This window comes from Carassius carassius, chromosome 35 (assembly GCF_963082965.1).
Source record: "Carassius carassius chromosome 35, fCarCar2.1, whole genome shotgun sequence".
NCBI classification, from domain to species: domain Eukaryota; kingdom Metazoa; phylum Chordata; class Actinopteri; order Cypriniformes; family Cyprinidae; genus Carassius; species Carassius carassius.
Genome location: NC_081789.1, coordinates 19,962,948 through 20,077,702, shown reverse-complemented (window position 1 = coordinate 20,077,702; position 114,755 = coordinate 19,962,948). Strand labels below are relative to the sequence as shown.

Genomic DNA, 114,755 nt, shown 5'->3' with positions numbered 1-114,755 from the left:
AAAATAAATAAATAAATAAAAACCTTTATGACTGGTTTTGTGATCCAGGGTCACAAATATTTACAAATAATTTTTAAAAACTCGTTTATTATCTGTGATCTTTCAACGTGATTAAACAGTGTATGTAAAAACATTGTCTTCCTCTGTGAATAAATCATAATGTTATGTGGCATGTATGTTATTGTATATTCTCTTTGCGAGAAAGCTCAACTAGGTTAAAATTAGTAACAAAAATACAGAAAATGCATCAAAACACTTAGCAAAGTAGGTAGCCTACGTCACGTGCGTCTTATAATCAAATCACTCTATTTACAACTATTTACAACACTTTTCTCACGTTAAATCCTAATAAATGTTAGTATGAATAAATATAAGTATTAAAAGTACGTATTTTGTTCTGTAGCCACGGTTCTTAATCGTTTTCAGTTAAGATATAAATTTACATCAGTAACGTTAAGTGTGTCAAGAAATGGATTTCGTCTGAGGAGGTGAGGAGGTTTCCATTATGATCATTATTATCGGTGAGTATACTGGCAAAGTGTTAAAAAAATTACCTAAAATATTCCTCACATTGGTCTCAATAGAATTGTCCAGTCATTTATTTAACTGAATAAATGACTCCCGAGTGTCTTTAGAATTCCTTTATCTTCTCGCGTTGTAATCACATACTCGTTCATATTTTTACTTAGCATATCCGTTCATATCCACCAGATGTCAGCAGAGATTTAAATTTCAAGTTAAATGTAGGCATATATATATATATATATATATATATATATATATATATATATATATATATATATATATATATATCCCTTCTTTGTTTTGCTCAGTCTAACTTCATTTCTAACAAAAACCAAACCACATACAGACGTTTAAAATCTTTTGTCTTTTTCGACAGCTTACAGTACAGTTATGTATGAAAAATATTGTTCCACTGACCTAGACTAGTTGGCCAAAGTTCAGGTTTGTTCTAAAGAAATGCCAGGCAAGAGCTATTTCTTCAGAACATTGTCTAAGGGGGAAAAATTCGGCTGTTTTAACAGAAATTGTGGTATAACAGATACTGCTGTGTGTCAATAAGTCAGAGTGCAGAAGCTGTAAAAATGTGTCTGACAATGTTTGGATATGGGAGTCAAGGCCATATAAAGGAAATATTTGAATGCAAATATTGCATAGCCAAAACCAATTTTGTCACATATTACACATATTCACGTGTCCCCTGACAAAAAGGGGGAAAGAAGGCCACCACAGTGTTATACATCTATTTGACAGTGTCATTTTTTAACTTGCTTCAATTTTATTTCCTCCATGGATCCACAATGGCCATAATAGTGCATTTGTTATGCATTCTGGTGATGGTGATTCATCTAGCAAGATCCCTCTGAATTATCTTTGCACTCATTCTCATAGTTATCATGCGTCATTTTAAAAAACAATGAAAACAAACTCATATATAAGTGCATAAGCTCGGCTGTGTTCATACACTAGCTTGTAGGCTATTGGTCACAATGAGGTCTTTGAGGGTACTACTGTATGCAATTTAAAATACACTGAAAATAATGGTTTAGAAACAATTTACACTAAAAAGGTGCTCGTAAATTTCACAGTTAATAACAAAGTAATGGCATGTAACATTGAATTAAATGTAGGGATGCACCGGTTGACCGGCCATAAGTCGGTTTTTGGTCTTTTTTCAGCCGATTTTTCCGGAAGTGTGCCCGCGTGCACAGACTATACAGTACATTGTAATCATTCGCTATCACGTCATTTGTGTGGAAGTGTTTTGAAATCTGTGCGCAGGACACGGACAGTCGATCAGCACTGGAAGTGCAGCGCTACGGCTACATGTCTGAGGCACAGACAGCAGGAAGCGAACAGCCGTTGGTGTACTGGCGCACAAAAGCTGCGCGAGCGTATACTGTACAGTCCGCGCCCTGATTAACACGAGTAGACCGTGAAGATATGTTCAGATCAACTCTCACGTGTTGAATGAGAAACGAAACGGACTAAACTGTGACAAAACTGAAATGTTTTTTTATATATATATATAAAGTAAAACTTGCATACACGTTTGAAAAGGATGATTATTTTTATTTTACCTTAAAAATACATTGACTTAATTTGATTTAAAAATCACCTGCTATAGCACACTGAAAAAAGTGTTTCATTCATCCAGTTAAAACATTTTAGGTCACATCTATATTTTTTCATTGGTTCAAGTACAAAAATATAGATGTGAATCATTGCTCTATTTTATTCAGAGATGTATAAAGTACTAGAGACCCAGACTTGAGTAAAAGTACAAGTGCTCTATCAAAAAAATGACTTGAGTAGAAGTTAAAGTGCTCTTTAAGCACCACACTTAAGTAGAAGTACTAAAGTATTCAACATTTTTTGTACTTAAGTATTGCAAGTAGTCTATTTGAAAATTTACTATTCAAGTACTGAAAGTAGAAGTACAAGTATTGTGTTATGTAGTTATTAAAGAAAGTAGTCAAAAGTTTGAACATATTGTTTTTACTATTTCAAATTATTAACCTAAAGGACAATCACAATTCCTTTGACTGTAACTTTTTTTAAACAAAAAACAGATTAAAGGGTTAGTTCGCCCAATTTGCAAATTTATGTAATTAATAACTTACCCTCATGTTGTTTCAAACCCGTAAGACCTCCGTTTATTTTTGGAACACAGTTTAAGATATTTTAGATTTAGTCCGAGAGCTCTCAGTCCCTCCATTGAAGCTGTGTGTACAGTCTACTGTCCATGTCCAGAAAGGTAAGAAAAACATCATCAAAGTAGTCCATGTGACATCAGAGGGTCAGTTAGAATTTTTTGAAGCATCGAAAATACATTTTGGTCCAAAAATAGCAAAAACTACGACTTTATTCAGCATTGTCTTCTCTTCCGTGTCTGTTGTGAGAGAGTTCAAAACAAAGCAGTTTGTGATATCCGGTTCGCAAACGAATCATTCGATGTAACCGGATCTTTTTGAACCAGTTCACCAAATCGAACGGAATCGTTTTAAACGGTTTGCGTCTCCAATACGCATTAATCCACAAATGACTTAAGCTGTTAACTTTTTTAATGTGGCTGACACTCCCTCTGAGTTCAAACAAACCAATATCCCAGAGTAATTCATTTACTCAAACAGTACACTGATTGAACTGCTGTGAAGAGAGAACTGAAGATGAACACCGAGCCAAGCCAGATTACGAACAACAGACTGACTCGTTCACGAGTCAAGAACACTGATCTATATATATAACATACTGTATATTATAGATCAGTAATAGTGATGGGATTTATGGCTCTTTGAGGGGATCCGGATCTTCGTGATCCGTTCCTTTCAAAGAGCTGTTCAAAAGAACGGCTCTTTTGGTTCTTTTTAAATATTTAGTCAGTTTTAAGAAGCCAGCTTGGGGGCATCTCAGTTTATCCTGGAAATAATCACTGGGAGGAATGAGGTGAGATTTGTAGTCAAATAATTAAAACTCAGATATCACACACCAATATCTGAGTTTGAATTATTCTGAAATATTGATTATTACCTCGTTTGTCATGTGTGGACTATATTCCATAGGGTTGCACAAATCCCTCTGCTTAGACAGTGACATCACTATTTTGGATTTACCTTTAGTACAAAGTGTGTGTGTGTGTGTGTGTGTAAAGCTACGTTGACTTATGTTATTCATACAATACCTACTCAAATAAACATCAAAAACAAAGCTGGCTGCAATGAATTTCTGTGCAAAACAGCTTTTACTACAAACACTTCCACACAAGAACATTGTTATCACACAAGAACATTTTGATAGAAAACAAAAAATATTTAAAGTAGATAAAATTAGAATAAATAAAATGGAAATGTCTACATACTACATACTATTACTACTGTAAACTTTGCAAATAGGACATCAGCCCCTTCAAGTCAATGAATAATAACAAAGTGGGCTGCAATAAACATGCACAACTAATAACTAATATCATCACGCTATAAAGGGTTGCCCTGCGCTGGGTGCGCCCCTCCCCCTATAACTGTTCTGTCTCGCGGAGGAGCTCATTTGTGTGCATCTGTGTGAAATACGCATAGGAAAAAAAGAACGACAGAAAGAACGGCTCCCCTCCAGCCGCTACTCGGCTCCCATCGTTCATGTTTATTAGCCGTTCAAAAGAATCGGTTCGTTCGCGAACGTCACAACTCTACCAGGTAAACCGAAGGCTTGCAGTCAACGCCAATGACGCCATTACGTCGAGCGCAAAAGAACCGGTGAACTGTTTTCTTCAACTGGTTTATTGAATCGAACTGTCAGAAAGAACTACTGGTGATTCGAAAACCGATGCAACCGGTTCTTGACTCGTGAACGAGTCATTATCTGGCTCGGCTCGGTGTTCATCTTTCTCTTCACAGCAGTCAGCACGCGCAGTCTTCTTAATCGCTTGATTCGCTCAATGATGTGCCAGCTTCATCAAACCTGCCATCTACAGTTCTGTTTGTAATGGAATGATTCGTAAAATTTTTATAATTGTAACGAGTAACGATGTAGCACATAAAAAAATATCGGAGTAAAAGTATTAAACTCATCGAAAATATGTACTGAAGTAAAAGTGGAAGTAGGAGAAAAAAATAATACTCTAGTAAAGTACAGATACCGCCTTTTAGTACTTAAGTACAGTAGTGAAGTAGTTCTACTTCGTTACTATACATCTCTGATTTTATTATTATTATTTTTTAATTGGACAAATGAAACACTTTGCATCTTTGTTTTATTCGCACCAACATTATTTATATATTGTAAATATATTATTTATATAGCATAGCCTACTTTGTTAATCTCACTGCAAGCTTTTTTTTTAAATTTAAAACCAAATTTAAAACTAAAACAAATACTGAATGCTGATTAAGAAACCTCTTATTGAATGTGTGTTGATTGTGTTGTTTGGATTGTAGAACTATGCAGTTATTGCCTTTAATTTCACATGGTTACAGTTAATCTTTTCATCTAAGGCCAATTCTATGTAGTTTCAACCCAATTCAAAAACAAAAGCTAAATGTTGATGTCTGTACCATCAATGTTTGTATTGAATGTAGGCTACTTACTGTGCAGTTACTGCCGTTAATTTCAGATGGTTACGGTTATTGTTTCAATAGCCAAAAACCAGTTTGGCCTATTAAATACCAAATAAACATCTTGTTTATGCATACTTTCCTTCTTTCTTGTTTGTTACTTTAAAAGAAAAAAAAAATAGGAAATCGGTATCGGCCAGAATCGGCCAGTTTGCTTGTAAAAATCGGTATCAGAATCGGCCATGAAAAATCATGATCGTGCATCCCTCATTAAATGTGAAATTTTGAAGGCAAATAATTGTTGAGTTTTAAAAACATAATCTAAAAAAAATTGATGATGATAAATTGGCACAATTATCAGTGAACTGAAAAACTTATTCTTATGATACACGGGGCAACTTCTTGAACAATTTTGCTGGGCAACTTTTTTTGAGCAATGTTACTTGGACACTTTCCCATTGAGAATGGGTAACAAATTTCTGCATACTTATTTTGATTGTGTGCCTCGTGTCTCACCTGGTTACCCCGATGACGGCAACATTGCTCAAAAAGTTCCCCTGTGTATCATCAGTATAGCAAACATGCATTTCATTTAATTTTATTGCAGGTATGATTTACGTTATTGAAATGTTTTTGAAAGCTTGACATATGACTTGCATGGGGAAGTTGTGAAAAGTGTTTGGTCTTGCAGCTGAAAGCCATTTGTCCTATATTATCATTGTTGAAAGCGCTTGTTTTTGCTGAATAATCATGTTTACTGTTGCAGTGAGAGCTGCAATTGTTGCAAACACTTGCTGTATTCTGGCATGCAGTCACCATGGCGATACTTTGTTTCCTGCTGAACCTGAGATCCACTTGAGTCTCAGCCATTGAAGTTGAGTGGCAGGGTAATTAAAAATGAATTACATGCCATAGACAAGAATCGATGGCTTTGAGTCTCTACAACACATGTCTTTTTTTGGGAGGCTATTTAGTCTCCTACCAGCTGAGTTTGTCAGTGATCTTGTTTAACTCTCAGACTGCAACAAGGTTATTTGGTTAACTATATACTATACAGGCTGTCTGTTTTCTGATTATGACAGTAATTACAGTATATTTTTAAGCCTTAGGAGAAAAGATCTCCTGTTTGCTTCTTTGTGAATCATATTGCACGTTTGCAAACATTAATGACCCACATTGGAATTTATCTTTAGTATTTTTCCTGGTAAAGTAGACTGTAGGATTCAAACTCTTTGTTTAATCCATATCATCAGTCTCACCAGGGGAATGTAAAGTATGTAGCCTACATCTACCTAACAGAGTATGACAGTCTAAAACAGTCCAGGAAGCTCCATCCTAGGCAGCTGTTGAATGGCGAACACATCTTTTAATAATGAACTCTCCTCTGATCACAAGGAGAAAAGCCTAAATAATTCACAATGTCTCAGCATTAGGTCCCCTGCCGTCTCTAGAAGCTTTGCCTGGATTTCTCCTATAACCGCTGGACATAATTGAGAATAGAGTGTAAAATCCCCACTGGTGAGTTTTTGCTCCTTTTCTGCCAAGGAAAAATGTTTTCAATTTGAAACTGGACACTTCTATTTCTGTTTTGCAGAGCTATTTGTTTTAACCAGAGTGGACAGAGCAGTTGCAGGCTTTACTTTGGCTCAGGTTGGAGAAAAATTTATTTTCTATGTCTGTTTTAATAGCAATTTTTTTTTATGGCTCAGCTCAGAATAGCACTGCTTAATTTAACACTCAGCTCTCCCTTGACAAACCACAGAAGATCCTCATCAATTTTATATATGGAAAGGTTACCAGTTGCGCAATTTAATTGACTTATTGAATTCCAATTTAATTATGCATATACTACATGTATTTGGATTAAATGCAGGAGACAAGTGCAAAATGTGGGGATTTCTTTGGAGTAAAATGCTGATGTTAAATATAAAGTTTAAGTGCACTATTCCAGTGTTTATTCTAATAAACTATTGAGGATAGTATAGCATTCTTTCTCGTTATTAGAAACATAATTGCATGTTGTCACATTATGTACTGACAAAGGTGCTGAAAAAATTGTAAGGATAAACCAATTTAATTTCAGTGTTTACAAGGCAGCACTGTTCAGATGCTTAATATATATATGTAAGGGTTTTGTGCATAATTCGAGCCTTTTACAAGCTTTAAGAAATCTAAAGATTTAAGTTTCAAAATCTCTCGGGATTGACATTTGACACTGGTCATAAATTAAATTCTTACTGACATCCATTACTATCATCAATATTTACATACTGGATCACACTTGGTCTCATTTCTTGCATTATATTTACACACTGCGTTATCGTTGGTTATTTCTTTCTAACAAATATTTAATAACCTAGCTGCTCATGCATATCTGCCCTAACAGTGCTCACTTTATATGGCCTGTTTCTTAAAATCTGCATTGTTATAATAGTCATTAGTCACTTTAATAAACCCAGTAAAATGCTGTAAAATTGGCCAATAGCTTTTGTCCATTAAAAAAAAAAAAGAATCTGCTGTTCATTGTAAATGACCTTTTAAGTCTACACTGTTTTTCGTCTGTAGCGTTCATACTAAAGTCCTGTTCACACCCAGGATGACATCTCAAAACCACAAATTTTCACTTCTGATGGTAACATCATTTTTGCATTTTACTGTGCTGCTTTTTAAATAGTTTTTATATGTTAACATGGGCGATGTCTGGCTTCTCTCTTGATGCCATTCATCTCTCTTCCTTATAATCTGTTTCCTATCCCTTGCTCTTGAGTCTGATGACATCAGTCCTTTTTTCAGGAGCAAATGTAATCAGAGATCCTTTCTAAGACTTCATGAATCATTTCAACACACAGAAGATGAGAACCGGCCTTTATCTTAAATATTTGGCTATAAATTGTGAAGATTATTTACTGTGCACATATTATTACTTTGTATATTTGAAATATCATAGCTTATTTGTATTCAGAATTGCTGACTGGAAAGGTCATATCTGTCTTCTGTGACCTGGAATGCTTGATTTTCTCACTTGTTTAATACTTAAATTATTTTCCATTTCCAGCTATTTACTTAATTCAGGCAGGTGAAATGAGAAACAGAAAAGTTAATTGGTTATTCAGTCTCAATATAATTACAATGTCTATAATACGGCACTATTATGGAGACACCTGAGAGTGTTTGATAACTGGTGTCTTGCTCTTATACAAAGATAATGCGGATATAACTTCCCTCTGTATCTGACATCATCTGGTAAATCGCTGTCGGCCGTGCTTCAGTTCACACTGTTTTGATAACAGATGAGATATTGTCAGGTTGTATGAAACAGAGCCCGCAGGCACTGACAGAGCAGTGGGACTGGTAATTACCAACAGGCGGATCCAGCAGATCTTGGGTCTGTGACGGCAACTGCAGCTTGTCTCGGTGAACGGCAGGCCTGCATTAGATTGAAGGAAACAAGATAGCACTGTGTGGTGATGCTATCTGTGAAGGGAAAAACAAAAGAAAGCCGTGAGGAACATAGTGGATTGAAGCAGATGGAGACTGACATAGAAGATGACAGTTCATACATAGGCCTCATGCAGACAGGCCAAAGAAAATATAGTGAAATGATGCTCAGAATTACCACAATTAAGAAAATTAATTCTTTCAAATTAACTTGAATTACTACAATAACCATAACTAAAACTGAAATAAAAATGAATAAAAACTATATTGGCAAATTTTAAAAGAACAGAATCTAAGAAAAATGGCAAAAAGGCATCACAAAATTATTAAACCTTCAAACTAAAATAACATGGAGGCAGAAAATATAAAAAAGAAACGTGAATTCAAAATTGTAACAAAAACTATAATAGTGTCTCAGTGATACTAAAATACACCCGATCTTAAAATGCATTAAAATATATAGAATTTAGGCTGAAATAAGTTATTGGCATAAATTTTCAAAGCAGGAGGGGGTCATTAATTTAATATAAAAATGTAAGACAATTTTTTTTTTACATAATACATACAGTATTAATATTGTTTTGTTTTAGTAAGACTGTTGCCATTGTTTTATGTATAATGAATGGATGAAATATGCTAAATATTCAGGAATTTTCAATTCTGACAGAAATGTTCAAAATAACATGATCTTAAATATAATATTTTAAACATATATAATAGATAATAATACAGTAAGTATACTGTTTTATATTATATTAATATTTATTGTTAATATAGTTTTATCTATTAATCTAGTTAGTAATATGATACATATAAAGTTTCTTTAGTAAGGCTATATGTATATAGAATATACATTTGCAATTATTGTTCTTACAGTTTATCTGTTCCAAAAAACTGTCAATGTTAAATCAACCTTTATATCATAAAGCACCAATCTGGTTCCATTTACAGATCTCAGTACTGTTTCTTCAGGTTGAAATATGCCATTCTATTCACATTGTTTTCTCTTTTAGTATATCAATGTCCGCTGGATATCTGATGCTCTCCATATGCTAATCTGCAAGTTTAATGAGATGTGCCACCATAGCAACATTTCACCTAAGTGAATGAAGGAACACATCCTATTGTTTGACTATTGTAACATGTTGCTCTGCAGTATTAAACCTAGCCTGATGTTTTGTCTGAGTTGATTATGTTTCATTATCTGTGGATAATATGCAAATAACATGCTCTTTTTTTAGGATGTCATTGCGGATTTTGTATAGAGCACTATGATGATTGATCAGATCATGGATCCTCTCTGAGACTGTGTGTGTGTGTGTGTGTGTGTGTGTGTGTGTGTGTGTGAGAGAGAGAGAGAGAGAGAGAGAGAGAGGAGGGAACAAAGAATAAAGCAGGAGACACTCATACAAGACAAGTTTAGAGGAAACACCTGGAACGAGACACTGAGGACAAACCTCCCCCTTCTTTTATTCAAGTCTTCCTGTGCTGGAGGATGAGCGCTGTCTTTGCTAAACTGGACCCCAGGAGAATTGAGTGGGAGTCATCCTGGTATGGACTCCACTCGCGAATCCTGCGCACTAAACCTGTGGACTCCATGCAGGAGGGCTCAGATGACCTGCACGGCACCAGGCTCGCCCGTGTGCTCACTACGGTGGATCTTGTGTCACTCGGGGTGGGCAGCTGCGTGGGCACTGGCATGTATGTGGTCGCTGGGCTTGTGGCTAAGGAAATGGCAGGACCTGGAGTGATCTTGTCCTTCATCATTGCAGCTGTGGCATCCATTCTGTCAGGTGAGAATTTATGACTTTTAATTTATGAACAGTTTGCATTTGAATTTAGAAATCACTGCTGATGTTATAACATAAATAGGCCTCTTATCTGTCCAGTTAGCTTGAAAATTGCATGTTTTATATACAGTATACTGTGCATATATATATATATATATATATATATATATATATATATATATATATATATAATTTTTTTCTTTCTTTTTATTCATGTCTTAAAGGCTGTGAGATAACCCCACCTGTCTGTAATCATGGCCAGATGTGCCGTGTTTTCTATACTTTATTTAGATGAAATTATTCAAATCAAATTATTCAAATTTAAATCTAAAGTTCACAAAATCACAGCAATAATACTCAGTCTGAATGAACTGAATTAGAGTAATAAAATAAAATAATAATAATACAAAAAGAAATAACAGAATGGTGAATTTATTATTGAATTTTAAACACAGGCCAAGTTTTCACCGTGATGCCAATAAAAAAATTGTTCAATAAATTTTAAAAATAAAGAAAATTATATAAATATACCATATTCCCACAATTATTTTCCTAATAAACAGAAAATAAAAACATAAGACTATGTTATTTTTAAACATTAATAAACATTATTATTATTTTTAATAATAATATTTTTCTGCATAAATTATGAATGTGAATAATTAAAAAAAAATTAAAACATAAGACTATATTGAAATGTTTAAGCATATTATAATTTGTATTATTATTTCTAATAACAATAATAATTTCTACATACATTATAATTATAAATACTTTTACATTGCCAATAAAACTTTAAACACTGTAAACTTTAATAAATTACTTTTTCCTAATAAACTGAAAAATAAAACTGTAAGACTGTATATAAACATAACGTCTCAAGGTTACGTATGTAACCCTAGTTCCTTGAAGGAACGAGACGCTGTGTCGAAACGCTTTTGGGGAACGTCCCTGACGAGACCGACTCTGAATATCGTGTGCAATCAGTCCATCGGAAAGGCGTGACGTCACGGGCGGGGTGACGTAGCGACCAGGAAGCTATAAAAGCACGTGCTGTGCAGCTGGCTTCAGCTTCGAGTAGGGAAGCAAGCGCCGGCAGGGGTGCCGGGAGTATGGCTCTGCGACGCAGCGTCTCATTCCTTCAAGGAACTAGGGTTACATACGTAACCTTGAGACGTTCCTTTTCAGGAACTCGAGCTGCGTCGAAACGCTTTTGGGGAACGATGTGCCCACGCTGCCAGACTTCCAAATCCCTGCCTAGTGTGTAGTCAAAAGAGCATAGCTAAGACGAGAGAACAGAAAAGCCCGGCGTGGCTCGCATGTCAAGATCGTAAAATCGGACAAATGTGGAGGGCATGGACCACCCCGCAGCATTGCAGATGTCCAAGAGGGACACACCTGCTGAGAAGGCCTTGGAGGCCGCCATACTCCGAGTAGAGTGAGCCTTGGCCCCCAAAGGAGGGGGAAGACCAGAGGACTCATAGGAGACGTTGATAGCCTCGACTATCCAACGACTAAGGGGTCTGCTTGGTGGCAGGAGAACCCTTGTTAGAAGGACCATAGCAAACAAGCAATTGGTCTGATTTTCTCCACAGGGCAGCTCTGTGGACGTATGCGTTGGCAGCTCTGTGGACATACAGTTTAGCTTCTCTTGGTCTGGCTCCCGAAAGGGAGGAGGACAGAAGGCCTGCAGTACGATAGGTTGTGGTGCAACAGAGGGAACCTTCGGAACGTAACCCGCTCGAGGGTATAAGAATGCTTTGGCCATACCAGGGGCAAAGTCTAAGTAGGTAGGGGCCACCGAAAGGGCCTGAAGATCTCCAACTCTCTTTAGTGAGGTGATTGCCAGTAACAGGGCAGTTTTAAGTGTCAGATGTCTATCTGAGATATCTTGTATTGGCTCGAATGGAGCTTTACAAAGAGCCTCTAGAACCACAACCAAATCCCAGGGGGGAACACGGGATCGTACTGGAGGTCTCAGCCTCAGCGCACCGCGGAGGAAACGTGTAACTAGGGGGTGTCTACCCACTGACTGACCATTGAAGGGGACGTGGAAAGCAGCTATGGCCGCCACGTAAACCTTTAAGGTGGAGTGGGATAACCCCGCAGAGAGCCTGGCTTGTAAAAACTCCAGAACTGTACCAACTGGGCAGTCTGCTGGGTCAAGCTGGCGGTCTCTGCACCATGAAGTGAAGAGCTTCCACTTCAGGGCGTACAGTTTCCTCGTAGAGGGAGCTCTGGATTGGAGTAGGGTCTCAACAACCTCGGTTGAGAGACCAGCTGCTAACAGCTGTGCCCCCTCAGGGGCCACACCCACAGCTTCCACAACTCCGGGCGAGGGTGAATTATCGTGCCCTGCGCCTGTGAGAGTAGGTCTGTCCTGATCGGTATCTCCCACAGAGAGCCGTCGAGGAGCGAGACTAGATCTGAGAACCATACTCGGCCCGGCCAGAACGGGGCTACTAGTAGTAGACGGGCCCCGTCCTGGCGTACTCTCGCCAGAACTCCCGGGAGCAGAGCGATAGGGGGAAAAGCGTACAGACGAAGCCTCGGCCAGGTCTGTGCCATAGCGTCCAGTCCCAGAGGAGCTGGATGAACTAGAGAGAACCAGAGGGGACATTGCGATGTCTCCTGAGTCGCAAAGAGGTCCACCTGGGCTGTGCCAAATACTCTCCATATCTGCTTCACCACCTCGGGGTGAAGCATCCATTCCCCGGGCCTCGGCCCCTGTCTCGACAGTATGTCTGCTCCCACATTCAATCTCCCAGGAATATACACTGCTCTGATCGAGAGGAGTTTGCCCTGGGACCACAGAAGGATCTGGTGTGCCAGCTTGTACAAGGGGCGCGAACACAGACCCCCCTGGTGATTGATATAAGAGACCACTGATGTGTTGTCGGTGCGCACCAACACATGGTGACCTCTCAGGTCTGGGAGGAAATATTTCAATGCTCGATAGACCGCTAGTATCTCTAGGCAATTGATGTGCCATGTTAGATGGCGACCACTCCACAGACCGCGGGCAGGGTGGCCACTCATGACCGCACCCCGACCGGTGAGGGACGCATCTGTCGCTAGCGTTACACGGCGACAAGGAACTCCCAGCACCGGGCCCTGATTCAAGAACCAAGGTTTCCTCCACATGTCTAAGGCACGAAGGCACCGCCGCGTGACCTTGATAACTCGAAGTGGATTTCCCCTCGGGGAAAAGCCCTTGGACTTGAGCCACCACTGTAGGGGTCTCATGTGCAGCAGGCCAAAAGGTATCACGTTGGACACAGCTGCCATCAGCCCTAACAATCTCTGAAATTGTTTGACAGTGAGTGACTGGCCTTCTTTGACTCTCTCGACTGATGTGAGGATCGACTCGATCCGAGCAGGAGACAAGCGTGCCTGCATCGTGGTCGAATTCCACACTACGCCTAGATAGGTGGTTCTCTGAACTGGAGAAAGTACACTCTTCTTGGCGTTTAGTCTCAAACCCAGCTCCCCCATGTGTGCGAGGACGACATCTCGATGTCGAACCGCCATCTGCTCTGATTGAGCTAGAATCAACCAATCGTCGATATAGTTCAGAATGCGGATGCCCTGCATACGGAGGGATACCAGAGCCGCATCTACACATTTCGTGAACGTGCGGGGTGAGAGTGCGAGGCCAAAGGGAAGTACTCAATATTGGTAGGCTTTGCCCCCAAAAGCGAACCTCAGAAACTTCCTGTGTTGTGGAAGGATGGATATGGAAGTATGCGTCTTGAGATCTATTGTGACAAACCAGTCCTCGGATCTGATTTGAGCTACAATCTGTTTGACAGTGAGCATCTTGAACTTCAGTGACATAACTGAGCGGTTCAGGAGACGCAAGTCTAAGATCGGACGCAACCCCCCATCCTTCTTTGGAACTATGAAATACCGGCTGTAAAATCCGGATTCCCTGTCTAGAGGAGGGACCACCTCGATGGCCTCCTTCCTTAATAGGGTATTCACTTCTTGTTCCATAACCAGAGCCTGCAGGAGGCCGACTATTGTCTTTCCACTGTGCGCAGGACCCATTGAGATACATTGGCAGTAGTTTCCACGCTGCTAGCTAATGTACTACGGGAATCAGTCTCTCGAGACTGATCTCTGAAATAAGAGGCCCCCGAAGGGGAGGCGAGCATCCCAGCTCCGCTACGCTCACGGGCGGAAATAACTGAGTAGTGCTCGCTGGAGGCCGCTGCACCCTGAAACTCCGGCAGGGTTGGCAGACCCACCTCCCGAGGGCACTGAGGTGAGACGGGCACCGTGTAATGAGGTGGACACCGCTCTACCCCAGTAGGGACTGCCCTTTGTAGTCGTGACTGTTTGTACGCGGAGGGGGCTGCCCCCGCCCAGCAGTCCCTCCAGTACATCTAACTTCATGAGTCAAATATCTGTCATTATATTCCTCAGAATTTAATGAAATCAAACAATCAGACAAGTAAATACGGTCTGGATTGTGATACAATACACATTGAAGTGATATATTGAACTTCTCGAAGTTAGATAACAGTCATTAGATTCCTCAGAATCTAATGCAATCCAAATTCCTCAGAATTTAGTGAAATCAAACAATCAGACAAGTAAACACGGTCTAGATTGTGATAAAGTACACATATAGTGATATATTGACTTCTCAGAGTCATATTCCTCAGAATTTAAAAATAATCAAACAATCAGACAAGTAAACACGGTCTAGATTGTGATAAAGTACACATTGAAGTGATAGAACCAACTCCTGCTTATTAAATGGAGTTAAAATAACCAGACACGCGGTCGGGTATGGAAAAATTCACATCAAAACTGAAAATGATGTAATACACGCGTTGCCTCGACAGCGCGCGAATAGCTTAGTCACACAAACAATATTAATCCCGTCGGAGATTAAATAGCTGCTCACTAACGCTGCCCGTAATGACACTGTTTGTTTTATACTGTGCTTATGCAACTTTGTTTGTGCAACTACAAGCTCGCCGACGCCCTCCGTGTCAATCTCCTCGGAGAAAGAAAGGCAGAGCGTCAAGCCCGACGCTCGGGGGGAAGAGCCGAAGCTCGGGCTTCCAAACCCCGGAATCAGGCAGATCTGGTGGGAACGGTACGAGATAAGGACGTGCCCGTCTCCATACCTTCCAGCAGATCGATCTGCGAACCCAACGAATGCCGGCGCGGCTTCGCCTCGGCGAAAGCGGAACCGGCATCGCGATGAACGCTTGCGAAGGCTCACTTCTCGAAGAGAGCCCTGCAGGATCGAAGCGTCCGCATTGGCATTCGTTCACAATGCGGGCAGTCGGCCCCCTCGAGAGCCGACTCAGCATGCTTCGATCCCAGGCAAGCCACGCACAAACTGTGTGTATCCCCACTCGTAATGTAGCGAGGGCAGGGAGGAACACACAATCTATAACGTGGCTTGGAATCGCCCTTCATATGTTAGGTCTTTTGCTTTTGTTTTGGCATATTGAGCTTTTTTAGCGATCTTTTAATGGCTAAGGGACAGACAACAATAAATAGGACCAACAGGACAGACTTTGACATGCACACACAGAGCGCTTGCTGACAGATTCGAAGCTGAAGCCAGCTGCACGGCACGTGCTTTTATAGCTTCCTGGTCGCTACGTCACCCCGCCCGTGACGTCACGCCTTTCCGATGGACTGATTGCACACGATATTCAGAGTCGGTCTCGTCAGGGACGTTCCCCAAAAGCGTTTCGACGCAGCTCGAGTTCCTGAAAAGGAACTATATTTAATAGTAATACAAAAGTTATATTATTATTAATAATAATTAGAAATTCTACATTAAATTATATAAATAATTTTACATTGCCAGTAAAAGCTTTGTCATTAAATCCCTAATAAAAAACTAAAAACATAGAAACGATAAGATGAGACCTAAATTAACATCTATAAAATTCCAGAGGTTGACTTTAAATGTGTTTCTGCATTCTGAACTGGTCAAACAGCTAATCTCAGTGATTTTCACACAGGTGTCTGCTATGCTGAGTTTGGTGTGAGAGTGCCTAAGACAACAGGCTCCGCCTACACGTACAGTTATGTCACAGTGGGAGAATTTGTGGCCTTTTTCATTGGCTGGAATCTCATTTTGGAGTATTTGATTGGCACAGCAGCGGGGGCCAGTGCTCTGAGCAGCATGTTCGACTCTTTAGCCAATCACACCATCAGCCGCTACATGATCAACCATCTTGGAACAATGAATGGCCTGGGTGAGTGTCTTTCCTAGTAATCAGATACTAAACAAATCACCTGTGTGGTTGATGTGGTCTTTATCCATCCTTCATGTTCCTCACACAGTTCATTCGTTTGCCTCATTCCAGGTAAGGGAGAGGAATCTTATCCAGACCTGCTGGCTCTGCTGATCGCTATGGTGGTGACGGTGATTGTGGGTTTTGGGGTGAAAAACTCTGTGAGCTTCAATAATGTGTTGAATGTTGTTAACCTGGCCGTGTGGGTCTTTATGGTGCTTGCTGGACTGTTTTTCCTTTCTGGAGCCAACTGGGAGGATGGGAGGTTTCTGCCCTATGGCTGGTCAGGGGTAAGAATGTAAATGCATTACTCTTTGTCTTCAGTGCATGTGATGTTTAGCAAAAATGAGCATTCTACTATAATAAAGATCAATGTTGTATGTGCTCTTTAGGTTATGCAAGGAGCTGCAACCTGTTTCTATGCCTTCATTGGCTTTGATATTATCGCCACCACAGGAGAAGAGGCCAAGAGCCCTGACACTTCTATTCCATATGCCATAACAGCGTCTCTCATCACCTGTCTCACAGCGTACGTCTCTGTGAGTAAACTGACTCCTATCTTACCCAAATACTGAACGGATAAAGACATTAGTTAACTTTGTTTAATGACATAATAATACATTTTTTGTTGCATTTATAATATCATGATTAAGGCTTTTCTCACTCAGTATAAATGGATCTGTGTAATACGAAAATATGAATACATATAGTGGCCTTTATTTTTTTAAAGGTATAATTCACCAAAAATGTAAAATACTGTCATTAATTACTTGCCCTCATGTTGTTCCAAACTCGTAAGACCTTTCTGTGAAATCCAAGAGCTTTCTGAGACACAGACAGCAACAGACCTGACACGTTCAAATACATTTCTATGTGCAAAGAAAAAAAATAACAACTTTATTCAACAATTTCTACTCTTATGTGTCAGACAGGGACACAAAAAGGATTCTCGTAGCTTCATAACATTACGGTTGAGCCACTGATGCCACATGGACTATTTTAATGATGTCCTTAATACCTTTCTGGGCCTTGAACGTGTCAGTTGTGTTGCTGTCTATGCAGAAAGCTCTCGGATTTCACCAGAACTATCTTAATTTTTGTTCTGAAGATAAATGAAGGTCTCATGGGTTAGGAACACCATGAGGGTGAGTAATTAATGACAGAATTTTCATTTTTGGGTGGACTATCCTTTTAAGAAGCATGTGCCTCTCAAAGGGATCATCATACATTTGGTTCAGAAAGCTTTTTTTATACCAGCTTATAGATAGCCTGAAAGATATTTATAAAATAAACATGGATTCTATCATTTGTAACCTAACTTGAGAGGCACTGCAGAAAAAATAGGTGTACAAGATATGCAAAATGTTCAGCCTACATTGCTCATTCAAACAATTCAGTGAATCATTCAAGCACTTCAGAGCCGGCCTGTAATTTATTAAAGCCCTATTCTGATCCCTAGAGCTGAAGACCTCTACTCATCCTTTTTCAAATATTAATCTGAAAGCAATTTGCTTTTACTCTCCTGAGACAGATTAAATGCATCATGAGCTTTCTTATTGTGCTATGGAATTGGATGAATCGTCCTTCGGCATCCATTCATCGCCACACCTTGAAATAGGTTCTGGACTGAGATTGTGTCCTAAAGCAGGGGTTCTTAACCTTATTGATGTCGGGGCCCAAATTTTACAGTACAAAGTGGCCCAGGGCCCAATCAAATATTAGCACTGTATTGGTTTATTGATCTCAGCCTTGGTTTGATTTGTATTCAATAACTAAATGAAATCTACTTGCAGTTTAACAGTTTATTATTCATGTGTATAAACCTGCACATACAACAAGATGTCAAACATACAACAATTCAAGGAACAAATCAGTCTGCATCAAGAACAAAATTAAAAGGCTCAAGTCAGGCATATTAACACAAAAAAATAGTAAGATTTGACAGATTTTACTTACAAAAAAATAACATTTATATAAAATAAATAAAAACAATAAAATGTTTTGCTAAAATAAATTCAAAATAATATTTTTCAAATTCAATAAGTTGTAAATGAAAATTTTAATAAAGTGCAAATGAAAAAATATAGGCGCACTGACGGACCGCTCCTGGAACGCACTGACAGACCTCAGCCGCATGCAGTGTGAACGCTGGAATCCGTTAACATGGGTGCGTAAAAATAAATATGCAATGCATACGCACTTCAGACGGAGTATGTGTGAAACAGCCATAATTCAGTGCGTGCAGCACAGCACTGGCTGGGTACAGGCGGATCACAGCGGTAGGATTCGCGAGACCACGTGATTTGCCCTTTCCAACACTACAGCCTATGGTCCAAAATAGTTTTTCTTGATTTCTGTGTGATCTAACATGGTTGGCTAAATGTTAATGTTTTCTCCGGTTTAATTATGTTTATTCCAGTCATGCAACTCCTGCAGTTAAACTCTGCACCACTTCCTTTTTTAACTGTCCTTGTAAAAAGGATCTATGGTGTTATATAATAATGTGACGTTTTTCAACTTTAAGGATGAACCTCTTGTCATCTATTTCTAGCCGCATGAATATAGTAATGTGAAATACGATTGGGAGTCTGCACAGGGTGTTTATTTTGAAATGCACATGATTTTTTTTTTTACCTCTATTTTTTTTTGCTGTGCGGTTTGGACGCGGGATGCATCAGAAATAGACTAGGCGCCTATCTTTACCCAAGCGTGGGCCGCGGCCCTATGGTTAAGAATAGGTGTCCTAAAGGACATTTCATGCCATGTATTTTAAATTGTTGTGACAAACTGCCACATAATAAGCTTTTTACCTGTTTATACGTCTGAGGTGAGTGTGATTCTGACGCTGTTGGTGCCATTTAACCGGATTGATGGCGATGCCCCGCTGATGGAGATGTTTGCCGTTCATGGCTTCCTGGCAGGGAAGTATATTGTAGCTGTGGGCGCTGTTGCAGGACTCACTGTCAGCCTGCTGGGATCTCTGTTCCCTATGCCCAGAGTCATCTATGCCATGGCAGGAGATGGTCTGCTTTTCAGGTATTTGTGTATATGTTTTCTTTTTTTATGCTATGCATGTTTTACAAACTTTTTATCCCATGTTTGTTTGTGCTATTTTTAGTTCCATATTTTTATATTTATATTTTCTGTTTTCAGTTTAATTTTAGTAATTTTGTTATGGGTTCAAACAGTTATTAGTTGTTTTTTACTGTAAATATGTAATTTGTAATCAAAGATTTGGCCAAATTGTGCAGCCCTATACAAACAAGTGAAGCAAACCTGGATTTATTTATTTATTTATTTATTTTTTATTAAAGTTTAAATCACAAATGGAAAAAAAAAATTTTAAGCTAAAGTTTTAATAATTGTAGGTTTTGTTAATATTTTTTCAGTTTTTTTTTTCTTTTGTAATTTGTAATTTTTATTCGTTTTTTTATGCAGATATAGTTTTTAGTCACAAAATAAAACTCAAAGAAGCAAACCTAGAATGTTTTAAATTACATTTTAGTAAGTTTTAGTAAATTTCCTGTAGGTTATTGAAATATTTATTATTTATTTATTTTAATATACATATAAATTATGTGTATATTATTTCTTTTTTTAAAACGTTGCTCAAATTGTGCATCACAGTTTTTATCAGAAAACTCACAATTATGTTTTTTAGTTAGTTTTAGTTAGTTTTGTTTTATGTTTTTGCAGGTTTTATTATTATTATTATTATTATTATTATTTTTTTTTTTTGTATAAGTAGTTTTTAATCAAAAGATTTTGGCCAGCCCTACAAACAAGCACAGCAAACATGGATTTTTTTAAATGATTAAATCACATTTTAAATTGTGATCACAATTTTTGTCAGAAAAAAAATATTTACAGTTTCAGCCATTTTATTATTTATTTTTGTCATTATTTTCTATATTATAATTTTCTATATTACTATATTATAATGTCTATATAGATTTCATATAATTTATTAGTTTTAGTTTAATTTGTTTTAGTACATTAAAGTGTCTTGTCTTGGCAATAGCTGAAATGAAATTGTATTTTATTTCAGTGAACGATGATTTTACTTCAAGTAACAAAAACGTTTATTATGGTTTTGGTTTCAGTTCTCTATAATAACTCAGGTTTGCTTGTGTGTGCTCCAGGTTCCTGTCCTTTGTGAGTCCGCACACAGAGACGCCTGTGCTGGCCTGTGCTGTGTCAGGCTCTCTGGCTGCTCTGTTGGCTCTTCTGGTGAGTCTGAGGGACCTGATCGAGATGATGTCCATCGGCACGCTGCTGGCCTACACACTGGTGTCAGTATGTGTGCTGCTTCTGCGATATCAGCCCGACAGAGACAGCTTCACCAGTTTCCTTACTGAAGAGGAAGAGGAGGAGCGGAAGAGGAAGGAGGAAATGATGGCAGCTAGTGAGAAGGACATGAACTCACCTGACGGAGAAGAGTACACCGACAACCCCTGTGGGTCCAAGAACCTCCCCTCCAAAGGAGACGATGAAACTCTGATTGAAAAATCAGACTCTGGAGGTTACCAGTCGGATAGTTCTGGCTACGGTGTTGGAGATAATGGCACTGAGGTGGACGACTCCAATAGTCTCTTGAAACGCATTTTGGGGTCTCATTATTATACTATACGGATGCGTTTGGGCCTTCCAAACTTGGGTGATAGGCCCACTCCTGCAACAGGACGTACTGTTACTTCCTGTGTCCTCCTTTTCTTCATCTTGACCTTCTTTCTCTGGATGCTTGTCATCTATGGTTTCGACCAGTTCTCAGGAGGAGCTCGGTGGGCAATATTACCTTTTATAATGACTATAGTTGTCCTCATGGTTACTTTGGTTATTATTATTCTCCGGCAGCCAGAGAACCCTAAAAAGCTGCCCTACATGGCGCCCTGTGTGCCCTTTGTGCCCACCGCTGCCATGCTGGTGAACATTTACCTCATGCTCAAACTCTCCAGCATTACCTGGGTGCGCTTTGTGGTGTGGTGCTCACTAGGTAAGCCAGACCTTGTGTATGCTAAACATTAGGGCTACATGATTAATCAGAATAAAACCTATTATAACTATGTGGTTATTAAATTGCAAAGGCTGCGATTAAATACAATAAATATAAGTGCATGTTGCAAGTTAAGCACAGAACAGTTCTTACAAGTGAGCAGCTCATTATTTACTAATTATCAATTAACTATTAAGAAATTAAGACTCTATTATAATTTTTTTCTTCTTTTTTGAAATATTGAAATAAAATATTACAATAGGGTTTTTTTCTTTCTTTTTTAAATTTTGATTGTAAATATATAGTTTAAATAAAATATAAAAATATGTGAAATAATATTTTGTGATTTAGTAGTAGCATAAGTAGTGATTATTATTATCATTATTATTACTAAATCATAAAATATGATTTAATATTTCATATTTCTTTAATAAATCATACATTTTACAGTGAAAACTTAAAATAGTCATATTTCTTGTTTTTTATTGTTGTTGATTTTATTTGGATTATAAATAAATAATGTAAAATATTTTCTTTAAAAAATTATTTCATTTATTATTTAAAAAATGATTAAACATGTATCATGTACCAAAATCATGCAGCTCTACTCCATATATTCCCAATCATCTGTAAAGGCCCATTTACACCCAGAATGATAACTATAGCGATGACTACATAAGCTGCACACTGCAGTTCTGAAAGTGATTCCAAAGATATTCCTTTATGTTGTTAATATTATAGTCATGGTGTGCACTTCTGTTCTCATAGAATTAGAATTTAATTAGAATGATCATTCTTGGTGTGACTAGCCCTTAACTGTCCTCATCTCTTCATCCTACAGGTGTGCTGATCTATTTTAGCTACGGGATGTGGAACAGCTCGCTGGAACTCAGCGCTAGAGAGGAAGCGGCTCACGCCAGCTCCTACCAGAGGTATGACACAGAGGTGGACGACAGCTTCAATGTCGATGAAGACCTCCCTCCTCAGGAGGACGAAGAGGACGGACAGTACCAGGGCTGGGCGGCTGAGGAGTATGGCAATCAGAAACACTACCAGCAGCTTGATGAACAGAGACCGTCCAACAGTCACAATTACAGAAGCAAAGGCAGGACCAATAAGGGCTTTGAGGAGCTGGTCAATGAAGAGTATTCACCTGAGTGAGCAATATACAATAAACTACTGTCGCAGTGGAGGTCGGATTTGGGTGACCATGATTTTGGCAAATAGAATATGTTCCTAGGTCAATGCAACAACACTGTAATAAGTAATAAAGACAAAATGTGCATTATGACAATAAATTAGATAATTTTAATTAAAAAACCCTGTTGATAATAAATGTTTAAAGTCAGAATGAAATGGAAGCGACATATAGTGACATATCCGAGTGAATGGAAAAATCATGTTACCAAATTTGATTAAAAAAGCAAAACAAAAAAACATGATGCACGGATAAATTGTTTACAAGAAGATCATTAAGAATTATCATTTCATGCTTACTTTAAAACAATTTCTTTTTTTACAAATTTATTTAATAAATTAGTGTGACGTGGCAATATGAATTTAAACAATATTTTTGTCAAAAGACAAAAACTATGACTAAACAAATCCATTATTAAAATCAGTTAAAAAAGAAAAAAAAATAATGGTTAATGTTAGTATGTGCTTGTTTGAGAGGAACAAACGTCAGTCCAGGAACACATTCCACTTGACAAAATCAGTCACTGAAGGATTTTCTAGATTTGAAGGTGTTCTTTAATGTTTCTCTAATTATTAAAACATTTTGTGTGTATTTCTTAGTGAACTTAAAAATATATGTTCTAGAAAAGGTACTTGTAAAAATGCATTTGCACCTTGTGACGGATAAGCGATTATCTGGAGGGATATTTAGACCGTTTTTTTTATTGAGGCTTCATAAGTGCCTTTAAATAGCCGCTCCTTAATGTTATTCTACTTAAATCAAATATATGCTTACTTAGATATTGAACAGAGTTAGTTTTTCTTTCTCATGTGAGCTGCTGTTACAGTGTTGGTTTTAAATTCACTTTTTCATCATACTTAGATCCTAAAAGCAAGGCCTTTGTCTTCTCCTTATAAAAACTCAGGATGACTCTTAAAAGCAGAAACTCATGCAAGTTGTCACGACATGAGCAGAAATCCTCTGTAGATGCATTGAGTGGACTTTTCACCTTGCATCTTCTCCACAGCTGTGTTTGATCTAAAATCTCAAGCTCTCCCTTGAATTTCAAGGGGAGATATTATGATTGGCTCCCTGTGAAAGCTTAATAGTTCTCTAAATATTTTGCGATGTTGATATCAAATTCTTTCTATGTTGATTTGTAGAAATGTTTTACCCTTGTGGTTTCCCCCTTGTTTAGGTTTGCATGAAGATATTTACATTTCTTCCAAACAGCTATAACATTTCTATACACAGAGATCAAAAGTTACATGTTTGAAAGAATATACAAATATATTTCAAATGAAATATTAAAATTAATATATTTTACAAACACAGTGTCTTTTTTGTGTCATCAGCTATTAAAAATATTTTGCAAGTTCATGTTTTCATTACATTTGTGTAACATGAGATGACATATGACGATTAATACAAACAATATGCGTAACACTGGATGGTAGTTTTATGTCTTCAAACCCCCAAAAAATGCTTAAAATAATACATTACCACAGTAAATCAACCTTCAACTATATGAGACCAGAAAAATGACCGGTTATCCTCTTACAGAGATTTTTTCTCAAATATCAAATGCTGATTTCCTTGGAGGTTGTGTGCAGGAAGCTGTGAGGAGATCAGGAAAACAGTGCAGATGACATCTGGTCATTTAATCACACAGGTTTCCTGTTCGTCTGTCTATCTGTCTGTCTGGGTGTACATGCTTTTCTAAATGCTGGCATTAACTAATAAGCTTATTTGCACAACGTCTACGAAAGTAAAAACATGAAAAAACATGCCTAGGGAACCGAAAACTGTTTCCCTTTGATATCTTTTCAAACAAAGCCTTTAATGTTGAAATGTCTGTAAGTTTTAGAGAACAGTTTCCACTGAATTCTCTGTCCCTGCAAAATCTTCACTCTGTGTTTTGAGTAGTAGTAGCGGTTTTCAGGATTTTGATTTGGGCCGTCGCCCCTTGAGCAACAAATCATCACCGAACTGCCTAAAAAACTAAGGGCTGAACCAACCCAGCCAGCATACAGAGAGAATCCGAACGACATCAGGAAGCACTCCGATGGGGAACCACATGGACACCATCCCACACAGAGCTGAAAACAAGAGGCAGGCCACTATAATGTAGTACCAGAATCATGGAGAATAGCAAACTGACTTGACTGCAATGGAGAAACGATGCTTGACAGAAGTCACCTTCAAATCAAGAAGGATTCTTGATTTGAGAACAAACTAGCCAAATGTAAACCAGCCACCTGTACAAACGGGTCGACAGTTGACCATGACTGGCTCTTCCCACTCTAACAGGATGTAGGAAATCTCTGGATGTTTTACAGTTACTTCAGTCAAGGACATTTTCAGCCCTGATTGTTGAAAGCTTGATATGAACGACCAGAGAACAACATAAAGGATTTAGCTCAGAACTGCAACATTTTCAACAATTTAACACATTTTTATTTTAGGTTCATTAGTAATATATCAAGGGGTCCTTTGCAGGAAATGGTACCATGGCTGTTCTAGAAATGGTGCTCAGGTGCTAATGGTTAAATGGGTTTTGGTAAATACCAAGTTTACTATGATGGGGATGCCATATAGAACCTTTTTTGGTTCCCCAAAGAACCTTTAACTGAACAATTTTTCAAAGAACCATCTCTTCTTAGTAGGCAGAACATTCATTCTGATGTTCAGTCTGAAGCATGTTTAACCACAATAAAAACCTATATGCAGTGGAAATGTTCCATGGAGATTGAAGGTTCCTCTTGAAACCATAGAAGAGAATAAAGAACCTTTATTTATAATAGTGATAAGTGCTTCTTTAAACTATAAAATACACAAATTTAGAATCGAGTAAAACGTTACGTAAAGGACAGTACACTTAAAAATGTAAATGACACATTCACTGAACATAATTTCTGTTGGTGCTTACATGAGAGCTCATGAGTAAAGTAGTGATACAAGTTGTTCTTGTGAGGTAGATCTTTTCAATTAATTGATTGATCCAAAATCATAAATGACTGATCCAGCCCTCAGGTTTACACACTGACTATATAACGACTTTTTCCTCTATTCCTCAAAAAAAAAAAAAAGGTTATCCTATATTGACTTCAGAAGACTAATGCACAAAACAACTTTTTTGATAATTTTATATTGTTTAAACTTTCATTCATTTAAAAAAAGCGAATATCACATTATTGACTCAGATTTTGTAACAACATTTGAGTGAATAAATGACAGCGCTTTAATTTTGGGGTGAACTACCCCTTTAAGAAATGACCATTAAAATGTCTTTTTTTTTTTTTAGATTTGAATGACACCTCTTCCTGAGGCTGACGGTCTGACCCTAATAAGCATGAATAACACAGTAATAACTCACATATGAACAGTATAAGTAGTCCCCCCAGGACTGCGCGTCTGCTGTCTTCAGTCTCGTGGCTCAGTTTGACGCATGGCATCGCCAGCAGCACGAGCGCCAGAGCCGGCAGACCGAGCAGAGAGGAGGAGACCATCAGAGCGCGAGACGTCTGGATGTAAGCTTCAAACAAACACAACAACAAATGCATTCAGCATCCCTGACAACCTAGAATTTGCACACACAGAAAACTAAAATAAAAATGAAACACTTATATATTCACATTATAAAAAGGGCACGAATACACATTTTTTTAATAATTCCACTTTTCATCTCAGATAATATTTTAGAGTTAAATAAATAATAATAAAAAAACAACTAAACTAAATGGCGATTTGTGTAAAATCCATAAAGCGGGGAAAAAAGAATGCATGCAAATAAAATAATGATTTGTTGAACTCTTTCTCACCTGGTATCTCGAGGATCTGGTTGAGTGAGATGCAGTGATAGAGAGCAGTGGAGATGACGCACTCCGTCCACAAGCCCTTGGTCTCCAGTTCATCCATCTTCCTGCAGGTGTGCATGCCGTATTTACAGGTCACCACCCAATTGTTGAGGTCGCTATTATAATACCAGTCCAGCCAATGCAGCTCATTAAAAAACCACAAAGCAGACGACAGCTATGGGACATTCTGACTGAATATGTGTTCGCAGAGAAGATGTTATGGTATTCAAGTAAAAAAAAAAAAAACTAATAGAAAAACATTGAAAATATTTAAATATCTCTGATCCTAAATTATGGAGAAGATGAGCATACTAACAGTTTGATAATGGGCTCTGAAAACAGTCCAATTGATAAATGTACTTTTTTTATAGTGGACGTGGCCAACATAACTTTCAGCCAATCAGAAGAAAGTACAGCAACATACGTCATAATCACCGTCCCTCAAAGCTTGGAGAATAACATCTTTGATTTATTATAGTGATAATAAGTCTCTGCTTTCATTTTCTCTTTCAGGGTTTTATTTTTAGGCTTACTCACAAATTAAATAACCGGTAAAATATTTCACAAACTACAACAGAACTTTAAAACACTTTAAAAAGACGCTTTCTGAGGAAATATGGAATTACTGTTTTGGGTGAGAATGCCATCTAGTGGGTTAGATGATATTATGCTGTCCAAGACCAATTTGACATCAGACACATATCTGGAGGCTTTATGATGACTCATACCAATTTGAGAAAAATCACCCTTACTAAATGACAGAAAACAGATTTATATACTACTGTTCAAATGTTTGGGGTCAGTAAGATTTCTTTTGTTTAACAAGATTTTATTGCATTTATTTATTTTATGTATATTTTTTTTCCTGGATGACAAAGCATATTTTTCAGCAGCCATTACTTCAGTGTCACATGATCCTTCAGAAATCATTCTAATATGCTGATTTGCTGCACAAGAAACATTTATTATTAATGTTGAAAACAGTTGTAGTACTTAATGTTTTCCTGGAAGCCATGATATTTTTTTTCCACGATTCTTTGCTGAATAAATAGAACTTTTGAAATTCTTGCAGAACAAAATGATTAATTTCTGAACAAAAAAATATCAAAAGAAACAAATTACTGACCCAAACTTTTGAACTCATTGCCACCTGTTGAAGATACACCTGTACAAGGACAAAAACAAAAATCAAATCAACAAAGAAATGAGTACAATAAATGACCAATTCAAAGTTCCTTAACAAAATGTAGTTGGTTTAATTAAATAATCAAAAGTTGCACAAGAAATGTAATGTAACAATGAGAAACAACACTTGATGACACAATCTATTACATAACTTGCCTCAGCAAAATGCCTACAGTAGTTTCATAAGGTCTCATAAAAAAGGCACCTTTTCACTGCCTTGATTTAAAACGATTGCCTTCCGGTACCTTCTTCTTGTCTTATTCTTTGACAGCCTGTCTGATTTACACAGTACCACTGCGGAGATTTCACAAAATGTCATTTATGTCAGTATCTCAAACGTTGTTTAAAAATGTTTATAAACTTGGAATGATTCGCATTTGTACTTTCTAGAGCCTTAGAAGACAAATATATTAAATATTACAAATCCTTCACAAAACATTTTTTTTTAAATTTATACACACAGAACACTGCATTGTTATACATGTATACATATGGAATACGATAGGAAAATATATACAATGGGACATGCACACAATAACAGCACTTCTGTTCTAGTCAAACCTTTCCGCGCTGACACAGGAAGTGATCTCCTTTGCTCTCAGCCAAAAATATAAAATCATTGACCCTGATCATGATTACCTATACAAAAAAGGAGATTCCAACTGTTCCCTCCTACTGCGATTACATATACATCCTGTAAAACGCTCACAGACTGAGACCATTATATTGCTACCATGCTTTCAGACAGAGGCTAAGTTTACAAGAACTGTAAGGTTTTGCTAGTTTAGTTCAAGCAAATACATGTAAGCTTTCTCATAACAATGAAATTAATCGCATAAATCTCTGAAGATTAAAGTGCACAAAATGGCTCTATTCTATTGGCAAGTGCTCTTATGGTCCACAAGGATATACCTAGCATCTTTTGTGTCTTGGTTTCATTCTCTTTATCTTCCACCTTCTTTCAGGGAGTTGATGCGGGCGCATATTTTGAGAGCGGGGCCGAGTTTGACATTCATGGCGCTCATCAAATGGTCTTCGGTCAGAAGAAGCAACGCCTGCCCATCGATCTCTTGGGCTCTGAAGGATTCTGCGATGTCTTGACACCCTTAAATTATAGAGGTGGGTTAAAATAGTACTGCTTTGTCAAGATAAATTTTATGTTTGCTTGAGAAAAGCCTGGCTAACAGACAGACTGGCTAATAGACAGATGGACAGACGGATAGATAGACGGACAGATGGATAGATAGACAGACAGACGGATAGATAGATGGATAGACGGATAGATAGACGGACAGACGGATAGATAGACAGACAGATAGACAGACGGACAGACAGATAGATAGGCGGACAGACAGACAGATAGATAGACGGACAGATGGATAGATAGATAGACAGACAGACAGACAGACATAGATAGATAGATAGATAGATAGATAGATAGATAGATAGATAGATAGATAGATAGATAGATAGATAGATAGATAGATAGATAGATAGATAGACAGATAGACAGACAGACAGACAGATTGATGGATAGACAAATGGCAGATATATGGACAGACAGACAGACAGACAGACAAACAGACAGACAGACAGACAGATAGATAGATAGACAGATAGATAGACAGAGAGAGATAGAGAGATAGATAGACAGACAGAATGATAGACAGAGGTTTTTTAGTACCTGGTAAATTGGATATAAAACTTGACACTTGATCCACCGACCACTGAGCTGGTTTTGGATAAGGGGAGATATCGGTGGGAGACACAGGATCTATGGGTGAGGTGGGAGCACTTCTCGTCTCCTGCACCGTTTGCCTGACTCTAATCTCTCGCTCTCGTTCCTGTTCCGTGTGTCTGCGGAGCCTGGTCTTCATTGGAGCAGCCGTCCCATCTTCACCCTCGTGTGGCGGCTGCTGAAGGATTCTCCACTGCTCCGTGGTCCCATGTTTGGCCTTGACGGTAACAGAGTTTAGTTTAGCACACAGATCTCAAAGAAGTACACTGCTCTACAGAACTTGGACAAACCTGGTGAAAATTTTCCTCAGCACCATTGAGCTCAGATCGGTGACCCCCCTCACTGACACAGCGTCTGAGAGCACGGAAACGTTTGGTGTAACTGAACCTGCAAGAAGATTGAGAATGTAAACAAATTGTTTTTATAGTCAGCCCAACATACTGACCAAAATCAGCCTTGCAGCTTGTAATGTGTGTCAAGGGTTGATGTTTATCACAAACCATGACCACATCCTGTCACAGCATGTATGTGTAAGTGTGTGAGTCTTTTTAGGACAATGCTAGCTACTGGCTTTGAGCGTGTGACTCACTATTCAACCATACTTAAATACAGTGCTCCTAAAAAACACTTCTTAAACTTAAAAATGTATCAAAGTCATTAGAAACAGTAGAAAAAAAATATCAATCTAAGTGACATCTGCAAACAAATGATTCAGCTTTTGTCTTAGCTAACTTCACTTAGCCATTTTGCAATGACCAAGTTGTAATTTTTAGTTCCTCAATTTGACATATAGGTGTTCTAGTACAGTAACCACAGTTATAGTTCACCACATTAACTATGAACAAAACAAATCTTTATTTTCGTAAACATTTTCTCTTCAAAAATACATGTTCTGCTTTTATCCTTGAAGAGAACTCTAGATACATGCAGGAAATCATGCTCAGATCCTTCCAGTTGTGGTTTCTGCCCCCACTGAGCAAAAGAGACGTTTGCAAAGGTGTTGATGGAGCAGTTGTTTGTGCCAGAACAGAAGTCAGACACCCATTCATTATTGTGTCAGTTACACTAATAGGTCAGCTTGTTTATTTTATTCCATCAATGTGTTACTTCTGTCATGTGAGGGAGGAGTACCTCTTGGCACAGGATTTAGAGCAGAATCGCTTGGAGCGTGGGAATGTTTGGGCGGTGCCTTTCCTCTTGCAAAACTGGCACTGCAGAACAAGCTTGTGGGACTGTCCGACACCATCTACAGAAGATAGATAGATAGATAGATAGATAGATAGATAGATAGATAGATAGATAGATAGATAGATAGATAGATAGATAGATAGATAGATAGATAGATAGATAGATAGAATTGATTTATTGATTTATTTTGGTGGCAATAAATTGTTTAAAGATTACATGTTATTTTTGTACCATACAATAAACTACAAATACAAACTTAGAAAAGGAGGCAGATGTTTTACTTACTGTTTGTAACCTCATCATCTGAGTCTGTGGAGTCCTCTGGAGGTTCTGAACTGGAAGGGATGAGTTCGGCATCCCTCACACCATTCACCCCAGACTCACGGACAGGACCCACCATCAGAGACGACCTGCTCACCTGTGGGGTTATTGTGAAATATTATTGCAAAATATAACAAACAATTTCTATTTGAATATATTTTAAAATGTAATGTATCGCTTTGATGGAAAAGCTACATTTTCAGTGTCATTGCTACAGTCTTCAGTGTCACATAATCGTTCAGAAAACATTATATATACATGCAAACACACACACACACACACACACACACACACACACATATATATATATATATATATATTGCTGCTATCAGTGTGGTTGATTTACCGGGAATGGCTCTAGTCCTTCCTGTATGATAAATCCTTCCACCAGGTGTGTTAGAACCAAAGGTTTGGCCGCTCCTGATGGTTGCTGAGCCTCTGTGGCCTTCATCTGACTGACGCTGGGAGCCTGAACTGGTGGCCTCTCTAACACAGGGTGAAACTTTGGAGGAAAGCAGCTGTCCACAGGGGACATATCTACTGGCTGAGTGATGGAGGACTGGATGGGTGACATGTCAGAGGACAGGCTGGAAATTGCTAGAAAGATGAAGAGAGCTGAGATATTACCAACAAGGTATATAAATCCTGCTTCAGATTTCAGGAGACTTTATAGTGTTCTCAATTATACTGAGGTATTATCCTAAAACATTCAGATAAATTGTGTATATTTGATGAGAAATACTTGACTTTTCATTGCAGACTATGACTTTATACCTGAGTGATTGTCTGACTGGGTGGACATTTCCTCACACTGGTCATCTTTCTCAGCTGGCCATGGTGCGACTGAGGTCGAGAGGGTCTCATTCTTCTGTGACGTCTTGATTTGACTGTCAGTCCTCGAATCCTCTGTGCAGTCTGTCTTCTTGTCCAAGACCTGAAATGGAGAGACTGTTCACGTCAACATATACTCACTAAAGCATTACTGTAAAACAATATTACGATAGTATCATTGAGATACTATTATAGTCATATTAACATTTAGAAAGTTTTATTTGTATATTTTAATTAGTTGCTTTTTTTTGTCAATATAGTTTTTATTTATTAGTTTTAATATTTTAAGTATATCAAGCTTAACTAAATGAAAATGCAACTAGCTGAAATAATTTCTATTTATTTTCAGTTGACATTTATTTTATAATATAATGATGAAAATATAATTAACTTTTTTGGGGTTTTAGTTTGAATTAACTATAATATCCCTGCAGGAAAGTTATTTTAAGAAGTAATGATAGACTGATAAATTGTCCATGAATATTAATCATATGATATTTGATATTTCGCCATTATGAGACTATGAGCATTGGATTATAACTGCCTGATTGGCCAGTTATCAAGCGCTTCCAAAATCCAATTTTGAACAGATTTTATGTTTATTTCACTTCAGCAATTTATCTATGTAACATTTGTCATCATTAAATTGTCTTTTTAAGACTAAATTGGCCACACTTCTCTCTAAATATCATAGTATTGACCACTGAAAAATTCCTGTTGATTGCCCAGAAAAAGTAAAGTTCTTTCAAATATATCCTAAGAAGTTTACACTGTATTTAATAACCTTCTCTGTAGTTTCGCTTGATGGCTGATCTACGGTGACAGGTTGGGTGATTTTCTCTTGGGGTGCTGGACATTTCAGATCTTGAGGAGTTTTTTCTGGTACATCTCCCTCCTTCTGTTCTTCCTTTCTATCCTTCGGCTCTTTCGACGTCTCGGATGTCTGTGTTGGACTCTGTGAGGTCAAAAGAGACTGCAGCGGTGCGAGAATGCTGCTGGTGGACACCAGGGGCAGCACTGGAGACGGAGGGGATGCCCTTTGAGGAGACGCCAGCGGTGGGGTGGTGATGAGAGGTGTGGCCGCAGTGGTTTGTCTGGAGGGCGACAGCTGCACCAGCTGTGGGCATGGGTTTGGAGTCCGTAACGGCTGGGCGGGGCACTCTGGCTTAGCGAGCACAGGCGAGATGAGCGGCTTCGATTGGATGAGATCGTGGGGAGGGGACACAGTAGCTGTCTTTGATTGGCCGTTGGTGCACTGGGCAGATGCAGAAGACAACGCGATCCTCAGCAGCTGTTTTGTAGCCAGTAAGGACCCACCGGGTGAGGAAGACCTCAAGGGCAGAGTAGGGGGTGTGCGGTGAGACCTCGCGGGGGAAGGAACGGTGATGGGCGACGACACGGTTTGGGATGACTGTGTAGACGGGCAGCGCTTTAACTCTGGAAGAGGCTTCTTTGGTGTGGCAGGGGGAGAGTTTGGGGGCGTATGCCTCTGATTAAAGGGGTGCTGGGGGATGTTGATCTGGCTGTGGGGTCTCTTGAGACCACTGGTATTCAGCTTCTGCTTCGCTAAGGCATGGGCCTGTGCAGGTGCATACAGCGCTGGAGAAAAATGAAAGAGTAACAAACAAGAATCAGCTGGATAATCTCACATTGTGAGAAATATGTTGGAAATTTTGGTCACTTTATGTGGTACTTTGCCCCAAAACTTCATTATTTTTTTTATACTTGATGACATAGTAAACCACCATTCAAGATATGTATATGTTCACTTACATGGAGGTGGAACCGTAAGATGGCGAACTGGTGCTTTCGTTTGAGCTGTTTGAGATGCTGGGCTTTCTGTCTTAGTAGCTCCATCCTTTCCTGGAGCATTCACTGGCTGGCTGGGTCTCAGATGGAAACTTGGTAACCTCGGGCATGAAAGAGGAGGGGGTTGGCTTGATGGTGTGGGCTTTAGTGGTAAGTTTGGAGGGATGGTAAGGGTGCCAGGTGGAGGTGGACGGAGAGTCAGACTCTGGAGCTGAAGAATTGAGACAGAATGAAAAATATTGATGCCATAAAACCTGGTTTTGGAAGAACACCACATGTAACAGAAACCAGATGAACACAGATTTAAAACTTCAGCAAAAATATGCTTTTTGTCTTTTACAGTTAAAATAAAGGGATTGTCATAATTTGCTCACTCTCAAGTCATTACAAACTTGTATAACTTTCTCCAGTGTAGGAAGATGTTTAGCAGAATATCTGAGCTGCTCTTTCCATATTTTTAAAACAGACAAAAAAAGCACAAAAAATACAATAGAAAGTTCATATGACTTGTCAGCAATGTTCTTGCAAAGTTTTCAGAAGATTTGAGAGCAGAGGATGATTTCCGGCAAATAATAATAACAAACAATTTTTTGGAGCCCAATTAATTTAATTGTATGGAGAATCTGCTCAACTTTTCATTTTTTGTTATACGGAGGAAAGTAAGTTCAGGGGGCGGGTGGGTAAATGATGACAAAATATCATTTTTGAGTGAACTGTCCCTTTAAATTCAGAAGAACGGATGTCTTTATCACATGATCAGACATAATCAAGCTCACCTGTGTGGAGGGAAACCGAGGTGAGGAAGAGGAAAGGGTGGAGGAAGAGGAGGAGTAGGAGGAAGAGGAGAGGGCAGGTACATCAGGCCGCACAGCAGACGTTAGAATCAACTGCCAGATGGCAAGCGCAGAAAAAAAGAGAGAAATGCAAGACAGAAAGAAAAAGAGAGAAGGTAAAAAAGATAAAAGAAAAAGTCCCAGAGGTGCAGAATAGAAGGCTGTCATTTCCTGCCTGTTGTGCTTTTGCTGTGTAGGTGTGATGGTGAACTTCACAGCACAGTGAAGAGCTTTTGATGTGGTCGAGTAAAATCTGTCCTCATCAGAGACATGGAAACATGCACCCTGTGCAGACCTCTAGACACTAACCCTCTGCTCGTTTAAGCCAATAGGCCTTCTGGTCACACTAGACCATGTGCTGAGAAGAAATACAACCTGTAGACATCATTATGTGTGCACAGCACACACACCACCGGTCAAAAGCTCGAAACTGTGTGTTTTTTTTTGTTACGCTCACCAAGGCTGCATTTTTTTTTATTTAAAATACAGTAAAAACAGTCATATTCTGAAATATTATTAACTGTTTCAATAGATTTTAAAATGTAATTTACTCCTGTGATGGAAAAGCTCTATTTTCAGCATCATTACTCCACTTCTCTATGTCACATATGATCCTTCAGAAAAATCATTCCAATCTGCTTATTTGCTGCTCAAGAAACATTCCTTTTTATTATCAGAAATGTTTTCTTTTAAATTGCAGTAACCTTTTCTATTTTTTCTGTATTTTTATCAAATAAAATACAGTCTTAGTAAGCATGTGAGATTTCTGTCAGAAAACGGTACGACACTTGATGCTGATAAAAGTTTTAAATATAACATTATCAAGGACTGTGAGTAAACAGTGCAGTGGGTCACAGGACACCCTTCATATCTGTGTTCACTAAGAGTTGAGAAACCAGCAAAGTTTCCATTTGAGTGTGAAAGGGGGCAAGGCTTCTGTTGCATTGTGGGTGAAACTGTTAAAAGTGCATGTGAGGAACTGAAATTGCAATGATGAAGAGTTTAAAAATGCTGCAGAACAGGACATGATGACACAGGTTATCTCACCATCTGGGCCCTCAGAAGCATCTGAGCCTGACTTGTACTCGGGCTCTTCCCCAGAAGCAGCGCTTGAGGGGAGATTTTGCGGGAGGCCGTAGCAGTGCTTGGATTCTGACTTCCTCTTACAAGAGGTGTTGATCCAGGAGTGTTGGGCAGAGAAACCTGAGAGAAATTAAACAATAAATGTCATGATAGCACCAATAAAACCAATATTTTTTCTTCTATGTTGTTGCACACACACACCGTTTTAGGGCTCTGCTGCGACGATGAAGCTTGGCTGACTCTCTCACTTGGTGAAAAAGAAGGGGCCAGTCGGTCCCCAGACAAATTGACCTGGAGAAGGAGATGGTGAATTAGTGGTTAATTTTATTCTAAAAGATAATAGTAACAATAATATGCAATCAAAATGTTGTATTAAAATTACAGTTATCGGTTTTTTTAAAATGAATGAATACCGTACATTCCACAGAGAAATGTAATGATACTAAATGTATTTAATTAATCTTACACAGTTACTGTACGTGTTGACAGCACAAATACTTTGAATGTTAATGAAAAGGGCCAACACTTTCAAAGGGCAGAAATGATACACAAAACTGAACACATACCTGCACCACTTTTCTGTTGGTGGGGGTGGGTTGATTGTGAAAGGTGGTTACAGATGTGAGCGCAGGAGGAGTTTTTGGGGTGCCATTGGCCTGATGGGAAGGGTTCACCGCTGTGGTGGTCGTGGTGTTAACTGTGCTCTTTGCAGGTTCTGCTTTAGTTTGGGGCTCCTTGTCCATTGTTCCACAAATTCTGGACACAAGAAACTGAAATACAGTAAATATGTAAGTGTACTAAAACTCTACTTCAAGTCAAAATATCGACCTTGAAGTTGAAATTCCACTTCCCAGTGCAACTGAATATAGTAAACTATAGATATCCTAAAGAACTATATATATGTCAACCCCAGGCAGGCCATTTGTCTAGGGACTCGAGCAGAACAGCAAATTTCCAACAGTTTTCTTGTATTTGCTTACAGGGCCTGTCTTCTAATAAATGAAATTAAATGAAGAATGTGACTGTTGTGGAAACTGACAACATTGCAGAAAGGTCTTCTGAATTCCATTAATCAGTGACAGGAGAGATCAATTATAATTATGTTTTAATAAGTGCATTTGCATGCAGAGTATTCATAACAAATAAAAATATATTCGCATACATAACTTTTATCACTATAGGCCTACATTCAAATATGGTGAATGTGATTTCACCAAGTGCAACATGCTCCTGGATCAACATTCCAATCAACCAATCAGAGTCAAGGGATACGTTAACAGGAAATGTCAATTTTAGCCTTACAACCAAAGTTTGGTGCTTCTATACCCTTGTTATTTAACCATATTTCCCTCTGATTTTAGGGATAAATTATGGGTAGGGTTAGGTTTAGGGGTAGGGATAGGTCTACATTTTTTGATCCAGGACAAACAAAAGAAGTTGATCCAGGAAAATCACAGAACGTAAAAATATACCTACACTATATAAAGAAAGTGACCTTTCTTTACTAGATGACTTTTAAGCATGATATGAAAAAATTAATAAATTACCACACTACATCAATTTTTAAAGCAGCAAATACATTTTAATTTTATGGGATTTGTTTTAGGTGCAGTAACTAATAAGTTGATTCTGTTCTAGACTAACTTTAAAACAGGAGTTGCACATGAGTGAAAATCTTACACTTTTCAGTTCTAGCTGAATTGCTATTAGGAACTAAAGTTCAGATTCAACACAATCAGCAGAACATAGGAATATCAACTGTGTTTAATTATATTTTTTAGTAGAATTTAAATAGATTATATTCTATATGAATATATATATTCTATATATCTATATGTGCTATTATGCTATATATTATATATATGTACAGTATGTAGAGTAGAAATGCCACATATGATTTCAACAAACAATGACTGAATTGTGCATTTAAAATTTTGGTTATGTGCAGGAACAAATAACAAAACCTAAAATAAAATGCCTTAAAAAGTGTTACAGTAAAAATCATCAATTGGTTAAAGCAATTGTAAGTTACCTTGCCATATACGGAGAAAATTATATATTTTAAAAGACAATACATGAAAATGTACATTATAACATATAGGAATTGTTTATAATTTTCATAAAAAAATTATATTAAAGAAGTATAACGTACAGTAAAATACTGTTAAAATGTTTTTTCCATGTGTAAAAAGTGGAAAATTCCTTATAATTAAGGGAAAAGCAGCATTTCAAAGCAAAAAATCATTTGTGGCATTCGTTTTGCATTTTATTCATAAATAATAATAGTATAACTGGTGTTTCGTGCTTGTGTGAGTAACTGGGCTACTAGCGACCACAGATGCCTGATAGCTCAAATATCTCAAATATGATGGATATTAACAGAACATCAATAATATTTACAGTTAGGAACTGTAAAATATACAATCACCCAACACCTCCCGTAATCCCTGTAATATCATCAATTCATTTTACGGTAAAGTTAAGCCAGTTGTTTATTTTACCGTAAATTTGACCACAAATGTATTAGTGTATTATTATTTTAACTCGCACCAGGCCGCAGCTGAAAAAAAAGAAAAAAAGCATTTCTGCTTAAGACAATCTGGCTACAATAATAGCCTAATATAATATTGCACCATGCACGCACAGCGAAGACGAATAATGCGCTGCCCTTTGTTTCATACAAACCATAGAAATAAAAATCCCGAGTGTAAATGAAGCATTCGTGCAGTTATTGAACATGAAGGTTTTAACCCTCTCTCCGTGCAATAACTGAGAAACCCGAACGACATTAATGGACACATACCAGGAAGCGCCGCGCGCACAGGTGCCAGAATGCCACGCGTGTCAATGTTTATGCGCGAGCCGCAGTCATTTGTGAATAAAAAACCCACGATGATTCCCCAAAACATCCGCGTATTTGTATTAACATTTCGATGGCCTATGGCGGAGCGGCAGAAATCCCAATAAAAAAAATGCACAGGTCCTAAAAAAAGCCCACTTAATGCGACTGTGCCTTGTGGAGTCGGTGCATCTACGTTATGCTCATTCCGCGGGTCATTATTTTGGTCATATATTGAAAATGGGCGTGTGTTCGTGCAGTGACAGCTAGAGCCCTCTGTTTGTTCCCGAAGACCTACACTTCCCTAAATTATGGCACGGCGTGATGCATATAAAAGCATCGAGCACACGAAATGCACACGGTGTAACTTGCTGCGCATCGAAATATACAAAATGAAAGTCAAAAGGGAAAATGATGATGCTCTGTGCGCGAGCGTGCGCTCCTCCCTTTGCAACCGAGCCGGTCGCGGACCTTGCTTAAACATCCTTCTTTTTACGACTGATTAATGAGCGTTCAAGATAATCCTACCTGTCCGAAGTCAACGGGGTAGTTCTCCCATCACACACTGACCGTTACAGCGACTGCTACAATCCCGTCATGTCCTAATGCGTCAAAGGTAAAAGTAGAGAGCGATAGAAATTCATCAGGGCGGTGAATGTTACAGCACCGCTTACAGTGTAGGAGGACCGTACACGCTTCTGTCATTGAAAAATACGAGCAAATGTATTTGCAGCAGGCAAAACATGCTTATATCTGTGCACTTATAACCCAAAACTGATTCCATATCTATATTATAAATAGCTGCTTTGGCCAATAATTATTGATTAGCCTAGGCTATCTTCTATTTTCCTCCTTCAGAATGGTTATACATTTCCATATTTTGCCCCTGTAAAATAGTCTGCTTAATAAAAGCTAACTTTAGTTTAGAAATATAATAGCGCAACACCTGTTATAGGCTACATTTAATTGAATTTAGAATAGCGAGACCAACCACAACAGACTGCACCGCAAAAAATACAAAATGCATTTTAAATATGTAAAAAATATAAGTAAAATATGTAACATAATTAATGCAACTAAGTTGTTGAAGGACCGGTTACTATGGTTTAGCGTGAGGTCAACAGTGTGTCCTGCGCGCTCAGTAATCGGATCAGACACGCGTTGCGCTGTTTCCGGCTGTCCACTAAACTTCACACGCACGGTCTTTATACTTTCTCTAATGTGAGACACCGATTTTTTTTATTAAAATATCTCCTTTATATCAATGGTATAAACCGGTGCATTAAGCTAATCTCGGTTTCTCAATGGAATAAGGACATTTGAACATCATCGGTGAGAGCAGCTGAGAGCTCGAATGCCTCACTATGCCGGACACAAGACTTATAAAGCCGAAACCTGTTGCAACGAAACCTAAGCATGTGAACAAGAAAGCCAGTACAGCTGAAACCACACCTGCAGTCAGAACCAGAGATCTTGGTCACCGCAAAAACAGGGCATCAAGTTGCCCAAGATGCACCCGTGACACCGAATACAAACCGAAAGCAACGGAGAGAAGCAATAAAGCAATAGAGGCGAAACCGGCCGAGACTTCAGCGAGGTCAAAACCTGCGAAATATGCACCGAAGGAACAACCAATGCCAAAAACATATTCGCATGCGCTTTCTGAAATCCACAGGTAGGACAGTGCCAGTGGAAACATATGGTGGATCAGGTCTTTATCCAAGCATCAGCACCAGCCTAAACTGTGTAGTTGCCATATAATCCATTAGAGCTTGTTTTGTAAACTTAATTACTTTTGATCACTGACACTTTCCTATTTTTTTGTGTGACAGTCAAAAGGCATTTACAGTATTTGCACCAAACCCAAAGAAAAGACAAGACATTCAGCAAAGTAGGTATTTTGTGATGCAGCATCTCACTCCGATTTCTTTTTCTTTCTTTCTTTCTTTCTTTCTTTCTTTCTTTCTTTCTTTCTTTCTTTCTTTCTTTCTTTCTTTCTTTCTTTCTTTCTTTCCTTCGCTGAATGGGTGCTTCTTCAATTAGGGGAAAATTTCAAACTCAAAGGATGATTTAATTAATTTATTTATTTTACAAATTGTATTTTTAAATAAAAAATAACCTGTCTCCAGTTATGCTGTTTGGCCAATTACGCCAAAAACAGTCGTCATTGGAAGTGACAAAGGCACATATTAAATCACCCATTAAACTGAATGCATTTTATAAATTTGTGCATAATTAAATATGTGATATTTCCTGTTTTAAGTTTAAAAGTTACAGAAGGTAAGCAAGCAGTCATTGCTCACTGACTGAATTCTTTGTTGTTTAACAGAAGCAGAAGCTGAACTGGCAGCTCTGGAGGATCTGCGCTTGAGTCGGGCCATGGGTTACATTTCCATATCTCCTAGTACTGTGGGTGAGTCATTCAACCAACCATGTCAGAAAACAAATATGAGAAGCCCAGAGTCTGTTTGATAGGAATCAAATAAAATAATTTGTGTTGTGACCACTAGGAGGAGTTAAAGTTCCTTGAATATATTAATAGGTCTGGCACAAGCCTAAAATTAGTGAGTTTGGAAACTGATAAATACTTTACATTATCCTGGGTCACCACATTTGACACAGTCACTTGTTTCTACGCGTGTTCTTCAAATAGAATACATCAATATTGTCTGGTTTAACCATGCTTGCTATTTTCCCAGGTGGGTGCTTAACTCTGGAGGAGGTCAGGGCAAAACAACAACAAGAAATGCAAATCAAGAAAAGACAAAAGCAGGTAAGACCAAATTGATAAGCATTGAACCAGAACTTCTCCATATATAATAAGCACAGTGATCTGATAAATGTCTTTTTCCCTTTCAGGTTAAAAATGTGTTTTAGAAACTTCTTAAGTTGTGGAAAATAATGGTTAGAATACTGCCGACAACAGATGAACATTATATTTATATAGTTTGCTTTGTAATTTTAAAAGTGCAGCTAATCTCCATCGACTTCCTGATGTGACCTTATGTTCTAAATCTATATTCATTAAGTTTTTGTGAAATGTATGACTTTTAGGTTTGTTCTGGTCTGGGTTATGTGTGAGATGTGATTTAAATTCAAATTCTCCCCATTAGACAGTAGACTGACAAATAGGTTGTATATTGAAATCAAAGAATCATTTTCCGAATATAATTACAGTGTGTTTGTTATATTCAGTGCATGCAAATGTTTTGAAAACAGTGTAAACTTATTTTTCTTTCTTTTAAAATGTTAAGTGACAATAATACATTATGTTATTACAATTGCAAAGCATGTGTAGTAATTCATCTTATTTTAGTCTATTATTTCATGCATAAGTCCTCCTGCTGATCTGTTTTTCCTCTGTTTCTTAGCAACAAGGATTTTTCTCTCTTTGTTTTGTCCTATGTGTACATTCTGGTAGCTGTCTGCTTTGAAGGTTCCAAAAATATGAACCAGGGTCCTGTTGCCAGGCAAGAGGAGAGTGAAAACATAATGAAAGGTAGATGATAGGTGAGGGCAATTAAATTAATAAAATAAATTATTAAATCAGACATTATGGAGCTCCACTTTTCCTTGGGAAATTAAAGGAATAGTTCACTCAGAAATGAAAAGAATAATAATAATAAAAATGTAAAAAATGCTGAAAATGTACATCCAAGATTACATTACATTACTTGCTCATCAATGTATCAGTGAATGGGTGCTGTCAAAATGAGAGTCCAAACAGCATTACAATAATCCACAAATAATCCACAAGCAAAAAAAAAAAAAATCTTTTGACTGAAAATTTTTCCTCAGCCAAATCCCATTCCACAGCCATACCTGTCACATTCCTTCTGATCAATGATCAAAAATTCTGATATGAGGTGACATTTTACTCACAATTTAACTTACAGGGGCAGGCTACTTTCTTTTTACCTTTGTAATGGCATAATTAAAAAAAATATCTTTATAAGCTTTTTAAAATTAATCTATTTTAAACAATAGCCTGATAAGAAGTAGAGTAAGACAAATAAGTTACCAATCATATGAAATTAGTATAAAAAAAAAACAAAAACTAATTTTTACTAGTGAGGGTGCACAGAAAACCACAAAAAGTGGCTTATATGAAGGCTACATTTTCAGACGTTTAATGAGGCTCAGATGTGGCATGAGTCCAATTAAATTCATACATTTATGTGGAGATTAATGTTTTACATATAAAATTTTGAATACAGAAATATTAAATGATTTAAATAACTGAAATTATACGCTAAAATTTAAACTTAATCCGCCTGCAGGCAGCCGGCAACTCACTGATTTTATCACTGAATCATTAATTCAACTGATTCGTTCGAACAGCTGATTCATTCAGGAATGAAGCAAGTGACTTATTTTGTGAATGGGTAATCATGAATCACTGACTCACTAGATTCGTTCAAAATCCTACTTTCATTTAATTAATGAAACTCGTGTTTGCTTTTAGAGATGCGAAGGCTGAGCTGTTACTAAGTAATAGAGCAAAATCAGAACATGTTTATTGAACTGTTGTATTAAATCGATATCACATTTGGAAAACTCCCTTAATAACTATTAAAAGCTGTCACTGTCACTTTCCTTATCACGATCTGTGGGAGCATAGAAACTGAGAGCACATGAGTGAGTTCTCAAGACTCTGACTGTGGATGATGCGAGCATCACTATGTTGTCACTGAAGCTGAAACCGTGGTGGGGATGATTTTTGGTGCTCCAGCAGAACAACAACGACAACAATGCGCTACATGTTTATTTTTCCCTATTTTTTTTTTTTTTCAGTTGACGGAAATCCGTGGTAGATTCACTGTAATTAACGGAAATCCGTCGTAGCGACGGAGAACTATAATCCCTGCACATGACTCAAATCCTTCAGTTAATGTCTTGTGAAGTGAAAAGCAGTATGTTTGTAATAAACAAATGAATCATTTAGGTGTTTCAATCTCATCGCTTCTGGGCAAAATACCACTCCACAACCCATAATTACACCTCCTCCAAATGAAAGAGGATTCATTGTTGAGCAAGTGATGTAATGCTGAATTTCTCCAAATCTGTTCCAATGAAGAAACAAACTCATCTACATCTCGAATGGCTTGAGGGTGAGAACATTTTTGGGTGAACTATTCCTTTAATCTAGTACTAGGTCTCAGTCCCTTCTTCAGTCATCAGTTGCCGCAGTTTTTCACCTACTCTCACTCTAAAGATACAGTGTGTCAGTGATGTTGATTTTAGGTCACATTTAATAACTTGAGTTTGCACTGCACATAATACATAAACCTTGACTGTATGGCTTTAAGTTTCAAATAGATATTAAAAATATTTCTCTTGGGTCTCTTTCTGGATGAGTTGAATCACTTGTTTTGCCTCCAGGTCACTTAACCTACTGCTTTTCAAACCTTTGCAATTTTCATATTCAATTTAAAAACATCTGAGAAACTGTTGTTGTTTATTGCCATGCACTGAAACTCTCTTAAATGGTTTCTCTGAGAGTCTGGAAGTAATGAAAAGTAAAAGGCAAAGGCCCCCGAAAGGACATTAAATTATCTCAGACAGAACAAAAACAAACACAAAACAGCTTTCCTGGAAAACATGCAGAGTTGGCCAACCAGTGTTACATATATTTTCGTAATGGGCTTTAAATATCTTTAAATTGTATTTTTGCTTAAATAAAAGAGATTTAGGTAAGGGATATAATTGTTCTATGCTTAGGCTACATTCTTTCTTTCTACCACACAGCTGTACAAAAGTCTAACCATCAGGGTGTTTCCTCTGAATTGAGTAATCCAGGCATAGGTCAGGGTGTGAACAACATGTTAGCAGCTAAACTATAGAAATGCAAACCTCGACACAAATGAAAGTCAAATTAGAGCCATTTGCCTTATGCTAATGTACACATGGAAAAGGACACAAAGAAGAAAGAGAATGCAAATTGATGTCTGAAAGTATCATTTAACATTTTTTTTAACAGAAAGTAAATAAATATTCATGCTCACAAAAATTGCGTGGTTAGTGAGGCAACTACATTCATTAACACAACCACCTTCTAATAAAAATGTGTTTACATTCCTCTTTATATATATATATATATATATATATATATATATATATATATATATATATATATATATATATATATATATATATATATATATATATATATATATATATATATATATAAAGATTTAGACAGTGTTAAAGGTAAATCAAAAGCTTTCAATGTTTACATTTACTTAATTCCAGCTGGACAATGCAAAGCACTATGGCATAATTCCCCCAATACACTGAAAACACATGTATCTACATATATATATATATATGTAGAAAATACTAGCTGCAGTATGTGGACATGACTGATAAAAATATATATTGGCAATCTAGTAAGTTATTAAGAATAAGTGCAAAAAAAAACATTTACACAAGGATACGAGGGCTAATTATCAGACAGGAAAGCTGTCACAAAGGCCATCTTAGTAATTAGAAATTTAGAGACAAAGGTCCAATTTAGTTAAAAACTAAGTGTTAAAATAGTTTAAAATCTGAGAATTGTGTTTTCCAAATTTAAATTTCATTAGCATAATACTATATTCTTGGGTATACATTCAGTATACTATTCAATTTACACCTAAAATGCAGCTACTATTTCTAATAGTAATTAATTGTTTTTTTTATAACTGTTACAATTTTTATAAGGTGGGACTCTAACAGTCCCCTATTGGTGTTTTGTTCATTTTAAAATGTCTTGATACATTTGAATATTTCATAATTTTTTGCTCTGTTAGCCTGTATTTATGAAACAACAATATAACCAATAAAAAATCTTATCACAATAATTCGTGTATGTTTACCGCACATAAACCCTAGCTAGTCACAGACTTCCTACTCTTGCTACGGTTGCTACGGTTGTACTCGGTAGAAGCGACCGAATGGCAATCAGCGATTGGACAGTTGAAAATTCATTCAGAGAGCTCCCCCAATCAGTGATTGGTTTAAAGGCGGAACTTATAGGAATGCGGGTAACGCCCCCAGACCGCGAGACAGACTTCCTCCGCTAAATCACGCCGTCTAGCCGTGGCACCCGTCGGGTGACGTAGGTTGTTGGGTTGTGGATTGACGTCTAGTCTATCAGCATGAAGTCCGCTCCAGTGTTATCGGTGTCAGGGCGACGGGCGCGCGCTTTGCTGTGAACTCCGACACGGAATCCCGTGGTGTAAAATACGATTATTTCCTTATATTCTCGGTCAAAACAACGCTGAATTCACACTTCTGATTTAAAGGTAAGCTTTGAATGCATGTTGTTTCTCGGTTTACTTTCTCTATAACGAAAGCACGTATTTTCAATATTTAATATTTCAGTATATTACATGATCATTCACATATTAATTTCCTCATATGATTGCCTGCAGTGTCTTTAACGTTACACGAAATGTATTTAGCGTATAAAATCTAAAAGGATTATTTTCGACTGTTTCAGTTTAATTTTACATTAGATATTTTCTAATATTGACATACGCTATTTGATAATCGACAGTAATCGACTACGGTTGTAGTTTATTTCCTTCAAGCGCTGTTAGACAAATGTTCAATGTAGGCTGTTTTTTCATCATCGCGGTGATCATATTTCACACCAGCAGAACCTAAATATTTTTATCACCATTAAATCTACAGAATCCCACGTTTTTTTTCCCCCGCAATGAAATCTTCTCGACGGGTGCCTTCACAGTTTGTTGTGAAATGTGAAAGTCTCATAGGTGTGGGAACATATGGGGGTAGTCCCGCAGAGGTCTCTGGCACGAGTGAATGTCATTACCAAGGCATTGGGGGGATGGGCGGAGCTTTATGAAGAGGGCGGGGCCTCTCGCTGTCAGGGGGGTGTAAGTCTGACACGGTCTGATACATACAGTCACACGACTAACGAAACACATTTAAACTGTTTTAAAACAACGAGACTAATACTATTAACCCTTCCTGGAAACGAGTTTAGGCTCTTTATAATTATTTAAAATAAACTGTTTTGTGAATGACATGGGAAATGTCCACCCCAGTGCACTTTTTATTCATATTTTCTTTTACATTTAATGTTTTCATTTTAGTAAAGGGTTTAGCGATTTTTTTGTGTGTTTTTGAAATAAATATATATATATATATATATATATATATATAATTAATGTTTATTTCTTTTTATTTTAGTTATTTTAGTTCATCAGGAAAAATTAGAAAAGTTGCTTTGTCAACTAGCTGAGATAGAAAGTTTAATATATATATATTTTAATTTAATTTAATTTTAGTTCATGTTTATTTTATTTCAAGTAGTATATAATAAAAATATTAATAAATATATTAATATATATTTATTTATTAACATTTATTTTAAGATACAGAAATGTTTTTAATGGTCTCTTAGTTTTAGTAAACTATAATAACATTGGTTCACATTTTATGTTAATGCAGAAATTCAAGTTTATGACATGTCTGTGATTCAAAAAATCCATTTTACAAAATAAATATTATATTATTAAATAAATATTTACATATTATGCAATATTTTTATATAAGATCAAAGTAATGTATTATATTTGATTGTTTTAGTTTATACATTTTTGTTTTCAAAATATTTCTTTATCTTATAACAATTCATTTAAAAAAAAATCATAAAAGGTGCCTGATTAGTTTTACTATTCAATAGTACTATTAAGTACTATTACTATTAATTTACTATATATTATGTTTTTTTTTTTTAATCATTAGTAATCTGTGATGCTTGTTTTGATTTCTCAGCCATCTGGGACGTGTTGAAGACCTACTATGATCCACATATAAAAAGCACTGCATTCCTGACACTTCCTCTGTGTATCTTCTGGTCCCCGAAGACAGCTTAGTGATATCCATAAAGGCATTATGGCGACTACCGAGAACAAGCGCCAAGACCTCCCCAAGGAACAGGCACTTCTTAAAATGCCATTAAAGAGGTTGATGCGAGACAAAGCCGTGGACAGCACACCCATGAAGAAACGTGTGATGGCTGCTCTCAATTTATCCTGCAAAAAGATCCCAGAAACCTCTCTCGGTTATCAGGCCTCGAAGGCAACGAACAAAATGGAGGCCAATCCGGATCTGAGTCCTGGTTTGAAGCACACTCTAGCGCAGTTCTCTCTGAGCAGCCAGTGTTCCCTCGGTGGCCCGGCAGCGTTCACTGGTCATCATGGTCAGTATAAGATAGCGCCACCTCTGGCTCAGGGAGGTATGGCAGGGGGACCCGTTCTAGTTCCTCCTGACAGGTCGACAGACCTTGTCCTCTGCTGTCTGGAGGGCGAATCAATCTCCTGCTTCTCTGTAGGAGGCGAACTGCGTCTTTGTCTGCCCCAGCTGCTCAACACTGTCCTGCGGGAATTCTCGTTGCAACAGATCAACTCTGTGTGTGACCAGCTGTATTTGTTCTGTTCCCGCTGCGATGCCACACAGTTACACATCCTCAAAACGCTGGGCATCCTTCCTCCAGGGACTCCATCCTGCGGCCTCATCACGCTGACCGATGCCCAGCGTCTCTGCAACACCCTGCTGCATCCGGGTGAGGAACCCTCTCGTGATTCACACAAAGGGCATGGTGATAGAGAGGAGGAAGAGAAAGACGGCGAGGAATCTGGAGGATTTTGGGTGGAACACCAGTGTCTGGGCAAGTGTCAAGGCCTGTTTGTACCCCAGCTTTACTCCAGCCCGGATGCGCACTGTATCCGCTGTTCCCAATGCCGGATGCTCTTCTGCCCGGAGCGCTTTGTCATGCACTCCCACCGACAGCCAGACAAACGCACATGTCACTGGGGCTTCGATTCAGCCAAGTGGGCCTGCTATCTGCAGCTGGCACAGAGACATCTGGGAACAGCAGATGAAGAAAAGCTAAATAAATCTCTGGAGGATATGAAGGTGAAGTTCCAACAAGAGAAGAGGCAGCCACATGTGGTAATTATCTATTATTTGCAATCTATATTCATTTAGAAATAAGGAAGTTAATGTATTGGAGGAGTACAACAAAATATGAAAAAAACCTTCTATATTTTCATTAAAAAAATATTTTTTTAGCACCATTAAGAGTTATTAGAGGCATTATTTGATTTTTTTTTTTTACATTATGTATATTTTGTACAATCAAAATGTTTTTTTTTATAATTAAATATAAGATGATTTCTTAATCGTTATAATAAGTAAGAAAGGTAAGTAGTAAATGTAACAGTGCGAAAAAGATTAATAGGTTACAGTTTTTTATTTTTTGTTGAAAAAGAAAAAAAAACAGTGTGAAATTTAGGAAAAAAGGGGCAGGGTGGAATATATGCATATATGTTTATTTTTCCTTTTTCTTAAGTTCTTAAAGGTCCCGTTCTTCGTGATCCCATGTTTTAAACTTTAGTTAGTGTGTAATGTTGTTGTTAGAGTATAAATAATATCTGTAAAATTCTAAAGCTCAAAGTTCAATGCCAAGCGAGATATTTTATTTAACAGAATTTGCCTACAAAAAACGACCCGTTTGGACTACATCCCTCTAGTTCCTACAGCAATGACGTCACTAAAACAGTTTTTTGACTAACCTCCGCTCAAATGAATACACAAACAGGGGGGCGTGGCCTTGGTGCGCTCCGACGGAGAAGAGGAAGAGCTGCGTTTGTGTTTGTTGCCATGTCGTCGAAACGCTGTTTTTTTCATCTCGGAGTCCAATCACCTTTGTTTGGGCTTCCCAGGGAAGCTGTCCTTGGAGATTAATGGTTACAATTTATGTTTAATTCGGTTCCCAAAAATTATAATCCACATGTAAAACTATGTGCAGCACATTTTGCTGAGGACAGCTTCCTCAATCTCAATCAGTTTAATGCCGGATTCGCACAAAGATTATTCTTGAAAATGGAGCAGTTCCCTCTTTGTTTATGGACCACAACCGGTAAGTGTATTTTATTATTTAAGTTGGTGCGTTTAACAGTTTCTGTAACTTATTACACAAAGGACAACGCTGTTTAGCTTTGTTAACTAGATGTTAGGGCTGTGCAAAAAAATCGAATTCGATTTTCATGCGCATCTCGTCAGTAAAAACGCTCCTGTGATTATAAGTACATCTCCAGCACGTGCGTTCAGATCAGCATTGCCAGGATTTCAAAACAAATCCTACCCACTTGCTTCTCAAAACTAACCCAATCGCGTTTCCAGGAGGGCCGTGTGCGCTCAGCTGGTGTCGAATCACAACACAGGAACCGCTGGCACAATCAGAACTCGTTACGTATTTCTGAAGGAGGGACTTCATAGAACAAGGAAGTCATCAACCCGTTTTTATGACAGTGAAAACAGCGGTATTCAGATAGGTGAATTGTGTGAAAAATACTGTTTTTTTACATGCAAAACATAAACACATGTTATAATGCACACTGTAAACACAATCAAAGTTTCAAAAAACCACGAAAAACGGGACCTTTAATAAATTTAAATGTAAAAAAAAAAAAAGCTTAGGTTACAGTTTATTTAAATAAAACAAAAGAATAGATAGATAGATTGATAGATTGACAGACAGACAGAAAGAAAGATACATAGATAGATAGATCAACCGATATGCAAGTTATTGTGGCTAAAGCATTTGCAGCCGAGAAAGCTTGAAAGACCATATTTGTCCAAGTCCCAAAATTTGAGAAATGTTTTGAGTGGAAAGTAAACAGCAAATCTAATGTTGGGTCAGCTGAATCCAGCTCTCATGCTGCACCAGATGTTTCCCTCCGAAGGAAATGGATGAATGTGGTCAGAGCAGGTCACTAGACTCTCAAATTCCTTTCACAAACAGCGGGAGCCACGGCAACAGGGGAGAGAAACAGAGAGAGGAGAGTGGGTGGGAGGGAGAAAAGAGAGAGAAAAAACTGTTGAGGGAAGAAAGAGTGAAAGAGATCGAGAAAGGGAGTGAAAGAGAATGGTTGGGACATTCTGTTACATGTGCCTGCAGAGTATTGCTCCCCCTTTACTGGCCCAGCACTCACCCTGCAGGACCTCTATCACCAGCCAATCAGAGAGCGAACCCCTGGCCCCAGCCTCCCTCTCAGCCAATCAAATCTTAGCACATTCAGTAAATTCCTTTTTCATTATAATGCTTAGCCAGAGACTCAACAACATCCCCAGCAACTGCTGTTCTCAGACAGACCCATTTTCCCAGATACAAACTAGACTTTCTGTTTACATTTAATATATAATACTGATACTTATTAGATTTAATATACCCCTAGAGACAATAAAAAAGTGCAATAAAATAAAATGTGTCTGTCTAGCAAACAAAATTAATTTTAGTTTTGTCTGTCTCTATCTATCTATCTATCTATCTATCTATCTATCTATCTATCTATCTGTCTGTCTGTCTGTCTGTCTGTCTGTCTGTCTGTCTGTCTGTCTGTCCGTCTGTCTGTCTGTCGGTCTGTTTGTTTTATCCATCCATCTATCCATCCATCCATCCATCCATCCATCCATCCATCCATCCATCCATCCATCCATCCATCTATCTATCTATCTATCTATCTATCTATCTATCTATCTATCTATCTATCTATCTATCTATCTATCTATCTATCTATCTATCTATCTATCTATCTATCGATCTATCTATCTATCTATCTATCTATCTATCTATCACACTGTAATGTTCATGTCAATGACAATGTTAAGGCCAAGGCAGGAAGACTAACTGATATTTGACTATAATTGAACTTTATAGTCAAATCTGGTGCAAGGTCACAAATGAATCATGTCATTGAAGTGCATTAAGAGTGACCATCCTGCTCATGTCCCTTTGTAAATAGCAGCGTAGATTAGAGTCCTCGTGCCATGAGCGCCACGTGACGGCCCCCAGACAGCACACCCTTCCCCCATCCAGAGGCGTCTGGAGCTCTCGCACATGACTTCACATGTAAATGTATGAAAGAGTGTATGTGTTTTTTTAATAAACCTGTATTGCTTGTTTTGTTTCTAAGAGACACACACCAAACCGTTCTTACCACTGGTATACAGTTTCAAACGTATGCTTACAAAGGCTTTATTTCCATAGCAGAACCATGTATCGCGTGAAGAACAGTTTCAGGGCCGTACTTCATAACCACAGCGGAGGGACTTTTGAGTACACGTGTGAATTGTTATATTATGACCATAAAGGAAATTTTTGTCTCTTTGTTGTGTGGGTGTGTAGTTTATATTTTTTTAAAGGTCCACATGCTCTAAGCGTGCATGTGGTGTGCAAGCTGGTCGCTGAGGCTTTATGACAGATCAGATGGCCTATTTACATTAAAGCGGCTTACGTTACCGGCTGTTGATGGGAGAAAGGTCCATATTTCCTCCAGTATTCAGATTCAAGTTTCTGTCCTATATTAGGGAGTGCAACATTACCACACGGCCTGTAAAACATTTCAGAATGAGAGAGTTAATCCAGGATGAGCTTTCACAATGATATAAAGTCTTATTTAAATATTTCTAGACCTGGCTTGTCTATTGTAATAGAATTAATCATAAGAACTAAATGTATGTGTGCAGAAGTGACACAGTTCATACTTGTGTGCTTTAGGAGGTTGCTTAAGCAAGTATAGGGATTAAATCAATGTTCACTGAGTGAGAATACTCAATGTGACTTCTAATACGTTAAGAGCAATCTGCATTAACATACAATGGGTTAATCAATATCTTTTTGTTAGTGAAACCAGGCTAACGAGTTCTTTTTATCTCTCTCTTTCAGGAAATATCTTCACCGACTTTTGTGTTTGACTCACATTTGCTTGCCAGTCTTAAGGAGGACCCTGGTGATGTTGACTTGATGTGGCAAAGGTTCAGTTCATTCGCAAATATTATTCAATATATATCAGAAAAATCTGATCCTGGCCATATTTCTTCCATTTTGTTATCAAAATAACACAGCACAAAGAAAAAGATTAAAAAAAAGATTATTTTGTACTCTTTGACATTATTTTACACTATTCATTACTGTAAAACAATGAATTAGTGCAATTCAGTGGATGTTGCACTTTTTTAGTTTATTTGTCATTTTCATTGTTCTCTGTAATCATTCTCATGACCTAAAAAAATCAAAATACAATTCAATAAAATGAATGTAAATGACCTACAATTAAAAGGTTCATTGTTCTCACTGGTGACTCATTTCCTCATAATTATTAAAATAATAAAAAATGTAAATAAATTAAAATGCTTTGGTTTGAATTAAACAAACTTTTTACAAAAAGATAATAAATAATGATTAAATAAATACATAATTGCTATTTTAATATAAATATTGTACAATTTGTGGTAATATGCTTAATTGTAATGAAAATAATTTAATCAATCTTAATAATGCTAAAATAGGCACTGCTGTCTGTAAAATATAATTTTCTTTATATTTTGAGGGTGAAATCTGATCTGGACTTTTTAGAAGCAGTGTTATTTTAGCATCAGATGAGATAATTATAGTTTAATTAAAATGTATATTTTGAATTAGATTTTATTTGTATATTTTGTTTTGATTTATTTATTTTTTTTGTATATTTTATTTACATTTTTATTTTAGGTAAAGCTTTATAGTAATTTAGATTTTGTCATTTTTAATATTACTGCAGTAATTCTGCCGTTGGAAGTAGTTTTAGTACAAAACAGCAAGTAACTTCTCGTATTGTTTTCCTCCCCAGCTTGTACCAGTACATGCCTGACAAGCTGGAAGGTAATTGCTTGGAACAACACCCTGAGTATGTGCCTGGGAAGGAAATGGGGTCTCCAGGAACAGAGACGCTCAGGGATAGTCAAGATGAAAAGAATCTGGAAGCACATGACACTGATCCAAAGACCCCCACCTATGCAGGTTTTTTTGCTTCCACCACAAGTCACATTGCACAAAAAAACGTACATGTTCTTAATGAGAGATCTAACTGACACAGGGCAAGAAAAACATGGCCAGTCAGATGATGACAGTCCAGACGAATGGCAGAAAGTAGATCCGGCAGCTTATAAGCGGATGGGTGGTGTGACTGTGGAGCACAGTAAGGATGGCATGGTGATGGAGCTTCTTCAGATGTACAGCGCGCAACACGACAAACTTCAGTCAACACTACGCAGACAGAAGCAGCTTGAAAAGGTTTTTACCCCGACTAGATTACATTACAGCACACTTAATGTCTGTTTTTAGCACCTCCAGAAGGTGTGTGTGAGTATCTTATGACTCTTTCTCACTCTGGTACTTGTGAACAGGAGCTGCAGGCTCTCCGTCAAGGTGAAGCCACAGACCGCTGTGACCTACACGGGGAGCTGGAGGCGGTTCAGACTGAACACGCTCAGAGGCTTGGTGAAGTCCAGCAGGAACAGAGAAAGTTAAAGTCGCGACTTGAGCAGCTGAGGCAGCAAGGCTGCAGATGCAAAGAGCTGGCTACTGAGCCACACCAGGAAACTATCTATGCCAAACAGGTACAGACCAATCACAAACATCCACACAAGTCCTTATCAGGTTCACCATTTCATTTGTCATATGTTCTTTTCATACAATCGTTTAGGATAAAATGTAATTTAATTGTAAAGAAGCCTCTTATGCTAAAATCTTAATTTATTCCTGTGATGGCAAAGCTGAATTTTCTGCATCATTACTCCAGGCTTCAGTGCCACATGATCCTTCAGAAATCATTCAAATATTCTGATTTGGTGCTTAAGAAACATTTCTTCTTATCAATGTTGAAAACAATTGTGCTGCTTAATATTTTTTTGTGGAAGTCTTGATATATATATATATTTTTTTCACAATTCTTTAATAAATAGAAAGTTCAAAGGATCGGCATTTTTTAAAGATCGAAATCTTTGGTAGCATTGTAAGTAATTTTGAAAAATAATTTCTTAAAAAAGACTAGTATTATTGACTCCAAATGAATGGTTGGGATAAAAAACATTTTAAAGTTATATAGCATATATATATATATATAAGTATAAGAATATATAAGAAAACAGTATTGTTGTCTAATATTATTATTTAAAGTAACAAAGTTCAAAGAACATAACATTTATTTGAAATAAAAAGATTATCTATTTAATAAAAAAATAAATAATGTATTCTTGCTGAATAAAGGTATTAGTATCTTTAAAAAATAAATAAATTATATATATATATATATATATATTTTTTTTCTTTTTTAACAGTACAATATATATTTATATCAACATAAAATATATTTCTTAAATAAAATATTATACATTTTGCATCCCAAACCCTATAGTTTAAAGTGTATCACTGACCACTGGCATCCTGTGTTTAGTTATCAGAGCTGCGTCAGAGGCTGGACCGTGCTGAGGAAGACCGCGGGGAGCTGCAGGAAGAGCTACGCAGAGAGCAAGAAGCCAGGGAGAGGCTGGAGCGAACCATCTCTGAGCTCAAACATCAGATGAGGGAATCTGCCCACCCTGCTTCAATGGACAGTCCCATCTCTTCACCCTGTAGCGACACACACATGTCCCCGACACCTTAACATTGTCCAACCCGCAATCTGATTACTGTGATCAAGAGTCATTTTGGAATGGTGTCTCCGTTTTGGAATTGGATGCCAAATTAGTTTTTATTGCAGTTCTAGGGAACAATTATACAATTCTGGTCGTCCTGAGTAGGTTTGGGTTAATGCTGTGAATCTGTTGAGTAACTATCGAGTTGAACTGGTTTTATTTTGGACATGTGAATAAGAATTTTTGGTGTTTTGATACAAATTCAGTAGTTAGAAACATTATGCAAGCCACTAAACCTGCAAGCGTACAATCAACACCATCCATTTTGGGTTATAAGTGCTAGGACTACTGATATCGAATGAATTATTATTATTTTGTTAAATATTGGAATTGTTTAAAAATGTATATCACAACTGATATTGTTTCTAAAAATATTTATTGTTTATGGATAAATGTTATGTGAATAATCTTATGTCAAAGTATACATATTTAACATTCTTTTTGCCATATTTTGTTTGTATTTTATGTAGGTTATGCTCATTATGAATGTACAAAATATATGCATGTGTACTTTCATAAAATATGGATAAATATACTATGTTTACACTGTGGTATAAAGTTCAGAGAATGTTTTCTATGCCATTTACAGTGAATGTTTGCCTCTCTTGATGACCAACAGATTTTTTTTCTCTCTCTCATTTCGGAGACTTTTAACACAGAAAAAAAGAAGAAAATTATAGATTTTAAAACTGATGTTAAATGTTACAACACTCATTACCACTACATTTACAGTATATGCCATGGTTCTTGTACTTTACAGTCTATAAACCGTCTAGATAAACAGGTCTGTATGTACTTTGCTCAGAGAAAGATGTGTTATTCTTCTATGTGTGAGAAAGAAAATTATGTATTGCTATTGTTTGCTGTAACTGACAATCAGCTTGTTTATCTGTAATAGCTTTTATATCAAAAATTTAACAGTTCAGATGAATTAAATAGTTGCTACCTCATACAAAAACATACAGATATATACATAGAAATGCTATAGGTTGTGTATTTGTGTAAAGAAGTGGATGGATGGAGTAGTCAGTCTGATAAATACCTCATGCTGCTGCTATGATATTTCTTAATATGATTTTCTTCCTTTTTATAGTTTCCAGATTACTTAAAGATGCATGTGAGATTGAATAAATATATAATATAAATAAAATACAGATATACTGAGTATTGTTTCCTTACCTTTAAGCCAAACATAATGTCACAATGATGTTGTCAAGTACAAAATGTTCATTATCATCTTTTATGTGTATCGTATGACATGTTTGTCCTACCTCCACTTGTGATCGAGACACTTTGTATCACCCACCAATTTTTTCTTTCTACATTAATCATGGGAAATTATATATTAATGTGCTGTTGGGGAAAATAATAAAAATGATTATATAACGCCTAATTATGTACAATGACTTGCATTTACTTTTCTAATAATAAATAATGCACAGTGTCCATCATATATATATATATGGGTTTAAAGCACTAGTAACTATTATATTATTTCAGCAGACACTCACGGTTTCCAGGATTATAGTAAACCTTTCTTAAGGAGGTCCTCAACCATCTTCACTGTCCACTCAGCAAATTCATGGGTTTGTGCAATTTTCATAAATGAATAACTAAGATTTTAAATGAATGAGGCATTTAAAGTGACCGGATTCATGTGACAACGCTTTGTTTACAGTGTTTTTATTAAGCCAAAGTTCAGCCTAACTTCCGGGATCCGGTATGAATGTGACAGGTGTAAACACGGACTGAAAATGCCCCAAATCATCGCGCACTGATGAATGCATATGTTAAAGGTTTAAGAAATATTTCAAGGTAGGAACAGCTCGAGTCAAACAGTTTCTGTTGCAACGATGAGCGGGATATGAGAAAGTAAACAAATCGACTGTCTTTCGTGCTGTTTTAAATATTAATGTATTCGTTTTTCAGATTGAAAAAGGACACAATAATCATACATAAATTACCTGCAGATAAGCCGAGATCTCCATTTAAGAAGCAATGGATTCAACAGGTATGTTGTCTGGAATGTCCAGTCATATTGAACCTCAAAATATGAAATTATACTTGTTGTTTGTATAAAAAAGCCCCTTTTAAAACTTTTTTTTTCATTTTACCTGAAAATTAAGCAAATTAACCACATTTCATAATTGTTAAATGCAAAAATACATTAACATTTATGTAAAATATTATATTAAATAAATAAATAAATTATATATATACATACATATACAGGTCCTTCTCAAAAAATTAGCATATTGTGATAAAGTTCATTATTTATTATATATAATGTAATGATAAAAATTAAACTTTCATATATTTTAGATTCATTGCACACCAACTGAAATATTTCAGGTCTTTTATTGTTTTAATACTGATGATTTTGGCATACAGCTCATGAAAACCCAAAATTCCTATCTCAAAAAATTAGCATATTTCATCCGACCAATAAAAGAAAAGTGTTTTTAATACAAAAAAAGTCAACCTTCAAATAATTATGTTCAGTTATGCACTCAATACTTGGTCGGGAATCCTTTTGCAGAAATGACTGCTTCAATGCGGCGTGGCATGGAGGCAATCAGCCTGTGGCACTGCTGAGGTGTTATGGAGGCCCAGGATGCTTCGATAGCGGCCTTAAGCTCATCCAGAGTGTTGGGTCTTGCGTCTCTCAACTTTCTCTTCACAATATCCCACAGATTCTCTATGGGGTTCAGGTCAGGAGAGTTGGCAGGCCAATTGAGCACAGTAATACCATGGTCAGTAAACCATTTACCAGTGGTTTTGGCACTGTGAACAGGTGCCAGGTCATGCTGAAAAACGAAATCTTCATCTCCATAAAGCTTTTCAGCAGATGGAAGCATGAAGTGCTCCAAAATCTCCTGATAGCTAGCTGCATTGACCCTGCCCTTGATAAAACACAGTGGACCAACACCAGCAGCTGACATGTCAACCCAAACCATCACTGACTGTGGGTACTTGACACTGGACTTCAGGCATTTTGGCATTTCCTTCTCCCCAGTCTTCCTCCAGACTCTGGCACCTTGATTTCCGAATGACATGCAAAATTTGCTTTCATCCGAAAAAAGTACTTTGGACCACTGAGCAACAGTCCAGTGCTGCTTCTCTGTAGCCCATTTCCTGCACACGCCTGTGCACGGTGGCTCTGGATGTTTCTACTCCAGACTCAGTCCACTGCTTCCGCAGGTCCCCCAATGTCTGGAATTGGACCTTCTCGACAATCTTCCTCAGGGTCCGGTCACCTCTTCTCGTTGTGCAGCGTTTTTTGCCACACTTTTTCCTTCCCACAGACTTCCCAATGAGGTGCCTTGATACAGCACTCTGGGAACAGCCTATTCAATCAGAAATTTCTTTCTGTGGCTTACCCTCTCGCTTGAGGGTGTCAATGATGGCCTTCTGGACAGCAGTCAGGTCGGTAGTCTTACCCATGATTGCGGTTTTGAGTAATGAACCAGGCTGGGAGTTTTTAAAGGGTGTTTAGAGTTAATTAGTTGATTCAGATGATTAGGTTAATAGCTTGTTTAGAGAACCTTTTCATGATATGCTAATTTTTTGAGAAAGGAATTTTGGGTTTTCATGAGCTGTATGCCAAAATCATCAGTATTAAAACAATAAAAGACCTGAAATATTTCAGTTGGTGTTCAATGAATCTAAAATATATGAAAGTTTAATTTTTATCATTACATTATGGAAAATAATGAACTTTATCACAATATGCTAATTTTTTGAGAAGGACCTCTATATATATACTGTATAATTTTTCTGCAAAATATATATTTTGTATTATATATATATATAGATTTTTTGTGAGATTAAAAAAAAAAAATTCTCAGTAAGTCACTGTTTATGAAATTATGCATTATTTAATAATAAATAAATTTAGAGTCATTTATTGATCCATTTTGTCTTCACATTCAGAGTCAACCAAAGGAAAGGAGAGTGTTCAGAAAATATCTCCTCTGGATCTGATAATGAACCAGCTCCGAAGGAAAGCCTCTTTCACAGAGAGAAAGAAACCGGCTGTGGGCCGCCTCTTCCGCCCATCAGAGAGCAGTGACAAGAGAAACTCAGGCATACCTGAAGTGAAAGAATCCAGTGAGGGAAAGGAAAATAATGAGCATGGCAAAGGTGGGCATTAGATGTTTTTAGAAAACTTGACTTAATGCAAATATAGATTAACAAACCCTCGTTTTCCTTTAGAGATCAATGACACAGATGATGAGGCTGGCTCTCTTGTGGGCTGGGGTCGGGTGAAGCAGTTCATTCAGAAGCTTGGGAAAACCCCTCACAGTCAGAATCTAAACCTGAGCCACTGTGATCTGACAGCTACAGATGTGGTGGAACTAGGTGGGTGTTGTGACGTGCTGTTGTCCTCACAGTACAATAACAAGACCGTACATTTGTCAGGATCTCCAATTATTGTTTTGACATATCCTCAGCAACGTTACTGCCATTTCTGGCTCAGCTGGAGGTGATGGACCTGTCCTGGAATGATCTGGTTGGAGGCTCCCTGAAGGCACTTACTGCCCATCTGCAGCATGTAGGAAAACTGAGAGTGCTGAAGCTGTGTAGCTGCAGATTAACAGATCAAGACCTTACTGCTCTTGGTACAGGAAGTATTCATTTATCATTATGACTTAAAGGATAGTTCACCCAAAAATGAAAATTCTGTCATTATTCACTCTCGATGTCATTACAAACATGTGGCCCCATGACATTCTTTCTGCGGAATACATTTTGAAGGATATTGGTAACCTAATGACTTCCATTATTTTTTCTTAATACATTGGAAGTAGATGGGAACTGAAACTCAATGGAACTCATACAAATGAAAGGAAATGTTAAATACAAAAGAAGATATTTTGAAGAATGTTGATGAGCAAATAGTTTCAGGTCCTATTGACGTCCATTGTATGGTTAAAAAATATAATGTAAGTCAATGGGAACCAAAACTCTTTGATTACTAACATTCTTCAAAATATCTTATTTGTGTTTTCTGAAGAAAGAAAGATTCATACAAGTTTGAGATGCTATGAATGATGACAGTCATTATTGGATTTTATGTAAGATTTGTTTTAAAAGACTTTACAAAAATGCTTAAAAAAAGCTACATGTAACTCATACATGAGCTAAAAAGCTAAATGTAGACACATATGTCTTTGGAAAATCATATAAATTCCAACCTAAATAATTGAAATTGGTCTCATTTCTCTTAAAATGATATTCTAGGTGAAGCTCTTGACTGCATTCCTCTAATAGAGGTGCTAGATTTGTCCTGGAATGTTGGCTTTGGCGCAGGAAAGTTCAGACACTTAACAGAACACTTCCAACCTCAAAGCACACTGAAGGAACTCCGCCTGGTGGACTGTCAGCTCTCTGAGACAGACATTACAGCTCTGAGTAAGACATGTCTTGTATAAAACTCATATAATTATGGTAATTGAATTAGAACCTCCAACTATTCCCCTGAAAGATTTCATATGACATGGAAGACTATGAAGTTTAATTTTTATGGCAGTGGTGGAGCACTAAAATAAAGTTCAATTATACATACTTTGATGAAATACAACATCTGTAACAATTCTCCTTGAGTAAATATTTGTATTTACACATAAGACTAATGAAAATTTTTGGGGAAACTGTATACAATGATAAAATTTTCTATATATATTTTTTTTATATATAACATGTAATTTATTTTATGCAAAATACAGGTGCATAAAAAAGTTAATATATTTCAGTAAATTCAACTCAAATTGTGAAACTCATGTATTAAGTAAATTCAATGCACACAGACTGAAGTAGTCAAGTCTTTGGTTCTTTTAATTGTGATGATTTTATCTCACATTTAGCAAAAACCCACCAATTCACTATCTCAACAAATAAGGATACTTCATAAAACCAATAAAAACAAAACATTTTTAGTGAATTGTTGACCTTCTGGAAAGTATGCTCATTTACTGTACATGAGTACTGTACATGTCCTCAATACTTGGAAGGGGCTCCTTTTGCTTTAAATACTGCCTCAATTCGGCGTGGGATGGAGGTGATCAGTTTGTGGCACTGCTGAGGTTTCTTTGACAGTGGCCTTCAGCTCATCTGCATTTTTTGGTCTCTTGTTTCTCATTTTCCTCTTGACAATAGCCCATAGATTATTTATGGGATTCAGGTCTGGTGAGTTTGCTGGCCAGTCAAGCACACCAACACCATGGTCATTTAACCAACTTTTGGTGCTTTTGGCAGTGCGAGCAGGTGCCAAATCCTGCTGGAAAATGAAATCAGCATCTTTAAAAAGCTGGTCAGCAGAAGGAAGCATGAAGTGCTCCAAAATTACTTGCTAAACGGGTGCAGTGACTTTAGTTTTCAAAAATCACAATGGAGCAACACCAGCAGATGACACTGCACCCCAAATCATCACAGACTGTGGAAACCTAACACTGGACTTCAAGCAACTTGGTATGATTTTCTCCACCTTTCCTCCAGACTCTAGGAAATGTATGAAATACAAAACTTGCTCTCATCTGAAAAAAGGACTTTGGACAACAGTCCAGTTCTTCTTTTTTTAGCCCAGGTAAGGCGCCTCTGACATTGTCTGTGGTTCAGGAGTGGCTTAACAAGTGGAATACGACAACTGAAGCCAAATTCCTTGACACGTCTGTGTGTGGTGGCTCTTGATGCCTTGACCCCAGCCTCAGTCCATTCCTTATGAAGCTCATTTAAATTCTTTTTAAATTCTTCAGTTTGCTTGACAATCCTCATAAGGCTCTTGGTTTGTTGTGCATTTTTTCTTCCACACTTTTTCGCTCCACTCAACTTTCTGTTAACATGCTTGGACACAGCACTCTGTAAACAGCCAGCTTATTGGCAATGCATTTTTGTGAATTGCTTTGTGAAGGGTGTCAATGATTGTCTTCTGGACAACTGTCAGATCAGCAGTCTTCCCCATGATTGTGTAGCCTAGTGAACCAAACTGAGAGACCATTTTGAAGGCTCAGGAAACCTTTGCAGGTGTTTTGAGTTGATTAGCTGATTGTCACCATATTCTAATTTGTCGAGATCATGAATTGGTTGGTTTTTGTTAAATGTGAGCCAAAATCATCACAATTAAAAGAACAAAAGACTTAGACTACTTCAGTCTGTGTGCATTGAATTCATTTCATACATGAGTTTCACAATTTGAGTTGAATTACTGAAATAAATGAACCTTTCCTCAACATTCTAACTTATTGAGAAGCACCTGTATAATTGATTACTTTTGGGTCAAAATAGACATGTTCTTGGCAGGTTTCTAAAACCATTTAGCATTCCTCCAGCTCAAAATGCATATTTAAAGAGCTAGGGGTCTAATGTCAGGTCAGATAAGAGATCATTATGACATCATTATGAATTATTAGGAATCAGCGCAGTCAGACTGAGGAACATATTACTCACACATATTACATATTAGTTCTTGGCTCATTTTGAGTTGGACTAGTCAGATTTAGTGATTTGGTAACTTGAGACTTGCTCTGACTGGATCATTGAATCAGTTCTCGACTGATGCAATCAGTAGTTGATTTCACAAATAAACCACTAAAAACAGGTTTGTGAACCAGAACGGTTAAATTAGTTCATTAAAAATTTGAGTCATTTGAGTTGGAGTTAAGCTTTAGGTCATTCAGAATAAGCCTATAATGAGCTGTGAATGGTTATTAATCATTTTTATTTTAAAAGCACTTATGTTTTTCTACAGGTGAGGCTCTTCCCATGTTGTCTAGTTTGGAGGAGTTAGATCTGTCCAATAATAAACTGTCCATCAAGGGAATGGAGAACTTCACCTCCTCTCTAAGCTCAACTCCACGACTGAAGACCCTAAAACTGAGCATGTGTGGACTCAGTAAAGACAGCCTTAGTATTCTGGGTATGAAAGCAATGATAAAAGCTCCTTCAAAATAGACCATAAGTGGTAGACAAACAACTATTAGCAACACAGCTACAAACTTACAAACACACACATTAAATGTTATACTAAGAAGCTCCAAATTCAGACTAAAATATCAGTAAGTAACCATTTCAGTTACAATAATAATTTTGGAGATGTTTGTTTTGTGAAATGTTAAAAGGACAGGCACTCAGGTTCATCCCTGCGCTAGAGCACATCGATCTGTCGTGTAATAAGGAAGCAGGTGGAGGTCTAACCACACTGGCCACTATCCTAGTTCTCCTCCCACACTTGAGAAGTTTGGACATGCATCTGTGCTGTCTAACAAAGGAGGATGTATTGGCTTTAGGTAAGACATGTTGTCACTGTTGATTTAAAGTTGTTTGTATTCTTATTCTAACTTGGCTTCTCAGTCCAGGTAGCTCCATCTCTCAAAGACCTCCAAGAGCTGGATTTGTCGTTTAATAAAAGTGTTGGAGATACACTCCCGGATCTTCTGCAAACCCTCCCTCTTTCTCAGATAACCAAACTTCCACTGAACAACTGTTCTTTGAACACACACGCATGCAATGCTCTTGGTATGAAACCAATACAGTTTCAAAAAACATGAAACTTGATTCGTTTTAAATAATGAGATTTTGAAACAAATGTGTGTGTGTTTCAAAGCTACCGCAATGCAGATGCTAAAACAGCTTGAAAGGCTGAACTTGTCATGGAACAAGTGTGTGGGAGAAAATCTGAGACAATTTCTGGAGCCTTTGCAGCCTGATTGCAAACTACAGGAACTCAGACTGAGTAGCTGCAGTTTAACCACTGAAGATGTGCTACATCTTGGTCAGTTCTGGTCGAAGAATGTTCAGTTAATTAGGTTAAGGCTAAGGTTCTACACTGCTTGAAACATCCTTCTAATTAGACTTTTGCAAACTGTTGTAATCTTGCAGAATCTGCTTGTCAGCATGGAGCTCTGTCCCATCTGGAGCAGCTGGATTTGTCTTATAATGGCAGCATTGGGGATGGTGGTTGGATGTCTCTTTTTGAGAAGGCTGCTGCTCTAAAGGGACTGGAGGAGCTGGATATCAGTCTGCGACCTTCTGCTCCCCTCTCTGTGTCTCCCTGGCTGCCCGCCTTGTTGGAGGCGCTTCCGCAGCTAGCGTCCCTCAAGCATCTGTCTCTGCAGCACTGGGCCCTGAGTTTGGCTGAGAGAGAGAAGCTGGAAAAAATTCTTAGCAAGAAGAATGTCATCCTGGAATGTGACAGGCTGGACATGCCCACGCCAAAGGCTGCAAGTTAATAAGAAGCATTTCAACAGCTTTGATAATTGTGGCTTTCCAAGTTACTGAAGTAGCAAATTAAGATGTTACTGAGAATGTGATGACTGAAAGGCATTCAACCATTATGTACTTTCCTATGACCCATAATTTTAAACATGTATTTTACAATTTTTATATCACACAAACGATCGTATAAAAAGAGGATTTTTTTATCATCAATTTAAAACATGGAAAGTTTAAATATAACTCGTCAGTATAGGGTTAAAGTAGGGTGACCATACATCCTCTTTACCGAGATTTCTAAAATGTTCTGGTTTTATCATAAACGTATTATTTACTTAGATCTGCGTGATGATTCATAAATGTAAATTTTTTGATTGAATATGCCTTTAGTTCACCCCAAAATAAAAATTCTGTCATTAATTACTCACCCCTCATGTTGTTCCAAACCTGTAGGACCTTCATTCATCTTTGGAACACAAATTAAGATATTTTTGAAGGAATCCGAGAGCTCTCTGACCCTCCATAGACAGTAATGATATTACCACGATCAATGCACAGAAACAAAGCAAAACATCAGTAAAATAGTCCATGTGACAGGGGTTCAACTGTAATTTTATGAAGCTACGAGAATAGTAATATCTTGATTTGTGTTCCGAAGAGAAACAAAGGTCTCACGGGTTTGGAACGACATGAGGGTGAGTAATTAATGGCAGAATTTTTATTTTTGGGTGAACTATCCATTTAAGTGTTGATGGTTCGCACTACAGTAGAGATTATGAGTATTTAGGTTTACACTTTTATTTTATTAATTTGCTTCCCTTCTCATTTACATTAAACAAAAATATAGTTTTGGACTGAAATTTCTAAATCAAAATCTCTCTGACTTTTATCTGTCCTGCCAAAACTGTTGAAAAATTTGCATGTGATACCCAATACAGCTAAGACTAAGTGTCAGAGCAAATCATTTACATAAATGACGTGTTTTTCGCAGACATCATGGCAGCCTGTGACATTTCCAAACACTGGACACATGGACAAAAAGGCTGTAATCAAAAACACTAACTTTGCGATTAATTATAATAAATACAAATGTAACCAACTGTGCTGTGGATTATTTTGCATGTCAGCAAATGAAAACGTTAAAAAACAACAAGAAGTCACAATTAGGTTTAGTCTAAATGTGTCTTATTCTGAAGCAGCAACATGCACTTTCGGACAAAATCATGAATGTGAGTCTGGATGGATCTGCAGAGCCAATGAATCTGATGCCATCAGGGCCAGAGCTGAATTACTTAAGTCTTCATGTTCCCCATATCTGGACGTCCAATAATAATGCCTGCATAAACAATGAGATACTTGTAGAAAAACTGCTAGAAAAACACAATCATCCACCTCATAGTGAGAAACATCAGTGTGCCGCCCACTGCTTATGAGCTGAGAGAAAGCCTGATTATAAATGCAGAGAGAACATCAAGACATTTTAATGACCTTTTGCACAGTAGTTTAACACTGTTCTTGATCATTTAGGGACTTGTGGAATCTCACCATGCAAACTAGCTCCTCAACTTTGTTCCCCAAGATGTAAATGTGTGTGAGACAGGAATTCACTTTCATTGCCTCAATGAAGGACTTAAGACCTTCCTTTCCAATGTTGTTGCTGGTAACACAATCTGTACGGAAAAAATTATGACATAAGCTATTCAGCACATACAAAGGATATAGCTTTATGTGTAAACTGTGTTAAGCTAACTGAGACTTGTTATAACACTTATATATCATTGCTCTTTTTGTTGTTTTTGATTGCTTCCACTGTCCTCATTTGTAAGTCGCTTTGGATAAAAGTGTCTGCTAAATGAATAAATGTAAATGTAAACCTGAGATTTAATAGAGTTATTTTATAGGTAAATTACACTAACGCTTAATGTTTGCTGTGTGGCAGCTTGATAGCTTCACTTAGATACACCGCACCATGGTCTTCAATGCAATTGGAAGACAGATCTTAAATCTCCAAAGAGGGATTTTGTTTGAAAACCTCTGATAAGCATTTGGCTCCATCCTGTGTAATTCTGTTACTGTTAAAAAAAAATACAGAAATGAACACGTCTTTTATGACTATCTTTTAGTCATATTATAGTTATTTCCTTTCTGATGAACTTTACAGTTACTGAACTGAATCAACACTGATCAAACAAATTTAAGCTGTTACTAATGTCTTTGTACAGCTGCTTTGCAGCAGAATTTGAATTTGCCTCATATTTGATTAAATTGGCATCATTGGTTCTTTTAATTTCCTCTTTATTACTCTGAAGGTGCTTTGAAACAATCTGTATTGTATAAAGCTCTATATAAATGAAGGTGACTTGAATATCTTTTTTTTCTGTGGAGCACAAAAGATCTGTCATGTCTGAGTTGCCCTGTGCCATACAATGATAGTGGAAAGCCATGGTTGCCTTTCACTTCCATTGTATGGAAAAAAAAACAGCTACGATATAACTGCTATAAAATCTCCTTTTACTTTATTCTGTGGAAAGCAAAAGGAAGTCATACAGTTTTCAAAAGAATTGAGGGTGAGTAAACGATAACAGAACTGTCTTTTTTATGTGAACCATCCCTTTAGGATCATGAATTAAGTGAGTATATACCAGTGAAGATCCATGTAGCGTAGAGAGACGTTTAACTTCAGTGTTTCACACAGTCTCTCCACAACAGTATCAGTCATGTCATGTTTTCCCAAGTGAAGCTCCCTCAGTGTCTTCTTCACCACCAGCATCTGTGCCATATCGACTGTTGTTTCCTCCTATCATTTAAGTTAAGATTACTTTTAACCACTAAAAAAAGACATATATATATATAAAAAAGTATAATAAATTATGTATTTCAGAGCAGTTTTCCTGAAAACATACTTGAAGACTGAAAAGATGAGGTCGGCTAGAATTAATAGCACTGATTTTTCTGTTTTTCTTAAGGATGATGGCAAAAAACTACTTTAATTCAAATGTAAATTACCTTTATTTTGTGCTTATATTTATGTTCAACAAACTCACCAAATCACATTCTGAGATGTCTATTTCTTCTAAAGTAGAGATGATCTGCAACATAGCAGCCAGTTGCATGGCACCTTGTTTCCAATCTGACTTCCTGTCATTCTCAGCATCTTCAGACTTTTATTTTTCTGTGAAATTAACAGAAAGTACATGCTAAAATTGTGATAGATCTGGGCATTAATGTAACATCTATAATTAATGTACAGATGAATTTGAACATTGATTCTAAATGTGAATTAGCCACACTTACGTGCAAACCAGATCAAGAGACTGAAGGGACTCACTCTCATGTTAAAATTACAATATTTCTTTAAAGTCTGACATGCCAGAAAGTGTTGGTAGTATGCTTAAAAATATAAACAGTGTGAGACACTCTTATGACATACAGTTACTGAATGAGGTGTGCCTCATAAGATTTAAACCTGCAATGGAGTTTTACTTTCAGTTCACTATAAAATCATAGTTTAAAAGTATAGGTATAGGTTACAATAAACTTGTAAATATGTACAATAGTTTATGATTTGCATGACCTAAGTGTTCTGGGTAGGACGAGTTAATATTTACCCTTTATAGCCGAAATTCTCACAAGATCATATCGTCGTCTTGTCTGTCAGCTGTCTCCATGCTTTGGTTGATCATTAACGGTTAGTTTGAGTGAGCCATCAATGAATTAAACAAAACAACGTTAATTCACAGAAAATTTGAAACGACTGCTCATACTTTATACTGTATTATATACTTCCCAAACCAACCTACTAATGTTGTCTTCCAAGACTTCCAAACACATGTATTTGGAGGCTGGTAAACTTCAGCGCATCCACATGAATATTGATTCTGAAGGTCCTCCATGTTTCACGCTTTATGTCGCTATGGTAACAGAGAACGGTTTTTGATTGAACGCTGCTGCAATGGCGCCATCTTCAGGTCGTCTGCGCTTCTTTCGACGGCGATTATTATGAGGTAAGTATAAAAGGTAAAATAGAAATAAAACAGATATATAGAAACATGGTTAAAGAAACACAACAAACTGTCTAAGTCGTCGAGAATAAGTGAAACATACCTATTGAACTGTTCACTGATTATTTTCTTTATGAATGTATTACACAAGTACGCATGAACGTGTTATAGATTCAGATATTTAAAATGTACACATTTTGGAGGAAAGGCCTTGAAACGTATTACTGGACCTACAAAAATAAAAACTTGAAATTCTTGTTTATTTAACACTTAAAATAAAGCCAGTGTAAATAAAAGTACAATAAAAAGCTTTCTTTGAAACTAGAATTAGTTTTTTTTTTCATCATCCCAGGGGACAGAAAACTTCCCCTAGTTGAAGAATTTGCCTAATATAAAAACTACAATAAATAATTTTGAGGAGAACTGAGAAAAAAATATGCCCACGTTCTTCACCAGATTCATTCTGTGAATGCATTACTCAAAAATATACATCAACCACAACAAATATTCAGTTGGAGATGATTTATTATAAATTTTTCCCAGTTTGTAAGAGGATCCAAATGATTTCACATCATATATGAAATTGTTCAGAGACTGGGTAATATAACATTCTAAGTATTTACATTTCAAACTTCTAAAAGACAAACGTATGGTTCAAAATATCATAATGACCAAGTCAGTTGTAATGTATAGCCACAATGTCCTTTCAATTAAATAAAAAAGTATTTTTAAATGAACCAAAATTAATTTATCACATCTTTTATATTACATCTAAACGTAGGTTTGGCCTTCCCATCATTTCAGAAAATACTTTATGCCTTTAATGATCCAGATTCTGCTCTGAATGTGACATTACATTTAATTAAGAAAAAAGCAAGAGAGGAGAAGCCCCACATATTCACACAATAGCTTTGTATAACTGATATCTGCTAAGAGTTCATTCAAACGCTGAGAAAACAAGTTATCTGAAGGGATGTTTGTGACAAAATGCTTCCGCACAGATCCTAACCTCAGTCTTCACTTAATGGAGAGAATACATTTAAAATGGAAGTAAAAGCTGGTATTTTAATCAATGGTCTGAACGATGACAATCTGCGTGTGCTCCATCTCAGCGGTTCCTGGGATTTCGTACTGTTCCACTACATAGCTGACTTGCTCGCCAGATTCTCCGTGTTGGAAGAGAACGGGTGCTTCGGATGAATCTGCATGCTGGAAGATCATGGAGGGCTCTGTGCCATCTGCATGCTGTATGATCATCTGAGGCTCTGCTGACTGCTGGATAATAAGTGAGGTTTCCGGGGGCAAAATTGGCAAAGGGGGCTCTATTTGAATTTCATGGTCTTGGGAATCGACAAGGGCGGAGCGCACACGAGCAATCAGGCCCTGGTGGTCAATGGGGATGTTGAGAGGACACTGCGTTGGGTCGGTTTTCAAAGGAGCCTGCTCTTGGCCTGGAAGAGCTAAAAAAAAAAGTTTGTTTTAAAATATTGAGATGAATGGATAGATCAACTAAGTTGTAAATATACAACTGGTAAAACTTTGTGCTGCTTAAAATTTGTTGTGTAAACAGTGATAAATTTTTTTGGCTTCTTTGATGAACAAAGAATTTCAAAAGAACAGCATTTTTATTTATTTTTTTAAACGGAAATGTTTTGTAACTGAATAAAAGTATTTCTTACTTATTCCAAACTTATGAATGATGGTGTATGAAGGTTTCCACAAAAATATTAAGCAGGACTGTTATAAACATTGATAATAAGAATTTTTTTTGAGCAGCAAATATTAATATTAAGAATATTAAAATGATTTCTGAAGGATCGTGTGACACCAAGGACTGGATTAACGATGCTGAAAATTCAGCTTTGCCAGCAGAGGAACAAATTGCAGTTTAAAACAATATTAATATACATAACAGTTCTTTTAAATTGGAATAATGTGTCTTTGTATTACTGTTTGTACTGCATTTTTGATTAAATAAATGCAGCCATGGTGAACATATTTATTTCAAAAATATATATAAAAAAATCATAATATTTTCAAATGAATAGTTTAATAATAAACAAACAAACAAACAAAAACTTTAAAATAACACACCGTTATGCTTCAAAATGCTGTGCTTCTTCAAGCTATATATGTCTGAAAACATGTTCCCACACAGGTTACACCTCACTTTTCTCGATCCTACAGGCAAAAGGACACAGATAAATGTGTTTGCACATATCCTTGTTCATTTTGAAAAATGGAAAGCTTTAATTTATTAACTAAATTTACCATTGTGGATGTCCATATGTTTTCGAAGTTCACCAGCAGTTATGCAAGGTTTTCCGCAATCCAAGCATATATATGGGGTCACACCTAAAACGGAAGGCGAAAAACAACAAATAATTTATTAAACACATACTTCCTGTGCCATAGGTATGTTACAAAATCGCTAAAGAAAAGGTTAAAAGCTTTATTTAAATGCATCACAAACCCACCGGTGTGTTTCCTGGTGTGAGCGATGAGAGAGCTGGACACAGCGAATGCCATGCCGCAGGTGTCGCAGATGTAGGGTTTCTCCCCCGTGTGTCGCCGCTTGTGGTACATCAGAGTGCTGGCCTGTGTGAAGCGCTTCCCACATTCTCCACACTCATACGGCTTCTCACCACTGTGCTTCCTTAACAGAAATGTTTATTCTCCTAATTTATTATTGGTATTTTATCTTTTAATTGGATAACAACAAATACAGTATATCGTCCAATTCATGTTTAAGTGTCCAAAAATAGATATGGACAGCCAGTCTTTACGTATAAATAATAGTAATAAGAATAAACAATCCACATTAAAACAGTAAATCATTAGACTAAAACAAAATATTCATTATAAATATTTTCCAATAATTTATAGTATTACTAAACATAATAACATTTAATTCAATATTAACGAACAAAGTGTGAACTCTAAATATATCTGTTTCTACAATGTACTATATCTAAAAATAATAATATTAAATCTGATATTAAAAATACTGAAAAATAGGGATGTTTTTGGGAAGCAGGCCGGATTTGAATCAATACCCTACTAGGAGCACAACCACATACATGTGTAATTCCAATTTTATGAGATTTAATTTGAATATTGCACATGAATTGCACAATGCATACCTTATGTGAATCTTCAGATTACTAGAAGTGGCGAAAGCTGCTCCACAGAAATCACATTTATGCGGCTTTTCTTCTCCGTGATGCATGCGGCAATGATAGACCAGCTGACATTTCTGAGCAAAACGTGCCTCACAAGATGTACAATTGAAGGGCTTCTCTCCTGAAAACAAATCACTCTACAAGTCATTCTATAAGCAAAATTAGGCAATGTACACTACAGTTCAAAAGTTGTTTTTTAAGAAATGAATACGTTTCAAATAAACACTGCTCTTTTAAATTCCATTTAACAAAGAGTTCTAAAAAAACTTTTTCACAAAAATATCAAGCGGCACATTGTCTTTCAACATAATAATAATAATAATGTGTTTCTCGAGCAGCAAATCAGCACAATAGATTAATTTCTTAAGGATCATGTGATACTGAAGACTGGAGTAATTCAGCTTTGCCATCACAGGAATAAATTACATTTTTACAATATATTGAAATAGAAAACAGTTATTTTATGTTGTAAAAATATTTGAAAACATTAAATTTTTGCTGCATTTTTTTATCTAATCAATTCAGCCTTTGTCAGCTTAAGAGACAGAAACATAAATAAAAAAAACTTTTGAACAGTAGTGTGCGATTAACAAACATGATGGACATTTCATACTATAGTTCCACATTTTTGTCATCAAAACTATGGAATGAAAGACAAATTTATTTAAGTTAATGAGTGTATTAATGCAGTAACCTGTGTGTATGCGCATGTGGGTCTTCAGCTGGTTGCCCTGTCTGAAGGAGCGGGTACAGAGCTGGCACTGATAGGGTTTGAGGCCCTTGTGTATGCGCATGTGTCTGCGCAGGCTGCTCATCTCTGAGAAGAGGTTCCCGCAGACATTACAAATAGGCCTGTGTTTGTCCTGCAAAGGCTTCACTTCCTCTTCTCCGGCCCAGTCCTCGTTGTCATTGGCAAATTCTTCATCCTCTACATCGTCTTCATCCTCCTCGTTACTCGCCTGACTTTCTTTTAGCTTTCTACTCAAGCTTCTCTTTCTGTTGCTGGTGCGGACCTTCTTGGCAGGATTTGACTCAGAATCCTCTGTCCCTTGAGATGAGCTTTCTTCAGTGTGTTTCTCAGTGTCTTGGTTTGTTTCTCCGGGAGCTTCTTCTCCACTGTTCTCTGTTGGATAAGAAGATTCGGATGCCTCGGAAAAAAGAGGTTTAGATCGAGGTCTTCCTCTTTTACGGCCAGTCCCTTCGTTCTCTTTCGTCTTCGCAGGTTCTGAGCCGTCTTCCGTGTTTGTAGTTTGGTTCTCAGTGGTTAATGGCTTAGTCCGTGGTCTCCCTCTCCCTCGTTTTAAAGGAACTCCGTCTGGGTTTTCCACATCTGTCACATCTGCCTCACCAGCATTCACAAAATCTTCTTCAACAACTTCTGTTTCTCGGGTCTCTCCTTGTTCTTCGTCTCCTTCTGCACCAGATGATAGGGGTATATTTCCTGGCCCTTCTTCTCTGTGAACAGAGCTCTCCTCTTCTTGATCCTTGGTGTCTATAGACTCCTCTCTGTCAGTGGACAGCGGTCTAACCCGTGGACGACCTCTTGGTCTTCCAGTTCCTCTCCCTACTGAGCTGCTTTTTGGGCTCATGGTTTGTTGCGCTGGAGACTGTTCAGTTGAATCAGAATTCAACGGCCTCACCCGCGGCCGACCTCTCGGTCTCCCCCGACCTCTACCTCTGCCCCTGTGAGCAGTTATGGTCTCACTCTCAACATCATCCTCATAGAGCCTAGTTTTGGGTTTCCTCCCTCTCTTGCTGCCACTCCTCTGCGGCGTCTGTTCACTGGATGACTGGGCTTCATCCATCGAGGCGGGATCATCCTTTAACCCATCTTTGTTTTCCCTCAACCGCTCCCATTCTTCCACCTCCGCGATTGGCTCTAAAGGTTCGTAGTCGTCTGGGCTCAGGGGGGAACGTGGATCTTCGTACTCCGCTTGTCTTGTGGGCGAGCCACCAAATTTAATATCATCTTGAGTTAGTGTACAACGAGCCACAACCTCGGGCATCCCAAGATAAGATGCAGCTTTCTGAACGCTTTCAATTTCTTCTCTGTGGACAACAAAGCACAGAAATTTATAATTTACAGTAATAACTATAAGAAGCGTATGCACTATATAAACATATATTAGTTTTAATCAATAAAGGTTTGTCAATAAACATTAATCAAATAATATTTTACCCAAAATAAAATTTTGCAGGTTAAATAGTTCATAGCACAGTAATTAAACAGGATTGTGGTAGAGTAAAACTAAAAATTCATATTCACTACTGGAAGAAATATCCTTACCATTATTTCTGGTGTATGAAAATTCCCAATGCTGTTGTTTTCATAGTCATTTATATGTTATATTCAGTATGAGTTATTCTTTAAGAATCTTTTATTATTACTCCACTTTATAGTCATATTATTGTCTCTCATTAACTATATACTCTCACGTATAATTCAATAATTCCCTTTTATTATGGTCCATTCCATTCATGGTACTAAGTGTTCTTTTCCAAGTGCTGGTATTTGAAGATTGCAAAGCTCTGCTGTTTCTGCAAGAAGGATGTAAAACCACAACCCATGTCTCTATTTTTATCTGACTTCTGTCTACTGCCCTTCACAGGTCATGTCAACAAGACCTCGCTCTGACTTCAAGTAATTTACCTGGAGAAAAACGTGCCCAGGTGTATGAGACACAATAGGTAAATTTCTTTGACATCTATCGATCAGACATAAACATCTTGAGATTTTCTAAGATGATGCAAGTCTGTACTATTTATATTATTCCAATTGGCTTTTCAGGCAGCTTCTCCTTTTCAGCTGATCACATTACATGCTCCAAATGCATTTGTCTTTTGACTCCTGAAGATTATTAAACTTTGATATTAGATGACCCTCTTAGAGCTTTAGCCGAATATATTCAGTTTGGATTTCTGTGTTCATTCTTAATCCTTTTCTATCAATTTATATATATATCTTCAGTACAGACCAAAAGTTTGGACACACCTTCTCATTCAAAGAGTTTTCTTTATTTTCATGACTATGAAAATTGTAGAGTCACACTGAAGGCATCAAGGGCTATTTGACCAAGAAGGAGAGTGATGGGGTGCTGCGCCAGATGACCTGGCCTCCACAGTCACCGGACCTGAACCCAATCGAGATGGTTTAGGGGTGAGCTGGACCGCAGACAGAAGGCAAAAGGGCCAACAAGTGCTAAGCATCTCTCGGGGAACTCCTTCAAGACTGTTGGAAGACCATTTCAGGTGACTACCTTTTGAAGCTCATCAAGAGAATGCCAAGAGTGTGCAAAGCAGTAATCAAAGCAAAAGGTGGCTACTTTGAAGAACCTAGAATATGACATATTTTCAGTTGTTTCACACTTTTTTGTTATGTATATAATTCCATATATAATTCCACATGTGTTAATTCATAGTTTTGATGCCTTCAGTGTGACTACAATTTTAATAGTCATGAAAATAAAGAAAACCCTTTGAATGAGAAGGTGTGTCCAAACTTTTGGTCTGTACTATATATATATATATATATATATATATATATATATTTTTTTTTTTTTTTTTAATCATGGACATTTTTTCAGTAGTGAATATGAACTTTTTACTTTTCAGCTAAATAATTATTTATTTATCTACTACACACACACACACACATACATATATATATATATATATATATATTAGTAGATAAATAGATCATTAAAAAAAAATTAAAATATGTAAATATATATTTTTAATATGTTTAAAAAGGAATTTAAAATAAATAATAAATATCTTTAAAAAAATCCACAACTTTTAAAATGATAAATTTTAAAATAATTTTTTTAATTAATTTACATGACCTTTTCAGGGCTTAAAATTATTTAAATACTAAAATTATTATTATTTTTAAATACTTTGAGGCTTTACAAATTTTCAGGCTTTATAGGAACAGTACATAAACATAGATAATGCTACATACAGATAACAGTAAATGTATAGAATTATATTTCCATGAACTCACCTGTCCATATTCAAGTCACCAGTGTAAATGTAAGTTAGTAGTTTTTCAAACACAGCACCGCTCACCAACTTTGGGTCCAAAGTTATGGTGGCATTCTCCTTTCCGGCATCAATAGACTGCGTAGAGAAATACTCGCTAAAGGCTGCCAGAACATTATGGTGTGCATTATATTGAGACTGTCCTATTACTACTGTGCAGTCACACAGAAAGCTTCTCTCACGTTGCCTCTTCAGCTGCTCCAGAAGAAACTCGCTGTGAGTGATATGTGGCATGACGTGGAAGAGGAGCAACCTGCAATGTCAAGAACATCTTATAACACCAGCCACTATTAAACATCTCGGAGAGATTTTTCAGAAATTCTGTCATTATTTATTTGTATTGCATCCTCTTTCCATATAATAAAAGTGGTAAGTTCTAGTAATAAATGTTTGGAACAACATAATGGTGAGCAACATGAATAAATGATTAATAATTTCAATTTTGAGTGAACTAGACATATAATGACCATATTTTACGTGTAATCATTTTGTAAGAAATAAACAAAATAACAAAAATAATTCACTTACCGCACGTAAATGTATAATGGTTTAGACCACACCCGAAATAAACCTGTTTAAATTAAACAGACATGCACGTAAAAATAAAGAACATGTGCACATATAAATGAACCAATAACTCAATATAAAATACGCGACAGTTCAGACTGGACAACATCAGTTAAGGAAAATAAAAGTTCCCGCCCATTGCTCAAAAGTTGGCTGCAATAACGAGCTTGCTAACAAACTATCACCGTTAAAACCCACTCAAAATATTATAATGCACACAATAATTCTAGTCGTAAATATGCACAAAAAATAGCTAAATGCATTGTTTTCTGAAATGATGCTGATAGTATTGTTTATAATTTTGACATGCAAAACAAAGGGCTCTTATTTCGAAAATGCTTGATCCGGTAGAGCGCGAGCCGCAATTCACAGCTTCGCTCTACATATTACCGTGTCGTGCGATAATTATTTAAATTATGTGATTAATAAATCTAAAGTTAAATTCGATTTTTAATAAATATTAAGGTCTCACGTTATTTCGACAGTAGATTAAAATCTCTTTGCTTTGACGGCCATTTTCGAGGTCTTCAAGGGGATTCGGTCGGTGACGTCATGTCCTCCCGTCTGAATGCTTTCCGGTGTTTGAACCAAAATGACAACTGTGACCATTAGATGGCGCCAAACACACAAACTGTACAGAATCCACACAAATGTGCAGAAACTGGTGCATTCAAGAACCAGAGTGTAAAGTACAGGAAGGAGTAATGTAGCTTACTTCATTGCTAAAACGTATCTTTTATTTTGGGAATGTTTACTTTTGAAACTACTTGTAGGTACTTTTATTCAATGACAATTGAAAGGCAAAAGTCATACTTAAAAAATAAATAAAAATAACCCTTAATCACCCTTAATCCCATGTTAAAAAAGACATTTACCCAGGGTCAAGGGTTGTGTGAAAAGATCTTTAGTAAATTTAGCTGAATCCTGCGCCAAAACTACAAGCAACATGTCCACAACATAGAATTAACCAGGAGTGGAAGGCCTATTAAGATCAACAATGTGACAGTTAACCACAATAGGCGGTTAACTATTAAGGAATTTTACTTTATTTAAGAATCAAACTTACATAACAATATTAGTAAATAATATTTGTTTAATGGTAAACAACTACCATGGTTACCTAAATCACTTTTAATGGTTATGTCACTGTCATTTGGAAAGTCTGATCGCCAGTGTTATGAATAAAATCTGCTGAAAATAATCTTAATAAATAACTTATTGTAGTCACTTGAGCTATTTGACTAGACCATTTTGTAAATGGAGGACAGTAGACACACAATCTTCTCAGCAGCACACACCTTGTCACTGTAGTACTGCTCCCATGATATCTATTTCCAAAATCAGCTGCTTCTTGTTACAACACAATCTCAGTGTGTCATGATGAACATCTCCTCCTTTCTTGTCAGCACACAACTACTGGACCAGCACACACACGCAACACAACACCTTCAGCTCTGCACTTAACAACAAGTTCATCTGGAACAGGTATCGATTTACTTTGCATTGTTAATAAGTCTGTTTTGTGCTATTATACTTAATCATAAATCTATAAATGACCATTTTCTGTACTTGTATTGTGTATTCTGTGTATTGTGTAACTGTGGTGTCAGGTGTAAAACTTTGGTCTAAAAATTTCTTAAAAACAGAAGAAAAAAAAAAGCTTATACTTCTCAGCTTTGATAACTTCTACTACAACAGTATTTATTTTGTTCCAGCAAACTGGATTATATGCCGTTTAATTATTTAACAAATATATCACAGTAAATAAGTTCATATAGACTAGAATTGTGTTCTTATATTGTTCATGTAAATGTAAAACATTTTAGCATAAAAAACAAAACATTACGTTTATCAAAAATATATAATATCATCAGCAAGTGATATTAAACTATTTCATAACATCACAGTTTCATAACATACCTAACGTGCACATGTTCAGTGATTTGTGGCGATCGTATGCAAACAGGTCCAACAGGTCTGACAGCTTCTGATCAACACAAAACCTGACATTTAAGATAAAAGACATCTCAAAAAATCCACCGTTCTACATTACACTTTAAGTGAACATCAGGTCCATTCACACAGAGAGAGACATGGTAACATAGCACAGCTGAATGAAAAAGTGCTTTAAAAAAGTCCCCAGAAAAGTTTTAAAAATAACTTGACATGCTTAAAAAAAAGAAGAAGAAAAAAAAGAAACATATCTCTGACAGATGTAGCACAGAGGAATGGAAAAGAAAACTTTTTATTTTTTAAAGTTAGCTGTTTCCGTACAGTGAAATGCAAAGCCTGATTTGTTCTGTGTTAAAAGACTCTTATTCTAACTAGACAATGCAATTTACTAATATTCATGTAACTTTGTGACATATTGTCATGACATGAAAATGACAAATGCATCTTGTGCTCACAGCTAAGACAGCAGCTCTTGACAAGATGAAGACCGTGAGTGCGTTGCTCGTATCTCTACTGCTTCCCTTGGTCTCCGCTCAGACATTTCGTTGGGGCCCCTGCCCAACACCGATGGTCCAGCCAAACTTTGAAATAAACAAGGTAGGACTATGCAAATATATAGAATTTCAAAGATGATTAGCCCCCAAAATGTCCATTATTTACTCGCCCTCATGTCTTTCAAAACCCAAATACTGTTATTTTGTTTGGTTTGGAATGGCATGAGGGTGAAAAAATAATGACAGGATTTGAATTTTTGGGGTAAGTATGCCTTTAATGGTCTACAGTGAACTTATATTTTGCTTTACCATTCACTCCAAGTACCTCGGAAAGTGGTATGAGATCGAAAAGCTCCCAGCATCCTTTGAGAAAGGCAAGTGCATTGAGGCAAATTACGCGCTAAGACCTGACAACACTGTCCAAGTTGTCAATGTTCAGACATAGTGAGTAATCAATTCTTTTGACTAAAATAGAACTTGGGTTTTGTGTATCCATGACTAAACTGTGTGTTTATATAAAACAGCAAAGGAAAAATAAGGAAAGCAGAGGGCACAGCAATCACTCAGGACCCGATGGAGCCAGCCAAGCTTGGAGTCAGTTTCTCCTACTGTAAGTTCATGAATGTGTGTGTTCAAACAACACATTTCTAGAACATTCAAATCTGTTATTTTGTTAATTCACCATCTGCCGCTTATTTGTATATATGCAGTCACTCCCTACGCCCCATACTGGGTCCTCTCTACTGACTACAGCAGCATTGCACTGGTCTATTCATGCACTGATGTTCTCCGGCTCTTCCATGTGGACTTTGCCTGGATCCTGTCACGCTCACGCATTCTGCCCCCGGAGGCCATCTACCATGCCAAAGAGACCTTCTCACGTGACAACATTGACGTGAGCAAAATGCTTCCCACAGATCAGGAAGGATGCGATAGTCCTCTTTAAACACTGAAGACTGAAATATATCTTTTTGGTATCTATCACTATTATGGGTGAAAATGGTTTAAGTTATCATTATAAAATTTATCTCGCATAAAAGTGTCTGAACCCAGCCAGCACATAATTAAACCTAATGTGTATATGTATGTTGTATATCTTAAAAAAGAATAAATAAAATGCATTGGAGATTTTGCTTGTGGAGCATTCCTTAGACATTATTTTATTAAACAGGTGTTTATTTTATAAATATACTGGAGTCCTCTCTGTTCTGCACAATTTGAGATTGGTCCTCAAGATTGGGTTTTCTATGCCTTTCTGAATGTTTAATGTTAATAAAAAATGTGTTCAGATTTTTATTTCATTTTCATGGTTGTATGGAATGATGCATAAACCAACTTGATTTGAAATATCATATACAGCCCTGAGTTGGGTTTCAATTATGTAGATCTAGTTTGGGAGGGGACAAACTATTCCTGAACCTGGGGTTCAGTCTGTGCAGAACCTGTGAGACACCGCATCTGTTAAGATCTCAGAAACGAACGGATCACTTGTATAATCACTGCTGCAAAGAGGTAATGTTCATTTCCAAAACAATTAACAATAAACATAACTTGTTATGTGACCTAAATGAAAAGTAAGTTATATGCATGCAATATAGCTAAAGTTTACCTGCTTTTTCAAGCTTGCTTATATTTCCCTTAAATTTAAATTTGTTAAATTATCTTTTTTTTTTCAGGAAATGATGAAGTGGACTATTGTTTTGGGGGTTTTCTTGCTATGTTTTCTTGCTAATAATCTCACCGGTAAGCAGTATATATTACTCATATTACTACTATTATCTTTGGGCACTTTGGATATTTACTTTAAAAATTATATTTCAAGATTTTCAGAATTTAAAAAAGAATCGCTGTAGTTTATGGTAAATATTTCTGTATCATAGGAGAAAAGAACATTTTATGAAAGAAAAACAGTGAAATACCACATGTTCATATTATAAACGATAAAGACTTAATTCGTGTTCATCAGGAGAAGTGTGCACATAGTTAGGAATAATATTTGTGAAGGAAACGCACACATTTCTTGAATCCCTTGGGAGATCCTCAGTTCTCATGCATGAATCAGCTCTTTGTGAGGGAGGATTTTAGATTTCATTCACTTTTGTTCTACTCTCTCCTTCCACAGGTGCCAGATTCATTCCTGAAGGGGGTAAACAGACTATTTACCATTTTGTTTACACACCTTTAGCCAGTATATATTAATAGTAATATTTCAAAATTCTAAATGCAGAATGAGGCTTTTATTAGAACAAATCACTGAACTATTGGTGCTGGGTTTATAAATATACTCACTATGTTAATTGTATTGTCATGTTTGCCTGTGGCCACAAAGAGGCACATTTAGACATAACTTCTGCAGTTACACATCAGGAATTCTGGAATGCAGAAAATCAGCAGGAATACACAAGTTCTGTTTTTCTCTCTCAAATGCAGTGCCCTATGAACGGCCCCCGGCTGTGCCCTACTGGTCTTATTCCACCTCAGATTTCTGGAACTATGTGGAATACTTCCGCAACATTGGGGCCTACGACCAGATCAATGAAATGGCCAGAACTTTCTTCGCCCATCAGCATCTAGGAGACACGCTGGGTTATGAAGTGGCAGAGCAACATGAACACTAAGTGGATGTTATTAGTTCATCACTGATCTTTTAGTCTTTGTTATTAGAAACTAATGATAATTTACTAAATATAAGTAAACACCATTTATAACCCTATAATAAAAAGTGTTGTGCCGTATCCATAAATGTATTACTACTAATAAAAAAGCATATAGGAATTACAGTTAATGTTTCATTGTAGCGTGATTAACAGCTTCAGAGTGCATGATTGTGGTGTATTGTAAATGTAGGAAATATAAGAAATAAAACCATAAAGTGTCATACTGATGCACAGAAATTATTTAAATGCAATCACTGTAATAAACCGGAGGACCAGTTCTCCAACCAAACCAGTGGGACCCGGTTTCCACCCGGTAACGTTTTGACGTAACACCATTAGTGGATGTGAAGCCTCATACTGTCCCAAATCGCGCACTTCATGTGGACTTTCGGTCTCGTGGACTTGAAATGCGCGTGCTCGCCGAGTCTACGAGTCCGTAGGCCGTCCCATTCAGCATTTTAACGCTCCGAAGTGTGCTCAGCAGCGCCCCCTTTGTACCCTTGAAGCGGTCTTCCGCGAAGCCCGCATAGAAGCAGGCTCCACGCACTTCAACTACCCAGGAATCCTTGCGAAAGACCAATCAGACAACAGATGGGAGGATATTTCGCTCACGGACTGTAAACATGGCTGAGAAGAGAATATTTAAGTGTAAAAGTATCAATGTTTTTTTATGACATAGGCGTACATTTTACCAGTTGTTACTTACAGTTATACAAACATTATCGACCAGTTGATATCTCAAACATAATAATAGCGCGTTAAATAATACGATCGCATTATGATTCATTACATAAATAGAACCGAATGTCATGGCTTTATGAGTCATATAAACGTAGTATGAATATTGAAACCTATAAATTTTTCTTAAACTCATTTTAATTTTGTGTTAAAATTTAACATTATGTATTATTATGTACAAATGTATTTATCATTTAAATAACCATGACATCTATTCTAATGCCCAGGTGGCATTTACAATTATAGAACTGTAAAAGCAGGCTGTGTATTTCACATGGACATATTATTTGGGAAATTAAAATTAATCCTGTTCTCTATGCTAAAGACTGTAATTTGTTTAATGATATTTGTGATATTTTTCTAATAAAGGGACTGATGAGATGACCTTTAAGTTTATTCAGCTCCGTATGGAGAGGGATAAGTCAACCAGACCTTCTTCCTGTTTCCGGCGTGACGATCGAGTCTGTCCCAAAATACCTCTCAATGCACCCTCGCGGACTCGCGCTAAGGGCCCTATAGGTCTGCACTGCATGACGTCACCGAAGTGTGGACTCTGAGGAAGTCCACAAGGCCGGAGTGTGCCATTTGGGACAGGGCCACTATTCCGAAAATCGATTCCTTCAAACAGTTCATAGTAAAGAATCGGTTCAGAGCGGTTTAAGACATCACTTGATCCTGGCAACGTCCAAAGAACTCCATGTTTAATTCCATTTTATTATTATTATTATTATTATTATTATACAATTATCATTATGTTTAGGTAATCAATTATAGTTGTTTTCAGGTCTATTTGCAGCCATGATTCAGCTCATTTTAAAATGTCTTAATAAAAAAATAATTTATTAAAACATTTTAAGTCCTTCAGAAATACATTTTGCATTCACGTACGTTTCGGATGAACACGTGTTAGGAGTACGTTTCTTATATTTTCACTTTTGCTATTTGGCCCAAAATTAATTCAGAAATCGCACCCTTCAAATCAGGTTGGGGAAACAGGTTCATTTAAAAAGATTCGACCCAAAAGAACAATTCATTCAGGAATCGGACATCACGAATCGAAACAGCACCGGAAACCGAGGGAAGCATTTGTTTTGGTGAATGTGACCGTGAGCTGAAAAATACGTTATTGTAACATTTGTTTACCGCTGACGTTTTAGTATTCGCGCTGAAGTTATGAAGCCAGCGGTTGATGAAATGTTTCCTGAGGGAGCTGGTCCGTATGTGGACCTGGATGAGGTCGGTGTTTACACATGTTTCTGTATGATGGTCTGATTAGCCATTTAAAAACGTGTATCTTTAAGTTTACGTTTCATACTCTTAAAATATCATATATATGTAAACGAACAGATGTATGTATAATTTCAAGTAAATCTGTATAAACTACAGCGTAACTTAACTTTCCACTGTAACTGTAATCTTTCTTCTATAACGTTACAGCTAAAAAAAGCGCATTTTACTCAGTTGCACAAATAATCCCAATAGTACTTATTCAGTAAATGTTTAGTTAATATTTATGGCGTAATATTTGTTTTAATTGTATTATAAAGGTGCAGTAGTGATGCTGTAGCGCTGTGTGTTGACAGGCAGGGGGCAGCACTGGACTTCTGATGGATCTGGCCGCCAATGAGAAGGCCGTACATTCAGACTTTTTCAACGGTGGGACTCTTTTTATTTGGTTAGACTCACAAAGTTATTTGATGCTGTACCACATACCATAGGTGTGTGTTCATGGTGTGTGGACTTTGGATGGGATAAATGCAGAGCACTAATTCAGAGTATGGGTTACCATACTTGGCCACACGTCACTTTCAAAATTGTTTAGAAATATTTAAATTTTTATGTACAGATAAAATACTTCAAAGAGCAAAACATTCCAATTTTATTTTTATTTTTTACGATTTATTTACTGTTCTAGGCCTGTAAATGTCCATTTTTAAATTGAAATTATGGAATAACTGGAATATTGTAAGATTTTTTTATATAATGCTCATTATTATTATTTTAATGTATTTAAAAATGTAATTTATTTCTGTGATGGCAAAGATTTTATTTTATTTACTGATTTGCTGCTCATTTATTATTATTATCAATGTTGACAACAGTAGAATCATCAAGTTCAGCAGTTAAGATTTTTGTGGAAACTGTCATACATTTTTAAGATTCTTTGATGAATAGAAAACTCAGAGAAAAATAAAATGAAAATATTTTGTACATTATAAATGTCTTTATTGTCACTTTTGAGCAACTGAATGGATTCTTGCTTAAAAGTATTGCGTTCCACAAAAATATGAAGCAAAACAACTGTTTTCAACATTGATAATAAGAAACGAGCAGCAAATCAGAATATTAGAAGGATTTCCAGAGGATCATGTGACACTGAAAAAATTGTGCTAAAAAAATCTGCTTTGCATCACTGGGTTAAATTACATTTTAAAATTCACATAAAAACAGTTATTTGACAATGTTTGATCGAATACATGCAGCCTTGGTGAGCATAAGAGAATAAAAAACAAACAAAAATAAGATTTATTCCAAACTTTTGACTGCCATTGTGTCTATGTGTCTATGTGTATATATATACACACACACACACACACACACACACACACACACACACACACACACACACACGCGCATCTATGCCAAAAATAAATAAATAAATATATATATATATATATATATATATATATATTTTTTTTTTTTTTCCTGAAGTTGCTGTTTTTATTTGTTTGCTTGGCAACAGAATATTATAAAGTGCTTTAGCATGCTGACTCTACACTTTTCCACCTCCTCTATATAGCGATAGTAAAGGTAGTTTGAGTTTGGCACAGGATGGCCTAAAAACAGGCAGTAAAGTGTAAAGGAGGTATGAAGCTGAGCCCATGTAAAGCACTTTTATTGGGCTTCATTGGCTCCAGCGCAGCAGGTCTTCCCTCTTTAGAGGCTCTGTATCCATCTGCAGCGCTTGAAGTAGCTGAATACGTGTCATTCAGGGGGCCCTTTTGAAAAGCTTCATGGAAAAAAACCTAGAGACCTCGATAAGAGCACATGCACTCATTTTACTGAGAACAACAGGTTTTAGATGAGGTTTTTGTTCAATTTATAAAAAAAAGATCTCTACATATTCTGGTTTATTTTGCTATATCAAAATTACTGTATGTATAGGCAAAAAATATATTTTTTCCCCCTTTTTTTGTGCTATTAATTTTATGCTTCTCTTTTCTCCACAGATTTTGAAGACCTGTTTGATGACGATGATATTCAGTGATGAAGAGGACCGATAGGATTTCTCCATTGTATAAAATGCTGTACATTTAAGTGTTGTTCTTTCTTCACTTTCAGAGTGATTTTGTGTTGTTAACTCTGTTGAATAATACATTTTTGTGCAATACAAAGTCTTACTTTTTCCAGATGTTTCCACATAAAAAAAAAAACATTCCGAGTCAAAGTTGGAATTATTATGAACATTTTTCCCTAGGCTGAAATCTGTTTCTAGCCCTGATTGTAGGTTTTTGCACATTCCTGAACACCTGTAAGGGTGCATAATTACATGTGCGATCCACTTTTAACATAAAGCACAGATGGTTTACACTCTGACATTAACATAAAAATCTTTTTTTCTCCAAGATAAATCTGAACAGTCATCACAATCTGTTATCATTCGTGTCAGATAATTTAAAAAAGCATACATTAATTCCTAATCTGTATTACTGCATCACAAACAGGGTTTTAATTATGAATGATCACTTGAAATGCCATTCTGCACAGTTAATTGTTGGATGATGGATTGTGCTGGTGCTTGGCAGATGTGCATATGATATAATTCTCCATAAGGGTTTTGTCCTGTTTACTGCAGTTCAATGCATTTATTTTGACACAATATACATTATTGTGTTATTATATGGTCTTAAAGGTAACCTACAAGCATACTCAATTTAAATAAACTGTTCTTCCAAGAACGTACTCACTCTCAGGTCATCCAAGATTTATGAGTTTGTTCCTCGTTTTGGATCAGATTTGAAGTATTTTAGTGTTTCATCACTTGCCCACCAGTGGATCCTCTGCTGCTGAATGAGTGCCGTCAGAATAAGAGTTCAAACAGCTGATAAAAACATCACAATCCAAAAGCAATTGGCATGACTCCAGACCATCAACTGATGGATTGTGAAATGATAAGCTGCACATTTACAAGAAACAAACTCATAATTAAAACATTTCAATTTGAAAGTCTGTTATATTAACATTCCCTCCGGTGAAAAAGTTCTTCTGTTGTTTACCTCACATCAAAATGCACTGACGTACTTGTTTAGGGCTGTTTTGGTCTGTAAATGGTGCTTGATCTATGCATATTTCTCTCCTGATTCAGACAAAATGATTTTTCACTGGAGGAAGCAATATTATGGATGGAGGATTTTAGCTGGAAGCAATGGTTTGAAGTTAAAACGTCTTGATAAATTTGTTTATTACAGTCATGCAGCTTGTGCATTACTGACATGTGGATTATTGTGATGGTTTTATCAGCTGTTTGGACTCTCATTCTGGCAGCACCCATTCACTGCAGGAGATTCACTGGTGAGCAAGTGATGTAATGCTAAATCATTTTAAATTTTAAATCTATTGAAGAAACAAACTCATCTACATTTTGAAGGCAACTAGTTTAGATATAGAAATCCACAAAATAGCCTATACCGAATAATTTTAGGTGATATTATTTTATGTATTTGTTCTAAAACAACTGCAAAAATTGTAATTTTTATGTCCTGATTTTTGTCCTTCAGCATTTTTTCTTCACTTTTTAAACACAAAACAGTTGATGTTATTTTCTCTCCTCCTGTTTCTGTGTCTATAATTGCAACATCTGATTGGTTGACTCGCTATGCCAAAGAGGGCCAATCATAGGGCTGGAAGCAACATGTACTTGGCCCTATGGGATGCACCTTTTGTTTTTAATTATGAAGGTTGGGTTTAAATTGTGGCCAGGTTCTCAACGGTAGCCCAGTCGGTGTACAGGGGTGTGTTGAGACTGTAGTACACAAGGGGTTTGGCTCACCTTCATCTTCCAGTCGGTCAGCTGTAGAGCTGAACTTCAAGGCCTCTCCTCAGTGGGTTCACATCATCATCCTTACACAGGTAAGACACAGCTCAAACCATTTTTATGTCTTTTCATATGAATGATTAGAAAACAAATGCACATTTCTACATTTCAAAAACCCTTACAAGTACTTTTACCAATATGCAGATGGGCACCAAATGTTAACAGTTCTTAAACATTTGAACTTTTTTTTTTTTGGCAGTTAAACGATAGTAAGATCATTTTTTTATTGTTCTATATTAAAGAAAATATTTCAAACTTTTTGTCTGGAAAAAGTTAAAAGCTGCACAAGCAAAACACTGACATTGACAAAGATTAATGTAAGACAGCATGAAGAGCATACAATTATGTTGAACATGTAAATGACGTTTCTTATATATATTTGTAGAACATAAAACCTAATAATTTGCAGGTAATCAAACATACAGAGTGAAGTTTCTTTTACTATTTGCGGTTCTTTCTTATTTGATAAATTCTTCTTAAAATTGTCAAATATTAGTTCAAATATTGCTAATTTTAGATAATCAAATATAACGGTGCAATAGGACATTCTCTCTTATAACAGTTCTCATTTGCTACTATTATTATCATCTTGAGAGGTTCATCATGTTAAAATATGAATATGAAAATACATGCTACATTTAAATGCTAGGCCTATAAATGATTTTGTTTATCCAAAGGAGTCAGGAAGGTTAAGATGGCTAATTTGAGAGGATCTTCCATCTTCCATGTGTTGCTGCTAGCAACATTATTATTACCAGGTGAGACTTTTGAAATTATACATTTTCTTTAATGTTAAAAATTGTTCTTTGGTTTTCCTCACAGTTAGAGGTTTTTAAGTAGGAATCTTTATTTTTAGTAGTTCTATGATAAAACTCCAGATCATTTAGAAGGTGCTCGACTCAATGACTTTGTATCTTCTGAGTAAAATTTCCCCAAAAGCCCTGTATCAAGCAAGGGGGTATTAAGTTTCTGAGTGCCAGGTCTTTGTTTTTTGCTCTGCAACTGATAAAATGATTAACGGTTGTCAGCAAAACTCAAATGCACCAGGTTTCCAGATGTGGCAGCAGTTTACAAGCTCATAAAAAATAAACTTGCTGATACTTTGAAAGAGCAGCATTTCCTTGCCTTCCTCATAGACAATGAGATCTTCCATTCAGTCACCTCACAGTAAAGAAATCCATGAGCCACTCGTCCCCCGTTTCAGCAGAAATAAACATCACCTTTAGAGATAACACAGAAAAAGTGTCAGTTCATAAGTTTTTTTTTTTTGGCGCTAGAATAATTAGGTTCACCTGTAAGTTCATAGGCTCCTTTCCTTTGTAGATTTTATAGCTTTTGCTTGTAGATGAGCTTGGTTACTGCGGCCCCCTGCTGCCAGGCATCAAAGTGCTGATGTGTGCTGTTTGAAGATTAATTTCCTACAATACCCTGTATATTACCACCTTCCCTTCCCCCAAAAACTTGTAAAACCGCATCCTGCTGGGTCTTTACTGTCTGTAAGCATTTTCGACTCGGTCTTAGAAAAATACAACATCTGGTTGAGATTCAAACCCCCTAATTTTTTCCCCTCTACTCTTCTTCTCAAACAGAGTTTCTGTTGGCTGGCCCTGTGACCCAGCATTTAAAAGGAGATGGTTAGTATGCCTTGTTCTCCTGTTCTGTCTGTTTCTTTATGGAGTCCTAATTTATTTATCTGATGTATATCTACTATAAGATCTGAATGTTAGATATGCACAGTGACGTGACATAATGTTTCTGCCAGATGGAAGTGATGAAAAGGCTGGCATTGAAGCAGTTCCAAAGAAACTAATCCGGAACAGGAGAAACATCAGTTGGTACAAGCAGCACTCTGACTTCTGGAGCTGGTACAAATACTTCACTGACAATGGAAACCAAGAGGGAGTGAGTACAGCATAATATAAACTAAACAAGACAACACAGCACACCTGCAGGTCTAATAAGAATTTTCATAGTTGTTGCAAATGTTAATCTTAAAGGGATAGTTCACCCAAAATTTTTTAATTCTGTCATTAAGTACTCAAACTCACGTCTTCCAAACCCATAAGACCTTTGTTCATCTTTGGAACACCATTCAAGATATTTTTGTTGAAATCTGAGAGCTTTCTGACACGGCATAGACAGCAACACAACTACCGGAAATGTACTAAGGACATTGTTAAAACAGTCCATGTGACATCAGTGGTTCAACTGCATGCGTCGTGGTACGCTCGTGGAAATGCGTTGAAGACATTATTCAATTTATGTTTTTTCTTTTTTTTGTATTTGCACACAAAAATTTTCTCTTAGGTTAAAAAAAATCATGGCTGAACCACTGATGTCACATTGACTATTTTAACAATGTCCTTACTACATTTCTGGGCCTTGAATGTGGTAGTTGCAGTGTTGTCTAAGCTGGGACAGTAATTTCTGTTCTAAAGATGAACGAAGGTCTCACGGGTTTGGAATGACATGGGGGTGAGTAATTAAAGACAGAATTATCCTTTTTGGGTGAACTATCACTTTAAGGATGCACAATATATCAGTACCACATTGGTCCAGAAATTCAATTCCAGAAATCAGTTACCATCATGAGGATTATTTGTGTTGGTTATATAGTCCAGATAGTGAATCAAAATCATTCATGTTCACTTTACAGGTTGCAGAGCTGGATCGCGTCTATCTTTCATACTTGCAGAACAAGAATCGAGCTGAGTCAGGTCGTTCCTACAAGCTGTACCTGCAGCACCTTAGCGACATCTACAAATCTTGTGCCGAGTCTGATGACCCAAACTGTGTGGCCTCCTACACCAACAGACCCAAACCCAAAGCTGAGGCACCAGTGCCTGCCCCAGTCAAGTCTTGTGACCCTTACAGAGACCCATACTGCTTGCACTCAAAGGGATACTCTTATTACCCATACATGGCTCCAGCCCCCGCCGCTGTCAAAGGCCCTGCACCTGCCCCTGCCCCTGCCCCAGTCAAAGCCCCAGCTTACATTCACACACCTGTGGTGAAGGATCCACGTTCTGGTCAATACTTCTACTCTCCGCTGGTGCAACCCTTCCTGTCAGCAGAGCAGAGGACCGAGCTGTTGCGCATCTGTGATGCCGAGGATGTCGAGTGTCTTCAGTACCACCTCCGTGCTGCTTACGGATACAAGCCTGCTGCTTCCCTAGCCCCATCCTACGCTCATCTCGGCTGTGACCCTAAGACCGATCCTCACTGCGTCCCCCATTTGGTCCAGAAGGCACCATCTGGTCTGTACCTGCGTTATCCCCATTGTGACCCTCGAGTTGATCCATACTGTGCTTATGCTGCTGCTCTGGCATCCTCGCAAAACCATGAAGCCCCTTCTTCTGGCTTGGAGAGACCCTGCAACCCTCTCTACGAAGATAACTGCAACCCTCTGACAGCCACAAGGTTTGGCAGCCTGGCTCATGAAAATCTGAAGGACGATCCCGCCTCTGAAGCCGGTGCCATGCGGGCACCTCCGAGCCCCCGTCGTGACCCCTATGCCATGCACCGAGATGCATCTGCTGGGGCTGACCTGCGAAGACACCTGCCTACACATCTCCAACCTCCAAGGTACCAACCAGAGGAACCTCAACATCCTTTGGGACCACGAGGGAAGACCAAGGAGGGATATGACTGTTTCATCGGGTATGATAAAGAGTGCTTCCCACTGGGTTCCCAAAACGAGCACCGTCCTGCTGTGCACAGACAGCTGTCCAACCCAAGTGAAGCCTACGAGCCCCACCTGAATGCCGATGGAACCAGGAATGGAGTGATCGAACCTGATCCTGACTGCGACCCAGAGTACGACAGAAACTGCCGCTTGCGCCGCTACAGATCTGAGGTGGCCGAACCGGCCAGTCCATCACCTCAAGAGGAGCCTGCCCAGGAGGAATCCCACCGTGAGGAGATCCCTCAGCATAGAGAAGAGTCCTACCCTGAGACCCCAGGCTATGACCAGCAGCAATATGAGCACTACATGAGTGGACAAGAGGATCCATATGCTGGATACGGCCCCCAGGAACCAGGAGCGACTAGCTTTCAGGATGTCCTGAGAGGATACGGTGGTCGGTATCCTGGTCAGGATGACCACCATGCCTACAACGGAGACTACAGAAATAAATAAATACCTGTGACAATGTATGCCAAGAATAGTAGATCAGGACAGAACACATTTTTGTAGATACATTTTGCAATGCACACTTGTAGAAAAGGTGCACATGCATTTTCACAGGATTTCACTTGGTTCACTCAATATTTTTGAGAGCTGCTGAAATTTCCTAACTCTGGAGTTTGACAGCACTTGTATAGGAAAAAAATAATTAGATTCTTATGATTTCTTGCTGATTCTTTAAGCCCATGTAATCATATTGTATCTCAAGGAGAAGTATCTCTCTTCTACTAGAAGAGCACTTGAAAGAGCTCTTTGTATCTTTGTGGAGGGAAAATTACACAAAACAAAGTATGTAAAAGGTGAAAAGTGTACTATATTGAATATACTGTAACCTCACCCAATTTGGCTTTTTCTTTGTAAATTCACCCACTAATTTCCCTTCAAGTTAATGTTTAATGAATTTCTAGGACCCTTGCTTATTTGTATTCTTTTTTAAATGGCCAAATTGATGCTTTGTGATTTGTTTGCATATTTGTAAGATGTTTTTCTTTGAAAGTTTCAAATAAAAGCTTTACACATCTTGAGTTCTTTTTATTTGCAAATGCACCATTACTACTGACAAACTAGCTAATTTAACAAAAAGTTTTTCAATATATTACAATCAAATAACATTATATATATATATATATATATATATATATATATATATATATATATATAAAACGCTGGTAGAACCTGTTGTTGCTCATTTTATTGGACTATCACAAGCAAGTGAATTATTATGCCATCCTACTGTATTGTCGTTCACAGAGCAATGTAATAGTAAAAACTGATTAATTATCTCACTCTTCAACTTACTTACACATAAACAGTCAGTGATAATACAATAATCTGCACCAAATTAGCATAAAAAAATACTCAACAGCTGTCAAGCTATTTTGGTTTATTAAAAACTATGACATACAAATGTCATAATCAGAAATCTAAATAAAATATAATTATAAGTTCATAACTCAGTACGTATGGTGGTTTCTGACCTTGAACATTGATTAAAATATCAGCAAGGATGAAGTATGCTAAACTGCACACCAGCTGTTGTACTGTGAGGAAGCCAGTTGGCTAGATGTGACATGTTTAGCGGGTGGGCAGCCAGACACCCTATGAACATATCTGGCCTATAAATCTAAAAATGACAGGTCTTATGACCGTATCAAACACAGACACACACAGCAAATAATCTCTTCGTGGCTGCATTAAGATGACTGATTATTCCATGAGATTAAGTGGATACAAATACATCCACATAGACAGCGTCAGCGTCTGCGGTTGTCAGTTGGGTTGCTTAAGATTTTAGGAGTAAAAAGGAAGCCAGTGAAGGTGGAGTCGTTGTTGGTATCTGCATAAATCCCTGCATCAAATATGTCATCATACAACTGTAGCCAAACCTCATCTCCAGAAGACAGATTTAAAATCACCCCTCCAGAGGCCTGATCCAGATTTCCACTGTGGAACTGGTCAAGTGTAAAGGCCACAGTCCGGCCGTTTTTAAACATAGCTACCTTGGTCTCCTTCCCATTGATGGTAAGATGATATGTAAAGTAATAGATCCCAGGGATGGCACAGCGAAACTTTCCGGAGATGTTGTTGTAGTGGTGCTGCTCATTGTAGAAGGTTTTAGTGAAGCGGATGGGAGCTCCACTGGCTGGGCTGGTTTTACCTGTGAGTCCCATGCTAAAAGCAGAGTGGTAGGGGAAGGAACCCTCTCCACTATGTCCTTTCAGACCGGGGTTTCCAGGAAATCCTCTTTTTCCTGCAGGTCCCTCATCCCCTGCTTCACCTGGCTCTCCATTCGGTCCTTTGGGGCCTTGAAAAAGATAACTGAATAGATGATTTTTTGCAGAGTCAAACCTTTTATATTGTTAACTGAGAATAATCCATAAAGGTATATTCACCAAAGTAAGTCAATCAAAAAACAAAACTTTTTTTTTGAAGATTTGGACTCCAGTTTAGGCTGAGGGTGACATCATTGAATTTTTTTTTAGTTATCGGAAATACCAATGATGTTTTACTTGAGTATTTCTGACTTTTTCTCATTTAGGGTCATGGAGATGCTTGCAAATGTGCCAACAATCCAGTGTGTTGTGGAATGCATAATTACGGTATTTGCAGGTCAAATTAATCTGCATGTTTTATGATCATAGGCAGCTGCACAAACCCAGAGATGAAATATTTTATGATGGATCTGATGTCCATTTTTCAACTACCCTCTGAGGGTATTTACACTTATGTATTTGACAGCCACTTTTACGTGTTTATAGTTTTTACCTGATTTTTTAAATGTATCATACTGTGATTTTGGATTAATTGTACTTAATCCAGTTAGCGTTAATTTAGATGTCAACATTAAAGTGTGGTTTATGTGTGCAAATACTTTTTGTGAGCACTTGAAAGGATAGTTTAGCCAAAAACGTTTTATTCTGTCATTAATTACTCACTCTCATGCTGTTCCAAACCTGTAAGAGCTTCATTCATCTTCGGAACACAAATTAAGATATTTTTGATGAAATCCAAGAGTTTTCTGTCCCTGCATAGACAGCCATGCAACTGACTTGTTCAAGGCCCAGAAAGATAGTAAGGACATCGTTAAAATAGTCCATGTTACATCAGTGGTTCAGCTGTAATTTTACGACGCTACAAGTATACTTTTATGAGTGCAAAGAAAACAAAAATACATTTTTTATTAAGTTTCATAACATTATGGTTAAATCATTGATGTCACATGGACTATTTTAACGATGTCCTTACTACCTTTCTATGCAGGGTCAGAAAGCTCTTGGATTTGTTTTCTGATGATTTACAAATGTCTTACGGGTTTGGACACGAGGATGAGAATTTTTTCAAGAAAAGAGACAGAATTTTCTTTTTTGGCTGAACCATCCCTTTAATACTATTAACAGTCTGTAAATAAGTCACCTGGATCTCCATGATCTCCCTTTTCTCCCTCACGCCCATCACGTCCGTCCCGCCCGGGAATGCCATTGAACCCTGGAGTGCCAGGAACACCCCTCATCCAGCGGGCACAAGGTTCCCTCTGGTCTTGCTCAGCCAGCTCTGTGTCCTCCTCCTGAGAGACACTCGGTCTGGCTGCCATTAGCACACAAAGCACAACTATCCATGCAGGCTTCATAGTGAGATGCATGTGATCAATCTGTTGCGAAAAGACAAAAACAAAAAAACTTTTAGAAAAGTAAAGGGATAATTTATGATTAAACAAGCATGTTTTGTCCTACCTGGTCATCAACAGTGTGTCAATACACTCTTTTGTGTGGAGTGATAGCCTGAGCTGTTGTCCTTTTGAGACCTTGTGTGCAAGTTTTTTTCTGCGCTTGTCACTCCTAAAAATATCTGAGTGGACATGCAAAGCAGCTGTTCGTATTGAACAACCGGTCATACTATCACACTGAGATAAAACAGTGTTTGAGTTTTGTATATTTATTGTTGTTGATTCTTTCCTGCTGCCTGATAGTCAGTTTAATTCACACTTGGCATTACACTAGCTATTATCTGATTACTTTAGAAGGTTTCTGAATATTGTTAGGGGTATATGCTTATTTAAGAAAGGTAGAGGAACAAATTACTGCCTAGTATCCTACTAATAACCCATTTTGTCTGTGATCTATTTATACAATTTACCTATACAAAGAGCTGCTAGCATGAGAACAGGAGGAACTACTATATCAAAATCATTTGGCGCCCCCTTGTGGCAGATATAATCTGTGCCTCAGGTGCTCAAAGGCCTACTGAGAAGTTAAGATAGATATGAATACAAATAAAATTATGGATATATGGGTTTAATTCAGAAAGCATGCTTTATTTTTTATTTGTTTGACATTCTATTCATAAAAAAAAATCATTTTATTAAGAAAGCATGCTTTATTTTATTTTATTTAGTCAGTTTTGTCATCACAGGAATACATTACATTTTAATGTATATTAAAATGTAAATTGGTTATTTTAAATTGTAATCATATTTCACAGTACTTTTACTCTATTTTTATATTAAAGTTTTGCCTTAAGCCTGGCTCACACTGCAGCAGTTTCAGCCCGATTTAGCCCCGATTTCCTCCTCCCAAGAATCGGAGCAAACATCTTGTCATGCACCTCGATTGGTCCCGATGTTCGGCGCATTCACAGATCGAATCTTGTACCTGCCGATCTGTTCGCACACAAACCGGGGCCAAACTGAGAAAGTCAAAATGTGTTACATTGTGCCCCACTCTCCCCTATATTCCCACAGTATTCACGAAACCGTTCTCTGTAAGAATAACAGATTTAATGGCCTGGAATTTTATTTATTATAACTAGAATTAAATGCAATTCTGTTGTTTGAAGCACTGTCAAGGCTACCTCGTGTTTTGATAAGATTAGGACAACAGAGCTCAACGGACATGGCAATTTAAGTATAATAATGGATAATGTTGTCATATACCTATTACTGACATAATTTTCCAGGTCTTTATAAGGATTCTCAGAATTAATTAGATGCTTCATTAAAACATGAAAACAGATATGAAGGAATTCTCCATTCTCTGCTCTTCCCATCTTTGTTCTGCTGTAAAAGGTCAGTGTTCATCTCACACAGCTCCCTGTGCGCTACCTGACACTTTTCTGGACTATTTGTATTACTCGTACTGATAATAAAATGCCAACATATTTTGTTTAAACATTGTTTCGCGGAAATGCCATGACTATGAATAATCATCCTCCTATTTCACCTTCGAATCAACAACATCAATCTACTACCGTGTTTTTTAGGCAGATATCAGTAGAATGAACACATTGGGTGTTGTAAGAGCAAGAAAATTTTATTAATAATTGCTTATAATAGGTTAGTCTTACATATACAGGGGGTTTATTAATCCTATAAAGGCCCCTAAATTATGAATATGATTGTTGAAACACAATCTACTACATTTTCTGTCATCTCATTAATAGTTAATATATATTTAGATTTTTTAAGCAAGTAAAAGGCCTTTTAGTAAGTCTTTATGTTGTAAAATCTGTGCTTATGAGTAAATATAAGAATACATTTTATATTGCAAGATGAAAGCAACTTAAAACTTAAAAAGAAAAATCACATAAAAATGTATCAAATATGATTAATTCATTTATTCTCAAGGAACATTTATTTGTACATTCCTTAATTTTAAACACATCAACTGTCGACATTTAAACCATAATGACTATAAAAGCTATTTAAATACTAGCATAGATTTAGAGGAGCATTTTAGAGCCGTTTATGCCACAGAAGTTTTGTTTTTATCAAACTTGGGAGAGAAAACTGGAGGGGTACATGTAAGTTAACTAACACAGCAAGTAATTAACCTCAATTTTAGAAGAAAGCACTATATTTAGTACAGAGACCTAAAGGAGATTCATTCTACTGAACCAGACAGCTCCTGCAAACGTAACAAGCATCTGCAGGTAAAGCCATCATTCAGGACACACTTACACTAATCAGTGTCAAAATGTAAACAAGTGTGCACTGGTTACCAGGGAAACAAATGAGCAATCTGAGTTTCAACCCCAAGGTTCAGAAGATATGAGGAGGAAAAGCCCTTTGAACAGCTTGAATGGTATAAGGCAAACCAAATAGGCTTATCTTAGCACTGCAGTGGTTTCCAATATGTGCAGTTAGAGTCATTTCGTTACTGCTTGTTTGCAGCCTAATAGGATCCCTCTGGAATTGGATTATACAGGTAATAGGGGAATAATACGGTGAGGGGTTTGTTGCGATTATGACAGCTTCGTTCGGGAAAGAAAAATATACAGTTACAGCTGAAAATAAGTTTTCATGACGTCCCGTGTTAAAAAATAAATGGGTTTAAAGCATATTTTTTGAATGGATATCATTGGAGGTAGAAAGTCGTCAGGCTGAAGTTTGAGGAAAAGTTCCCAAAGCCTGTCAAAGTCTAACTTTCTCTCATTGAAGACGGCTCAGCTAAGCTACTAGTTAGCTCAAAGAGAGCACGCTGCTGGATAAACACTAGCCAATCCCCTTAATCACAAATGGGGATGGAATAATGAAAATAAGGGGAAATTTCATTGTGTGCCAGTAAACTTAATGTTTGATTAAATAGCCTGTTCAGTAAGTTCACCTTCCATACGGCTATTGATTAGCTTTATGAAAGTCTCTGCAAACAATTACCTCTGAACTTAATACATCTGAGAGACTTAACCACATAATAAGATGAACACATTTCTAAAATAAAAACCAGGCATATCACTACTTCTGTGCTTATTATATAATTGAAATTTGGAATTAAAAAAATATATGACTTTGGTTATAACTATGAGGCCTTTATTTACATCCCTGTATATAATAGGTTGACTTTGTGCTAGCAGCTTGACAGACACCTTATAGCCTCAATATTTTTTTCCTGTTACAGCTTAATTTTTGTAATGAATAATAACAAAAAATCTAAAATGAATAACCACATTATTAAAATATGACATAATAAATGCTATGATGTATTTTTTTATTTAAATAATAATACGTATTATTTCTCTTTTGACACTATAAAAATGGGGACATCTTCAGAGAAAGGGCATCTCCACCTGAAGATGAGCCACAAAAAAATAGGAACTGTCTCCAGAAAACAAAGATGTCTGGCCATCCTAACATATGACTTCGAGGATGGCAACTGTGCTGGCTTTTAATGAAGATTCATGGCAGCATGGCAGATCATTTCTCAAAGTCCAGATATTAAGTTTTTATGAAAATCATTCGGAAGAAACATCATTCAAACCCTGGAAAGCAGAAGAAAATTAATACGCTATAATTCTCTGGGCTGTTCCTCTGTATTTAGGGGATATTTATTACAGTTCATTAGGTGAGAGGTGTCTTGAGTGCAAGACTTACAAACACAGCAGATGAACATGCTGTGATAGATGTGGCCATACACTGCTAGGATTTTATTGCTGGGATATGAGAGGCCATGGGCAGATTCCTTTGGCCTCAAAGCACATGAATCATCATAACGGCGAGTAACTGGGGATAGTCTAATTGACATGCTGGAAAATTATTAGATTTTTTTTATGATGTCCCACGAACATCTTACAAATACACTTTTACTTTGCTGTCAAACTGCAACCACAACGCCTACACCTGTAAAATATGTACAGTATAAATCGATAGACAGATAGAATTACTTGTGCAACCAGGCATACCTCAAGCAACTTAACTATAGCATGAAGCTAGTGTTTGTAGATGTTATTTAGCATGGGTAACACTGGGCTGTGTACAGATGGGACAGGTACAGACAGTCCATGGCACTCCTCTGATGCCACAGCAAGTCGTCCAAGCAGCCTTCACTTGATGGATGGCTTTTATTTTGCTGTCAGCCTTGAACTATTCTGGTGTTTATCTTATTAGCTTCTCCAGATACACTGTCATTTATCTAAGCCAGTCAAGGCAGAGGAGATTTTACCACATGTATCATTTAATAATAATTTGTATTTAACTTTCTAAGGGTTTCTGATTAAATAATTTGTAATAAATTTGTAGACCTATTTTTTATTTTTATTTTTATTTTTTAAGTATTTTAATATTTTCACTATTTAATTTCCCCCATAGTAATTTCAATGTTCAGGCAACACAGCTTTGACTTTGGACTTTTTATTTATTTATTATTAATTAATGTTTAATGATATAGAATTAAACGTTTTCATTTTAAATAATTATTTCGTGGTGGAAATCACATTTCTAAATGTTTTGAATCTAATGTCCAGATTCTTTGTTTTGTTAAGACTATTTCACATAGGTAGAGTTTTAGGCATAGTAAATACACACATTTAAATAATATTTTCACATTATTTGTCAAAATTATAGCTTGATTGGGAACTAATAAAAATATTCTGATATTTACAACTTTATAACTCATATAACTGTATATATATATATATATATATATATATATATAGAGAGAGAGAGAGAGAGAGAGAGAAAGAGAGAGAGAGAAAGAGAATATGTGACCCTGACATATGTGACCCTGACCCTGAATATGCAATTCCCAACAATATACTGTTTGGGTCAAAATTATTGATTTTTCTTTTATGCCAAAAATCATTAGGATATTAAGTAAAGTTCATGTTCCGTGTATTTGGTAAATTTCCTACCATAAATATATCGAAACTTGATTTTTGATTAGTAATATGCATTTCTAAGGACTTCATTTGGACAATTTTAAAGGCGATTTTTTTTGCACCCTCAGATTCCAGATTTTCAAATAGTTGCATCTCAGCTAAATACAAACTATATATCAATGGAAAGCTTAGTTATTAAACTTTCAGATGATGTATAAATCTCAATTTCATAAAATGTTGCCTTATGACTAGTTTTGTGGTCCAGGGTCACATATATAACAATGTATAATACACAAAGTACTAACACAAGTACACACACACACACACACACACACACACACACACACACACACACACACACACACACACACACACACACACACACACACACACACACACACACACACACACACACACACACACACACACACACACAGACACAGATTTCAAGAAACGTGAGTGAAATTCAAAACAAAAACAGCCCACTTGATACTCAAAACTACCCCAAATGTGTTCTGGGGGAAATTGGCAATCAAAATCGCTTTAAGATTGCATTATGGGGGAAAAAATCTCCTTCCAGGGGGTTCTACCTAGGTTGACATCATGTGTACCTGTGTACTAAAAAACAACCTCAGCATCAGTATAAAAGTAGCCCAATTCAGCAGAATAAAAACACGGACTTGGCAACACTGGTGAAATTAGGTGCACACTCTCTTCACTTGATGCCATAACTTTCTTGACCTTTGACACACACTCAGCCCATGTGTTATTCTACCTCTGTTCTCCTTTGAACACCCATACTAGTTTACTTTCCCTTATCTGTTTTTCTGGAGAATGCAAGAAGCTTGCTGACTGTCTCCAAGGCCCTGTAATGCATCAGTGCACTGTGATGATCTTTGCCTGAGGTAAACGGCTGTGAAACAGCACTTTCTTACAGCTAAAACTCAAGAGATTGAGATGCCTTCAGGAGCACAGTTTCACTCATATCGCAGGAGTCCCGTCACTTCAATTAGCTTCTTCAGTAGTGTGTGCCAAGGGAAGGAAGCGCTTAAACGGTTCTTATTGCTGATTTTATTTTGTGATACTATTCAGTTACAAAGTAAACTTTCAAATTAAGTATTTTGGCAACAGACAACAGATGGGTTTGATGCCTGAAGCCGCTCAGAAATCGCAGACTTAAAGTGAAGCGTCTGAGAGCGTGACATAACACAACAAATGCGAAGTATCTTTCATTGGGCAACCTCCCTTGATAACGTGAACATCTGTGTGCAATACTGTTAGCTGATTCATCATGATCAGATGATCTCCTAGTGGAAATAAACTGCAGGGTAAATATAAATCTGTAGGTATTATTATACCATAGAGCAGATGAAGTTCTGCAGTTCTTATTATGACAAAAACAAGAATTGTTGAATATTTACAGCACATCTTAATAATTTTGTGATTGAAATGATATAGTATTTTGGAAATCACATTTTTCAATAGCTAGCATTTTATGTATCTTAAATACACACAATTTATGTATATAATCAGTGTTGTTACTGCTAACATTAGTACAAAATCTGAAGTTGGTCATGAAAAACTGCTTTCTAGTTAAAAAAAATAGTTATATGAAATTCAGTTGATTTCAATTATACTTTTTTACATTCAAATTGAAATTCTAAATTCTGTTTACTACTTTAGCACGAATCAAATTCAAATTCAGGAACTTAAAATGCATTCTAAATTAAATTTTGAATGAAGCACAACCCTAGATTAGTTACAATGACCACTGCGATGGCAGAATGCTTTAATCCACACTTCTAACAATTAGTTAATCGCAGCTACTGCACTCATAATATTGATTATGTTTTCGATTACTTGTGCAGTCCTACATCTGGCTATTTATCAGATGAAGTTGCTGGCGTTGCGGGACCTGACAGGTCTATCGTGGAGCCACGGCCTGCTGTGTGAATAGCAGCCAAACAGCACTGCAGGGATTTACCTTTGAAAATATATAAGAATGAGAGGATAACACTGCTCAGAATGGATGAACGAGATCCTCCCTTATCTCCATCTTCATGACCATCCCTACACTCAGCAAGGGCAGTCGGCTGATTGTGATGAATGGATAAAGAAGCGATGACAAAAAAATGAGGCTGTCAAGCTTTTAGCAGATGCTGTGATCTATCTATGCCATCTAGGGGACAGTGGATTTAGGATACTGAAGGTATAAGCAAATCTTCTGTTTGCCTGAATGCTAAAAAAAAAACTTTTAATCAACTGTGACTTTCTGCTGTAAAGAAGACATGGCAGTCAGTGTTGGGAAGAAAACACTTTTAGTAGCATAACAAAATGTAAACCCAATTTGTCTGACACCCTCTGTACTGAAACAAAGATGGCAGCTCAATTAGTTTTTGAAAGAAAATCTCTTCAAACACATCTGTGGATTTACAGATACAATGTGGATTGATGATAATATAAACCCTTATTTATGCCAGAAACAGGGCGTCCAGGCGGACGGGCTCCCAGCTGCTCCCTTCGGGCAACGTCTGCCATGTCTGAATGCATATGTGGCAGACACTGCCAGGGCTGATGTGTCAGTGATGAAATATAAATAAAGTAGAACATTTTGCCCAGCTGCCAATTAGCACTGGACACAAGACCAGAAGCCTGAGATTACGAGTCAAACAACTCAGTGGTTTTAAAGTTTAATTTAAAGGGATAGCTTCATCTGAAAATGAAATTTTGTCACTATTTACTAAACAGCATGTTGCTCCACATCCCTATTTCCTCTGAAAAATGTGAACAACATTAAAGTCCAAAACCACCAGGTCTTTTCAAGGTTATTAGTGGGGGACAGTTCAGAAACTCTTTCTGCATGTTATGTCAATTCACCAGTAGGTGGCGACAAGCGACTGTTTTTATGAGCAAGTCGATTAAATCAGTCAAAAGATTTGTTCAAAAAGGCTGACTCATTCATGATCAGCCATTTATTGAGCGATTTGTTCAAAAAAGTGAATTCATTTAGGAATTAACAAGTGACTTTCTATGTGACAGCATCATTTTATTATTTCTAAAAACAAGACAAAACACCAACGCTTTGCTGCCGCTGCTTTGTTTGGAAATATTTCCAATGGCATTGTAAAAACAGACAAAATGACCTGCAATGAATATTGTGGCTAAAATGGAAGTTCCTCAATATTAACGTATTTAATGTATTAAATCAATATGACACAATAGTTGTAACTGAACATTTTTGAATAGCAAGGGGTTGTTCACACAGAACACGTTTTTCACGTCCAACTGCTTTTCAGTTGTTTTTATATATAACCATGCAGTTTTTGAATGTTACACTCAGGTCTATGCAGTAAGCCTTGAACATGACATGGTGTTCTAAAAATGCAGCGCTTAAGTCAAAAGTATTTTAACTAAAGAAAATAATTTTAAAAAACATGTCTCCAGACCTAGCATTTTTTCTTTGCAAAATGTAAAAAAAATGCTCTTTGTAAAATGCTGGCTTGTGCACATTTAAAACATCAGTGGTAGAGCATTGTGTTAGCAGCGCAAAAGGTTGTGGGTTCGATTCCCAGGGAACACATTTTAGGTAAAAAATGTTAGTCTGAATGCACTGTAAGTCGCTTTGGATAAAAGCGTCTGCTAAATGCCTAAATGTAAATGCATTGTCCACTTTCACTGTGTCTTTTTGGTAGCCATGGCCGCTATAACTGTAAAATGTGAATTAAAAAAAAAAAGTTTTCGAATGACATGGGAATTTACATTTTCAGGTTAACTATACCTTTAAAAGCATGACCAGAATAGAAACCCCACTCCAGTGGCCTGACAACAGCAATCTGAATATAGTGTATGACTCTAGATTCTGATTACAGATAACTATATATCAGGCCCCAGAGCTCACAGCAGCAGGTGCACAAAGCAACCATGGTTTAGTCTTTGTAATCAAGCTCTAATATGTTTTGGGACCAATACCATTTACACCATTAAACAACAGGTGATAGCCAAGGGACATGGTTTGTGACATATCTGGCCCGAGTAAAATAAAATGAGATGAGCGATAAGTAAAGGGCAAATGTAATGAATCATGCAGGACAGGTAATTCATTCAAACTCTATTGCCTGTGCTAATGAACACAGGGAGGTCATGCGTCCCAGTAGACCTATGCTTTTTATGATCATTCCCACCACCTTCATCTCTCTCTCTCATTTCCTTCCTTTAATGGGATTTGTGGCTCCCTTGCAGAAAAAGAGCTCCCATGCTGAACCTCATACATGAACATATGTATAATAGACCAGAAATATAGTGATCAATAGAGCTATTCAGCAATTTTCAGTCTGAGTGGGTTCTGTGTAGGAGTCTTTTTTTCTCCTTACTAATGGAATCCAATGAAATCTATTTCCATAGATCCTTAGGAGTCTTAGAAACATTACCTAAAACTGCAGCATTTTTCTCTAAATACATATTGAGACTTTAAGAAGCTAGGTAGAAATAACCCTCAGACATAAAAGTCAGAGAGTTTGTCTTCACCAGATGTGATAATTTGAGATTTCGAACAGCTAAATAAGGAGGCACAGCATCTAGACCTTAATGTAGGTCAGGGAACCAAACTGATGTTATCCATACTGAACCAGTTCATTATAAACTACCATTCAAAAGTCTGAGGTCAGTATGACTTAAAAAAATAATAATAATAAAAAATAAATAATAATAATAATGTTTTTGAAAGATGTCTCTTATGCTTACTCAGACTGGATGTAGTTGATCAAAATATTTTTAAATGTAATTATTCCTGAGATTTCTATATATTGTTAATGTTGAAAACATTTAATATTAACATTTTGCTTTGCAACTGCTGTTTGTAGAAAAACTAAATACTTTTCTTTCCCAAAGAACAGCATTCATTTAAAATAGATCTTTTCTAACATTACAAATGTCTTTAATGCATCCTTTGTGGTTAATGCATCCTTGCTGACTAAAAGTATGAATTTATTTAAAGACATTTTTGACTAACCTCAAACCTTAGTGTACATATGTAGTGTACATATGCACAATAGGTGCATCCCAATTTGCATACTTTTGCACTTATCTATTCCATTTTCTACCATAAATAGTGAGAGTAGTGTAAATATTCCAAGAAAAAAAGTGCATACATACACCAGATGGTGCATATGTCATTTAGAAAACAACTAATGACTTAATTTAAATACTCACGGCTAAGCATTTTAATGATTTAAGCGCCTGGTTAACCTAAATTGTGGGTTTTTGCATTGAAATATCGTGATCCTGAGAGACATTACACCCGCTAATTGTTCAGCACTGTGCAGCAGCTGACCAAACACTCGCTCAAACAACTAGCAGACATCCCATGATTGTCAGTGTAGATATTCTGTTATAAAATATAGATGACTTTATAAACTGCTTAAAATACTCTATAAAGGCCAAGGCATGCAACCAAGACATTGACAACTTGAAAAATTGAGAAAAAGGCATTTTGTAAATTGCCAACGAACAGAATAGAGACCTGGTTATGTCATTTCTGTAGTTAGTGACAGCTGGCATAATGAGGTGTTAGCTTGTCTATTTGGTATGCGTTCTAACCTTTCCCTCGCTCTCCATATTTCTCTCTCTCTGCCCCGGGGCTGTTTTAGGAAAGTAGACACCATTTCACTTATACAGGGTCCATTTCCCTAGAGCCATTGCCCTCTTATGACAACTGAAATTGTTATCGGGAGGAATCTAGAGAAATATTGAGCCGTAGAATGGTTTGCAGGTATACCTGGTTTTATCACTTTTTAATACTTTTGCATATTAGCGCTCCACCGTGAGAACTTGACCGAACTGCATGGAGAATATCTAGGCCTATATATAGACAGGACATCCATGGTCCCTGGCCACCGCTTCACTCTCTGGACTGCATAAATATTTAGTGCAGGAGAGATGGAGAGCCAGGAACTGCAGTCCGGTCATATCGATTTCAACTAAGTCTAGCAGCTGGGTGAGTTTCTCTGCTTTTTTCAGGATGAAATCATGCAAAATCTGAGATAAGTTGGAGGCCCTGGGGTTAGGTCACATTTCCATGCAAGCATCTTGAGGATTCACTGAATTATGCAAAGATGTGACTGAATATCATAGGAAAACAATCATAAATAGTAATAATAATAAGTCATGGCAATAGGTGCAGAGGTTCATTAAATGAGAAACGACTGACTGTGAGAGTTCAGCAAAAGCAACACTCAAAAGCAGAAAAAGGAGAGTCATGGGTATCGTTTGCTAGCAGGAAGCTAGTTTACATTCATATGAAGGCTGAACAAATAAATATGTTGATGATTCCTCACGCATATCAGGATAATAATGTCTTCAGAGATGCAACGTTGTGTATAAGTTATTAAGTTATTATGAGAATGAGCTCTCTTTCTGATTTACATATTTGAAGATGATGTGAATTTTAGATGATGCAATCCAACAAGGTTTCCCAAGAGCCCAAACTGTGTCAGGAACTTTTTAAAAAATTTTTTATATCACCCAGAATTAAAGTTATTTAAATTTTCCATTGACATTGCTCCATCTCTGTTGTCAATAGTCATTTAGAAGGTCTCAGCAGACCGCCGACACACTACCAACCACTAAGAGTTTATTAACTGGATGTTAGCACGGCAGGTACTGACATCCAGAAACAGCCTCCATTCCTCATTTGTACATCTAGAAATCTCATTTACCCCTTTTCTCCTTGCATACTGTTGTGCTAATTACTTAATGACTCTAATTATTTATATTTTCTCTTCTCACAACCCATCATTGCCCCGCTCCTTCCTCAACAGACCCCAGATGTTGGACCACTGAGACACAGCTGCTCTATTCTCTGCCTGAGAAACTTTTTAATGATGAGCCCAGGGGCGGATTCCCCAGATGATCTGCTACTCACTACACTCATGCTCGAGACGAACCGAAGGTCACTTGATAGAGAGATAAGAAAAAGAGGAATGAAGGAAAAGTCTCTACATCCATAAGTCTGGCTAAATCCTCTCAACTTCCCTCTCCATCTCCATTTCCTTCGTAGTCTTGCAAAGTCACACTTTTTAAAGTCTGGTTCACAGACTGCATCATATTCTAGACATAAATCACTCACTTAGAGAGGAAGAGACCTGTCTAGACAAAATGTAAAGTGACCAACCAAAGGGATTATTTCTGTAAAATTTTTCTATTAATTTTTCTATAGTTTTAATTTTAGTTTGTGTTTTAGTTTTCATTAACTATAATAACCCTGCATCAAAAACTCTTTAAAGAAAAGTTAGTTTGTTATATTTATTTTATATGTATTAATGTATAATTCATGTCACTTTTTCAATTTAGAATTTAACTAATGATATGCAATATATAATGATATAATTAATTTTAATTTACTAAAAATGTCTTAGGATTTTTTTTATGATTTATAACAATATATACTTGTATATATATTTTATTAATGATTTTAAAATGGACTCTTAGGTGTCCTTATTATTTCTTTCACTTCTCATTTCTATGCAGCACTCTGAATTACCAGTGTGTGCTGCTATAAATGCACATGCAAAATAAATAAAACCCTTACCTTACTTAATGAACTATGAAGGCTTCTTCTATTTAAATCGGGGAAAGACCGAAATGTCCAAAACTGTTTCAAGATTATGTTTCAGTAACATATTACAAATTAATTATGTTACAAAGAATTCTGACTGCAGTGGTACAATATTTTTCGCTTCTTCAATTGAAACTAAAACATATAGGCTACCTCAGCATCTTCCCCTTTTTGTCACGCTCCCCTGTGTTCCCTCTTATTGACTGTGCTGGATCAATTAACACAGAAACAGTAACAGGGAGTGTAAAGTCTGTTGGATCTGCAAAAATTGTGCTGAGTTTAGTCTAAGAAGTCCAGCCGGGTCATATCAGGCTAAGAGTTGTAGTGTCTTATGGAGCAGCAGGTCTTGTCCCAGATGACCACGCAGCCTGTACTAGCTTCAGCTGGGCTCATTATTACTGGACTGCAGATCTAGCTGGAGGGAAAGGACACCGCAAGCTTTGGTGTTTCGGTGACCGCAGAGCATTAAATCCTTTCATTCAAATAGTATTAATGCATACAGACAAACAAGTATTTTTTCCTATACACACCCCCATAATACGGAAGTTCTAAGCGGCCATGCATTATAATTTTTTTTCCTTTTTATTTTCTCGTTATAACGACTTAATTTTCTCGTTATCTCGACATAACGAAAGTTTGTTTTCTCGTTATAACTACTTAATTTTCTCGTTATCTCGACATAACGAAAGTCGTTTTCTCGTTATAACGACTTATTTTTCTCTTATCTCGACATAACGAAAGTTTGTTTTCTCGTTATAACGACATGACAGTTTTACTGTTGCTATAGTAACAAACTCAACTTTGACGGGCATCTGATGGACCATGCAGGCGCTCTTACTGTAGCATATATTTCAGCAAATTTTGCTTCACCTAGGTAATAACGTCTACAATACTGTACATAAATAAAGGCTGATCAATCACTGTTGATTTTTCCAGAGACAGTACACCAAACGTTTTGTCTTTGTAATTAACATGTTTAAATGGCAACACAGCGAACACAGACGGAGTGCCTTCAGAAGGATGCAGAACTATTCTAAGATCTTGAGCTGCTTGGATTAAACTCACTTTTAATTGTCCATTTATTTGAAATAAAATTATATATAATTTGTAATTTTTATTAGTCATTATATGCTGTGGCAGATATCATGTGCGTTACAAGCTTCTGTTTGAAAGATCGTTCATGTGCAGTGTGTGTGTGTGTGCAGAAAAAAACGATTACAACATTATAGAACAAAACTGAATTAAATTAGCCTATGAATTTTACATATACATCACATTTCTCATCAATATGGTTAACAATAAAGATTAATAATAAGGAAAAAAAGCACATCACAAATCGTTAAATCCTGTCCTACTGTAGATACACAGAACATTTCCGCTTATTAACTACCTAATAAGCAGTTATTTTATGACCCAGAACGCGTTGGTGAAACTCATGCATCTAGCAAGAACTTAATACACAAAATAATCATGTTGATTAAAGCATTTAACATTTATGAATTAATTAAATGTCAGTAATGAACAAGACTGCACAAATTATAGCGATCACAAGGAAGGTCCGCGTACAGTAAAGTGGACAGTGTACAACACCCCATCAGTTATACTCAGGTCTATAGTGCCACCTGCTGGCGCAGTTTTGTAACTTATTAGAGAAAATTAAGTCGTTATAACGAGAAAACGACTTTCGTTGTCGAGATAACGAGAAAATTAAGTCGTTATAACGAGAAAAAGACTTTCGTTATGTCGAGATAACGAGAAAATTAAGTCGTTATAACAAGAAAACAAAAAGGAAAAAAATTATAAAGCATGGCCGCTTAGAACTTCCGTACCATAATGATAAAACACAGCAATTATTGTGAACAACTGACAACAAGCAGTCCTAGAGAATGCTGTTTCTTCTAAAGAAGGTGCATATAGGAAATTAACTTTTAAGTTTGCAAATATAGAGTTCTCAGCAAAGACAGCAGTCTTAAGTCTGAAAATGAAAATATATTTCAATATTTCTGCAGCATCTTGTGCATAATAATGTATAATTGACAACAATATCAGACACCAAAGTATGAATGAATCAGTGTTAGTTTCAATAATATGTCAGACAGCACATGGCAACTGTAATATACAGTACTACTGTATCATACTATAACTATTGCTCATACTTTGGGTTAGGGATGTCCAACTTACCCTAGCAACACTCTGAGCAATTTAGCAACCCCAGGGAAAAAACCTTCAACACCCAAACATTGTGTTTACCTAGTATTAGAATGAACAAAGATTTAGAAAAAGTCAAATTTATATAGCTTCTGTTGCACTTAGACTACTGTCAATAATCTGATTCTATGTGTGTGTATAAAGACTTGGTAATGGAGAAGCTTCTGCAAAGAGTAAATGTAAAACAAAAGAGTATATCAATTACCTTAGAAATCTTTCTTCAATTTTGTGTTAGTGTTCGTCCTCCAATTTGTTTGCTAGATATCAGATAACAAAGTTTGACTCCATTTGCAAAATCTAAAGGCAATCTCAAACTAATAAAAAAAGTTAAGGGCTATATCGGTAGGCACAGGTGTGGGGCGGTTCTCACTGATAACGATTTGCAGTAAGAACATCTAAAAGAACAGCAACCTGGTGACTAGTGATAAAATCACATATTGTGATAGTTCATAAAGATATTGGGCCTCACAGCCTTTCAGACAACTTGCTCAAAGGTAACAGGAGGTTGATCGATCTGTTTGTTTTTGCCCTCCAGCACTCACAGGGGGTCATCATCTAAAATCATTTCATTGAACACACTCACCTTTACAGTAACTTCTCACTCAATAAATCCTATGACCACAGGAACGATGGCAACACTGTATGTAGCCTACCTATTCAATACACAATCTTCTCACCTTAAAAAACAGGAACATGACTGACAAAAAAATGTAGGCCTATATAAAATGTATTTATCAAAGCAGAATTATTAATCATATTCTGCCATTCCTCTGTGTTAGCAGTACTACTGCCACACAAAGATGGACACTCAGTTTAATAGGAAAGCAGCAGTGCACCCACAGCCCACACCAATCTCACATCACCACCTGCATTTCACATCAGGCTGCAGTAAATTATCAAATGCCACATGATACGTCATTACATCTCGGAAAGGAAACTCGTTGTCTCAGTATATGTAAATTCATACAAGAGAGAATTCAATTTCACACATGGAGTGAACTGAACACTGAGGGTTTCACTATTCTCATACAGCAATGGGACAGTATTACTCAAATTCCTCCACCAAATTATGCTTGTTGACATGGGGTGAACAACAGTATTTGTAATGTTTATACTGAGCTGCAAAGGCTACATCTCTCCTGAGAATTAAATCCTACACACGTATTTTGCAGCGGTGGGCAGTATTAAGGTGTTTCACTCTATAACTATACTATCAGAGTTTTACTCCACTACATTTCTGGAAACTATTTTAAATACATTTAAAAAAAAAAGTTAGTTCTGAGACACGATTGCCTGCTGTTCGATTAACTAATGAATTATTCATTTGAACTGATTCTTTTCTCTTTTTTTGAATTATTAATTTGTGAATTCGTTAATTAATAATTATTTCAGACTGGGCTCTAAGTTATTTAAACTCTATCCTGTCTGAGTGGAACATTAGACCCTTCGGTCTTTAAATAGGTATTTTCATCATGAAGATAGAGTAGCCTAGCCTGTATAAAATAAAAGTAAAAATAAATAGAAGAGGGGAAAAGGATATGCATTAAATATGTTTCTTTTTTAATGCAGAAATACCCAGCAGGGAGGAATTAATATCTGTCCAACACTTACCACCTCTGCTGTTTGAAGTCTGGAAAAAGACCCCACAACCTCAAATGTAGTCTGTGACTTCTTCGCTTGGCCAGTCTCAGCTGTGGCTACACATTTTTTTTAGCATGAAGGAAAGAAACTTTGTTTTATGAATGCTGAGGGTATTTAGAACAAACGCTTAGGGATAGTTCATTCATAAATGAAACTTTTGTCAGCAGTTCAACCTTCATGCTATTCCAAACCTATATGAGCTTCTTTCACGTGTGGAACAGGAAAGAAGATATTCTGAAGAAAGCTGTTGACCAAACTATTTACATTTTAGATAAAACAAACATTAAGAAATAAAATGGTTGTTTTGTTTAATAATTTCATCATAGATAAATCAAACAACAAGACCAAGTTCAGTATCCTGTGAATGATATTTTCTTTTCTTGAAAATACCTAGGTTAAATTTGGGTTTTGAGACAAAAGACAAAAATACCTTTATATGCTGAGCACACTGTTGGCTCATCCACTAATAATATGTCTGCAGAGACCTGTCTCAAAGGTGCACTTCACCTTTGTTTTTTCTCTTTTGAGCATAGGTGCAGGGTGAAGCAACTCCAGGGTAAGGCTAAAAGCAGTCAGATCTATTAAATACAAACATCATGTATTTTTAGGCTAGAACCAGCCATTGGTGTCATGTAGGCTAATAAAATATGTTTAATAGGATTGAATTTGTATTTAACGGGATAACAATTTATTTAAAACATTAGAAATCGATAATTATATAACGTTTCCTTTTCACGGTTAATAAATTCAAACGGCGAATAAATTACATAGCCTACAGAAAGTGACATTATCACTATGATCTATCGCGAGTTTAAGCACTTTCAAAAAACAAAATTGTCTCTCCTTATAATCACTTAAGCTGTCTACACTGCAAAATGAATCTCATATTTACATTGTATGTACATCTGGATTTTGTTGTTTACGACGGAAGAATTCGCAAGTGTCTGGTTTTTAGTCAGCGAACAAAGCCGATGAGTTTCAGCGATGACTCATCTGAACGTATCTGATTGGCCATTGCATTCCTAAACTCAACAGAATAATGCGCAAAACTGTAAAAACTCCTAAAATGAAATACGCTGCAACATTATCAGATCTTAATCTAATGCCGCACTCGACACTTTCTATTAATTTTCACTTTGTTAGCAATAGACTTAATTTGTTTGTGCAGGAGCATTTTTGTCCAATTTAGTGGCATTTTTGCCATAAGACCCCATGGCAACACACTGCACCTATGTTTTTGAGTATCACGCGTCTGTCATATTAGCAAAATATCTGACGTCTCTAACAGTGCTTTGTAAAGGGGGTCTCCCATGAGCAAAGACATGTATTTCTCATCTTCACAACCACAAAGAGAAGATTTTGTCTTCAAAACTTTTGATTATCAAGAGCAGCGACAGGGGAATTACCATTGCTTCATTGTTTTCCTGGCTTTCTCTACAACAGAACACATGCCAACTTGCAAACAACAGTCAAGCTATGCTGCGAGCTTGGCATGGATCCATTATCTTGACAAATCAAACCCGTCTGACAGCCAGTAATCACACAGATTGAGTCTGTGTGTGAATGATAGAGGACATTGGAGAGGTTCTCCCCCCCCTGCTTTTCTGCATTCAGAAGTCTGTTTAATCTACCCCACCTTTGAGGACACAAAGTGAGCCGAAAAAACTCTTCAAAAGCCACAGTGTTTTTGCTGGGGTCCCCGAGGGCCAGACGGCCATTTGTAGTGTGAACGTGGTGCATGAAGGAAGAGCTGTGTGTGAATTAATGAGAGGCCGACAGCGAGATCATGCATACAGAGAGGGCCAAGCCTTGTCTCTGGATCTGCACTAGACAACAGCGTCCTTGAGAGCCGCTCAACAGTCAGCTCCTACCATTACCATTTCCTGCTCCCCGCTTGCTGTCTGTATGAATAAATCATAGGTTTGGGCTGGAGTACGCATTCACAGATTTTAAATTATCAGACTGTTGCACAGGGTTTGATGTTCACCTTCATCTCCGCATGCTTCAATTTCTTCTCCCACCTGGACATTCATCAGACGGCGTTTCTGTTCTTTAATCACACGGTGAAGCATTTCACGGCCATTTCTGGTCATGCTTGACTGAACAACTTTTATTTGCTGTATATATTTTACATTTCAGATTTGTTTTGGTTGCTGCGTGTTCACATGCCTGATGTCATCAACCTGATCTCATGAGAAAATTTTTTCAATTTTATTAAAATTTTATATTAATATAGCAATTAGATTTGCATGGTCAACATGTTAGTGATCATATATGCATAATTGTATGAAAACATGCATATAATATTGTACAAATTAATCTGAATGAGGTATAAATTCGCCAATGTATAAAATTGTATGTTGGATGTCATTATAGAAATACTCCCCTTTAGTAGAAATAGTATGTGTGAGGGATGTGCTTACTGGAGATGAGGGGGGCACATTGACCCCCACCCCAATCCCCCCCCACCATGGCACAAACACTGATACTGCCAATATATCCACAGAAATGCCACTGTTAGCATTTAAGAAATATTGCTAAAGCTGTACAGGTGGAGCTGGGGATGGTGGAGGGTTTTTGAAGTGCGCTGCAACTGATACAGCAAGCACTAGCCAAGTATTTGAATGTTGAGCAGCTAGCTGATTGGTTGCTGATATGAAAAGAATCCAGTCAGCTGCGCCATGTGACTAATGATGCCATTATGTTATTTAGAACATATCAGCCTGTGCCATCTAGTTTCATGATAGAACTTTGCATTCATTGTTAATGTTAAGTAAAACTAAAGCTATTAAAATTCAATTTCAATAGCTTCAAATAAATTATATAAAACATTTTTTAAAGAACAACTTATTTCTTTTAAAGAAATAAGGTTATCTGAAATTACTAATAGTTTAACTGAAATTAAAAATAAATTAAAGCTAAATATAGATAAAATGAATAAAAAATAACAAAAGCTCATAAAATTAAAAAAAAACTTCTTACTAAAATTACAATTATAAATGAAAATATAAAAATTAAATCTACTACAATAGCATAGAAAATACTGAAATAACACTGGTTAACAACTTCTAGTTTATCTGCATATAAATTACAAATCTAACATTATATATTTACATAGCCACTTTATTCTGTCTCTTAACACTCAGATGCATAATGTCTACACAAACCACAGAACACCGTGAGTGACCTTTGACCCTACATGCCATCTTCTTTTATGTTTTTATTTATGACAACAAATGCTACATCAGTTACCTTTGGAATATTTACTTTGATTATGATCTGTTGAATGGGACACATAACTCTCTCTCAAAATACTTTTGTTTGGAACAAAGAGTGAGAGACAAATCTGAAAATGATTATGTTCTTGTTTTTAAGAAAAGTAAAACATTGATCTTTCCTTCTTTGTAATGTAAAAATTCATGCATCAGTGGATTAAATGAGAACAGTGTTGGCATTTCGCCTTTATTTAATATTACAATGAAGCATCTCTGAGTGCCAAATTAGGTTCCTGCTTGTACAAAATTAGGGTATGAATATTTAAAATACAATTACAACTAAGTAATGTAATAAGAGCATAAATAAAAAGACCTACATCTTTACTCTGAATCCTGAAAACAACATCTAAAAAGGCTTAAAATGGCGTTACTTCTATAGATTTTGCTTCAAGTATTTTCTTCTTGGTACACATAAAACCCATAAAAAAGTAAACTTTATCAAAGTGAAAAAAATAAAAGACATTTATATTTAAACTACCATGGTTATTTATAAAAATAAAAAACCTGCAGTGACTGAACTGTGGTGATTTTCAATTTAGCTAATATTTCACAAATAACAGTAAATAGAAAAATCCCTCTGAGGAACAAATTAGCATCACAATGATCTTCTAATCATTTTCCTATTCCCAGCCCCTGAATTCTTCACAGATGTATTTTAATCACTGTTTGTGCGATTAATGTAATTGAACTTTTTCATATCCCAGAGCCTAGCACACATTCTCACACATGACATTTAGGCTCTATAAAAGAACAGCTGCTGAAGAGAAATGGTGTGTTGACCCAGTTTGACTCGCAACAATTCAAACCTTTTCAACTGAGGAACCTGAGGTCAGACATAATAGAGCCATTTAGGA

At 36.9% G+C, this 114,755-nt stretch overlaps 11 protein-coding genes and 2 pseudogenes across 18 annotated transcripts; 8 read left to right on the top strand and 5 right to left on the bottom strand.

Moving 5' to 3' along the window:
* Positions 1-9,901: 9,901 nt before the first annotated feature.
* Positions 9,902-24,214, top strand: slc7a14b (solute carrier family 7 member 14b). Its single transcript, XM_059524858.1, has 7 exons — positions 9,902-10,300; positions 16,294-16,530; positions 16,642-16,859; positions 16,962-17,108; positions 19,397-19,605; positions 20,712-21,562; positions 22,404-24,214. Exons 1-7 carry the CDS (start codon positions 10,003-10,005, stop codon positions 22,721-22,723), a joined length of 2,280 nt encoding a protein of 759 aa, XP_059380841.1. The 5' UTR covers positions 9,902-10,002; the 3' UTR covers positions 22,724-24,214.
* Positions 24,215-24,734: 520 nt separating this feature from the next.
* LOC132116187 (claudin-11-like) lies at positions 24,735-26,930 on the bottom strand (annotated as a pseudogene).
* Positions 26,931-27,828: 898 nt separating this feature from the next.
* Positions 27,829-56,618, bottom strand: si:ch211-230g15.5 (polyhomeotic-like protein 3). 5 transcript variants are annotated; one of them, XM_059524847.1, is made up of 15 exons: positions 56,468-56,618; positions 56,228-56,309; positions 36,151-36,354; positions 35,786-35,875; positions 35,549-35,704; positions 34,445-34,555; positions 33,633-33,879; positions 32,644-33,458; positions 31,803-31,962; positions 31,375-31,625; positions 30,993-31,125; positions 30,651-30,765; positions 29,810-29,906; positions 29,466-29,736; positions 27,829-28,886 (listed from the first exon to the last, which is right to left on the bottom strand). In XM_059524847.1, exons 3-15 carry the CDS (start codon positions 36,325-36,327, stop codon positions 28,726-28,728), a joined length of 2,784 nt encoding a protein of 927 aa, XP_059380830.1. In that variant the 5' UTR covers positions 36,328-36,354; positions 56,228-56,309; positions 56,468-56,618; the 3' UTR covers positions 27,829-28,725. The 5 variants fall into 5 exon arrangements, with proteins under 5 accessions (XP_059380830.1, XP_059380831.1, XP_059380828.1 ...); XM_059524848.1 differs by lacking the exon at positions 56,228-56,309 and having other exon boundaries at positions 56,468-56,613; XM_059524845.1 differs by lacking the exons at positions 56,228-56,309; positions 56,468-56,618 and adding an exon at positions 38,952-39,104.
* Positions 39,516-47,344, top strand: zgc:194621 (uncharacterized protein LOC795037 homolog). Of its 2 annotated transcripts, none has more exons than XM_059524854.1 (5): positions 39,516-40,098; positions 40,256-40,314; positions 40,753-40,836; positions 41,123-41,196; positions 47,211-47,344. In XM_059524854.1, exons 1-5 carry the CDS (start codon positions 39,788-39,790, stop codon positions 47,226-47,228), a joined length of 546 nt encoding a protein of 181 aa, XP_059380837.1. In that variant the 5' UTR covers positions 39,516-39,787; the 3' UTR covers positions 47,229-47,344. The 2 variants fall into 2 exon arrangements, with proteins under 2 accessions (XP_059380837.1, XP_059380836.1); XM_059524853.1 differs by lacking the exon at positions 47,211-47,344 and adding an exon at positions 41,283-43,771 and having other exon boundaries at positions 39,518-40,098.
* LOC132116182 (ski-like protein) lies at positions 47,211-56,121 on the top strand. Its single transcript, XM_059524850.1, has 6 exons — positions 47,211-48,389; positions 52,168-52,256; positions 53,111-53,280; positions 53,357-53,553; positions 53,667-53,879; positions 54,716-56,121. The coding sequence occupies exons 1-6, from the start codon at positions 47,331-47,333 to the stop codon at positions 54,923-54,925; spliced, it is 1,938 nt and encodes a 645-aa protein (XP_059380833.1). The 5' UTR covers positions 47,211-47,330; the 3' UTR covers positions 54,926-56,121.
* Positions 56,619-56,819: 201 nt separating the features above from the next.
* LOC132116183 (leucine-rich repeat-containing protein 31-like) lies at positions 56,820-64,553 on the top strand. Its single transcript, XM_059524851.1, has 10 exons — positions 56,820-56,967; positions 58,890-59,099; positions 59,172-59,318; positions 59,411-59,578; positions 60,201-60,371; positions 62,704-62,871; positions 63,074-63,241; positions 63,306-63,470; positions 63,559-63,726; positions 63,834-64,553. Exons 1-10 carry the CDS (start codon positions 56,955-56,957, stop codon positions 64,181-64,183), a joined length of 1,728 nt encoding a protein of 575 aa, XP_059380834.1. The 5' UTR covers positions 56,820-56,954; the 3' UTR covers positions 64,184-64,553.
* A 557-nt stretch (positions 64,554-65,110) lies between these two features.
* LOC132115640 (leucine-rich repeat-containing protein 34-like) lies at positions 65,111-67,500 on the bottom strand (annotated as a pseudogene).
* A 1,174-nt stretch (positions 67,501-68,674) lies between these two features.
* Positions 68,675-76,055, bottom strand: mynn (myoneurin). Of its 3 annotated transcripts, XM_059524857.1 has the most exons (10): positions 75,919-75,970; positions 75,573-75,643; positions 75,353-75,468; positions 73,183-73,398; positions 72,044-73,152; positions 71,311-71,470; positions 70,645-70,823; positions 70,439-70,522; positions 70,262-70,348; positions 68,675-69,627 (listed from the first exon to the last, which is right to left on the bottom strand). In XM_059524857.1, exons 3-10 carry the CDS (start codon positions 75,358-75,360, stop codon positions 69,233-69,235), a joined length of 2,238 nt encoding a protein of 745 aa, XP_059380840.1. In that variant the 5' UTR covers positions 75,361-75,468; positions 75,573-75,643; positions 75,919-75,970; the 3' UTR covers positions 68,675-69,232. The 3 variants fall into 3 exon arrangements, with proteins under 3 accessions (XP_059380840.1, XP_059380838.1, XP_059380839.1); XM_059524855.1 differs by having other exon boundaries at positions 75,353-75,643; positions 75,919-76,055; XM_059524856.1 differs by lacking the exon at positions 70,262-70,348 and having other exon boundaries at positions 75,353-75,643; positions 75,919-76,055.
* Positions 76,056-77,299: 1,244 nt separating this feature from the next.
* LOC132115744 (apolipoprotein D-like) lies at positions 77,300-79,700 on the top strand. The gene is made up of 5 exons (XM_059524158.1): positions 77,300-77,442; positions 78,368-78,507; positions 78,727-78,848; positions 78,929-79,014; positions 79,115-79,700. Exons 2-5 carry the CDS (start codon positions 78,391-78,393, stop codon positions 79,348-79,350), a joined length of 561 nt encoding a protein of 186 aa, XP_059380141.1. The 5' UTR covers positions 77,300-77,442; positions 78,368-78,390; the 3' UTR covers positions 79,351-79,700.
* A 312-nt stretch (positions 79,701-80,012) lies between these two features.
* On the top strand, positions 80,013-81,327 carry otos (otospiralin). Its single transcript, XM_059524157.1, has 3 exons — positions 80,013-80,147; positions 80,527-80,550; positions 80,835-81,327. The coding sequence occupies exons 1-3, from the start codon at positions 80,084-80,086 to the stop codon at positions 81,020-81,022; spliced, it is 276 nt and encodes a 91-aa protein (XP_059380140.1). The 5' UTR covers positions 80,013-80,083; the 3' UTR covers positions 81,023-81,327.
* A 1,504-nt stretch (positions 81,328-82,831) lies between these two features.
* Positions 82,832-85,194, top strand: LOC132115742 (COP9 signalosome complex subunit 9). The gene is made up of 3 exons (XM_059524156.1): positions 82,832-83,035; positions 83,383-83,455; positions 85,030-85,194. Exons 1-3 carry the CDS (start codon positions 82,973-82,975, stop codon positions 85,065-85,067), a joined length of 174 nt encoding a protein of 57 aa, XP_059380139.1. The 5' UTR covers positions 82,832-82,972; the 3' UTR covers positions 85,068-85,194.
* Positions 85,195-86,778: 1,584 nt separating this feature from the next.
* On the top strand, positions 86,779-91,600 carry and1 (actinodin1). Its single transcript, XM_059524844.1, has 5 exons — positions 86,779-86,929; positions 87,572-87,652; positions 88,484-88,528; positions 88,657-88,796; positions 89,551-91,600. Exons 2-5 carry the CDS (start codon positions 87,589-87,591, stop codon positions 91,030-91,032), a joined length of 1,731 nt encoding a protein of 576 aa, XP_059380827.1. The 5' UTR covers positions 86,779-86,929; positions 87,572-87,588; the 3' UTR covers positions 91,033-91,600.
* Positions 91,601-91,946: 346 nt separating this feature from the next.
* Positions 91,947-94,720, bottom strand: adipoqa (adiponectin, C1Q and collagen domain containing, a). The gene is made up of 3 exons (XM_059524154.1): positions 94,311-94,720; positions 93,994-94,228; positions 91,947-92,884 (listed from the first exon to the last, which is right to left on the bottom strand). Exons 2-3 carry the CDS (start codon positions 94,217-94,219, stop codon positions 92,334-92,336), a joined length of 777 nt encoding a protein of 258 aa, XP_059380137.1. The 5' UTR covers positions 94,220-94,228; positions 94,311-94,720; the 3' UTR covers positions 91,947-92,333.
* Between the last annotated feature and the right edge of the window lie 20,035 nt (positions 94,721-114,755).

Coding starts and splice junctions, on each gene's coding strand:
- si:ch211-230g15.5 (XM_059524847.1), bottom strand. CDS start 36,327: ATGGACAAGGAGCCCCAAACTAAAGCAGAACCTGCAAAGAGCACAGTT. Junction 35,705..35,785: donor CGCAGCAGAGCCCTAAAACG/GTGTGTGTGTGC, acceptor AATTTCTCTCAG/GTTTCTCTGCCCAACACTCC. Junction 31,126..31,374: donor AAGGACTAGAGCCATTCCCG/GTAAATCAACCA, acceptor ATAACCCCACAG/GTGAGCAGGTCGTCTCTGAT.
- LOC132116182 (XM_059524850.1), top strand. CDS start 47,331: ATGGCGACTACCGAGAACAAGCGCCAAGACCTCCCCAAGGAACAGGCA. Junction 53,281..53,356: donor AAAGACCCCCACCTATGCAG/GTTTTTTTGCTT, acceptor TAACTGACACAG/GGCAAGAAAAACATGGCCAG. Junction 53,554..53,666: donor GACAGAAGCAGCTTGAAAAG/GTTTTTACCCCG, acceptor ACTTGTGAACAG/GAGCTGCAGGCTCTCCGTCA.
- LOC132116183 (XM_059524851.1), top strand. Junction 63,242..63,305: donor GGAGGATGTATTGGCTTTAG/GTAAGACATGTT, acceptor TTGGCTTCTCAG/TCCAGGTAGCTCCATCTCTC. Junction 63,727..63,833: donor TGAAGATGTGCTACATCTTG/GTCAGTTCTGGT, acceptor GTAATCTTGCAG/AATCTGCTTGTCAGCATGGA.
- zgc:194621 (XM_059524854.1), top strand. CDS start 39,788: ATGCCGGACACAAGACTTATAAAGCCGAAACCTGTTGCAACGAAACCT. Junction 40,099..40,255: donor GCGCTTTCTGAAATCCACAG/GTAGGACAGTGC, acceptor TTTGTGTGACAG/TCAAAAGGCATTTACAGTAT. Junction 40,315..40,752: donor AAGACAAGACATTCAGCAAA/GTAGGTATTTTG, acceptor GTTGTTTAACAG/AAGCAGAAGCTGAACTGGCA.
- slc7a14b (XM_059524858.1), top strand. CDS start 10,003: ATGAGCGCTGTCTTTGCTAAACTGGACCCCAGGAGAATTGAGTGGGAG. Junction 16,531..16,641: donor TGGAACAATGAATGGCCTGG/GTGAGTGTCTTT, acceptor GCCTCATTCCAG/GTAAGGGAGAGGAATCTTAT. Junction 17,109..19,396: donor GTCTCACAGCGTACGTCTCT/GTGAGTAAACTG, acceptor TATACGTCTGAG/GTGAGTGTGATTCTGACGCT.
- and1 (XM_059524844.1), top strand. CDS start 87,589: ATGGCTAATTTGAGAGGATCTTCCATCTTCCATGTGTTGCTGCTAGCA. Junction 88,529..88,656: donor CCAGCATTTAAAAGGAGATG/GTTAGTATGCCT, acceptor TGTTTCTGCCAG/ATGGAAGTGATGAAAAGGCT. Junction 88,797..89,550: donor ACAATGGAAACCAAGAGGGA/GTGAGTACAGCA, acceptor TTCACTTTACAG/GTTGCAGAGCTGGATCGCGT.
- mynn (XM_059524855.1), bottom strand. CDS start 75,624: ATGCCACATATCACTCACAGCGAGTTTCTTCTGGAGCAGCTGAAGAGG. Junction 73,399..75,352: donor GGTGACTTGAATATGGACAG/GTGAGTTCATGG, acceptor TGTTGTCCACAG/AGAAGAAATTGAAAGCGTTC. Junction 71,471..72,043: donor CCACATGCGCATACACACAG/GTTACTGCATTA, acceptor ATTTGTTTTCAG/GAGAGAAGCCCTTCAATTGT.
- adipoqa (XM_059524154.1), bottom strand. CDS start 94,219: ATGCATCTCACTATGAAGCCTGCATGGATAGTTGTGCTTTGTGTGCTA. Junction 92,885..93,993: donor GGGAGATCATGGAGATCCAG/GTGACTTATTTA, acceptor ATCTTTTTCAAG/GCCCCAAAGGACCGAATGGA.
- LOC132115742 (XM_059524156.1), top strand. CDS start 82,973: ATGAAGCCAGCGGTTGATGAAATGTTTCCTGAGGGAGCTGGTCCGTAT. Junction 83,036..83,382: donor CGTATGTGGACCTGGATGAG/GTCGGTGTTTAC, acceptor GTGTGTTGACAG/GCAGGGGGCAGCACTGGACT. Junction 83,456..85,029: donor ACATTCAGACTTTTTCAACG/GTGGGACTCTTT, acceptor TTTTCTCCACAG/ATTTTGAAGACCTGTTTGAT.
- LOC132115744 (XM_059524158.1), top strand. CDS start 78,391: ATGAAGACCGTGAGTGCGTTGCTCGTATCTCTACTGCTTCCCTTGGTC. Junction 78,508..78,726: donor CAAACTTTGAAATAAACAAG/GTAGGACTATGC, acceptor ATTCACTCCAAG/TACCTCGGAAAGTGGTATGA. Junction 79,015..79,114: donor TGGAGTCAGTTTCTCCTACT/GTAAGTTCATGA, acceptor GTATATATGCAG/TCACTCCCTACGCCCCATAC.
- otos (XM_059524157.1), top strand. CDS start 80,084: ATGATGAAGTGGACTATTGTTTTGGGGGTTTTCTTGCTATGTTTTCTT. Junction 80,148..80,526: donor TCTTGCTAATAATCTCACCG/GTAAGCAGTATA, acceptor CTCCTTCCACAG/GTGCCAGATTCATTCCTGAA. Junction 80,551..80,834: donor CAGATTCATTCCTGAAGGGG/GTAAACAGACTA, acceptor TCTCAAATGCAG/TGCCCTATGAACGGCCCCCG.